Source organism: Cervus elaphus, chromosome 21 (assembly GCF_910594005.1).
Source record: "Cervus elaphus chromosome 21, mCerEla1.1, whole genome shotgun sequence".
NCBI lineage: Eukaryota > Metazoa > Chordata > Mammalia > Artiodactyla > Cervidae > Cervus > Cervus elaphus.
The window spans coordinates 74,178,301-74,318,260 of NC_057835.1; the positions used below are offsets into that span (position 1 = coordinate 74,178,301).

A 139,960-nucleotide genomic window follows, 5' to 3' on the forward strand; every position below is an offset into this window, starting at 1 on the left:
CCTCTGAGGAGAGACTGCAGTGGGTTTCAGCTTACCCCTTGTATAGGTGGGTGATGAGTGATGCTTTTTGTTCCTCTTTGCTCACGACTTCTTCTCTCATTAAAGTTGTTTATAGAATCGACTTCTTTGTGGCTGTGGGACTGGAATCCCCACGTCCTTGCTGCTTGTCAGCTGAGAGTCACTCTTAGCTCTAAAGGCCACCCACACTCTACCTCCACCCGCAAAGTCAGCAGCGGTAGGCTGTATCCTTCTCACACTTCTAATCACTCCTCCTTCTTCTGTGAATACTGCTAACCAGGAAGGTTCTCAGCTTTTAAAGACTCACTGGCCCACCTGGATAATCCAGGATAGCCTCCCTACTGTAAGATCTGCATTCCATAATCACATGTGCTAAATCTCTTTTACCACGTAAGGTTTCCCAGGTTCCAGGGATTAGCCGTAGACATCTTTTGAGGGGTCATTATTTTGCCTATCACAGAGATGAACAAAAAAAGAACTTGGAGTTTACAACAGTATTTAGAGGAAAAGCAGAGGGCTCAGAAAAGTCCAGTAAGAGATTTTTAAATAAGAAATGGCCTCAGGATAAAATTTTAATCCAAGGGATGGCTATAAAACCCCTTGTTAAGGCATCGGAAAGATTCAAGCAGTGACTTGAAGACTTCCTTAGCTAAGAAAAGGAATTTCTGAAAATCTGAAGGGTCTCAAATCTGGCCTACCTTCACTTCCATAAAGAATTATGTTTGCGGCTGTGGGAGTAGGAAGTAAACCCTAGTCAGATTTATAGGAAGTCTGTAAAGGTTTTAATGGAGTTTATCAACTTGGATTAAAAGGAAAACAGACAGTTCACAGCTTTAAAGAGGCCTCTGGGCCTCCAGTGTTAGACAGGAGGTAGGCTGAGAGGCTACTCAGCTGCAAACAGGAGCTATAACTTGTGGACAAGAAAGAACTCAGTGGCAGAGCAAAGAGGCAAGGACAGCAATAGATGAGGAGGCGCGGGGGCACCGGGAGCAGAATCACCCCTAATAAAGGAGCGTTCCCTGGCTCCAGTGGAAGGCGGCTAGTGACATATGCTCAACTGGATTTCAGAATTCTGTGGTTCAGCGTATGTTATGCTTTTTCCATTCTAAATGCAAGTCATCTCCCTCCCCTCCCCTGACGAAACGGGCGTGTTTATGGCTGTCATCCTCTTCAGTTTCACTATTAAATGTTGGAGACTGAAGCAGACGGAGACGAGGAAGGCACACCATTTGTCTTTTTTCAGTTCATGGTTCTCTGAATAAACGGGTGCTGCACCCAAGGAGCTGAATCTGCAGAATCATATTCAAAGAACTTTGTCTAAACCTGGACTTGATTTAGATGACAAGATGCACAAAGATGCCTATACCATACTGTTAGTACAGACATATCTGCTTATACCATGCTATTATTCCAAAAGTGAAAGTAAATAGTGATGGCAAAACATCATAATCATAAAATGTCTTCGATTGATTAGTATTTTGGGCTTCTCCTCAGTATTGTGGGCAGCTCAGTTGGTAAAGAATCCGCCTCCAGTGCAGGAGACCTGGGTTAGATCCCTGGGTTGGGAAGATCCCCTAGAGAAGGAAATGGCAACCCCCTCCAGTATTCTGGCCTGGAGGATCCCATGGACTGTAGCCTGCCAGGCTCCTCTGTCCACCGGGTTGCAAGAGTCAGACACGACTTAGCAACTAAACCACCACCACTGAACATTTACTGAGTAACCATAAACTATAATATTATCTTTAAACTAGAATGAAGTGATAGTCATCTAAAAAAAGTTTTTTTATTTTTGGTAAAATTTGACATTGTGGCAAATATAATCTCAACATACCCATTAACTGTATCATCCTCAAATGAATTCTGAAATGAATAGAGAAATCACATAAAGAAATAAAGAATGAAAAAAATTGATACTGATCATTATACCTGGGCAATAGCAGAACTCTAGTTGTAAAGATAAAACTGAACAATAACATAGTCAAAGGGCAAAACTCTCATCTTCTGATATCAAAATGTCATGAAATACTCTTTTAACTTTTTTCCTGTTAATGATTCATTTTAGTAAGATTCTGGGACTGTGAAGGATTTGTTCATACACTCACTTGTTATTTATTTGGCAAGCATTTACTGAGTGCTTATTAATGTGCTGTGCCTTGTGTTAGATACTGGAGATTAATAGTGAATGAGATAGAGTTGGTTTCTGATCTCACAAAGGCAGCTGGGGGTAAAAGGTGAGTGGGTCATGAAAATGTAAACATGGTATTACAATAAAGTGTGACAGGTGACAGGATAAGACACTACAGTGGCCCTTTGTCCTTCTCTGTCCCTGGGGGATTGGTTCCAGACCATCCCATCCCACCCCTAAAGGATACCAAAATCTTTGGATGCGCAAGTCCCTTACATAAAATGGCACAGTATTACACAGTATTGCATGTGACCTGTGCACATCTTCCCATGTACTTTAAATCATCTCTAGATTGCTTGCAATATACCTAATATTGATACAATGTAAATAATATGTAAATGTTTGTAAATGCAATGTAGATGATATGCAGTTGCCTAAACCTGACAAATTTACATTTTGCTTTTTGCAATTTTCTGAAATCTTTTTTTCAAAAAATTTTGAACTGTGGTTGAATCTCTGGATGTGGAAACCCATGTATATGGAGGACCGACTTTACAGAAATAGGATTTTGTTGATTCGTCTTAAAGTTTTCTTTATCTCCACAGCTTCTAGGCTGCAAATGTAAAAACAGTGCTGTTTCTTTTGTTAAGTGTTCACTTTTGCAGGGAGTGCTATATCTTGAGCCCTCATATTCCAGGTTTCGGAGACCTATAAATGCCCTTTGATTATATCCTATAGGAATCCTTATATGTTATTGTATTCTGATACTACTGACCCACGAAAGATGTTGCATGATAGAAAACATTATACTTTGATTTTCCCTCAGAATTTCCAGCTGACGCCTAAATGGATTTTTCAGAATAAAGAACATCTTTAGAGGGCATGTAATATAAGAGGTAGTTTCAAATGTCTACAGTTGGCTTTCCCCCTTGCTCCTTTAAAGCCACAGCCCATTTAAAGACTACCAGCCTCATTTTTCATTTGTTTTTGACTCTGCTGCCTCATGGGCATCTTGAAGACCAAGGCCATGCCCTACTCATCTTTGCAGACCGGTGATCACATGATAAATATGTGATGAATGACTCAGAACTGTTGCAGAAAAATTATTGGTTTGAGACAATGACTATTTTCCCATTGCATTTTTTTTTTAACCTGGGCATGGTCAAAACTTTGATTTTAAAACCATTCTAGTAAGCCACCAAAAAAAGAAAAGAAAAAGACAAAAGTCAAAATGAGAACTGTGACCTAGCTTGTTTTTTATGTTCTCTTGTACATGTGAAAGATTATTTTAAACCATTAGCTAAAGAAAACAGTTTTGTCTTGCATTATTCATAAACTTATTATCATATGTGTGTCAGAGACTACACAGTACAAAAACAAAACTAACATGACAATCCATTTTGTAAAATGAAACTTGTAAAAGGCAACACACTATGCATCGTCTCCATAAGGTACTGTTACTAGAGCACCAAACATATTTAAAAATTAACAAAGAAAAGCAGGGAGTGGCACTGATGCTCCAAAAATCTACTTCCTCTTGGACAGCAGAGGTTGAAAAATGATTTCCTGACAAAAGCAGCAGCCCTTGAGAAGGAATTCATAACCCTAAGCTTTCTTAGGGTTAAATAAGCTCTCTTCATATAACTGCAGCAAGTTTGACAGCAAAGAACTCCTCTTTCTGCGCTGGAGGAGTTAAACGTGGATTTGTGTTGGCTGTAGTTTTCCTGTCATCAAGCCACAGGCCTTTTTATCCTCTTTCACGCTTCCTCTTTCCCCTTCTTTCTCCTTAGCTAAGAAAATGTCAAGTACAAAAAGGAAAGAGTTGTAACCCTTGCATCCCACTTAGCTCCTCTGTGCTTTTGGTGACCCTTCCATCGCACTTAGCTCCTCTGAGGTTTTGGTAACCCTTCCGTCTCACTTAGCGCCTCTGTGTTTTTGGTAACACTTCCATCCCACTTAGCTGCTCTGTGATTTTGGTGACCCTTCCATCCCACTTAGCTCCTCTGTGCTTTCGGTGACCCTTCCATCCACCTAGCTCCTCTGTGCTTTTGGCACCCCTTCCATCCCACTTAGCTCCTCTGTGATTTTGGTGACCCTTGCATCCCACTTAACTCCTCTGTGATTTTGGTGACCTTTGCATCCCACTTAGCTCCTCTGAGGTTTTGGTACCCCTTCCATCCCACTTAGCTCCTCTGTGTTTTGGTGACCCTTGCATCCCTTAGCTCCTCTGCGCTTGCGGTACCCCTTGCATCCCTTAGCTCCTCTGTGCTGGCGGGGACTTGGCCGCTTTCCTGCGGTCTTCCCCAGTGGGCCCTCCCCTCTCCCCACCCCGCCGTCCTCCGCCCCCCGTTCCCCGCCCCGCCCCGCCGCCTCCTACCGTGTGACACAGCCCGGTCCTCCGAGCGGCCGCGCCGCCGACACCGCCTCCCGGGGCCGCGGACTCGGCCTGCGCGGCCGCCTCTGCCGCAGTCATGGCTGCTGACGGCGTGGACGAGCGCTCGCCGCTGCTGTCCGCGTCCCACTCGGGGAGTGTCACTCCCACGGCGCCCCCGTACCTCCAGGACAGCAGCCCCCGAGGTAAGGCCGGCGTGGCCCTTTGCACTTCACAGGGGGGAAGCCTCGGATGTTCAATAGACCGCGATTTCGGAGGCGGAGGCTGGGAAAGACGGAGGCTGCCTGCCCGGAGCCCCCCGCCCCGAGGGCTTTCTCGGGGTGTAGTTTGGGGTGTGTGTGTGTCTGTGTGTGTTTCGCCCCTGCTTCCCCACTGGTAAGGGATGTATGTGTCTGCAGCCTGTCTTATCCTTGCTCTGTGGGTCTGCATTTCGCCCCTTCTGACCCACGTACGGGATGTGACATGAATTTCCCAGGCTGGGCTTTGCTGTTTCGCAGCAGCTCCTCAGCTGCATCTGGATGGTTTGGTGCAGATCTTCCGTAGTCATTCACAGTTCCTTTCGGGTGGCCGAGAAGCCGGAGTACTGCTCAACCTTGGCGTCTGTCCTTGAAAGGGCTTAGTTCGAAAAATATGCATCTCCCACCATACTCCGTTCCATCAGGGAGTTGCCTTACCAGAAGAAATGGACGTTACTAATGCATCTGAAACCTCTGCCCTTATTACTCCTGCTTGTAAGGAGTATGTGTTAGTTTGAGTGGTAAATGCAAAGGAATAGAAGGCAAGATGGAATATTTTTGATGGTTATCTGAGACTGAAATGGACTGGATAACATCGCATATTTCTCTTTATTTCTCTTCTCAAGGTGCAGTCAAGAAATTTGATGGCAGTGGGATCTGAAGAAAATGAGGGGAAATCTATTTAGCAAACTATAGTTATTCCAGTAACTATCCTTGTTCTAAGCCTATAGCAGAAATAAGGCAGACTCAGGAGTTAAAGATAACTGGAGAGCAGAGTCAGGGGTTATAGGAAATGGAGGGCTAGACTGAAAAAACACTTAGACTAGAGAAAAGATGGGTCAAATATGGCTCTTGCAAATGTAGGTTATGTATCTCTTTTTTGGATAAATGTGAGTGGTTTAAGGAGGCACACATTAATGCTTTTGAAAATGTGACTGGATCATGTTTCTTGTAACACAACTTTTTCTAAGTTCAAGTCTGAAATTGGAGCAGCTGTGGAGCAGGTTGAACTTGTCGAGCATTTAAAATTTCTGTTGAGCACTTTATAACTTTAAAAACAGCAACTGGATCTTAATCCACACCTAACAAGAGGCAGGACAAAGGAAAAAGATGTTTAGTCATCAATAATTCAGTGTGATTGATGAGTTGAGAAATAAGGTGCAAAATGGTACAGATACTCACATATTGAAAACCCACAAGTCATGTTTGTTGGCCAGCATTAAAGTTGTGTTAGAGGACCACTTGGGGGAATTTCCTTTAACAGGCAAATTTGATGTTAATATATTTACTATTATCTAAATTTTATAGCCTCCAATAGGTTTAAATACTTATTAATGACTGTTTCAACTTATCAAGTCACCTTTTTAAGACAAAATATTTGACAATTTATTGAGAGACAGAGTTTAGATTTAAGAAACTGTTTTATAACAGATTTTCATGCCCTCTATCTGGTATTTTTTTTTTTTAATTTTTAGTCAAATAATAGCTAAATTATCCCACAAAAATGGTCATACTCATGGATCTGCTTGTAGACTTCTTTAGCATTTGCCATGCAGTTGTTTAATCTGACAAGACTTCTGAAATCACACAATAAGGTACAAATTCCAGCTCCGTCACTAAGCAAATGAAGTTTTATTCCAGAAAACTTTTAACAAACAAAGAAATTCAATGTGTTATAAAACAAAATTCAACTGAGTAAATTTTGAAAGTCTTATTGGCTTCGTTTGTTGATTCATGAATCAGGCAGCATCCCATCTAGCATATAGAAAGGAGCTATAAGTACAAAGCTTAAAGGCCAATATAGGCAGAAGGCAGTGGGACGAGGAAACTATACTAGCAAAAAGTGGATTGATTGTGGCAAGGTCATTTTTCTTTAGAGGCTGGCAGGTCTCTATCAGGCGGGTTGTCTCACTGGCGCTGATCAGGAGATTCCTGATTGATTAGGTTAACATTCCATTTCTGGGGGAAGCATGAAAGGTGAAAGGTGAATGTGAAGTTGCTCAGTCGTGTCTGACTCTTTTTGGCCCCATAGACTGTAACCTACCAGGCTCCTCTGACCATGGGATTTTCCAGGCAAGAGTGGGTTGCCATTTCCTTCTCCAGGGGGTCTTCCTGGCCCAGAGATTGAACCCAGGTCTGCATAAGTGATTCCAATTTGGGCTTGTTGTCTTGTTCTTAACAATGGACTTAGCCAAAAGCTCTTTCCACCTATTGTAGAATTTTTTTCTTAACTGGTCATTGAGACTGGTTAGATAATTAGAGACACTAATTTCATATGGTGTAATACCCAGGAAGCATAAATGATAAGTAAAAGGCTTTTTTTTTTTTTTGCATTTTTGGCAAAATATTTTTTCTTAATAAATAACAAATAAGAATATTGATAAATATTTTGAGTAATACATAGAATCTGATTCTAGAAGACCAGTGTGAGTCACTCATTCAGTAATTCATTGGTCAGGACAATGTGCCAGAGATTGCTCTAGGTAAACAAAACTAACCAAATTCATGCCTTCATGGAATCCACATTGTCATGTGGAGAAAGAATAAGTAAAGACATGATTGAATCATTTCAGATTGCAAGAAACAGTCTTTCCCTAGACCAGATATTTTCAGTAGTTGGAGAGGCTTGGGATTCAAAAGCCCAGAAATAAAATGTACTTTTTGATAAAGAACTTTGGCTTATGATAATTACCATCTGTAATTACCCAGACTTTAAAAAAAATTTTTGTAGAAGTGGTTAATAGCCATAGCTAGTGAATATTATGGCTATTAACCACTTGTACAAAAAAAATTTTTAAAGTCTGGGTAATTATAGGTGGGCTAATAGCCATAACTCGTGAATATTTGGGCTTCTCTGGTGGCTCAGATGATAAAGGATCTGCTTGCAATGCAGGAGACCTGAGTTCGATTCCTAGAGGAAGGCATGGCAACCCACTGCAGTATTCTTGCCTGGAGAATCCCATGGACAGAGGAGCCTGGCGGGCTGCAGCCCGTGGGGTCACGGAGAGTCGGACACGACTGAGTGACTAAGCATCGTGAATATTTCCTTCAGTTCAGCCTTTCACTATTTGTGTAACTTTCTAAGAACAGGCATGTGAGATCCCACCACAAGATGAAATATTTCATTTCAAATGGAAACTTGATAGTGTTTACTTATAGACAAATTATAGCTCAGATGGTAAAGAATCTGCCTGCAATGCAGGAGACCCAGGTTTGATCCTTGGGTCAGGAAGATCCTCTGGAGAAGGGAGTGGCTACCCACTACAGTGTTATTGCCAGGAGAATTCCCTGGACAGAGGAGCTGGCAGGCTGCAGTCCATGGGGTCACAAAAAGTCAGACATGACTGAGCGACTGACAGTTTCACTTCTTTATTGATAACATAGAGGGAGGCAGTTCACATTCGTGTCTCGTTTTATTTGTGTATCAAATCCCCCTGCGTTTTTAAGTGGAATGCTTCTAGTGGTCTTTGCTATCAGTATTGGCTTCCTGTGTAGAGGAGGAAATCACCTCTCCATTTGGTATACTTTTCTGCTTTTTTTAAATCATAGAAATTAAAATTGAAGTGTTTTAGCCTCATTTGAAAGGAGATTAGAAAAATACCACAAAACTTACTCTGTTTTGCTATATTTACTAGCTTTCATCTGCTAATTTTGTAGGTAGGATGTGGCAAATGAATATGACATCTAAATTCATGAGACGGCATCTGTGAAAAAATGGTTTATATTTGGGTTGTCTAATTATTTATGCATGGAATATGGGAATGTGATTATCTACTTCACTATAATTCTGTAGGGAAAAGGGTACTTTGTTATACAGAGATATTTCGTTTGTTTAGTTTATTTCTGTTTATTATTTATTCAGAAAGTAAATACTGGAATACTAGCCAGGCTCTGTGGTAAGAAAGGTAAAACAGACATGGCTCTTCTTCCAGGTTAGTGGGGGATACTGAGTCAAAAATTACGTAGTCATTCAGACAAATACAGAGTGCGGTGGGGAAGAGGACCGTGCTAAAAATATATCCCGTGCCCTGAGAGTATAGAAGATATCATGAAAAGATTTAGCCTGGTTAGGAAAGTCAGGAAAGGCTTTCCTCAGACTTAATTTAGGCATGAAAGTGGCACAGTAGTTAATTTGGCAAACTGGGGATCAAAAGAACACTCTAAGTGAAAAAAAAAAAAAAAAAGGCATGTGCAAAAGCCTTTAGCAGGATAGAGGGTGGTGAGTAACAGGACCTGAGGGAAGGCCAGTGTGGTGAGAGTGGAAACTGCAAGAGGAGAGGTGCTGCAGGATGGGAGTGGACAGGCTGGTGTGGCTCATGTTCTCCAGAGACTTCCCTTCCTCTCCTAAGAACTATGCTTTTTGATATTCAACTCCTTGGGCAGTTCTTCTCCTTGAATCTGGACTGATACTGTGATTGCTTTTAGCCAACAGAATATTGTAATAGAGACCTGGGTGACTTTGGAGACTAGGCCACGAGAGGTCTTCCGGCTTCTGCTTTGTTGTTGTTGTCTCCGACTATCTGCAACCCCGTGGACTGCAGCTCGCCAGGCCTCCCTGTCCTTCATCATCTCCTGGAGTTTGCTCAGACTGATGTCCATTGAATCGGTGATGCCATCCAACCATCTCATCCTCTGTCATCCCCTTCTTCTCCCGCCTTCAATCTTTCGCAGCATCAGAGTCTTTTCAAGTGAGTCAGTTCTTTGCATCAGGTGAACAAAGTATTGGAGTTTCAGCTTCAACATCAGTCCTTCCGAGGAACACCCAGGACTGATCTCCTTTAGGATGGACTGGTTGGATCTCTTTGCTGTCCAAGGGACTCTCAAGAGTCTTCTCCAACACCACAGTTCAAAAGCATCAATTCTTTGCTGTTCAGCCTTCTTTAGGGTCCAATTCTCACATCCGTACGTGACTACAAGAAAAACCACGGTTTTGACTAGATGGACTTTGGTCGGCAAAGTGATGTCCCTGCTACACTGTCTAGGTTTCTCATAGCTTTTCTTCCAAGGAGCAAGTGTGTTTTAATTTCATGCCTGCGTTCATTGTCCACAGTGATTTTGAAGCCTAAGAAAGTAAAGTCTGTCACTGTTTCCATTTTTTCCCCATCCATTAGCCATGAACTTATGGGACTGGATGTCATGATCTCAGTTTTCTGAATGTTGAGTTTTAAGCCAGCTTTTCACTCTACTCTTTCACTTTCGTCAAGAGACTCTTTAGTTCCTCTTTGCCTTCTGCCATAAGGGTGGTGTCATATGCATATCTGAGGTTACTGATATTTCTTCCAACAATCTGGATTCTAGCTTGAGTTCCTCAAGTCCAGCATTTCGCATGATGTTCTCTGCATATCAGTTAAGTAAGCAGGGTGACGTACTGCTTTCCCAGTTTTGAATCAGTCTGTTGTTCCATGTCCAGTTCTAACTATTGCTTCCTTGAGTTGCATACTCAAGGTTTCAAGGTTTCTCAGAAGGCAGGTGAGATGGTCTGGTATTCCCATCTCTTTAAGAATTTTCCAGTTTGTTGTGATCCACACAATAAAAGACTTTAGCGTAGTCAGTGAAGCAGAAGTAGATGTGTTTCTGGAACTCTCTTACTTTTTGTGTGATCCATGGATGTTGGCAATTTGATCTCTGGTTCCTCTGCCTTTTCTAAATCCAGCTTGTACATCTGGAAGTTCTCAGTTCTTATACAGTTGACGTCAGGCTTGAAGGATTTTGAGCATTACCTTGTTAGCATGTGAATTGACTGCAATTGTGTGGTAGTTTGAACATTTTCTGGCATTCCCCTTCTTTGGGATTAGAATGAAATCTGACCCTTTTCAGTCCTGTGGCCACTGCTGAGTTTTCCAAGTTTGCTGGCACATTGAGTGCAGCACTTTAACAGCATCGTCTTTTAGGATTTGAAATAGCTCCACTAGCTTTGTTCAGAGTAATGCTTTTGAAGGCCCTCTTGACTTCACATTCCAGGATGTCTGTGGCTCTAGGTGAGAGACCACACCATCATGATTATTTGGGTCATTAAAACCTTTTTTGTATAGTTATTCTGAGTATTCTTGCCACCTCTTCTTAAACTTTTCTGCTTCTGTTAGGTCCATGCTATTTCTGTCCTTTATTGTGCCCATCTTTGCATGAAATATTCCCTTGATATCTCTAATTTTCTTTAAGAGATCTCTAGTCTTTCCCATTCTATTGTTTTCCTCTGTGTCTTTGCACTGTCCATTTAGGAAGACTTTATCTCTCCTTGCTATTCTTTGGAACTCTGCATTCGGATGGGTATATATTTTCTTTTCTCCTTTGAGCTTTTGCTTCTCTACTTTTCTCAGCTATATATAAGGGCTTCTCAGACAACCATTTTGCCTTTTTGCATTTCTTTTTCTTGGGGATGATTTTTATCACCACCTCCTATACAATGTTACAAACCTCTGCCCATGGTTCTTCTGACACACTCTCTATCAGATCTGATCCCTTGAACCTATTTGTCACATTCACTGTACAATTATAAGGAATTTGACTTAGTTCATGACTTAATTGCCTAGTGGTTTTCCCTACTTTCTTCAATTTAAGTCTGAATTTGGCAATAAGGAGTTCGTGATCTGAGCTACAGTCAGCTCCTGGTTTTGTTTTTGCTGACTCTATAGAGATTCTCATCTTCAGCTGCAATGAATATAATGTCAGATTTTGATATTGACCATCTGATGATGTCCATGTGTAGAGTCTTCTCTTGTGTTGTTGGAAGAGGGTGTTTGCTGTGATGAGTGTTTCTTGGCAAAACTCTGTTAGCCTTTGCCCTGCTTCATTTTGTACTCCAAGGCCAAACTTGCCTGTTACTCCAGGTATCTCTTGACTTCCTGCTTTTTCATTCTAGTCCCCTGTGTTTCAAAGGACATCTTTTTTTTCCTGTTAGTTCTAAAATGTGTTGTAGGTCTTCACAGAACTGTTCAGCTTCAGCTTCATCTTCATTAGTGGTTCAGGCATAGACTTGGATTGCTGTGATGTTGAGTTTTTTTACCTTGGATATGAACTGAAATCATTCTGTCATTTTTGAGTTTGGACCCAAGTACTGCATTTAGAGTCTTTTGTTGACTATGAGGGATACTCCATTTCTTTTAAGGGATTCTTGCCCATGGTCATAGATATAACAATCATCTGAATTAAATTCGCCCATTCCGGTTCATTTTAGTTTACTGGTTTAAAAAATGTCAGTGTTCACTGTTGCCATCTCCTGTTTGACCACTTCCAATTTACCTTGATTCATGGATCTAACATTCCAGTTCCTATGCAATGTTGTTCATAGCATCAGAGTTTACTTTCAGTACCAGACACATCCATAGCTCGGCATTGTTTCTGCTTTTGCCCAGACTCTTCATTCCTTCTGGAGGTATTTCTTTGCTCCTCTCCTATAGCATTTGTTGTTCCATCACTCAGTTGTGTCTGACTCTTTGCAGCTCCACGGACAGCAGCACACCAGTCTTCCCTGTCCTTCACCCTCTCCCGGAGCTTGCTCAGACTGATTTCCATTGAGTCAGTGATGCCACCCAACCAACTCATCCTCTGTCATCCCTTTCTCTTCCTGCCTTCAATCTTCCCCAGCATCAAGGTCTTTTCAAATGATTCTGTTCTTTGCATCAGGTAGCCAAAGTATTGGAGCTTCAACTTCAACATCGATCCTTCCAGTATTAAGGGTTGATTTCCTTTAGAATTGACTCGTTTGGTATCCTTGCAGTCCAAGGGACTCTCAAGAGTCTCCTCCAACACCACAGTTCAAAAGCAACAATTCTGTGCTCAGCCTCTGTTATGGCCCAACTTTCACGTCCATACATGACTACTGGAAAAATCATAGCTTCGACTATACGGACATTTGCCCTTAAAGTAATGTCTTTGCTTTTTAATACACCGTCTAGGTTTGTCATAGCTTTTCTTCCAAGGAGCAAGTATCTTTTAATTTCATTGCTGCAGTCACCGACCACAGTGATTTTGGAGCCCAAGAAAATAAAGTCTGTCACTGTTTCCGTTTTTTCCCCATCTATTTGCCATGAAATGATGGGACTGGATGCCAGGATGGTAACTTGGACTCAGGTAGTGGTAGAGGTGGAGAGATAAGAAGGCATTAAGAATTACTGAAGAGAGGCTGATGATAGATTAAATGTAGGAATGAGAAAGAAGTGTCAGGATAGTTCCTAGAATTCTGGCTTGTGCAACTTGGTATGATTGCTTACACTGAGACATAGAGAGCACCAGAAGAGGACCAAGTTTTGAAAAACACAAATCATGAGCTTAGTTTTAGACATGATATATTTAAGGTACTTTCAAATATCCAAAAAGCAATGTCAGATAGGCAATTGGATCTCGGGGTTTAGGGCTAATAATGAGGCCTGGGCTGAAAATATAAAATTGTGTTACATGTTGGTGATAGCCAAATACATGGATCTTGATTTAGAGTTGCCCAGATCCCCGCCAGTGTACCACGGATTGTGATGAGATAGAACATACATGTGTGAAGATGTTAACTATCCTCTATCCCTAGAGTAGCAGAAACCTTTAGGCCAGTGGCCCCCAACTCTGAGTATCTATACAAAGATTATCATTTTCTCTGTGTACAAAATGTTAAAAAGTTGGAAGCTTTATATGAGCCCACTTAGAGGGAAAGAACAGCATGGAATGAGGAGAGTGCCCCAGACAAAGCTTTGGGAAACTCCCACACTCAATGGCCAGTTACGTTAAGATGAACCTGCAAAAAGGCTGGTAAGTTTCTTCCAGTGATGTAGGGTGAAAACCAGGAGAAGGTACTACTACAGAATCAAGGGGAAGAAAACATTTCAGGAAGGGAATGATCAAACATGTAAAAAGCTACAAGAAAGAACAGACAGATATAATCTAAAAAATGTCATTTGAATTTAGTGTCATGAAAGTTATCGGTGACCTTGTGGAGAATTGTTTTAAATATGTTTATAGGCAAATCCTTTTTAAAAGAACTGAAGAACTGTTCATTTCCATCTAATGTAATATGCTAATGTACATTTGTCCTAATCGTAAAATTACCTCAAATCAACTTCAGTGAAGAGGTTAATACTCCTTTATTGTGAAAACAAACTTAGATTACCTATGAAACATTTTAGAAGGCGTTAACATTTCCTTTTCACCTTGTTTCACTTTAAAAAGTGTGTAAATTCACAGTTGCTTGAGGAAATGTTTTCAGTGACTAGAAAATAAATTGACTCCTGTCTGGAGAGGTAAGTTATTTAATATGAGCCTTTGTACATCTTACTTAGAAATTGTACAATAAGCAAGATATGTTTTCAGTAATTCTCTTATGTCCTCTCCCTAAAGAAATCTCAGTGAAAATGGTTCCTCACTTTAAAGTCTTTACAGTGGGGCAAAGCTTATTTCACTTAGAGCTACGTCCTACACTAGGCTAGAGTTTCACTAGATGCTATAGAGTGAGTATCTTGATTCAGGCTGTTATAACAGAATACCATAGACTGGATGGCTTAAACAGCAAACATTTATTTCTCACAGTTCTAGAGTCTGGAAAGTCCAGGATGGAGGATCCAACAGATTCAGTGTCTAGTGAGAGCTCTCTTCTGGGTTGCAGACCCCCGACCTCTGCTTGTAGCCTCATGTGGCTGGCAGAAAGAAGGCAAGAGAGCTCCCTTGAGTTCTTTTCAGAACACCAGTCTCAGTCATGAGATCTCTACTCTCATGACCTAATTTTCTCCCAAAGTCCCCACCTCCTAATACCATCATATTGGAGGGGGGTAGGATCCAACATATGAATGTTGAGGGGGTCATGACATTCAGTCCATTGCACTGAGCTAGCATTCTTTAATCTCTTGGGGCAGTCTTAAAGTTTTGAACCTTCTTGCATCCTTGCAGAGTTTAAGGTTGGCTGTGGATTGGCAGGAACAGATAATGTTGACCCAGGGATCTACACTGACCTCCTGTAAGATTAAATTCAATTCTCATTTTATTTGCCAAGGTTTCTGAAAACCCACCAGAAACCAGTTTTCACAGTGAGGGGAAATAGATGCAGCATATTTGAAAGCAGCTCCTGAAGCTCCCAGTAAGGGTGTGTACCTGCTGTGATACTGGGAAGGTAGGAAAGCTTGATTTTGTGCTGTGCTGAAGCTCATCCTCCATTTAAGGAGATTTTTTCCAAATAATTCTTTTTTTGTTTGTTTTTTACTGAAATGTAGTTGATTTACAATGTTGTTTCAGGTGTATAGCCAAGTGATTCAGTTTCATATTTATATCATTTTAAGATTGTTTTCCATTATAATTTATTAACAAGATATTGGATATAGTTCCCTGTGCTCTACTTGTACAAAACAGTTTTTGAATCAAAATCTGCTTCACTGAGACCATATGAAGGGAAAATAGAGCCCAAACATTACTGAAGTATATCTTCTTCCAGTTTTCCAATATTCTGGCAAGCCCATTTCCTATTACAATCCTTTTCTGTTATAATCCCATTCAGCAGGCTCCGTGAATAAAGCTCCATGATTCTATTTTATAATGCCCGCATACCCTCCTGGCTCTACCAAACATCTTGAAAACATTAATCAAGGAATATTTCATTCAACCATTTCAAATATTTGAGCACCTGTTACACTGATCCAGATGACAAGGAGTTTACATTTCAGTGAAAGATACCTTTGGCAAGCTTTACAATTCCAGAAACTGAAGAGAATGAAGCAGGTCACGAGGATAGTTAACTGGCCGTGTGGGGAGTATTTCAGGCAGTGTGTTCAGAAAAGATATCTTGGAGATAACAACTGCTCAGACACCTGAAAAAGAAGTTGAAATCGGTTGTTGGAAGATTAAGGGAGGAGTATGTCAGGCAGCTGGAACAACAGGCTGAAAACATGCTGTTTTAAAACAAAGAGGACAGTTGTTCAGAGTGTAGTGACTTGGGGGAAGTATGGTAGAAAGTGTTACAGGTCTAGACTAGGATAGACCAGAAGAGCTTTGTTGATGAAAAAATGCACAAAGTGAAAGTTATGAGTTAAGCTTTACTTGGGGCTAAATGGGGAACATAGCCTGGGAGACAGCCCCTCAGATAGCCCTGGGAAACTGCTCCAGAGAGGTAAGGGAGCGGTCAGCATATATGTGATTTTAGTGAAAGGGGTATGCGTGCAATGAAGCACTCATTTTGGCAGAATGTTGCCACTAGGCATGAGGAGCAGAAGTCTCTCCACTAATGAACTTAGTGTTTTTCTAGATATGAGAAGATGCAAAGGGCCTTCCCCAGTGTCTCAGTGGTAGAGGATCTGCCTTGCAATGCAGGAGATACAAGTTCAGTCCCTGGGCCGGGAAGATCCCACACGCTGGGAAGATCCCAGCGTGTCTTGGAGCAGCTCAGCCTGTGCACAACTACTGAGTGCCTGCTCTAGAGCCTGGGCCCCCCAGCTGCTGAAGCCTGCGCCCCCAGAGTCCATGTTCCACAACCAGAGGCGCCGCCATGGCAAGAAGCCCCTGCACCGCTGCTAGAGGGCAGCTCCCATTTGCCGCAACTAGAGTGACAAAGACTCAGCACGGTCAGAAAAGAAAAATAAATAATCCATAAAGTTATCTGTTTAAAAAAAAGAGGATGCAAGAAATTGGGCTTGTAAAATCTTCTCCTGGAAATACCTACCTCTCTAAAGGCCTGTTCTGCCAGTTTTTAACCCCCGGACAGAGAATGCCTCATCCCTGATCGCCTCCCTGAACTCCTTTCAGGGCGTGCTGAAGGTCAGCAGCTACAGGGGCTAGGACTTCATCCTTGTAGAGGCAGATGGCGGGTAACGGGTTTCATGGCAGCTTTGTCGGCCACCATCAGAGATGGGACTGTGTGCTCAGGGTAACGGGAGCCATGAAAATTTTGAAGCAAACGAGAGACGTGAAATGCGAAATGCTTTACCTTTAAGTAGATCATCCTGGTTGATGTTTAGAGAATGAATTATGGGTGGGGGGGGGCAAATGAGAAGAGGCTAATAAGACATGAAACTAATCAGGAGGCTGTTGGAGTGGAATAGGCAAGAGGTAATGTGCTCTGAACCAAGGTAGAGGTGATGGAAGCAGTAGAATATGGTTCGATTCAAGACATATTTTAAGTAAAGAGCAGCAGGACTTGCTTAAGGATTGAATCAGTGGAAAGAAAGGAATCACAAATTTCCAAAACTGACCTAAATAGCTAGGTAAAATATGTACTTCTTTTCTAAAATGGGAAAACTGGAAGAGTTTGGTGTGTGGAGGGGGACGAGAAGAAAGAAGGTCAGTGTAAATAAATATTTTGTTTCAGACAAGTTGAATGTGAAATACCTTCAAGTCATCACTCAATTGGAAATGTCCAGTATGCAGTTGGATATACAAGTCTGGAATCTAGGGAGAGATCAGGCCTGAGGAATACATTTCATATAACAGTTACCTATTAGATGTATAGTAAGACTTTGCTGTAGTGGGAGATGATACTTTCAGCTTCTCATTTATTCCCAAGGATTCTTCAGACCCTTCAGAAATGTCAGACTTTTAGGTTACAGCATTCTGTCAAAATCTTGCAAGATTTGCCAGATGGATACAGATGTTAGATAGATATATACAGATGTTAGAGAGGAGACTCATAGCAGGATGTATGTTCACAACTATATTTCAGAGCAGTAAGCAACTGTCTGGGAAGTAATCAGTGGAAACCCTAAGCCTTCCACTTTGGAGGAAAGCAGACAACCCTGAATACAGCTTTATGCTCAGCTGTTACGAGTTTCCTTTTTATAAGGATGAAGAGGTATTGTACAACCTAAGAATGACAACTCTTTAATCAATTTTAAGAGGGAATGCATTCTGCCTGCTACTCTGTTCTTTTGAGAGAATTTCTACTTTATATTTTTGAGGTTGGGTGGAGAGTGCATCAAAGTTTGTGTTGTTTTGGCACTTCCCTAGATTTTTTTTCCTTTCCTGTTATAAAGTGATTTTCTTTTTCTCTGAAAGAATACAAATAAATATGTGAAAAAGAAATGAAAAATGTGTCTCCTCTCCCTGGTCTTCAGGTAAGTTCCTCAAGCATTGTGTAACTAAATCCCTGGATAGCCTGAGATGATCTGCCAACGGGTGTGGTTTGGCCTAAAGGGACTGTTCTGAATTCTTCCAGCCATTTAATAGTTGTGACCTCAGAGTAGTTACTTTAGAACTCTAGGCCTCCGTTTCCCACTTGAGAAGGAGTAAATATAGTGTGTTCCCTTTTGCTTTTATATCTCATGACATAATTGTTCTTGGTAAGGAATCTAGATATACCTAAAATAAAAATATCTGTAACTTTAAAATATTGTCATTGTTCAGTTGCTCGGTCATGTCCTACTCTTTGCGACCCCATGGACTGCAGCACGCCAGGCCTCCCTGTCCATCACCAACTCCCAGACCTTGCTCAAACTCACGTCCATTGAGTCAGTGATGCCATCCAACCATCTCATCCTCTGTCCTCCCCTTCTCCTCCTGCCTTCAATCTTTCCCAGCATCAGGGTCTTTTCAAATGAGTCAGTTCTTCGCATCAGGTGGCCAAAGTACTGGAGTTTCAGCTTCAGCATCAGTCCTTCCAGTGAATATTCAGGATTGATTTCCTTTAGGATTGACTGGTTTGATCTCCTTGCAGTCCAAGGGACTGATTATTACCTTTGTTTTTACCTCACTCTTTTACTTCCAATGCCCTTTTTTAACTTAAATTACTATTTCTTCCAATATACTTTTGAAAATTGCAAAGACAGTATATTGAACATTAAGGAGTGTTACATAGCTCTTTTAAGCATCAAAAGCCCAACTAGTATGTGATATTTTTTCTGTGCCACATGACCAGTTAGAGTATTCGATTCAAAGCATGTATTTCTAAAGGTAGTGGAAAAATATCTTTTCTTCCCATGCTTTGTCAAGTTGATATATTTAAGCTTTGCACATCCATAATATGGATTTAAAACCAGTATACAGAAAGCTTCTAATAGTTCAGCATCTGAACAGGTGAAGTTTTAAAATGTCAGAGATTAAAGTGCTAAGATTCACTATCCAGAGGAAAAACAATAGTTAGAAATGATAGTGAACAGATTTAAAATAAGAGACTTTCACAGACACCTGAGTTGTTATTAATCCTAGAGCATAAGAATGTCCCAAATAAACACTGATTTCTACTGAGCTGTGTAGGTTCTACCAGCTAATAACAAAATTATTTTTAAAATTTATAAGAAAACTATTTTCCAGATTTTCAGAATTCGGGGCTCCTGTTCTGGTTCTCTATATAGATGGAATGCTTTGTGCAATGCCTTGCACAACAAAAGTAGTATTTATATTTACTGACAATCTCTAATGAGAACATAGGTGGTTATTAAATCTACCAGACACGCCTGAAAATAAGATAAGCTTCATGGAAGACATACATCTTTTAAGACCTAGTCTAAGAAGTCACTTCTGCCACGCTTAATCGGTCAAAACAGTTATAAGCCACCTGCATATAAGGTGTGGAGGAGGCAATGGCACCCCACTCCAGTACTCTTGCCTGGAAAATTCCATGGACGGAGGAGCCTGGTGGGCTGCAGTCCATGGGGTCGTGAAGAGCCGGACACAACTGAAGCGACTTAGCAGCAGCAGCAGCAGCATGTAAGGTGAAGAAATGTAGACTTTAATTCTAACGGGAAGACTGTCAAAGAATTTTGCAGCCATATTTAAAACCACCACAATAATCTGTGATATATACACAAACTGAAACGCTATGCAGCTGGAAAAGAAATGAGGAAGTTCTACATACCTTTATGGAAAGATTGCCAGGATATAAAATAAAATGAAAAACGTCAGATGAAGAACGACGAAGACTTTTTTTTGTACAAAAGATGGAGAAATGAGAATATGTGCATGTGTATATTACTGTTACTTCTACTAGGCTTAAAAATCACTGAAAGGACTTTAAAAAAATGATTTTCATGGAAATCTTAAATGGGCCATAATGAATTAGCACAGAAATTGGGGAAACAATTCTAAGCTACATTTTTTGCATGAATATTGATTTTTGAGTCATGAAAATATGTTCCTTATAAAAATTTAATGTATTAGAAAGCACTTTGGCCACATTATGTTATTGATTCCTGTAGATTTTATCCTTGACTGGGACCCTGAGTACTTTAACATATGCTATTTTTTAGACCCTATCCCTACATCTCTGTACAGGTCCCTGGAGCAGAACCTTGCATTTCTTTGTGTTTGATTTGGCCCATTACTCCAACTGTCAAGACTTTAATAGGAAGTATCCTGTTTTCATATGGGAAATGATGCAGACGCACATGTATCACTAAGTGTACGTTTTTCCTAAGACCATACTCACTGCTTCATACCACTAGCATTTGTTAGCCACTTCTAATCTACTCTAGACAAAGATTGACTTTTTGCTTCCTGTGGGTAGGTTAGTAGGAAAGGGATTTTGGAAACTGAAACATTCAAATTCTATCCATTCATCAAAAGTCCTTTCTTTCCATGTAATCCTTTCTAATCTCTGACTGGACAACATTTATTTCCAAACCAATATCTCTCAACATTTCTACTATATATTTTAAAACTTAATTTGTGTACATGACTTTATCAAGGAAGACAAGGAGGGAGACAGGATTCTTGTATCTTTCATCTCCAAGTTATACATAGTCCTTTGCACTGGATCATATAATTCTAGGCATTGAACAAGTTATCAGTTGTATGAATGAATGAATGAGAAAACAACGAAGGATACATGATGGTGATTTTGAAGTTACTTAGGGAGTGAAGGTTTTATAAGGAGCTGGAAGAACGTGAGAACAAAAGCTGGATAGGAGCTCCACTATTGTACTTCCAGCTGACTACAATGAGGAACTCCACCCCCCTGCCCCTTAATGGATTAACTTCTGGATTGTTTCTTAGTGGTTTCTCATTTTTTATATTTTAATAGAAAGGGAAAAGTGGAAGCAGTAACATTTTATTTTCTTGGGCTCCAGAATCACTTTGGACGGTAACTGCAGCCATGAAATTAAAAGTTACTTGCTCCTTGGAAGGAAATTTACGACAAACCTAGACAATATATTAGAAAGCAAAGACATCACTTTGCTGATAATGGTCTGTATAGTCAAAGCTGTGGTTTTTCCAGTAGTCATGTACGGATGTGAGAGTTGGAACACAAAAGAAGGCTGAGCACCAGAGAATTGATGCTTTCGAACTGTGGTGCTAGAGAAGATTCTTGAGAGTCCCTAGGACAGCAAAGAGATCAGACCAGGTAATGCTAAAGGAAATCAGCCCGGAATATTCATTGGAAGGACTGATACTGAAGCTGAAGCTTTAGTTCTTCGGCTGCCTGATGCAAAGAGCTGACACATTGGAAAAGATCTTGATTCTGGGAAAGATTGAGGGCAGGAGGATAAGAGCGTGACAGGATGAGATGGTTGGATGGCATCACCAACTTAATGGACATGGGTTTGAGCAAATTCCAGGAGATAGTGAAGGACAGGGAAGCCTGGTGTGCTGCGGTCCACAGGGTCACAAAAAGTTGGACAACACTTAGTGACTAAACGACAGCAACAGCTTTTGTCTATAATCTATTAATCCTTAGGTCATTTTTTTTTTAATGTGAAGTATTTCAAAATAGAAAACTATTGAGTGTAACATAATCCTTCATGCATCGTATCATCTAATTTTATCAGAGCTTAACATTATGCTATACTGTGTCATGTATTTAAGCAAATAACACATCACAAATCCAGTTGAGCTTGTTCCCTTCCACATACACTGAGTTGATCTTCCCATATTTTCTCATCTAAAATGCTTTAAAGCAAATTTGGGGTTCAGTTATATTTAAATGTATTTTAAAGCTGTGATTCATGAATACTTGTAACCTGCAAGTTATCATTTAGCGTGTATACCTAGTTATATGCAAAGGAGTGGCTTGCTTTCTCTCAGAAAATGAGCACAATCTGTGACAGTGAAAATGAGCTGTCTAGGAAGAGTGGCAGAGTAGGAATTTGTTTTCTCCTCATGCTATAGGAGAAGCATCTGAATTTCTAGGCAAGTATTTTTTTGCCTTGGAAACTATTTTTCTGTACTAAAAAAGAGTATCTATTTTTCTTGAAACACATACTTTCTTGGAAGCAATATTGTAAACAACAAGTTAAGAACGGAGCCATGCATACAAACAATATGATTTCACATATATAGGGTCAGAAAAAATTCGCTTTTTCAATAAAAATAAGCATAGTAGTTGATGAAATGAGAGAAGAATATGTAATTTATTAACCGTAAATACTGGAAGGAAGTACTAGTGCCACTGATGAAATGCACTAGAATGAGGTAAAAATATTGCTTAATGAGAAATAGACGGAGCAGAAGCTTTTGTCATCCAGGAATTGGTCATTGGCAGATCATTGGGCATTTCTTGCCAGTATCTCCAGTTATGTAGCAGGATACAATCCAAAGGCCTAAGAACACTCAGGGAGGGAAGACAGCAGATCAACTGCCCATAGTGGGACTCAGCACTCATCATCACCGGCTGTGTAAGAATGTCTAGTTTGTTGTTGCCATGGGGTCTATGCCATGTGCGTGCATGTGTGTGTGTGTGTGTGTGTGTATTAAGTCACTTCAGTCGTGTCTGACTCTTTGCAACCCTATGGATTGTAGCCCACCAGGCTCCTCTGTCCATGGAATTCTCCAGACAAGAATACTGAAGTAGGTTGCCATGCCCTCCTCCAGGGGATCTTCCCGACCCAGGCATTGAACCTGTGTCCCCTGCGACTCCTGCATTGCAGGCAGATTCTTTACCGCTGAGCTACCAGGGAAGTCCGGGGTCTACCATGGACCCACATGAACACCTACCTACAAACAGTACTGAGGCACTAGGATGTAGATTGATGACATTAATGCCAAGCTGATGTCACAACCAAACTTAATAAGGTATAGCTGTTTTTCTAGGGCTTTTGTTTGAAGAAGGGAGTTAATGGTTACATACATAGAAAAGTTGCAATACTTGAATGCTAGATTGTGCTAGAGTGACTTTGTCACCACTCTTCCTTCCTCTGTTCCTCACTCCTGACATACTGTTCCTTCGTTGAATTTATATGCCCTCTTCTGTAGCATCCCCCCCACATCCCCTGTGTGTGCATCCTAATTAGAGCATTGACCACACCAAAATCTACTTGCCATTTTAACTGTTTTTCTACATGTTAAGAATGTGAGCTCTTTGAGCCCTGGAGTATGTCTTCTTCTGGTGATACCCCTGACATACATTCAGTACAGTACCAGATGCAGAACAGATGCTTAAGTACTTGTGACTGAGTGCTTACTGACTCCTGGAAATCCATCTTAGAGGGCCTTGCTGGCTGCTGCTGCTTTTTGGCTAATTATAGCTGAAGGCCTCTTGACCTTCTCTAGCATCAGAGCTCATCGAGGGGGCTTATATCATTTCTCCTCAGTTCCAAAACTAGAATTTCCTTGGAGCAACAGTCAAACTTAGTAAATAAATGAGTTGGACGAAGATGTGACAGTTATCACCACTCCTGTATCTTTCAGAGTGGCACTATCTCTGTAGTCCTCCTAGGAATGTGGAGTTGCTTTTGGTAGTTGCTTTTTGTGACCCTTCCTACCTTACTTTATGGACCAGAAAGTCAATTTAGGTATTTTGATGGTTGACAGCAAGGTCTGTCCCAATAATATATTCAGGAACCGGGAAAATAACTTCAAAGTGGGTCCCCAGATCCACTTGACCAGTAGGGGTGGATCTGGGGTAAGACTACGTTTATAACATCAGTCCTTTCCTTTCTGGCACCAGGGACCAGTTTCCTGGAAGACAGTCTTTCCACGGACTGGGGGCTGGGGGGAGGAGCGGGACGTTGGTTTTGGGATGTTTCAAACACATTGCATTTATTGTGTACTTTATTTCTATTATGTGTGCAGTGTTTCTGCTTTGTGATATATAATGAAATAATTATACAACTGACCGAAATGCAGAGTCACCGGGAGCCCTGAGCTTGTTCTCCTGCATCTAGATCCTTCACATGCACAGTTCGCAGTGGGGTTCATGCTCCTATGAGAATCTAATGCTGCCTCTGATTTGATGGAGGTGGCAGCATTGGATTACCGCTCAGGCGGTCATGCAAGCAATGGGGAGTGACTATAATTATAGATGAAACTTCACTTGCTTGCCCTCTGCTCACCTCCTGCTGTGTGGCCCTGTTCCTAACAGGCTATGGGCCTGTTATGATACCAGTCTGTGGCCCAGGGACCCCTGATCTATAACCCAATGGCCATCAATAACCTGGTGGGCCACAGTGAAGTTTTGAGTCTTGAGGAATCAGCACCATTTACAAGCCAATTTCTGGTAATAACGGAAATATCTGGGTATTTTCTTTTTCCCTAGTGAACAGTCACTCTAGTAAATGGTCTCAGGTCTCTTTAGGGAAGACTCGGAGACTTCTAATACATACGTTTAGTAGTGTTGTTGGCTCATTTCTCAGAAACATCAACAAACCCTCATTAAAGATGCTCTGATCTGTGAACTTGCCTTTGTTGGAAACTGGTTGAAAGACTGACTCGCCACTGTGGCTACTCAAGTCAGGTTGCTGGTTTTAAGACCTCGATTTTTCTATTATATATAACGAAAAAGTAACATTTGTCTAGGTTACCCATTCATTTCATTCTTAAGCTTGTTTTAATGAGCCAAAGGTCCTTGTGGATCAAAATTTTATAATATCCACTCTTTCCCATTAGAATAAATGCACCCACCTTGTCTTTGACTCTTAGATGCTGCCCTTTGACCACTTTCACTCTGGAATTACATCATCTCAGTTGGAGTCACCCTGCATTGGAATGAATGGCCTAGAGAATGCTGTGGTAGGAGACCCACCACAGCAGAATGCTTTTGTTCTCCTAAATAATGTATAAATCAGTACCATAGTTAAAGGTATAACTTTAACTTTGGGTTTCTTTCAGGGGATGCAGTGTGGTGTGGGGTACAGATATCCTATGATAAATTCAGTCTAACATTCCTGACTTCTTAAAACCTTTGACTGCTTTTTCTGCAACATGTTGGGGATGTTTCGACATTTCAGCCTCATTAGATATAAGGCCAGGTCTCACCAGTCAACAAGTAAACTGATAGAGCCACTTCTAGCTTAAAAAAAGCATTGAATCCAGATATCTGGCAGGTACTCTGTATTATTAAATTTGGTTTGATTCAGTGTTATATTCCATCATCTTTGCTTTAACCCCTATAAGATTCACTCCCACATATATTCTCTAGGTTTCTGACAATATATATTATCAAAACATTCCAATTCTTTTGATGCACAAGTCGCTTCTTTCTGAGTCACACTTTGTACCTGTCCTCCTAAAGCTTTTTGAGATCTGATCCTAGTTTATAAATCTTGAGGCACCAAAGTATTTAGGTGGGTCTCAAGGCCAGTGGTTGTCTCCTTGTAAGATAACTGCTTCAGGTGAGATTACTACAGTTTTCCTTTAAGAGAGGCTCATATTCTCAGACATAAAAGGAATGTTGTGTTTCACTCACAGAGGAGGTTCAGAGTGACTCAGGAGTTTTACATTGTCAGGTCTGTCTGGGTATAATTAGATGGCCCCATCCCAAGTTTCTTTTTCTCTTCTTCTTCTAGGATTCCTATAATTCAAATATTGGTGCCTTTAATGTTGTTCTAGAGGTCTCTGACACTGTTCTCATTTCTTTTCATACTTTATTCTGCTCTGCCTCATTTATTTCCACCATTCTATCTTCCGGCTCACTTACCCGTTCTTCTGCCTCAGTTATTCTGCTTTTGGTTCACTCTAGTGTATTTTTTACTTCAATTATTTTGTTGTTCATTGTTGATTTTCTGTCTTCATTTCTATTAGGTCCTCATTAAACATTTCTTGTATCTTCTTGATCTGTGCCTCCATTTTATTTCCAATTTTGGATCCTCTTTACCATCATTACTTGTAATTCTTTTTCAGGTAGACTGCCTATTTCCTCTTCATTGTTTTGTGGATTCTTACCATGCTCCTTCATCTGCTGTGTATTTCTCTGTCTTTTCACTTTGTTTAATTTACTGTGTTTGAAGTCTCCTTTCTGCAGGCTTCAAGGCCATACTTCCTCTTGTTTGTGAGGTCCACCCCCAGTAGGTAGGGTTGGACAGTGCCTTGTGAAGGCTTTCTGGTGGGGAGGACAGTGCCCGTGTTGTAGTGGGTGGGGCTGGATGTTGTCTCTCTGAAGGGTAGTACCATGCCCAGTTATGTGTTTTGAGAAATCAAAGCGGAAATAAAAACACCTAAAAACCAATGACAATAAAACGCAACAACTCAAAGCCTGTAGGATGCAGTAGAAGCAATGCTAACATGGAAGTTTATAGCAATACAAGCGTTCCTCAAGAAATGAGAAATACATCAAACAAATAACCTAATCTTTCCCCCTAATGCAATTAGAAAAAGAAGAACAAAAACCCCCCAAAGTTTGTAGAAGGAAAGAAATCATAAAGATGAAACAGGAATAAATGAACTGGAAATGAAGGAAATCATAGCAAAAGGAAATGAAGGAAACAATAGCAAAGATCAATAAAACTGAAAACTGGAATTTTGAGAAGATAAACAAATTTGGCAAACCATTACCCATGGTCATCAAGAAAAAAAGGGAGAAGACTCACATCAATAAAATTAGAAATGAAAAAGGAGAAGTTACAGTAGACAATGCAGAAATAGAAAGGATCGTAAGAGACTACCGCGAGCAACTATCTGCCACTAAATGGACTTCTTGGAAGAAGCAGACAAATTTGCAGAAAATTACAACCTTCCAAGACTGAACCAGGAAGAAATAGGAAATATGAACAGGCCAATCACAAGCACTGAAACCAAAACTGTGATAGAAATTTTTCCAACAAGCAAAAGTCCAGGGCCAGATGGCTTCACAGGTGAATTCTATCAAATGATTAGAGAAGAGCTAATACCTTTCCTGCTTAAACTCTTCCAAAAAATTACAGATGGAAGAAAACTCCAAACTCATTCTATGAGGCCCCCATCACCCTGATAGCAAAACCAGATAAAGATATCACAAAAAATAAACTTATAAGCTAGTATCACTGATGAACATAGATGTAAGAATCCTGAACAAAATTCTAACAAACAGAATTTAACAACATATGAAAAGGATCATACAGCATGATCAAGTGGGGTTATTCCCAGGGATGCAAGGATTCTTCAATATACCCAAGTCAATCTTTGTGATACTCAATATTAACAAACTGAAAGACAAAAACCATATGATCATCTCAGTAGATGCAGAGAAACTTTCAACAAAATTCAATACTCATTTGTGATTTAAGAAAAGCCCTCTAGAAAATCACAGAAGGAATCTACCTCAACATAATAAAGGCCATATACAACAAACCTACTGCAGACATTATTCTCAATGGTTAAAAACTGAAAGCATTTCCTCTAAGACCAGGAACAAGACAAAGGTTCCCACTTTCACCACTATTATTCCACATAGTTTTGAAAGTCCTAGCCACAGTAATCAGAGAAGAAAAAGAAAGGAACCCAGATTGGAAAAGAAAAATTTAATTGTCACTGTTTGCAGATGACATGATACTATACATAGAAAACCCTAAAGAGGCCACCAGAAAACTAGTAGAATGAATCAGTGAATAGAGCAAAGGCTCAGGATATAAAATTAATGCACAGAAATCCCTTGTAATCTTAAACACTAACAATGAAAAATCAGAAAGGGAAATTAAGGAAATAATCCCATTCACAAGTGTAACAAAAAGAATAAAATACCTTGGAATAATTCTACATAAAGAGACAAAGAAAAGAAAAAAAACCTTCCCTGGTGGCTCAGACGGTAAAGCATCTGACTACAATGCGGGAGACCTGGGTTCAATCCCTGGGTTGGGAAGATCTCCTGGAGAAGGAAATGGCAACCCACTCCAGTATTCTTACCTGGAGAATCCCATGGGAAGAGCCTGGTAAGCTACAGTCCATGGGGTCACAAACAGTTGGACACGACTGAGAGACTTCACTCACTCAAAGAGACAAAAGACCTGTATGCAGAAAACTATAAGACACTGATGAAATAAATACAAAATAAACAGATGGAGAGATATAACATGTTCTTAGGTTGGAAGAAGCAATATTGTGAAAATGACTATACTGCCCAAAGCACTCTGCATATTCAATGCAATCCCTATCAATTTATTAACGGTGTTTTTTCATAGAACTAGAAGAAAAAATTTTACAATTTATGTAGAATCACAAAAGGCCCCGAATAGCCAAAGCAATTTTTCTGAAAGAAAAACAGGTTGGAGGAATCAACTTTCCTGACTTCAGACTATACCACAAAGCTATGGTCATCAAGGCAGTATGGTACTGGCACAAAAACAAAAATATAGACAAATGGAACAATATATATAGTCTGGAAATAAATCCACACATATGTATGTACCTTATCTTTGAAAAAGGATGCAAGAATATGCAGTGGAGGAAAGACAGCCTCTTCAATAAGTGGTGCTGGGAAAATTGGAGAGCTACATGTAAAACAGTGAAATTAGAACACTTCCAAACACCATGTACAAATGATAAACTCAAATTGGATTAATGACTTAAATGTAATGCCATAAAGTATAAAACCTGGGTTTAATACCTGGGTCAGAAAGATCCCCTGGAGAAGGAAATGGTAACCCAGTCCAAAATTCTTGCTGGGAAATCCCATGAACAGAGGAGCCTGGCAGACTACAGTCCATGGAGTTGCAAGAGTTGGACATGACTGGGCAACTAAATCACCACATGAAGCTCATAGGCAGTTTACTCTTTGACATAAATCACAGCAGAATCCTATCTGAGCCACCTCCTAGAATAATGTAAATAATAACAAATATAAACGGGACCTAATTATACTTAAAAGCTTTTGCACAGCAAAGGAGACTATAAATAAGGGGAAAACACAACCTTCAGATTGGGAGCAAATAATTGCAAACAAAGTCACTGACAATGGATTAATCCCCCAAATATATACAAAATATACATGCATGCAGCTCAATATCAGAAAAACAAATAATTCAATTTAAAAAATTGGCAGAAGAACTAACAGACATTTCTCCATGGAAGACATACAGAAGGCCAAAAAACACATGAAATTATGCTCAAGATCACTCATTATCAGAGAAATGCAAGTCAAAACTAAAATGAGTATCAGCTTACATCAATCAGAATGGCTGTCATTAAAAATTCTACAAATAATAAATGCTGGAGAGGATGTGGAGAAAAGGGAATGCAGGTGGAAATACAAACTTATACAAACTCCACTCATTGTGGAGAACAGTATGGCGATTCCATAAAAAACTTAAGAATAAATCCACCATTTAGCCAAGCAATCCTACTACTGCACATATACCCTGAGAAAACCACAATTCAAAAAGACATATGTGCCCCAATGTTCATTTCAGCACTATTTACAAGAGCCAAGACATTGAATCAACCTAGATTCATGTCCATCAACAGATGAATGGATGAAGAGGATTGGAATACTGCTCAGCCATAAAATGGAACAAATTTGAGTCTGTTGTAGAGAGGTGGATGAACCTAGGGTGAAATGAATAATAAAGAAAAAAACAAATAACGTATATTAAAACATGTATATGGAATCTAGAAATAGAGTATTGTTGAACCTATTTCCATGCAAGAAATGGAGACACAGATGTAGAGAATGATCTCGTGGCAAGGAAAGCAGAGGATGGGGCAAATTGGGAAAATAGCATTGACATATATACAAGATCATGCGTGAAACAGATAGCTAGTGAGAAACTGCTATATGATACAGGGAGCCCTGTCTGGAGCTGGGATGGATGGAGAGGATATATATACATATGTATATATGTATATGTATATAATTATGACTGATTTGCATTGTTGTATAACGGAAACCAACACAATGTTGTACGGCAATTTTCCTCCAATTAAAAAATAAAAAAATAAAATTTAGTAATTTAGTGGAACATAATTGAAACATGACTTCCAAGAGGCACCAACCAGCTGGTGCTGAAGTCTCTGAGCTCTGGAGAAAGTACTGCAAGTCCCTTCTTTTTTCTTCAACCTTGCAGTTTCTGTTTTATCACCTCCTATTAACAGAATATAACCTGCAGACAACTGGCAAAGAAAAAATGCGGTTTGCAGAGTTTTAGTTCTGGTATGACAAAGCAAAGAATGTGAATTTGGAGCTGAGAGTTGGTAACCTAATAGCTAGCACATTTACCTTGCAGACTGGCTTGAGCCAGATGGATCCTTCTGAGGGTATGATGGTTCTAGAAGAACCCAGGAGCCTCCTGGAATAATCTTATTCCTTTGGTTTCAGAGAGGGTAGGAACAGAAGGTGGTCTTCTCTTTCTTTGTGTTGAGCTGGACTGGAGGCATTTTATATAGGAAGTACATATTCCATAGCATCTGGGTGCACCCTGTCCCTGGCTGTACTCTTTACAAAGATCCTATGGAGGAGAGAAAGCCAGAGTTTTCCTTGCAGGCTGGTTCTTTATGCTTTTCTTGCTCATCTTATAATCATAGTGTTATAAAATATCTCTTAGTTTAATCTGATGTCACTTTTCAATTCTGATACAGTATCTTTGTCAAGAGCCTGAACAAATGTATATGAAGAGTATATTAGTGAAATAAGTGAATTAAACTGGATAATATTGTCATTGCAGATTTATAAAGGGATAACTGAGGTAATAAAGACCAGAGTTATCCAGCAAAACATTTTCAACCTTTAAAATGCTGTATCTGGGTACATCTGGTAAAAAATGAAGTATGGATTATTATACCAGAATGAATTAGCTGGAAATAGGGACTTTTTGGGCATGAAATAGATAAATTTCAGGTCAGTGTTTATGATGGGAAAGTGTAATTTGATCACTTTGGGTTTACAGAATAATAATGGCTCTTTTTGAGTGCTTTAAGGAAGACCATTATGTGTGTCTTGTGGTCTATATTATTTTATCTTGTCTATTTTATGAGTCTGTTTTTTTATGAAATTTTTATCATGAACTAATCGTTTCTTCATATTATATTCTAGTCTTCATTTTCCCTGACTATTCTTTCTTATCCCCCAACCCCCTTTAACTAGTCCTTAAATCTTTTCCATATATTAAATCATTACTCATTAAGAGAGGCAGCTTTCACCATGGAGAGACCCCTGGGGAAGATTCAGCTCTTGGTTTTGCAGAAGTGCTATATAAAAGTCTATCCACAAATTAGAATTTTAGGGCTTCAGTTTTCTCTTCCATAAAATGAATAAATTAGGCCATGTATTAGACTAAGTTTGCATAAATTTCTAACATTGTACAATTCTGGAACTTTGTGCGGAGTGGTTCAGGTTTGAAGACTACCGCTTTAGTAAATACTGTTCACACGGAGGAAAAAAATTTTCACTTAGGCAACCCGCATAGAAAAAATGATCATTGTTTAAATAACAGGTAAGACTCTTCCAAAATGGAGAACTTTTCTGTCTCTTAATATCCAATGATCCCACATTCTGAGATTGCAGTGGACTTTTTAGACACAGGGCAAACATTTAAAATAGATATAATAGTGGTGATCTGTTGGCTGTTTTAAAGTGAAAAGAAATAAAATGAACAATCTAAGTTGCTAATTACTGCAGGTTTACTGACTGTGAAACAAATTTCTAGAATTACAAGTCCTTTTCAAGAGGAGTTGTAGTTATAGGTGAAGGTTTCCTTGAGATAAAAGTACAAGATATATCTCAAAATCAGTTTAGGGCTGAAGTAATGGACAGAAAATTAAAACGGTAGGCCTGAAAGCGCTGTTTAGTGGAGCAATTAGGCTGTAACATCTGTCATTCTATTGATCTCTTGGGTTGATTGCACTTATCTGGCGGACCAGGCCAGTGTCTCCTAATCCCCTCCCTGTCTTGGTGGGTGTTTTGGAGAGGTTAGTCTACATATAGGAGAAAGCCTTTTTCACAATCAAGCTGTGCTCCCCTGCTAGGATCCCAGCTCCTCTTTAAGGAGAGTGGTGGTAAAATACTTAGTGTCATTTTCCCAAGAGAAAGAGATGAGTCCATTAAATTTCAGTGATTCACTTATTCACCCACCATTCATTCCATAAATGTGTAGTGAGCATCTGCCATAGATCAGGCACTGTGACAAGCGCTGAATCTGACCTGAGCAAGTCAGATATGGCCCTGGCCTCATGGAGGCTTTAGTCTCTCCCATAAGTCCCATTAGACTTCTAATCCTCACTCTTTCTTTACCCCCTCCTTCAATTTCCCAAACCTCCAGAAGGTTTGAGCATATTTTTGTCATTGAAAGCTTTTCTCTTTTTACAGGTTAAAAATTATGTAGTGCAAATCTTAGAGGAAAAGTTCACAGGATTTTGTTGGTTCTGATAGACTTCAAATGCTTCAGAAGATCAACCATTGAAATCTTTACGAGATTCCATTGAGCAAAACTTTTGCCTGTTGAAATGGATGGATTTTACCATCCTTATTTGTGGCTTTAATATGTGGCCTTTCCCCCTCATCCTCAAGGCAAAAGAGGAAGCTTTTATTAATAATGCTATTGCTAATTGTTATTAAAGCAATATTTATTGTTGCATACCAGGCAGTGTGTCTTGAATTTCTAGTAAGGTGTGTATTCTATTTCCCAGGACAATACTGTCTTTATTGAGTTCTGATAAAGTGATCTGCAAATTGCAAGGGGCTCAAATGTACTGCTGACACATTGATCCTTTAACTCATTTTTTTATTCTTGATTAATACATTACAGGTCACTGTGCATCAGCCTTAAATTCTTCCAAGGATTTAAAACTATTTTTATAATTTAGACATCTACAGCTTCTTCTTAAGTTCAGTGTTGGCAGCATCCTGGGATAAGCCTCCCAGAGATGTGTGCATATTATCATTTCCAATGTGGCCTCTTTCAGAGCCTTAGCTGCTGCAGAAATTTGGCTTCTTGTGAATATTTGAATGAATATCACTTGTTACTAATCCTTTTTAAGTCTAAATGTATCTCCATGATGTACCCCAAGCCTGCCAGGCGGTAATATGTGGTATTTTGAACAAACCATCATGTGCTATTCTCTACCTCAGTTCTATCAGCTCACAGTATCACAGAGTTCAGAATCTAATCCAGTGGACAGAAAAATCTTTATTTCAAAAATATCTCTTTTCATGATTAGCTAGTGTGGTTGTATTTTATAGTGTCACAGAAGCCTCTGAACCTATCAGTTCTCTTTAGTGGGGATTCAATCGTGTATTGAGGTGTAGCCTTTTCTAGGTGGCCTGTGACAATACCTTGCCTTGAAAGGGCCTCCTGTGCCTGTAATTAAGATAGCCACACAAAGAGGTTAGGCAAGTCCCCTTTAGAAATTACATCCAGGTATAGTATATTTAGCTTTCTTTTCTCTGATCTTTGTAACAAATAATACTTCGGGTTGAGGAACACAGTTCTGAAGTTGGGCTTCTACCCTTTACCCAGTCACCCAATCAGTCACCTTAAGGACTCTCAAAAAAAATAGTGTGTCTGTGTGTGTGCATGTATGTTTGTGTGTGAGCGCTTGTGTATCTTTGTATTCTGGGAATTTTCAAACACACACAAAGTAGTAAGAACAAAATATCTTCTGTGTCTTTAATATCATCATTTTGCTGCTTCTGTTTCATCTATTAACTCATTTTTTTTCTTGCAGCACTTCTACTAAATCCCAGGTAACATATTTTTACCCATAAATACTTTGAAACATTTCCTAGAATTTTAATGTTAGGTGAAAGTTTGAGACAAAAATTGTTGAATTTACTTCATTCTTGTTTTTGTCTGAAACTAGCATAGTTCCATTAAATTAGAACATGTTCCTTGTTGATAAGTTTAGTTTTCCTAAGTTCATTTTTGTCTCTTCTTGACTGCCACCAAACCCCTATTTCGTTCTTATCATATTCAGCAGTTATTACACTGGTTCTAGTATAAACAGACCTCAGCGACTGTACAATTTATGCATATATATAAGTGATTTTAAAACTCTGTCCTCATTGACTATTTCTGTTTCATAGGAGTCAGATCATTAGTGTAAGATTTTTTACCTTAGGCATACATCATCACTTTCCTATTATAAACTCTAGGCATTTGCACATAGGAATGGAGTGGATTTTTTGAGTGTAGGCTAATAAAAGATGTGAACCTAGGTAAGCATGAATTGGATTTTAGGAGTTAGGAATTATCCTACTTTATGATATAGTTCTATGTGTGTTTCTGTTCTGAAACTATATCATGTTGGCCAACTTTAAAAACATAAAGCACAGGAGATATACTTATTAATAGTTTTCTGCTTTGCTTCTATTGCTCATATGCTCAAATCAGTCGTAACAGCTCTGAGACTCTGATTCAGTGGCTGCTGTCTTTTTAGCGGAACTCCCGCCTCCGTATACAGCCATCGTCAGCCCAGATGCCGGCGGCGCTCCAGTCATAAACTGCCGCGTGTGCCAGTCTCTCATCAGCTTGGACGGCAAGCTTCACCAGCATGTGGTCAAGTGCACAGTTTGCAGTGAAGCTACGGTAAGTGCAGATTTTCATAAAGCAAGCCCAAAGTATTATTTAAAATCTTCTCCCTAAAGAGTGTATCAGTAATGTTACTTAAAAGTAGATGTGGGCTGGATACAGAAATGGCCTTTTTTTTTTTTTTTTTAACGTTTCTTTCTTCTCTCTGGCTGTTTCTCTTTTATCGTACAAGGATGCCTCCAGTGTTTAAAGCTAGCTCCATTATGAAAATTTCATGATGAATTTAAATGTAATGCCATTTGGCTCTTTATTTTCTGAAATGAGGCTGAATGTGAGCAATCATTTATAATTATCTTCAGTATTATCCACATCTCAACTGAATCTATTCTGGTTTTTACCAAAATGAAATATACTGAAGTTCCCCATGAATGTGGACCTTGTACTTCTTAATGTGGAAAATTATTTAAACTTGTTTACACCTGTAGGATGTAAGTATGGTTTTTCTGGGACTTTGTGACCGTGAGTTTGTTACTGACATTTGTGTTGAAGTGCTTATTAACAACTTGTATATTATTCCATTTTTTGATATTAATTTAGTGAAATATTAAAATTGAAGGGCATTTTTATTTTTACTGAACTTTGGGAAGAGCAGCTCAATTTTAAGTAAGATTTTTAAGATTTTAAGTAATAAACTGGTTAAGTGTGTACTGGTTAATTATATTTCTGCTTTCATGGTTAGGCTTTAGGTTTAAATTTTCAATCTCTCAAAATTTGAAATTAATTGATAATTTTATTTTGGGCATTTGCATTTTTTTCTCCTTAGAAAAAGTCTTTAAAAAGTCAACCAATGATTATTGTGTCTCTAAGAACCATAAAAGATGAATATGGGGGACTTTATATGTTTTGTGGAAAAGTTATAAAACCTTAAGTCATGAAGCAATGTATTTCATTTTCATAAGAGATATCATTTAGGGAACTTTATTGTATAAATAGATGATACCTACAAAACTAGCTATTTTGTTTTTCAGTGTTCAACTGAATGTATGTACATGTTAAGTGGTGTCTGACTCTTTCCAGAGGAGCCTATGGACTGTTTGTTGCCCGCCAGGCTCCTCTGTCCATGGGGTTCTCCAGGCAAGACTACTGGAGTGGGTTCCCATGCCCTCCACCAGGGGATCTTCCCCACCCAGGGCTTGAACCCACATCTCTTACCTCTCCTGGATTGGCAGGCAGGTTCTTTACGACTAGTGCTACCTGGGAAGCCTGAGAACATTCCTTAAAGTGTTGGGGTTTTTTTTCCACCTTATTTTCCTCCCTTGTAATATTACTAATTCCATACAAGGCAATCTAATTAAATACTATTCATTTTCTCTAGAATATTCACAATTATTTACATTTCTTTGCCTATTAGGGGTAGTAATCATACAAAGTGTTAGTTGCTCAGTCGTGTCCAACTCTTTGCCACCTCAAGGACTGTAGCCCACCAGGCTCCTCTGTCCACAAAATACTCCAGGCAAGAATACTGGAGTGGGCTGCCATTCCCTTCTCCAGGGGATCTTCCCAACACAGCGATCAAACCTGGGTCTACCTGCATTGCAGGCAGATCCTTTACCATCTTAATGGGAGAAAGCGAAGAGGAATTAAAGAACCTCTTGATGAAGGTGAAAGAGGAGAGTGAGAAAGCTGGCTTAAAACTCACCGTTCAAAAAACTAAGATCGTAGCATCTGGTCCCATCACTTCATGGCAAATAGATGGGCGGAAAATGGAAACAGTGACAGACTTGATTTTCTTGGGCTCCAAAATTACTGTGGATGGTGACTGCAGCCATGTAATTAAGACACTTGCTTCTTGGAAGAAAAACTATGAGAAACCTAGACAGCATATTTAAAAAAGCAGACACATCGCTTTGCCAACAAAGGTCCCTCTAGTCAAAGCTGTGGTTTTTCCAGTAGTCATGTAAAGAGGTGAGAGTTGGATCATAAAGAAGTCTGAGCGCCAAAGAACTGGTGCTTTTGAACTGTGGTGTTGGAGAAAACTCTTGAGAGTCCCTTGGACAGCAAGGGGATCAAACCAGTCCATCCTAAAGAAAATCAGCTCTGAATTTTCATTGGAAGGACTGATGCTAAAGCCTGAACTCCAATATTTTGGCCACCTGATGCTGAGAGCTGACTCATTGGGAAAGACCCTGATGCTGGGAAAGATTGAAGGCAGGAGGAGAAGGGAACGACAGAGGATGAGATGGTTGGATGGCATCATTGACTCGATGGACATGAGTTTGAGCAAACTCGGAGATAGTAAAAGACAGAGAAGCCTGGTGTGCTGCAGTTCAAGGGGTCACAAACAGTCAGACACATCTGAGTGACTGAACAACAACAAATCATATAAAAATTCCAGCCCAATTTTCTTTATGTCCAGAAGTAGCTTATTATAGCCAAATTTTATTGATCCAGTATGAACTCATCACTTCAAAGAGCCAGATTTAGGCTGTTGGTTAAATCCACAGTGACACATCTATCAGAGGAATTGCTATCTCTGGCAGCTGTAGCCTCATGAAATCTATTTCTTATAAAATGAAACCTGAAAAGTCGAAATTGCTTCTTGATCCATGGGCTGCAGAATGGATGTTGTGTTAGCAGGCGTGAAAAACAACTTAATTTTATTGTACATCTCTGTAAGGGCTCTTGGGTGACCAGGTGCATTATCAATAGGAGGTAACATCTTGAAAGAAATTTTTTTTCAGCATTAGGCATCAACAATGGACTTAAAATGTTCAATAAACCATACTGTAAATAGATGTGCTCTCATCCAGACTTTGTTCTAGTGGCAGTGCAGTGTTAGCATAATTCTTTAAGGGCGCTAGGATTTTCAGAACGGTAAATAAGCATTGGCTTTGACTTAAAGTCACCAGCTGCATTAGCCCCTGTCCTTTGAAATCAGGCACTGATTTCTCTTTTTTATCTGTGAAGATCCTTAGATGACATGTTTCTCCTATACAAGGAAGAAGAAAATACATTGAAACTATGTTGTTTAGTGTAGCCGCTTTCATTAATTAGCTTAACTAGATCTTCTGAATAGCTTGCTGAAGTTTCTACATCAGAACTGGTTACTTTACCTTGCAATTTTTTTTTTTTTTTTTTACTAAAGTATGATTTACAATGTTGTGTTAGTTTGAAAGTGAAAGTGAAAGTCACTCAGTTGTGTCCAACTCTTTGTGACCCTATGGACTGTAGAGTCCATGGAATTCTCCAGGCAAGAATACTGGAGTGGATTGCCATTCCCTTCTCCAGGGAATCTTCCCAACCCATGGAGAACCCCTGGTTCAATCCAGGATAGAACCCGAATTTCCCGCCTTGCAGGGAAATTGTTTACTGTCTGAGGCACCAGGGAAGTTCTGTCAACATGTTTACTTACTGGTAAATATGCATTTAGAGAAATTAACACAAATTCTGGTTCTTGATACTTTATATTGTATAGCTATATATTCTGGATATTTTAGATTGTCATATTCTATTATAGTTTAATAAATTACAGTTGACTTATTGCTAACATACATATTTCTACCAAGGTTATTTACTTAAAATTTTTAAATCTTAAAAAAAAATACATGTTGCAGACTTACAGAAAGCTAGAAAAATAATAGTACATAGTATGGAGCATCCCCATAGGGTAGGCTCTTTACCCACATTCTGTGAATATTGATATTTTACAAAGTAGCTTTCTCTCTCCAAATAAATAAATAATTTTTTCAGAATCTTTTAAGGTAATTGTGGACATGGTGCGCTTCAACCCCTGAACATTTTAATGAGAATTTCCTTAAAAAAATAAAAAGAACTTTCACTTATATAATTATAGTAAGTTATAAAATCAGAGATAAACATTGATATAATACTGTTATCTAATCTTTTGACTTAATTCATGATTTTTTTAATATTTATTTTTATTTATTTATTTGGCTGTACTGGGTCTCAGTTGTAACACACAGGACCTTTATTTGTGCATGTGGGATCTAGGTCCCTGGCCAGTTATCAAATCCCAGCTCTGTGCATTGGGGGTGCAGAGTCTTAGCCACTGGACCACTGGGAATGTCCCAAGTTAGTTCATATTTGCCCAATTGTTTCAGTGAAAAAAGAAAATCGGATCCAGAAGTCAATTAAAAATTAATTTAAAAATTTAAATGTATTTAACATATTATATAATATATAGATAAAATAAATATAAATATATTTAATATTAAAATTATAAAAATATATAAAAATTATATATTGCATTTGGTTATCATGTTTCTTTAATCTTCCTTAATCAGAAATTTAGTCTTTGTCTTCTATTGCCTTGACAGTTTTGAAGAGTACAGGTAAGATAGTCTGTAGAATGTTCCTTGTTTGGGTTTGCCTGATGCTCTCTCATGATTAGAATCAGGTTATACATCTTTGGCAAGTATGCCGCAGGAGTGGTGTTCTATTCCTCTCACTGCAGCATAGCTTATTTACTTTAACAAGCTTACATCCTAGTAATGAAAGGAGTGTTTTCTTTAGTGTTACTTAGTCTAGCTTTTAAATTTACTGTGAAGAAATACTAGCATTAAGAGCTGTAATACGTTTCAAACTTGTGATATGCTTCTCTTTCCCTACTATTCTTGAATTTGCTTTCCTCAGACATGTGCAAAAACCCTTGGCCAGGCAGATAGATGACCCTATCTTGTGAATTTCAAATGGAAGACAATTCCAGGCCAATACAAACTAATTTTGAAACATGCCCTTCATAATTCAATCTCTGCAGTCCCCCAGATTTTATAGAGTGTTTCCAAATACTTGAGCTGTTTAAAATCACTTATGATTCATCACTAATTATTAGAGAAATACACATCAAAACTACAATGAGGTACTTCATACCAGTCAGAATGGCCATTATTAAAAAGACTACAAATAATAATTGCTGGAGAGGGTGTGGAGAAAAAGGGACCCTCATGCACTGTTCGGAGAAGGCAATGGTCACCCCACTCCAGTACTCTTGCCTGGAAGCTCCCATGGACGGAGGAGCCTGGTAGGCTGCAGTCCATGGGGTCGCTAGGAGTCGGACACGACTGAGTGACTTCACTTTCACTTTTCACTTTCATGCATTGGAGAAGGAAATGGCAACCCACTCTGGTGTTCTTGCCTGGAGAATCCCAGGGACGGGGGAGGCTGGTGGGCTGCCGTCTGTGGGGTCACACAGAGTCGGACACGACTGAAGTGACTTAGCAGCAGCAGCAGCAGCATCATGCACTGTTAGTAGGAATGGAAACTGGTGCAGCCACTGTGGAAAAGAGTGTGGGAGGTTCCTCAAAAAAAACTAAAAGCAGAGTTGCCGTATGATCAAGCAGTTCTACTCTTGGGCAAATACCTAGACCCATATCTAACTTGGAAAGGTACAACAGCACCACTACGCACCATAGCCAAGACACGGACACAGCCTAAGTGTCCAGGGACGGATGGATACAGAAGATGTGAGATATACAGATATCTAGACCTAGGGATTATCACACCAAGGGAAGTAAGTCAGAAAGACAAAGACAAATACCATATGATGCCATTTACCTGTGCAGAGTCTAAGATATGATACAGACGAAGATGCCTACAAAGCAGAAATGGACTCACAGACATCCAGGACAGACTTGTGGTTGTCAGAGGGCAGGGGGTCGGGGAGGGAAGGACTGGGAGGTTGGGACTAGCAGATGCGAACTCTTAGATCCAGCAGGGGTCCCGAGCAACCCCAGCCCCTGGGCCCCGGGCGGTGCTGGTCTGTGGCCTGTCGGGAACCAGGCCAGGCTGCAGGAGGTGAGTGGCGGCAGAGTGAGCACAACTCTGTCTGTATTTGCAGCTGCTCCCCGTCGCTCACATCACTGCCTGAATTCCACCCCTTGTCAGATCAGCAGCAGGATAGTAAATGTAATACACCTGAAACATCTGGCACTGCGCACCCCCCCCACCCCTGCCCTGCCCGGTCTGTGGGATAGTTGTCTTCCACGAAACGAGTCCCTGGTACCAAAAAGGATGGGCACCGCTGATACATACGATGGATACACAACAAGGCACTACTGCATAGCACAAAGGACTGTATTCAATAGTCTGTCAGTAAACCATGATGAAATAGATATGAAACATTCCATCAACAAACCATGATGGAATAGAATATGAAAAAGAATATATATATGTATGACCAAGTCACTTTGCTGTACAGTGGAAGTTAGCGCCATGTTGCAAATCAACTATATTTCAATAAAATAAATCATTTATGATATAATTTTCCTTAATCTGTACTTTGGTAGCACTATGCGGAGCCTTAGATTTTTAGGATTCATTTCCTTTTTATACACAAACAAGCTTTGGTAATCTGTGCTTCAGTTAATTTGCTTTGTATTTTCTTCTCTTATCTAGCCAATCAAAAATCCCCCAACAGGGAAGAAATATGTTAGATGCCCTTGTAACTGTCTCCTCATTTGTAAGGACACATCACGGCGAATAGGATGTCCAAGACCCAATTGGTAAGACATAAAGATCCATCTGTTCACTCTTTTGTTCATTTGACAAGTGCTTATTAAAGATTAATTATGTGGCAGATTTTGTTCTAAACAGAGTCTTTATCCTCAAAGTAATTATAAGACCTACAGTATTTTTTCTTTGTTAAAGGAATGATACTTAGTTTGAAATTAATGGTTACAGGTATTCATAAACTAATATTCTTGAATGAACAATGTTATATAACTATTTAATGCACTGTAATAAATCAGTGACATTATATTTAATTAAAAATAACCAATTAGTTTATCTTTGAATCTTTGACATATTTCATCTTAATTTGGAAGTTTTAGTAATCATTGTGTACTTTACTATGTGTTCATATACTAGTCTTTGCTAAGTGTGAGTGAGTGACTAAAGTCCCTCAGGCGTGTCCAACTCTATGCGACCCCATGGACTGTAGCCCACCAGGCTCCGCCATCCATGGGATTTTCGAGGCACGGATACTGGAGAGGGTTGCCATTTCCTTCTCCAGGAGATCTTCCTGACCCAGGGATTGAACCCAGGCCTCCCCCACTGTAGGCAGATGCTTTACCGTCTGAGCCACCAGGGAAGTCCTTGCTAAGTATAATCTACACAATAAATTCTATAGTTATTTGCCCCTGCCAAATGCATATGGAAGTGCCCAAACAGGAGTATATCAAAACCTTAACTGTATTTTTTCCCTGTGATTTCTGTCATTTTGAATGTTAGTCAGTTGAAACCCTATCTAATGGTAACTTGGGAAACAGAAAGGAAGGGAGCCTACCATTTTCTTTTCTGTCCAACTCTTATGAAATAGATTTTAAGGAGTACCAGCCTACCCAGAAAATTTTGGTTTGACTCAGTACTTCGGTATCTTCATGGTACACATATAAATGTTAATGTAGAATATTTTAACTTCTTTAGTCTTTTATCAAACTCAAGTTGTCTTCCTAGTTAGGATAAGATAAGATAAGGTAAGACGAAGAATGATAAGATTTGAAAATATGGAGCAGTTAAATGGTTCCTAAGATGATATGATTAGGTCCAAATCCATCTTGTTTTGTTACTTTTAAAATACTGACTATTGCTATTTTCTATGATTTTGGCCCTAAATGCTGAAACTTAATTAACTTAATTTATAAAGCAAGTTTAAATTAACTTTCAATGCTATATCACATGTTTGGGCCCTACATTGTAGGTGTTGCCCTCTCTCCATTTGTGGGATAATGAGGTTTTCCCTTTCTCTTTCCACAGTAGACGCATAATTAACCTTGGCCCAGTAATGCTTATTTCTGAAGAGCAGCCCGCTCAACCTGCATTGCCCGTCCAGCCAGAAGGTACAAGAGTCGTGTGTGGGCACTGTGGAAACACATTCCTGGTATGTAACAAGACATTTGTCAGAAGCATCAATCTATTCAATGTAGGTGATGATCACACAGATTTGACCACTGCTTGAAGTCTTATAGTTTGGTCCAAGTGCGAATTGACCAAAGGATTAAAATAAAACCTTTTTTAAAGAAAGATAGTTAATCAGAACTGCAGTTAAAAATGTACTGCATTATTTGTAAATTACATATAAGGTAATTTATATGACGTAATTACATATAAGATAATTTATATTATCTGACTTATTCATTTGCAAAAAGGGCCTCTCTGGATAGGTCAATAATAAACAAGCACCTTGTCCTCTAGGCAGAGCAACTTGGGTATCTTGGCTTAGTGAACAATTGAATCTACCTCCTACCCTCACCTGCTTCAGTTCAGTTCAGTTCAGTCGCTCAGTCGTGCCCGACTCTTTGCGACCCCATGAATCACAGGACACCAGGCCTCCCTATCCATCACCAACTCCTGGAGTTTACTCAAACTCATGTCCATTGAGTCGGTGATGCCATCAGCCATCTCATCCTCTGTCATCCCCTTCTCCTCCTGCCCCCAATCCCTCCCAGCATCAGGGTCTTTTCCAATGAGTCAACTCTTCCAATGAGGTGGCCAAAGTATTGGAGTTTCAGCTTCAGCATCAGTCCTTCCAATGAACACCTAGGACTGATCTCCTCTAGGTTGGGCGGGTTGGATCTCCTTGCAGTCCAAGGGACTCTCAAGAGTCTTCTCCAACACCATAGTTCAAAAGCATCAATTCTTCAGTACTCAGCTTTCTTCACAGTCCAACTCTCACATCCATACATGACCACTGGAAAAACCACAGCCTTGACTAGATGGACCTTTTTTGACAAAGTAATGTCTCTGCTTTTTAATATGCTATCTAGGTTGGTCATAACTTTCCTTACAAGGAGTAAGTGTCTTTTAGTTTCATGGCTGTAATCACCATCTGCAATGATTTGGGAGCCCCCCCAAAAAAGTCTGACACTTGTTTCCACTGTTTCCCTATCTATTTCCCATAAAGTGATGGGACCAGATGCCATGATCTTCTTTTTTGAATGTTGAGCTTTAAGCCAACTTTTTCACTGTCCTCTTTCACTTTCATCAAGAGGCTTTTTAGTTCGTCTTCACTTTCTGCCATAGGGTGGGGTCATCTGCATATCTGAGGTTATTGATATTTCTCCCGGCAATCTTGATTCCAGCTTGTGCTCCCTCCAGCCCAGCATTTCTCACCTCCTTAGTAGAGCACAAAACATACAGCCTCAGGCAGTGGCCTTGCTTGATTCTAGATTCAAGAAATATTCTTATTATAATTTATCAAAATTTTTCTGATTTTTAAATATGAAACTTGAAGTTAAGGGAATAAACTCAGTCCATTTCAGTTCAGTCTCTCAGTCCAGCTCTTTGCAACCCCATGGGCTGCAGCATGCCAGGCTTCCCTGTCCATCACCAATGCCTAGAACTTGCTCAGACTCATGTCCATTGAGTCAGTGATGCCATCTAACCATCACATCCTCTGTCATCCCCTTCTCCTCCTGCCTTCAGTCTTTCCCAAAATCAGGGTCTTTTCCAGTGAGTCAGTTCTTCACATCGGGTGGTCAAAGTATTAGAGTTTCAGCTTCAGCATCAGTCCCTCCAATGAGTATTCAGTACTGATTTCCTTTAGGATTGACTGGTTTGATCTCCTTGCAGTCCAAGGGACTCTCAAGAGTCTTCTCTAATACCACAGTTCAAAAGCATCAATTCTTTGGAACTCAGCCTTCTTTATGATCCAATTCTCACCTCCATACATGACTACTGGAAAAACCGTAACTTTGACTATACAGACCTTTATTGGTAAAGTAATGTCTCTGCTTTTCAATATGCTATCTAGGTTTCTCAGAGCTTTTCTTCCAAGGAGCAAGTGTCTTTTAATTTCATGGCTGCACTTACCATGTTCAGTGATTTTGGAGCCCCCCCAAATAAAGTCTGTCCTGTTTCCATTGTTTCCAAATCTATTTCTTGCATTCCAAATCTATTATTTCCAAATCTATTTCTTGGCAATAGTTTTGATCATCACCTCCTGTACAATGTCCCAAACCTACATCCATAATTCTTCCTTGGGTTATCCAAATCCTTGACATGGATAATCCTTATAAACCACATTAGAAGTGAGCTGACTTATTGTTCAAAAATAAATATTGAGTGTGTACCAGACACTGGGTTACATGCTTGGGAAACAGGAAAGTGCAGTCCCTGCCCTCATGGGATTTTCCAATAGCAGGAGAAAGACAGTTAAAACAGGAATTATGTGAAATCTATTTAGGCTACAGCAGAGAAATACAGAATGTTCTCAGTGTATATACAGAAACATCTAGGCTAGATGAAGTGACATTATCCTAAGAGTAATGGAAAGCTAAAGTAGAGATTTATAACTAAAATGTATATGTGGATGTTATTTATATAATTGATTGCATATGGGCAAGTCTGAAGAAACATAAGATATTTAGGCTTTATTATTCAAAAAAATGATGACAGTGGTTATGAATAGCATAAAAAATTTGAGAGAGAATTTGCCAAACTGATATTAGGATAGATAAGGGAGTGAGAAAAAAATAAAATTAAAGGCAACTGTTACAAAGCTTTATATTTAATTTTTGGAATCATCTAGAAATGAATTCTAGAAAATGATCTAAGTTAAGAGGTTAGATAGATGTATGTGACATGACTTTATACATTTATGCATAAAAAATTTGGGGTTTAAATATTTTCCCCTCAGAAGAAAATCACTAAATTTTATGTAAGCCAGAAATGAACTTGTAACTTACTTAACATTCAGTGCAAACACGTGAATTTTATTAGCATAGTAATTATGATTTTAAAATTTTATGTCTTTGGCAGGAAAGGGTGTTTTGGATTCACACCCATGGTATTTAAAGATGATTTCAAAATTCCCAGAAAACAAAGTTTTTGGCGATTAAGAGAACACAGTACATACCTTTAGGGTGGCTATTACCTTTGAGAGTTTCAGACAAATGAGAGATGCTGAGGGTTACAGAGAATAAACTCTCCATTCTCACTTGAGAACTTCAGCTCATCCTTACTTTTATGCCAATCCAAGTAATCTTAGATTCTCTGTAGTAATCTTTGTCCTTCAAACTTTTATCTAATAGGATAATTCATCTACTTATTCCATACCTTGTTTCAGCCTTGGTTTACAAGGCCCAGTACAAGTTACAAAGTCCAGTAGCTTTGAAAATAAAACATGCAAAATCAAGGAGATGAAAAATAAGGCAGAAATATGATGAAGTCATATATAAGAATATAAGTATGCATAATAGTCCTGTGCAGTTGTTAAAATTAGACTGGATTTTAGCAGTGAGCCTTGTATGGTTGGAAAGATTGAGCGCAGGAGGAGAAGGGGATGACATAGGATGAGATGGTTGGATGGCATCATTGCCTCGGTGGACATGGGTTTGGGTGGACTCCGGGAGTTGGTGATGGACAGGGAGGCCTGGCGTGCTGCAGTCCATGGGGTCACAAAGAGTCGGACACGACTGAGTGACTAAACTGAACTGAACTTGTATGGTTAATGAAAAGAGGAAAACATGATCTATTACAAGATATTTGTGATGTTTTCTGAAAAGTTCCCAGCTTTTACTGGAGTACTGAGACCTAACAGAAAATCATTCCCATGGATTAAAAGTATAATGGACTGTGTCCTCAATGATATTTTTCATTTATAACAAATAATGTAATACAATATAATGTAGTATCACTGCCATAATGCTAAAATTATATTTACTAGAAATTCACACTATTCACAGTATTCATTTAACAGCCTGTCTGGAACTGTGGATAGTGTTGAGAAAAGCTAAATTTGTGTTTTCCAAAGCATATTCATTAGAATGCTCATTTAATTATAAGGAATTGCTAGGATAAAAAAATTAAGCAGAATTTTTATAGGTATATTCTTCAGCACTTTTAATATATAATATGTTAAAATAATAATAATTAATGTTAAACCATTAAATAATTATTACAATTAAATTAATTAAACTTAATTTCTTATAAATAATTAAATAATATTAAGATCCAAGGGGAAGTTTTATGTAGTATGTGTAAACATTTTAAGATGTCCAAACAGTTTTGATGGGATTGTCTAACCAGACTAATGTTTTGGGGGACTTTGTTTAGAAAATAATTTTCCAGAAAAATAAAAGCATTACAGACTAGTTCTCCATGAACATAAAGAGGTTTCTTAAAACAATTAAACAGCAGAGAGTTTAATATTGCATCTGTGTTGGGTAGGTGTTTTCTGTTACTGATGGAAGGCAGTTCCACATGCTGGGTAGGGTTGGCGTTTCCCAGTGAAATCTAACACAACCTATCATACATGCCTGAACCACAAATGACAGTTCAAACTTTGCCCTGAAGTGGGCCAACATAGTACCTTCAGACAGGTTCCGATTTTCTTCACTTGTTCAGAGGGTCCTGTAGTTTGATTGCTTAGCAGAGAGTGACAACAGTGAACTTTAAAGTAATGACCTGTGTGTGCATGCTCCGTCGCTCAGCTGGCCTGACTCTTTGTGACTCCATGGACTGCAGCCTCCCAGGCACCTCTGTCCATGGAGTTATCCAGGCCAGAATACCGGAGTGGGTTGCCTTTTCCTACTCCTGGGGATCTTTCCGACCCAGGGATCGAATGACCCCAGTCATCTGTTGTACCCATTAGAAAATAAAATCTAGTCGAGTACTGTCAGCTGACTAGCTTTTAGTAGTATAACTTTCTTATGTGCCTCTTAAGATTGATTTAAAAATATACCTTGGGGAAACTCAGTTTATCTATTATGTGTTATAGAATGGTTAGAAATAAGCCAAATATTGGAAGACCTCTACTAAAAACAATTGGGTTTTAGAGAAGTTGCTTTTAACCTTTCTGAAAGAAAATAATTTTCATAATAGCCAAAATATGGCAACAATGCAAATGCCCACAATGGATGAATGGATAAAAAGGATGTGGGGCTTTCCAAGTGGTGTTAGTGGTAAAGAACCTGCCTGCCGGTGCAGGAGATGGCAAGAGACGTGAGTTTGATCCCTGAGTCTGGAAGATCCCCTGGAATAGGAAATGGCAACCCTCTCCAGTACTCTTGCCTGGAAAATTCCATGGACAAAGGAGTCTGGTGGGCTACAGTCCCTGGGGCCACAAAGAGTTCGACCTGACTGGGCGACTGAACACAAACAGAAATATACAATGGAATATTACTTAGCCACAGGAAGTGATCTGGAGAAGGGAATGGCAGCCCACTCCAGTATCCTTGCCTAGAGAATCCCATGGACAGAGGAGCCTGGTGGGCTATAGTCCATGGGGTCACAAAGAGTTGGATACTACTGAGCGACTAACACTACTCCTACAAGAAATGGGGGATATTCTGCCACTTGTGACAACACAGAGGACCTTGAGCACATTTGCTAAACAAGGTAAGTCAGACAGAGAAGGAGAAGTACTGCATGATATCCCTTATATATAGAACGGAAAAAAATTAAACCTGTAAAAACAGGAAAATGGTGGGTACCAGAAGAAATCAGAATATGGGAGGTGGGGGATAAGACTCACGGTGCAAACTTGTAACAATTAGTAAATGAGTGGTGGAGATCTAAATAAAGCACAGTATAATGAACATTGTTGTAGTTGTAGTTCAGTCGCTCAGTTGTGTCTGACTCTGCGACCCCATGGAGTGCAGCACGCCAGGCTTCCCTGTCCTTCACGATTTCCTGGAATGTATAATGAATATAGACAGTAATATTGTATTATAATTATAAATGTGATAAATGTCACTACAGTGACAACTATGTTACAATATATCAATGTATGAAAGTAGTAGACGGTACACGTTAAATTTATACAATGTTACCTATCAAATTTATCCAGTTAAAAACAGGAAAAATTAGATTTTTTTTTCTATCGACACTTCAAGGTTTGGCAATAAAATTTTAAGAGTGCAGAGGCTGCATTTTAGATAAGAGAACAGAGGTAAATCCTTTCAAAAGGACGGGTATTTGCATTCATTCAGATAGAGTATGACAAAGTTATTTCTACTAATACATGTTTTTCTAGTCTTAGTTTGCTACATTTAAAAGAATTCTTGTAGATAACAACAAAACCAGATATGCTAAGTTGCTGCCTGTATAAGTTACTAATTATACAACAGAGTCTTGGTTGGTTGTCAGTTATAATCAAATTCATCATGCATAATCTGTGCTAAAATGATAGAACCTGACTAAATAATCTCCTGTAGGTTGGTCTTCCAAAAATTCTAGAATTTCTTTGCTAATGTATTAGCCTTCAAACTTGGATTTTGAGTTACTCTCTTAGTTCAGTTCAGTCGCTCAGTCATGTCTGACTCTTTGTGACCCTAGCAAGCAAAGAGTCCAAGACTCTTTGGACTGCAGCAAGCGAGGCCTCCCTGTCCATCACCAACTCCCAGAGTTTACTCAAATTCATGTCCATCAAGTCGGTGATGCCATCCAACCATCTCATCCTCTGTCATCCCCTTCTCCTCCCACCTTCAATCTTTCCCAGCATCAGGGTCTTTTCAAATGAGTCAGTTCTTCGCATCACTGTTGCCATTAGTTCTACTTGTATCTAATTTGTTTCATTTATTTACCTTGTGCATTTTCTACATAAATAGGATAATTGTATTTTAGTATCAAGTCTAAATATTCATGTATTTTTAAAAGGTAGGCATTAATATTCAGAGAAAAAACAACTTGGAAGATACATGAAATATGTTTTTATTTTCTGGCAGTGGACTGAGACATAAAACTGAATAAAATGACCCCAATTACGACATGACATTCAGTTTTCATTGTAAAGCAAACCTAGACTGCATCAGAAAATTGGGAAAACTTTGGGAACTGTTTCAGAGGGGAAGTGTAACCTTTATTTTAAGGGAGGGGGAGATGAGTTGGAGAGGGAAAGCTCATATAAACATGAAAACGTTGATGGCTTCTGTTGTGATCCCTGAGAACATTTGAACTGAAAGAAACAGCTTACCAGATTGGATAGTTTTCAGTTGTTTTTCTTTTCAACCTCTCTTCTTATTTATTTTACAGTGGATGGAATTGAGGTTCAACACTCTGGCAAAATGCCCACACTGCAAAAAAATGTAAGTTCTGTACCACTGGAAATACTACTGGGAAATATTTGAGAACAATTTAAACAGTTCAGAATTTTCACTGATGTCAGTTTCGATTTTAAGATATAGTTCAGAATGTATGCATGATTAACATGTTTATGCTTTTCAAAACTAAAAAAAAAAGACATCTTTGAACTGATTAATGTATTACATTTTGCAATTAAAATGATTGGACTTAACCTATTCTCTAAAGGTAAATCAGTTTCTAAGAAGGTGGAAATTACAAAAACTAACTGTAACCTAGTAAGAATTTTCAAATGTTCTAATTGGTTATAATTTGTTTTAAATAATCTAAAATTTATATTTTTAAAGTGGGCTGTAATCTAGAAGAAAGCCAGATTTCGGGGAGTTAATAATTAGGTAGTTGGATGGCAACGTTTTCATGATTATTTATCTCTCTTAACTGTTCAGTTTCTCTGTGTTCCTAAACGGTGTACCTAGGAGAAATAACAAAAGGCAATATAAAAATGGGAAAAAGTAGAAGATATTTTGATTAAAGACATTTTATGCCATTTGTGTTGAGAGTCCCCCAGTCACCCTAAGAGTTTTTGACATTTTAGGAGAACTAGTAGGAATTAGTATGCAGCTGTACTCACAGCTTTATGGTGAACGTATGCAAAGTAAAATCATCGAAAGAGAAAAGGCACATGCGGCAAAATCCGGAGGAAACCAGGAGCAAGCTTTCAGGAGTCCTCTCCCCGTGGAGCCACACAGGACCTATTGCTCCATCTGTAAACTGTTACAAAACGCGTGAAATGTTTTGGGGGGCTTCCCCCTTGGCTCAGCAGTAAAGAATCTGCCTGCAATGCAGGAAATGTGGGTTGTATCCCTGGGTTGGGAAGATCCTCTGAGGAGGAAATGGTAACCCACTCCAGTATTCTTGCCTGGAAAATTCCATGGACAGAAGAGCCTGGTGGGCTGCATACAGTCCGTGAGGTCTTTTAGAGTTGGGCACGATTCAGCATACATACATGTGAAGTGTTTTTGACCAGAGAAGCTTATTAGAGACTCAGTGTCCAAGGTATAATTGGAGCTGGTCACATAGGCCCCTGTTGCATAGCACATACCACAACTCCGTACTCCCAGAAGGAAAGCAGGTATTCGACATGAGCCATAGTTTACTTTCTACAAGCAGTTTAGGCCTAGCAAACCACTCATCAGAAAGGGAATAGTTAGAACTTTTTTTAAAATCTAAGTTCCCAGGAGTCAGGCAGCTTGTCTAAGGATAGCAGTCTTAGGCCAGCTGTATTAACTGTTTTCTGCACAACAAAATTTTATTTTGATAATAAAATTTCAATTCAAAAATTACTGTTTTCCACTTACATGTGTGGAAAGTAAGCAAAGGAAATTAAACTGGAATGTTTTGGTAATTCAATATTTAAAATGAAAAATATGAACTCATAGTTAAATTTTTGTGATCCTTTGAATGAAGTAAATACTGTATCTATTTTGAGAGTAAAGTAATTCTAAGAATGGTTTATAGGAGGAAAGAATTTAAAAATGTCTGAGAAGTAGAACATATGTAACAAGATATCTCCTTTTATTTGTGCTTGCTATGATTCCAGCTAAATATAATCCTATGAGAATAACTTCTTTACAGCATATTTCTAGCTTCAAAGGAACAGATATTTCCTTGTTTATTTATTTGTGAAATTAATCATCTGAATGTGTAACTTAGCAGACTTAGGACAAATGTGCACATGGTGAAGCAAAGTGGATAACCCCAGATAAGTGCACAGAAAATGGATACTTCAGGGACATACCAAACACACATGTGTGTGAATATGTGTGTGAATAATCCATATTTCTTTATGTTACCTATATTTTCCCTAAAATGAAGACAATTAAATTGCATCCTCACCAGAAGGATTAAATTGGATTTAAAAAAATCTTTTAGAAGATAAAAAACGGAGACGTCTCGTGATTAGCAGATTGTGTGCTAACCACGGTGATCGTTCCTTTGTGTGCACATATATTAGCTGTCATCTTTACAAGTCCTGGGTAGCAGGAATTATTATCCTCATTTTATAAATGAGGAGCTGTTAGGAAGGATAATGATTTTGCTGAAGTGATTTGTTTGGTTGGTTTATTATTTAGAACAATGGCAATATTTTGCTAATAAGAAAGAAGTATTGATTGCTTAGATACTCTACCACAAGACTGTGTTTTAGTGTAAGAAGAATTTGTATCTCTTTCTTAAGGAACAATTTGCCTAGAAATTCACTTGAAATAAATCAGCTTAAATGTCATTCTTAGAGGAATGTGTATAGAATTGGAATCACATGCTGAACACGAGAGGACTTAGGACATTCATTACTTATTTGAGGAAAGATCATGTTATCACATGAATATTCACGGGTCATATCTAGATTTCTTTTCTCTTTGAATATTTTTCTTAACAAAATGATGAGTCATCTATTGAATCTATAAAAATCTGAGATTTTTATTTTTTAAACTCAAATAGCAAATATCCTAAAATTTTTTGTTATAGAAATTACTAAATCATTGCTATGGAACTAGCATTATTTTTATATCTCACAAAACAAGTGGGGGAAATACCTTCCCCCAGGGCTCCAGAGACCGTAAAACATTTTTGAGTCTCATTGTTTCTTATTCATGCAATCACTGAGGCTATTACAGCTAATGGTGAGGTTTCTCTCTCGATTAGGCAACTTGTGGCTAATGCTGGACAGGAGTTGTAGTCCTAGCATTCTGAAATGACAGCCTGGACCATTTTTCCATGAAAATGTTTTAATGGGTTTACAATTAGTGACATGATGACTTAATCCATGATAATTATCAATGAATATCTTTCCTTCTACATCACTGAGGTACTTTTGTGGGAATCTCTTTCTGCCATTTTAAACAAGAGCAATTTAAAGCTTCTTATTCTCATAAGCTGGGGCTTCCCTGGTGCCTCAGTAGTAAAGAATCTGCCTGCTAGTGCAGGAGACATGGGTTCGATCCCTGATCAGAGATGTCCCCTGGAGAAGGAAATGGCAACTCACTTCAGTGTTCTTGCCTGGGAAATCCCAGGGATGAAGGAGCCTGGCAGGCTACAATCTGCAGGGTTGCAAAGCACTTAAAGACCTCCTAGCAACTAAACAACAACAAATTCTCATAAATTAGCGCTTTCTTTATAATTATTCATGAATTCAACAGTCCTGTGCTGGGTACTGCTGCTGCTGCTGCTAAGTCGCTTCAGTCATGTCTGACTCTGTGCGACCCCGTAGACGGCAGCCCACCAGGCTCCCCCGTCCCTGGGATTCTCCAGGCAAGAACACTGGAGTGGGGTGCTATTGCCTTCTCCGGTGCTGGGTACTAGCTGCTCAAAATAAAGATATCACCTTGCCTTCAAGAGTCTATGTCTTGTGGGTGTGTGGAAGAGAACAGACAATTACAATAAAGTTGTATGATAAAGTGCTTTGGAAGGTTATACCTAGCATGTTCTGCTCTGAAGCAATCCTAATCCAGACTGGAGGGAAAGGGAATATGAAAGGAAGCTTCCAGGAAAGAGGAATATTAAAGATGACTGGTGATGCAGTATACTTAAAGTGAAGAAAGGGAAGAATCTACAACCCAGAATACTCTACCCAGCAAGATTCTAGTTCAGATTTGACAGAGAAGATAAAAGCTTTCCAGACAAGCAAAAGTTAAGAGAATTCAGCCCTTCAAACCAGCTTTACAACAAATGCTAAAGCAACTTTTCTAGGCAGGAAACACAAGAGAAGGAAAAGACCTACAAAAAATAAACCCAAAACAATTAAGAAAATTGCATCATATATATTGATAATTACCTTAATGTAAATGGATTAAATGCACGAACCAAGGGCTTCCGCAGTGGCTCGGTGAAAAAGAATCCACCTGCGATGCAGAAGCTGTGAGACACCGGTTCGATCCCTGGGTTGGGAAGATCCCCTGGAGGAGAGCATGAGCCCACTCCAGTATTCTTGCCTGGAGACTCTCCATGGACAGAGGATCCTGGCGGGCTATAGTCCATTGGGTCACAAAGATTTGGACATAACTGAAGCAACTTAGCATGCACACACTAACCAAAAGACATAGACTGGCATACATGTGCATGTATGCACTTCCACTTACCACATCACTCTACTTAACCCCTCAAATTGTATTTAAATATTTAAAATTTTTATTTAATTGGAGGACAATTACTTTACAATATTGTGGTGTTTTTTGCCATACTTCATCATGAATCAGCCACAGGTGTACACGTGTCCCCCCACCCTGAACCCTGCTCACAGCTCCCTCCCCACCCCATCCCTCTGGGTTGTCCCAGAGCACCGGTTTTGGGTGCCCTGCTTCATGCATCAAAATTGCACTGGCCATCTGTTTTACATATGGTAATGTACATGTTTCAATGCTATTGGGTTAATCATGTTTCCATTACAGCTTGCAATTGTAATTATCTTTTATTTTTTCTTTGGCTATTGATTGTGAAAATGGATGAATATCTTTTACTATAGTGATTATGTAACTATTATTCATTTTAATATGTTGAATTAAATAATATAATTATATATCACTATATATATGTATCTAATTATATATCAGAATTAGATATCACTAACTACCATTTTATATAAAAACCTATAATCACTCTTTAAAATCCAGATGTACATTAGAATTATTTGGAATTTTCTGAAAAATTCAAATGCCCAGGTACTGTTACTTTCTCAAAAATTCCAGATGTGATTATAATGAACAAATTAGCCGGTTTTTTGAGTGCAGCACTTTAACAGCATCATCTTTTAGGATTTGAAATAGTTTCACTGGTATTTCATCTCCTCCACTAGCTTTGCTCATAGTGATGCCTCTGAAGGCCCCCTTGACTTCACACTCCAGGATGTCTGGCTTTAGCTGAGTGATCACACCATCGTGGTTATCCGGGTCATTAAGACCTTTTTTGTACAGTTCTTCTATGTATTCTTCTTAATCTCTTCTGTTTCTGTTAGGTTCATACTGTTTCTGTCTTTTATTGAGCCCTTCTTTGCATGAAATGTTCCCTTGGCATCTCTAATTTTCTTGAAAAGGTCTGTGCTGCTGCTGCTGCTAAGTCACTTCAGTCGTGTCCGACTCTGTGCGACCCCATAGACTGCAGCCCACCAGGCTCCGCCGTCCCTGGGATTCTTCAGGCAAGAACACTGGAGTGGGTTGCCATTCCCTTCTCCAGTGCATGAAAGTGAAAAGTGAAAGTGAAGTTGCTCAGTCGTGTCCGACTCTTAGTGACCCCATGGACTGCAGCCCACCAGGCTCCTCCGTCCATGGGATTCTCCAGGCAAGAGTACTGGAGTGGAGTGCTATTGCCTTCTCCGAAGAGGTCCATAGTCTTTCCCATTGTATTGTTTTTTGTTTCTTTGCATTGCTCACTTAAGAAGCCTTTCTTATCTCTCCTTGCTCTTCTTTGGAATTCAGCATACAGATGGGTATATCTTTCCTTTTCTCCTTTGCGTTTCACTTCTCTTTTCTCAGTTATTTGTAAGGCCTCCTCAGACAATCCTTTTGCCTGTTGGATTTCTTTTCCTTGCGGACGGTCTTGATCACAGCCTCCCATACCATGTCACAAACCTCTGTCCATAGTTCTTCAAGCACTCTGTCTATCAGATCTAATCCCTTGAATCTGTTTGTCACTTCTGCTGTATAATCATAAGGGATTTGATTTAGGTTATACTTGAATGGCCTAGTGGTTTTCCCTACTTTCTTCACTTTGTCTGAATTTTGCAATCAGGAGTTCATGATTTGAGCCACAGTCAGCTCCTGGACTTGCTTTTGCTGACTCTATAGAGCTCCTCCATATTTGACTGCAAAGAATATAATATAATCAATCTGATTTCAGTATTGACACACAAATGAATATAAACAAAACAGGAAATATGAATATCAGTGGATTGTATTACTGTCAATACATTGGTTATAATATTGTATAAATGTTACCATTGGGGAAACTGGGTAGAGAACAAATGAGATCTCTCCGTATTGGTTCTTATAACTGCTTTTGAGTCGACATTTGTCTAAAACAAAAAACATTAATTAACTCAAACAATAAGCAGGCAGGTTTTTAAAAACACAATGAAACTTCTAGAAATTAAGAATTACAGAAGTGAAAATATAGTAGAACAAGCTAAACAGCAGATGAGATTAATTTGACAGTTGAAGCTGTGGATTGGAAGATGGAATTAAGTAAATTACCCAGAATCCATCAGAGAGAAATATAAAAATTAAAAGGACTATATGTAAGAACATCTGATATATTTCTAATCTAGGAGGAAAAACTAGAGAATGGAATAGAGGTATTTTGAAGAGATAATCCCTAAGGATTTTCAGAGATATGATAGATATGATCCTGTAGATTCAAAAAGCACAATGAAATCCAAGCAGAATAAACAAATGAGTTATAGTGAAATTGCAGACAACTAAGATAAATAGAAGACATTAAAAGCAGAGACAGAAAAGGCAGATTTTTTAGTATGAAAAAGATAGCAGTTCTGGCAGCAAGCCTCTCAATAGCAACAAGGGAAGCCAGAAAGTTTGAAAATACTTCAACTTTCTAAGAGAAATCAATTGTCAAACTATTGTTGTAGACCTATCTAAACCATCACAGGCTAATGAAGTTTAAAAAATGATGTTTGCTAATGCAGAACTATCTTGCCAACCCAGGGATCAAACCTGGGTCTCCCACATTTCAGGCGGAATTTCTTACCAGCTGAGCCACAAAGGAAGCCCCAACCCACCACCAGTAAAAACCAAAAGAGAGTGGTTACCATTCTGATACCCTCACTAAAGAAACTGATGGAAGATGAACTTAGGGAAAATATCCTTGAAGAAATTTCTGCACAAGCGTAAAGAAAGTATAAACCAAGAAATGCTGAACATTTCAGAAGGACTGAGTGTAACATATCAAACACAGTAACAGCGGGACTTCCCGGGAGGTCCAGTGGTTAAGAACCCCGCTGCCGGTGCAGGGGACATGGGTTTGACCCCTGATCTGGGAGCGAAGATCCCGCATGAGTGAGTGAGTGAGTGAAGTCGCTTTGTCGTGTCCGACTCTGCGACCCTATGGTCTGTAGCCTGCCAGGCTCCTCTGTCCATGGGATTTTCCAGGCAAGAATACTGGCGTGGGTTGCCGTTTCCTTCTCCACATGCCGGGAGGCAAATAAGCCCGAGCGCTAACGGTGCTGAGTCTGTGCTCTGGAGGCCGTGAGCCCCTGTTACTGAGCGCCCGCAGGGCACATGCTGAAGCCCACACGCCCGAGAGACTGTCCTCCAGCGCAGGGGAAGCCCGGCGGTGAGACGTCTGCACCGCGCAGCCAGAGCGTGGATCCGGCTCCCTGCGGCGAGAGCCCGCCTGTGCGCCGCAGCGAAGACCTGGCGCAGCCAAAGTAAATAAATGAAAAACACAATAACGGGCTTCCCTGGGGGCTCAGTGGTAGGCAATCCACCTGTCAGTTGCAGGAGACGTGGGTTCGATCCCTGGTCGGGGAGAATCCCACCTGCCGTGGAGCAACTAAGCCCGTGAGCTGTAAGGACTGAGGCCCACATGCCCTGGAGCCCTGCCCTGTAACAGGCCAGGCCCCCGCAGTGAGAAGCTGCGCCCTGCAGCTGGAGAGTGGCCCCCGCTTGCCACAACTGGAGAAAAACCCCACACAGCAGCAAAGACCCAGAGCAGCCAAAGTAAATAAATAATAAAATAAATAATAAATAAATAACGAAAATTTTATTTTTTACTTAATAAATTTAATTTACTATAAATTTTAATAAATTTAAGAAAACAATAACAGTAACACTGTGTCAATGCTAACAAATTTAGAGAAACAAAAATAGAACTGAACTGACATATCAAAGAACAAAAACACATAACATGGGAGTGGAGTATTTGGAGTTAAAGCTTTCTAAGATCCTTGCGTTTGTTGGGAAGATAGATTTTTCAAATGATTTTAGTTTTCAAAAGGTATGCATGTTAAAATTTAAGTTCCACTTCTAATTCAATAGAAATATACATCATTAAAATTCAAAAGAGAGGTAGCAAATGAAATAAAAGCATCAGAGTCAATCCAAAAGAAATCTAGAAAAGGGGATGGGAGGGCAAAGAAAACAGAGAGTAGGAAACCAAAATAAGAAATAATCAGTGTGTATTAGTTGTCAGAATATATATTAACTTAATAAAATGTGAGAGGTTATCAGACTAGATTTAAGTACTTCTATATGCAATTTGAAGAAGAAACACATAAAATATGAGAACATAGAGTAAAAGTAAAAGGTGAAACTGTGAAACACTCACCAAAAGGAAAGGAATACGAGGCAAACGCTCCCCAACAGTAAAAGAGAAGTAGTGATACCAGGTGAAATAGCAGAGACTGCTGTTCTTTTCTTCCTTGCAGTGGAACTGTCCGTCTTAATGGCCGCTCAGCTAGAGACTGCACTTCCTAACCTCTCTTGCGGATAGCTGTGAGCATGTGTTTATGTTGAGGACCATGGAATATGAACAAAAGTGGTGAACACATCTTCCTGGTCCTCTCTTTAAAGACAAAAACCGCTTGTCCTGCCTTTTTCTCCCTTCTTCCAGTTGCTTGGAGAAGGCAACCGCAGCAGGACATTTGTTACCATATTGAGTCAGTGGCAGTCGTGGAACAGAGCTGTTTACAAGCCCTTGGGTGTCCATTTACCTTTGAATTCTTATGTGTAAGAGAAATAAAGCTACTGTTTTATAGATTTCTCTGTTATAGCATTTTAGCATATACCTTAATTATCTCATATGCTTTAGGGTATTATTATCATTATGGTCACTTCATAGGAAATACAAACTTGTGTGCAAAAAGTAATCTAACTTTGATACATGTAAAATAAAAATGAATAATTATAAGAACTATGCTCTTGACAATCAACATAAATGCTGTCAACTAAAAAGAAAGGCACAATGTCAGAGTTGGGAGTTAAGTTTTATCAGGAATAGAAACTGCTCCAGAGAGGTAGGGAGGAAGGTCAGTATATGTGTGATTTTGGTAAAAGGGGAGTACGTGCAATCAAGGATCGATTTTTGCAGAAGGTTGCTGCTGGTCTTATGAAGTCATTAGGTGCTACTGGTGACTCTTACTACCCCTAGTAGACATAAAAGGAGTAGACATTAGTGCTTTTCTAGAAATGAGGAGCTGTGAAAATTGGGCTCATAAAATCTTCTCCTGAAAATATCTCATCTGAAGACCTGGTCTGCCAGATTTTCTCAGAGATCGAAGTGTCTCATTCCTGAACTCCACCCTGAACTCCTTTCAGGGAGTGTTAAAGGTCAGTGAGCTGCAGTGGCTTGTGATTTAACCCTTGTAGAGGTAGCTGGCAAGTGCCAATTTGTAGCTGGCGATGCCAAAAGCAAAATTGTAATACCTTTAGAAGAAAAGGTAGAAAAATATTTTTACGACAAAAGTAGAAAAGAATTTCCTAAAAAAGTACAAACCTTAAAGGAAAAGATTGGTAGTTTTGACTATACTGGAAGTACTTTGTATTACATTGGTATCACTAGTAAATACTCATATCAAAATGCATTATTAAAGATGAATTTGTAAAACAGACTATAAGAAGATATGTATAGGGACTTCTCTGGCTGTCCAGTGGCTAAGACTTCGCCTTCCAGTGCAGGGGCTGTGGGTTCAATCACAGGCAGGGAGCTAAGACCTCATGTGCCTCGTGGCCAAAAAACCAAAACGCAAAACGGAAGCACTATTGTAACAGATTCAACAAAAACTTTAAAAACAGTCCATATAAAAAGATGCTTTAAAAAAAGAGATATGTGTGGATATATAGCTGCATGGAATAGTATGCAGACTATATAAGTATCATCTATGAATTATCTAAATACAGCCCAAGACAAAGAGACGATAGGTATGAACAAGCAATTAATAGAAAAAATCAGTAGTCAACCTGCATATGAGAAGTTGTCCGCCCTCACTACAAATTAGTTATATATTAATACATAATAAATCCACAATGAAATACTTTCACACTCATGAAATTCTCAAACCTGAGAACATTACCAAGTGTTGAAGTGTTAATGAGGATATAGGTAGAACAATAGAAGTTCTCATATAGTGTTGGTGGAGATATAAATTTGGCATTTGTTAAAACTAAAGATATGTCTACAGCACAACCCAGCAATTCTATTCCTAGGTATATGTTTGATAAATTCCTGCATATTTACATAAAGAAACATTTAGAGTGTATTTGAAACAGTCTTGTTATAATAGCAAAAAAATTTTTTTCAAAAGTCCCTGACTGTCCATCAACAAGAAGATTGAGCAAGCTGTTTGTGTGTGTGTATGTGTATAATGGAAGATAGTTGTGAAAATGAATGAAGTAAATTTCTGCATGTGAATATGGAAAAGTCATGTAGAGTATCAAGGGGAAAAAAAACAAGTCACAGAACATACAGTTTAACACATGTTTGTGTAAAAAGTTTTAACACTTGCAAAACAATATTATGTGTTACATACAGATACCACATTTGTATTAAATGTATAGAGATTTTATTATCCATGCAATAGGTGTTTTTGGTCATTGCCTTTCCTTGTGATAAGATGGCACTTGGGTTGTAAAGTAGCAGTAAATTATTTCTTTCCTATGAAGATTTTCCAGAGGTAGAGACTTTACGTTGAGTGATGAAAAATGAGCACGGGTTTTCTAAATATTGGAAAACTAACGTGTGTTTTTAAACACACTTTAAACACAAAAGTGTGTTCCTTTGGCTCATAGAAAAGCTGCTACAGTATTCACTTAGAAACTTTTGACTTAATTTAGTTGCCTTCTAACCCATGGTAGATTGGGCTTCCCTTGTGGCTCAGCTGGTAAAGAATCCGCCCGCAATGCGGGAGATCTGGGTTCAATCCCTGGGTTGGGAAGATCCCCTGGAGAAGGGAAAGGCTACCCACTCCAGTATTCTGGCCGGGAGAATTCCATGGACAGTATAGCCCATGGGGTTACAAAGAGTCAGACATAACTGAGTGACTTTCACTTTCACTTCCATTGTACATTAGACCGCAGAGGCAGATACGTAGGTAAATGAGAAATGATGGCCAGCTGTGAGGTATAACACAGGAGAAATCACCAAATGCACACATGGTTATTAAAAGTAGTCAAAGTTTAAATATAACATACAGGCAGTGAATCACAGATTCCCTATTAACTCCAGATAATAGGCTGTATACTACCGCAATTAATGATAATCACCCCCCACCCCGAGATCATCCAGATGTTTCTGTTTTGGTTCAAGTATGCTGGACTTTTTATGATACATATTTGCAACAATATTCATCCATTTTTAAAAATATTTGGGACTTAAAGGAAGTTACTTTTCTGTTATGCAAAAGTAACCTTTATGGAATAGCACACTCCTAAATTATGCCTAGTAAGTGATCCATTTCTATATTTCATTTATTCAATAGACATTCTATGAGTAATTTACCACATGGTAGGTATAATGTTGACACTGGCTGTACACAGACAAATCAGATAATTTTATATATATATATAGGGCTGTCTGCTGTCACCCTGTTTAACCTGTTCACTGAGGACAAAATGAGAAATGCTGAGCTGGATGAGTTACAAGCTGGAATCAAGATAGGTGGGAGAAACACCAACAACCTCAGATATGAGGATGATACCACTCTAATGGCAGAAAGCGAAGAGGAACTAAAGAGCCTCTTGATGAGGGTGAAGGAGGAGAGTGAAAGAGCCAGATTAAAACTAGATATTAAAAAAACTAAGATCATGGCATCCGTCATGGCAAATAGAAGGGGGAAAGGTGGAAATAATAACAGAGTTTCCCCTGTTGGGCTTTAAAATCATTGCAGATGGTGACTGCAGTCATGAAATCAGAAGACAATTGCTTCTTGGCAGGAAAGCTATGACAAACCTAGACAGTGTGCTGAAAAGCAGAGACATTACTCTGCCGACAAAGGTCCGTATAATCAAGGCTATAGTCTTCCCAGTGGCCTTGTGTGGTTGTGAGAGCTGGACCATAAAGAAGGCAGAGAGTCAAAGAATTGATGCCTTCCAACTGTGGTGCTGGAGAAGACTCTTGAGAGTCCCTTGGACAGCAAGGAGATCAAACAAGTCAATTTCAAAAGAAATCAACCCTGAATACTCATTGGAAGGACTGATGCTGAAGCTGAAACTCCAGTATTTTGGTCACCTGATGCAAACAGTCAGCTCACTGGAAAAGTTCCTGATGTTGGGAAAGATTGAGGGCAGAAGGAGAAGAGGGAGTCAGAAGATGAGATGGCTGGATGGCATCACTGATGCAATGGACATGAACTTGGGCAAACTTCGGGAGATGGTGAGGGACAGGGAAGCCTGGTGTGTTGCAGTCCGTGGGGTCCCAAAGAGTCGGACACAACAGGGCAACCGAACAACAATATCATCCACTAACACAATATGTGATATACGATATGTGTTAATGTATGTTTGTTTAGGAAAGGAGAAAGTACTAGTTTGGCTTTTTGACCTTTGCTATACTTTTACTATTCTGAAATTTTTTTAAAAATCAGAAGTAGAGAGAACTGAAAACTATTGAATTTAGAATTTCAGTTGAAAGATATATTTTATGAGTTTTCCATAGGCTTCTTGCATATGTATTTAAGATTTTTAAAAGTTTAATATCTTTAATTTTCTAATCCTAATTCTAACAATGCAAAAAATTAGTATTGTTAAAATGGCCATACTACCCAAAGCAATATACAGATTTAAAGAGATCCCTATCAAATTACCCATGACCTTTTTCACAGAACAAATAATTTTACATTCATATGGAATCATAAAGGACCCAGAATTGCCAAAGCAATCCTAAAGAAAAAAGAGCAAAGCTGAAGGCATAATGCTCCCAGATTTCAGACTACACTACAAAATTACAGTAATCAAAACAGCATGACATTGACACAAAAACATATATGGATCAATGAAACAGAATAGAGAGCCCAGAATAAATCCACGCACCTATGGTCAATTCATCTTCGACAAAGGAGGCAAGAATATTCAATAGGAAAAAACAGTCTCTCCAGCAAGGGGTGTTGGGAAAGTTGAACAGCTACATCTTTAATGAAATTAGAAACACTGTCATACCATATGCAAAAATAACCTCAAAATGACTTAAAGACTTAAACATTAGACATGACACCATAAAACTCCTAGAAGAGAACATAGGCAAAACATCCTCCAGTATAAATTGTACCAATATTTTCTTAGGTCAGTCTCCCAAGACAGTAGAAATAAGAGCAAAAATAAACAAATAGGACTAATGAAACCTACAAGCTTTTGTACAGCAAAAAAAAAAAAAAAATGAAGAAAATGATAAGAAAACTAGTGGCTGGGAGAAAATACTTGCAAATGATGTGACTGACAAGAGCTAAATTTTCCAAAATATAGAAACAGCAGCAACAAAACAAACAACCCAATTGAAAAATGGGCAAAAGACCTAAATAGGCATTTTCCAAAAACATACAAATGGCCAAAAAGCACATTATAAGATGTTCAGCTTGGCTAATTATTAGAGAAATGCAAACACTACAATGAGGTACCTCCTCACACTGGTCAGAATGGAAATCATTAAAAATTCTGCAAATAACAAATGCTGGAGAGGAGTGGAGGAAAGGGAACCCTCCTACACTGTTACTGGGAGTGTAAGTTGGTTGCCATAGTGGTGGGGTAGGGGAGAAATAGATTGGGAGTTTGGGGTCAGCATATGCAAACTAGTATATATAGAATGGATAAACAATAAGGCCCAACTATGTAGCACAGGGAACTATATTCAATATCCTGTGATAAATCATAATGGAAAAGAATGTAAAGAAGAATTTATATTGAAGAATTTATATGTGTATATATATACACATATATATATATGTAAAATTGAGTCACTTTGCTGGACAGCAGAAATTTTAAAAAAACATTGTAAATCACCTCTACTTTTCATTTTTTAAAAAGCGCAATGATTTTAGATGTTGCTTGTGAAAGTAACTCAGTCATGTCCGACTCTTTGCAACCCCATGAACTATAGAGTCCATGAAATTCTCCAGCCAGAATACTGTAGTGGGTAGCCTTTCCCTTCTCCAGTGAATATTTCCAACCCAGGGATCAAACCCAGGTCTCCCACATTGCAGGTGGATTCTTTACCAGCTGAGCCACCAAGGAAGCTTGTCTGGCATCATTTACAAGAAGGAAAATGCTAAGTGTCCAATAGTAGGGGATTCATTATGTTATATTCATCTTTCAGAATTCTAGTTTGAGAATACTTAACGATGTAGAAAAACGCTTATGCTAAATTACTAAGTTAGAAAAGCTGGCTGTAGAAAAATAGGCCAAAATGTTCAGTGGTATTCATGGTAGTGGAATTATAGGTAATTTTCCTTTTTATTCTTTATTCTTATTTTCAAATTTTCTATGCTAAACATATACCAACAGTTATAAATGTAGGAGAATCAAATGCTATTTTTAAGATAGCACCTATATTCCATTCTGAAATAGAGTTTTTTGGAAATAAAACTTTATCTTGGAAAATCATCGTTGACTATTGTGGGTTTTTGTGGATATTGTCAATGACCAAGACTTGAATTTTGTTTAAAGCCACAATGATTCACAGACAAACTCACTAATTGTGATGTAGATAACCCATTAAAAATATCACTTTTTTATTATTTTTATTTTGGTTGCGCTGGGTCTTTGTTGTGGCCTGCAAGCTCTTTGTTGTGGTACATGGGCTTTCTCTAGTTCCAGTGAGCAGGCGTCTCTTGTTGCAGTTTGCAGGCTTCTCTAGTTCTGGCTCGAGGGCTTAATTGCCCTGCGATATGTGGGTTCTTAGCTCCCTGACCAGGGATTGAACCCACGTCCCCTGCATTGAAAGGTGAATTCTAAACCAACAGACCACCAGGAATGTCCCCCAAAATATCATTCTTCTTATGCACGTTCTTGTCTCTCAAGTTGAAGAAATAAATGGAAGTATATGTGTTACCAAAGCCATGGATTAGTACTCACAAAGATGATATGGAGAACCTTCATGTAAATACTTAATATTCTTTTTTTTCTCGTGAATTTACAGTTCTTCAGTGGGTAGTGCACTTCCTCGAAGACGCTGCTGTGTATATATTACCATTGGAATGATATGTATTTTCATTGGAATTGGATTAACTGTGAGTATCACTCTATTCATTGTTAGAATTCTTTCCTCTTAACTTGATCAGTAGTAAATGGTGAGGTTTGGAACAACTTTCATTGATCCCTAAAGAACCTGCCTCCCTGACATACCAGGCCAGAAGCTTCTGAAAAACTTTGAGCAATCTGAAGGCAATCCGTGGGCTTGTTCTCAGTGGAATTTGCTCATCCAGGTGAAATCATGTCTTGGTGTCCCTCTGAAGGTTCTTGATACTGGGGACTTTATCATCCATTTAACAAAAAGCCCATTTGTTTTTATTTAGTGCCAGAACCAGCTTTGCCATGGCCAGAGCTGAAGCAATACTCATTTAGCTACGATGGTCTAAAAAAAAATTCTTCTTTTAAAAATAAATAAACAAATAAAATTTTAAAAATTCTTCTTTTAATTCAAGTCAAACAATGATTTATTATCAATATGGGAATGGCATCAGGGTTATAGATTAAATTCCTTTATAAATGTTTTAATGGAATTTTTATTTCATAAAATTTATAGTTAACATAACCTGCTATGTCATTTTATGAAACTTTGCTCTGTCAGTGTTAGTCAACAAATGCAGCAAGTCATATTTTGTCATCTTGGGAATATGTTTCATAAAAATCACCAAAAAAGCCAACACAAATTCTCAGTTTCTAACCTTTTATTTTTATATTGCTTTTTATTTTAGGTTGGCACCCAAGATTTTGCAAGACGATTTCATGCAACCTATGTTTCTTGGGCAATTGCTTATCTCTTAGGTTTGGTCTGCCTTATCCGAGCTTGTTACTGGGGAGCCATAAGAGTGAGTTATCCAGAACATAGTTTTGCATAAGCTTATTTACGACTTTGTGATGCGGTTGAGGGTATCTAGCAGTTCTTGATAAGCTACTCTGGACATCTTTAAATCATTTACCTAATGGATTTCATTTTCATTTATGTATGAAGTTTTAAGACTTTGGGAGCCTTATATGAACAAACGTTTACTGTACTACATTATAGGCAAATAGTTTGTTTTGCTGCTAAGTTTTCAAGCTCCAAATAATAAAGCTTGGTCTTCATGTTCTTTTACATCTCTTAAAAGATATTTTTGATTTGTTCCCAAACATTACACCTAACACCACGCTTTCATTATTTTTAAATCAATTATTCTATTACTTGCTGGTCTGTGAGTATTCCCAAGAAGTGTTTATAAATATTGCTGTAATAGCTTCACATTTATACTCACTTTTTAATTAAACAGTGTCACAATTGCTTGCTTTAAAATCTAAGCAATATGCATTTTGCTTGAACTGCTTATAGTAACTTTAACCTAATATCATAGTGACATTGTTCAGGAAAAAATGTTTAGTGTACCTTCAAAGACTTGACATTCTTGTCAGATAAAGACCATTTCTAGATACTGTATGCTTGTTTTATGTTGTTTGTAGAAATAAATAATATTTTGGTAGTAATTTAAAATATAAGAATAAAAATATTTATTTGTCCACTGTTGGAGATATGTTGGATAAATGTTTGTTCTCAAAGATCACAGGACTTTTGTCTTTCATTTTTGTCATTGTTTGAAAATGTACTAATTATAAAAGTTCTGGCCTAGATTTATGAAATTTAATATTAACCAGCTCTATGTATTCCTTTATGGATTGAAGAAAGTGTTTCACATAACATGTTTCATAATATTTAACCGTTTACAAAAATGTGTCTATATTAGGTTGTCCTCCTCTTCATTAGATCATGGTTAATTTTTCTTATTGGGGCACGTGTGTGTGTTTTAGTCGCTCAGTCGTGTCTGACTGAGCCTGCCAGGCTCCTCTGTCCATGGAGTTCTTCAGGCAGGAATACTGGAGTGGGTTGCCATGCCCTTAATTTATGGAATACTTGGGGCTTCCCAGGCGGCACAGTGATAAAATATCTGCTTGCCAATGCAGGAGATGCAAGAGACTTGGGTTCGATCCCTGGGTCGAGAAGATTCCCTGGAGGAGGAAATGGCAACCCACTCCAGTATTCTTGCTTGGAAAATTCCATGGACAGAGGAGCCTGGAGGGCTACAGTCCATGGGGTCGTAAAGAGTCGGACCCAACTGAGCACACACGCATGGAATACTAAAATGTGAAGGAAACCTGTGACATTTTACACTGGCTAAAATATTAAAATTAGATGTAGTTACTTTTGTCATCCTTCTCAAAGATAGCTGGTCAAATGATTGCCAAATTTATTCCAAATACAGATCAAAGACAAAAAGCAATGTAGTTTTCTAGGAATTCACTAGAATTTAGAGAATCACCTCTTGCACTGCCCATCTTTATAGTTTTAAAAAGAAATTACTTAGCTGAAAGGTAAAGCTTTTGAAGTAGTACTGAATAGAATTAGATAATGAGGTGATCTGAGTAAATCAATTGGCTGTTCCAGGGATAAGAATAATATTTTTAATTATGTTCCTGATTAGTATAACAATGTACTCATCAGAGAGTTTGGGGCAAAATGCTCATAAACTTCAAGGAGTAAATGATTAATGTATAAATGCACTAGCTCAGGATTATATGTATCTTTGAAAATACACTAATAAAGATTATTGTTCAAAAATTACCTTGTTCTATTCCGTTAAAAAAAAGAGGTCTTTGCAAAGTTGCCTTGAGATCTTACTCTAAAGTTGTCATGTTCAAGAATGCATATGATGTTCCTTTGTATGATATTCACTTACATTTTTTCCCGTATTTTTGTGCTTTATTTTAAATATTTAAACATAAAGATTTTTAATTCATTTGTAATATACTTGATCCTAGGTATGAAATAATCTATTTTTTCTCAATGGTTGACTAGTTAGTAGCAGCATTGTATACTGAATAATACATTCCTTCCCCATTAACTTTAAACCACATTAAATTATATCCTATATGATCATATTTCTTTTGGAATATAACTCCATGATAGCAAGAAACTTGATCTTATTTGTTGCTTTATTTCCAGCATTTAGAACAATGCCTAGTGTGTATGTGTTCATAGATGCTTGTTGCACAAGTGAATAAATGATTGAATGAATTGGTATGTTAAATTCTTATATACTATGTATAGGTAAATATTTGTATAGACTTGTGCTAAGGAAAGACTTTCCAAGTAGAACCTCAAAGCAGATATTAATAAGAAATTCAAGATCCTTTTGTGATTAAAAAAAAAAAAAAACTCTCAATAGTGTGGGTGTAGAGGAAACATACATCAACATAAGAAAAGCAATATGACAAGCCTACAGCAATATTATACTCAACAGTGAAAAGCTGAGAGCCTTTCCTCAAAGGTCAGGAAAAAGACAAGGTGTCCACTCTTGCCACTTTTATTCAACATGGTATTGGAGGTCCTAGCTATGGCAGTCGGGGCTTCCGCCACCAGGTGGTGCTAGTGGTAAAGAATCCGCTCGCCAATTCAGGAAATGCAGGCCAGGTGGATTTGCTCCCAGGGCAGGGAAGAGCACCTGGAGTAGGAAATGGCAACCCGCTCCAGTATTCTTGCCTGGAACACTCCATGGACAGAAGACCCTGGCAGGCTACAGTCCATGGAGTTGCAATGAATCGGATGCGACGGAGCGCGCACGCGCGCACACACACACACACACACACACACACACACACACACACACACACACACACAGCTACAGCAATCAGATAAGGAAGAGAAATAAAAGGAATCCAAACTGGAAAGGAAGAAGTAAAACTGTCACTGTTTACCAATTATATGATACTATATATATAAATACAGAAAATGCCAAAGACACCACCAAAAAACTACTAAAACTAATAAATGAATTCAGTACTTTGCAGGACAAAAGATTAATATATAGAAATCTGTTGAATTGTATACACTATCGGAAAGAAAACCCCATTTTTGTAATGGATCATTTGTAAACGATCCATTTGCAATTGTATCAAAAAGAATAAAATACCTAGGACTAAATCAAATCAATCTTTTACAAGAGGTGAAAGACTTATACTCATTAAACTATGACATTAATGACAGAAATTGAAGACCACACAAACAAATGAAAAGATATGCCATTCTCATATATTGGAAGAATTAATACTGCTAAAATAAGATTCAGTGTAATCCCTATCAAAGCACCAATGGCATTTTTCACAGAACTAAGACAAATAATTCTAAAATTTTACAGAAACACAAAAGACCTTGAATAGCCAAAATAATTGTGAGAAAAATGAACAAAACTGGAGATATACTCCCCAATTTCACACTATACTACAAAGCTGCTGTAATCAAAACAGTATGATGCTGGCAAAAAAACAAACATATTATCAATGGAATCAAGAATCAAGAGCCAGAAATAAATCCACACATATATGGTCAGTTAATCTACAACAAGGAAGGCAAGAACATACAATGGGTAAAGGCAACCTCTTCAATAAATGGTGAACAGTTAGATGTAAAAGAATCAAACTGGACTACTTTCTCATACCACATACAGAAATAAACTCAAAATGGATTAAAGACTTAAATGTAAGGCCTGAAACCATAAAACTCCTAGAAGAAACATAGGCAGTATGTTCTTTGAGTCGAGTCTTACCAATATTTTTATGGATATGTCTCATCAGGCAAGGGAAACAAAGTCAAAAGTGAACAAATGGGACCACATCAAGCTAAAGCTTTTTCTCAGCAAAGGAAACTATCAACAGAACAAAAGGTAACCTACTGAATGGGAGAAGATCTTTGCAAACAATATATCTGATACTGGGTTAATATCCAAAATATACAAAAAACTCATACAACTCAACATCAAAAAAAATTAAAAAGTGGGCTGAGAACCTGAATAGACATTTTTCAAAGAAGACATATAAATTGTCAACAGACACATGAGGAGATGCTCAGTATTGCTAATATCAGGGAAATGCAAACCAGAACTACAAGATACCAACTCACAGAATATTTATTATAAAAAAGATAATAACAAGTATTGGTGAGGATGTGAATCATAAGGAATTACTGATCACTGTTGGTGTGAATGCAAATAGGTACAGATACATGGAACACAGTATTTAGGTTCCTCAAAAAACTAAAAATAGAGCTACCATCAGTTCAGTTCAGTTCAGTCACTCAGTCGTGTCCGACTCTCTTCAACCCCATGAATCGCAGCACGCCAGGCCTCCCTGTCCATCACCAACTCCCGGAGTCCACCCAAACTCATGTCCATTGAGTCGGTGATGCCATCCAACCATCTCATCCTCTGTTGCCCCCTTCTCCTTCTGCCTTCAATCTTTCCCATCATCAGGGTCTTTTCAAATAAATTAGCTCTTTGCATCAGATGGACAAAGTATTGGAGTTTCAGCTTCAACATCAGTCTTTCCAATGAACACCCAGGACTGATCTCCTTTAGGATGGACTGGTTGGATCTCCTTGCAGTCCAAGGGACTCTCAAGGGTCTTCTCCAACACCACAGTTCAAAAGCATCAATTCTTCAGCACTCAGCTTTCTTTATAGTCCAACTCTCACATCCATATATGACTACTGGAAAGACCATAGCCTTGACTAAATGGATCTTTGTTTACAAAGTAATGTCTCTGCTTTTTAATATGCTAAATCCATTCAAAAAAGAAGAAATACATCATCTTTTAAAAATTTGCTTTCAAAGGCTATATATTAAAAACTATATGAAAAAAATTTAACCTACCATAACAAAAGTAAAATAAAGCAGAAATATTGGAATATTCCTGCAGTTTTGAAGATATGGGAAAAATACACACATCCTTGAACCTAGCAATTCTGTCTCTTAAGAATTTATCCTAAAGGTGTTATGGATAAAATATTAAATGTGTATGTACAACAATGTTTATCACATCTTTATTTATAATGGGGGTTAAAAAGAAGAAAATGTCTAAAAATTCAATCATGTGGACTAGGTGAAATAAATTAGGGTTTCCTAGGTGGCTCAGTGGTAAAGAATCTGCCTGCCAATGCAGGAGACCCCAGTTCAATCTCTGGGGCAGGAAGATTCCCTAGAGGAGGAAATGACAACCCACTGTAGTATTCTTGCCTGGGAAATCCCACGGACAGCAGTGGGCTACAGTCCACGGGGTTGCACAGAGATGAACATGACTTAGTAACTGAGCATGCATAGGTGGAATAATTTATGGTGTATCTATACTGTAAAATAACAGGCAGCAATTAAATTTTTCATCTGTCCAATTGGAATAGTTTACAAAATATTGTGAGACAAAATCAGCTCACAATATGTAGAGTATAATTCATTTCTTAAAAATAATTTTACTTATTATGTGTTGAAGAAACTAAGGATCATTAAACACTAAATGTAAGAATTTGTTTTCTATGCATGACAAAAGATAACTGATTTTTACTTTATTTCTGTACTAAATTAATAGTTGGAAAGTCGTAAGTTTCCTTTTGATAAACAGATAAGAATGCTAAGTGATGATCGCATCAATATTTGTTACATTGTCATTTAGATTCTTAGAGAGTTAAATTTATTAAAATCCAAGCCAATGAAGTTCATTCCTAAAACCTTAAGTTTAAAATTAACACATTATGTATTCAAGCTTAGTCTTGTATGAATTATCATGTATGTTTCATTAACTACATCCAAGTTTATGACACCTTATACTGGTGTTATTTCAAATAGGACATGTCTTCCAGTGACTCGTACAGAAGTGGGACACAAAGCGCTGGGAAAACATGATTGGAAAGAATATAGCCACGTCAGAAAAGGAAGGATTTACTTGTCCCCTGTGCACCAAAGTAGCAAAAAAAAAAAAAAAAAAAAAAAAAAAAAAAAAAAAAAGAGGCCTTATTTCTTATTAAAGAGGGAAAAGATGGAACCATGATCAGGTGTTTTTGAGCAAGTCATTTGTGAGTATACATGTGTCAATGTGGAAGAAAAGAAAGAATTCTAATGATATGTGGCAAGTACGGTGCTAGCTTCACAACACGTGCTGTTTAATATTCACAGGAATCCTAAGAAGCAAGGATTCTTGTTTCTCCTTTGCCAGAGGAAATTGAGGTGCCATTCCCAAAGATCTGAAAAAGATTTTGTGTAGAACATGCAACTGCAGACAACAAGCACTCCCCGTTAATTCTGATGTTGGTTTTTCCTGCATCATACTCTGAGAAACATACTCTGTACTAAACCATGCTGAAAGTGTACGCAGCACAAGTTCAGGTGCACTTTCTCTGGCATTCACATTTTCATATATAGAAAAAACCTTGATTGGCTGTGAGAAGCAACTCATACACAACCCATTTCTTTTGCTTAGCTTTTATTTTTGATCTCACTATACTTGTGTTTCTATTCTATCATGAAACTATAGCCATTTCCATGTTCATGGTTTGGAAAACTGACCATAAAATCTAAATGTGCATTTGTTCAGTGTGGCTTCAAGTGTACATGCACATATTTATACAGTAAGCACTGAAGAGAAAACCCTAGTATTTATTGAACTGCCTTACATATACTGATTTAATCTCCATGTTAGACTTATCATGATTCTAAGAAGTCAGAGAGGTTAAATAATTAAAGGTCACTCAGCTTATATGTGGGCATCCCCAATGGTTTGTGGTGAAGAGTCTGCTCTCAGTGCAGGAGACACAAGTCCCATCCCTGGGTCTGGAAGACCCCCTGGAGGAGGAAATGACAACTCACTCCAGTATTCTTGCCTGAAAAATCCTATGGACAGAGGTGCCTGGCAGGCTACAGTCCAAATGGTCACAAAAAGTCAGAAATGGCTAAGAGACTGAGCACAACACACACAGCTTACCTGTGATGGAGTAAGGTGAAATGAAACAGTCTGTCTGCCTCCAAAGTTCATCTGCTTTCCACTACAACTTGAGGTTTCATTGTGCATTGCTATGTAGAGAATAACTTCTGAATTTTGTGTCCCCTGCTGTTCACTGTGTGTAACTCAAGTCTGGAAAGAAAAGAAAATACTTGTCCTACATATTTATTTCATGAAGAATAGAATATTATAGCTTAAAAGTATTTTTTACTTTATTATATCAAACTTTATTAATTTTATTTCATTTTATCTTAACAATCCATGTTGCTATTGTTCAGTTGCTAATTTGTATCTGACCTTTTGAGACCCAGGCTTCACTGTCCTTCACTATTGCCCAGAGTACTCAAATTCATGTCCATTGAGTAGGTGATAATATCTAACCATCTCATCCTCCATCACCTCCTTCTCCTTTTGCCATCAATCTTTTCCAGCGTTAGGGTCTTTTCCGATGAGTTGACTCTTCACAGCAGGTGGCCCACATATTGGAGCTTGAACTTCAGCATCAGTCCTTCCAATGAAATAGTCAGGGTTGATTGCCTTTAGGATTGACTGGTTTGATTTCCTTGGAGTTCAAGGGACTCTCAAGAGTCTTCTCCAGCACCGTAATTCAAAAGCACTCAGACTTCTTTATGGTCCAACTCTCAGATCTGTTCATAACTACTGAAAAAACATAGCTTTGACTACATGGACCTATGTTGGTGAAGTGATATCTCTGCTTTTTAATATTCTGTCTAGGTTTGCTCTTTTCTTCCAAAGAGCAAGCATCTTTTAATTTCATGGCTGCAGTCACCATCTGCAGTGATTATGGAGCCCAAGAAAATAGTCTGTCACTGTTTCCATTGCTTCCCAATCTATTTATCATGAAGTGATAGGACCATATGCTATGATCTTAGTTTTTTTAATGTTAAGTTTTAAGCCAGCTTTTCCACTCTCCTCTTTTACCCTCATCAAGAGATTCTTTAGCTCCTCTTCACTTTCTGCCATTAGGGTGTATTATCTGCATATCTGAGGCTGTTAATATTTCTCCTGGCAATATTAATTCCAGCTTGTGATTCATCCAGCCTGGCATTTCACATGATGTACTATGCATGTAAGTTAAATAAGCAAGATGACAACATACAGTGTTGTATTCTTTCTTAGTGTTGAACCAGTCAGTTGTTCCATGTCCAGTTCTAACTGTTCCTTCTTGACCTGCATACAGATTTCTCAGGAGACAGGTAAAGTGGTCTGATACTCCCATCTCTTTAAGAATTTTCCACAGTTGTTGTGGTCCACACAAAGGTGTTAGCATAGTCAATGAGGAAGTAAATGTTTTTCTGGAACTCCTTTGCTTTCTTTATGATCCAATAATGTTGACAATTTGATCTCTGGTTCCTCTGCCTCTTCAACACCCAGCTTGCACACCTGGAAGTTCTTGGTTCATGTACTGCTGAAGTATAACTTGAAGGATTTTAAGCATAACCTTGCTAGCATGTGAAATGAGTGCATTTATATGGTAGTTTGAACTTTCTTTGGCTTGTCCTTCTTTGGGATTGGAATGAAAACACCTTTTCCAGTCCTGTAGCCACTGCTGAGTTTTCCATATTTGCTGACAAATTGAGTGCAGCACTTAACAGCATCATCTTTTAAGATTTGAAATAACTCACCTGGAATTCCATCAACCTCCCCTAGCTTTGTTCACAGTAATGCTTCCTGAGGCCCACTTGACTTCACCCTTCAGGATGTCTGGCTCTAGGTGAGTTATCACACCATGATTATCCTGGTCATTAAGACCTTTTTTGTATAATACTTCTGTATGTTCTTGCCACCTTTTCTTAATCTCTTCTGCTTCTGTTAGGTCCTTACCATTTCTATCCCATAACATGCCCATCCTTGCATGAAATGTTCCCTTAAAATCTCCAATTTTCTTGAGCTCTCTAGTCTTTACTATTCTTTTGTTTTCCTCTATTTCTTTCTATTGTTCATTTAAGAAAATCTCTCTCCTTGCTGTTCTCTGGAGCTCTGCATTCAATTTCATACTTACTTCTCTTTCTCCATTGCCTTTCTTTCTCAGCTTTCCTCAGCTATTTGTAAAGCCTTCTCAGACAACCACTTCACCTTCTTGCATTTCTTTTTCTTAGGGATGGTTTTAGTCACTGCCTCCTGTAAAATGTTACAAGCCTCTGTCCACAGTTCTTCAGGCACTCTACCAGACCTAATTCTTTGAATGTATTCATCACCTCCACTATATAATCATAAGAGATTTGATTTAGATCATACCTAAATGGCTTAGTGGTTTTTCCTACTTTCTTTAAGCCTGAATATTCCAATAAGCAGTTGATGATCTGAGCCACAGTCAGCTCCAAGTCTTGTTTTTGCTGACTGTATAGAGCTTCTCCATCTTTGGTTGCAAAGAGCATAATCAATGTTTTCAGTATTGACCATCTGGTGATGTCCATGTGTAGATTTCTCCTGGGTTGTTAGAAAAAGGTGTTTGTTATGATTAGTGTATTCTTTTAACAAAACTCTGTTAGCCTTTGCCCTGCTTCATTTCGTATTCCAAAGCCAAACTTGCGAGTTACTGCAGGTTTCTCATAACTTCCTACTTTTGCATTCCCATCTCCTATAACGAAAAAGACATCTTTTTTTAGTGTTAGTTCTAGAAGATGTTGTAGGTCTTCATAGAACTAGTCAACTTCACCTTCTTCAGCCTTAGAGGTTGGGGCATAGACTTGGAATACTATGATATTGAATAGTTTGCCTTGGAAACAAACTAAGGTTATTCTGTCATTTTTGAGGTTGCACCCAAGAATTGCATTTTGAACTCTTTTGTTGACTATGAGCCTACTCCATTTCTTCTAAGTGATTCTTGCCCACAGTAGTAGACGTAGTGGTCATCTGAATTAAATTCACCCATCCCCATCCAGTTTAGTTCACTGATTCCTAAGATGTTGATGTTCAGTCTTGCCATCTCCTTGACCATGTCCAATTTACCTTAGTTCATGTATCTAACATTCCAGGATGTTATGCAGTATTGTTCTTTACAGCATAATCCTGCTAATTTTTCTGTGATTTTGTCAATTATAAAAAATGAAATAAATACATAGAGTAACAACCAATATTACAGGAATATTACATATTAAATATATGGAAATTGACATACAATGAGTTTTTATAGTTGCTTTTTAAAAAAAATATTTGGCTCTGTTAAGTCTTAGTTGCAGCACTTGGGATCTTTAGTTGCAGCTGCTAACTTAGTTGTGGTATGCAAATACTTAGTTGTGACATGTGGGAATCCAGTTCCCTAACCAGGAATCAAACCCAGGCCCCTTGCATTGGGAAAATGGAATGTTAGCTGCTGGACCACCAGGGAAGTCCCTGCAATGAGTTTTTATTAAAATAACTTCTTTTTCTTGTAATGGCAGTTTATTTAAATGATTGTTAAATAGCACCTAAAAAAAAAAAGTTAATTTTTATATTTATTTTACATACTCAGTTTCAAATTTAAATAAATACTAAGATTCTTTATATTTGATAAATGTATCTACATTTGACCTTAAGTTGGAATACCATGTGAAAAGTGTGGGGAAAAAAAAGCCTATTAAGTTTTCAGATAAGGCTAAAGATCTGAGTACAGTTTGCAATTAACAAGTAAGAGTCTTTGATCTATTGCAGAGACAGTCTTCAGTTTTTTAAGTGTAAATAAATCATTTAAGGTAGTTTATAAAATAGGAAGTGATCACAGATTTTGCTCTTTTTAAATGTCTTATGCATATGTGTAATGTCTGGATATAGAACTACTATAAGTTCCCAGTATTCAAATAATTTCTGAAAAACCTTGCCACAGTGTCTGATATTCTACACCAAATATATCATTGGCTTCAAGTATTTTGTATTTAAATAATCTTGAAGAAAATGCATTAAATTTTTATTAGTAATTCAGCCTTTATCAAGAGTAAGCTCAGGAGATTTGTAGAGAACTCCTCAGGTTACGCAATGCCTTATTGTTTTCTGGTCTCTTCCTACACATCCGCTATACGATTCCTTTCTTTGAAAGTTTCTCTCTGCCTACTGTCTGCCATCCACAGGTCTTCTTTTACTCCCACATAATGCAGACTTCAGTACCTGATTTTCATTCTTATCACATGCCATTGATTTAAATGTCATTGTGGATGGCCTCTCCAGTACTCTGGTCTGGACTCAGTTCTTTGATTCCCTCAAGTTCAATGACCTTTATCTCCATTACATGTCTGTTATTTACCACTGTAGCTGCACGGTTGGTGCCCGTACTTAGAACTACTCCATCTCCGAACTAATACTCAGATGGGCACTGTCTGATTGTATGTGTCCTCTGTCCTTACAAAATTCTCTCTTTGTACTGCCATTCCTAAATATCACCTTTAACACTTCTGATTTCCTGATTATTCCAGTCTGTCATCTATATTTACCAGTGAATCCCATAACCACAAAGATAAATGCCACTGCATATTTTTGATCTTTACCTTCAATTACTCTTCAACGTTGCTTACCCGTCTTCAGTTCTCTCTGCAAATTTCCCACACTTACCACTTGAAAACTTTAGTCCTAAGGCCCCTTACCACACTTTGCACAGCGGATCCCCTTCCTCTTACAGTGGTTGTTTCCTTAGTTCATCTATTCTTCCCTTTGTTCCTTCCCTCCACCTACCCTCTAGATTCATCCCATTCCTCCTCAGGGGACTCACAATATTTTTTCATTATTTCTGAGATCCATCTGGCTGCCTAAATCAACAACTGGCATCCCCATTTTCATTTTTCTTTCTCACACTCTCTACAGTCCATTAGCTCTCCCTGTTCTCTCAAGTGTGTGCACTTTTCTTCATGGCTCCCTCCCTATCTTAATTGTGGCTCTCATCAACAGTGCATGTAAAAGTCTATTTGAACTGGTCACTCTGCTTCTGTTTCTGCCTTGCCTGCCTGTACCTCTCCTCACTCCATTTTCCACGTTAGTCAATTAGGTGATCAGTTTTCATATACACATAGGATCTTATCATACCCTAAAGTCCTTCAGCTCTCTCCACATCCTTAGAAAGGAGATAAAAGGCTCTTCCCTTTCTCTGGCTAATATTGAAACACTACCCTAGCAGTATCTCGTATTTTGTGTTTCTGCAGTACTGAATTACTGATATTTTTTGGTATTTCAATTCTATATGCTTCTGGACAGGTCCTTCTGCCTGCAAGGAATAGCCCTGTCTAACTTGGTAACCTCCTTTTTATCCCTGAAAATCCTGCTAAGGCATTACCTCCCCTGTAAACCCTTCCATGTATTTTCCTCCCTTCCACCCACAGGCAGAATTATTTCTTTCCTCATACTACTTCTATTCCATGTAAATACTTCTGCTACATATACTACCTATATTTTACTTATTGATTTATACTCTTAAGACTATTGTTCTCTTCTTACTGCTAAACTTCATTTTTTTTCTCATCTCAGGACATTAATACCTACACTTCCTTTTCCCTAAATACCTTTTTCCTTTCCTACACCAGCATCCACCTCTAGCTTAGATGATTCCTTTTCAAAGAGGCATTCCATCTTCGGTTGTACCATTCTAGTCAAGTTTTCTTTGCTTGCCTTTACACAGCGTCCTTTGGAGATTACTGGCCTTCTGAGTCCCCTTTCTAAATTCTTCTTTCTGGAATGGATATGTTTCTTAATCAACATCCTTTCTTAATGTTCTAATTTATCTATAACATGTTGTATACATTATTTCTGTATGGGTATATATTTTCTGTATGTGTAAATAAAAAAGCTCAACTTAAATATCCTTTTATAATCTCATATTTTCAAGTTCCAATCTGAATTCATCATTTCCCTCCCCAAAACTATTCTACCTCTTGAGTTCCCTATCTTATGTCATCACCACCTATTCACTTGTTCACCCAACTCAGAAACCCCCATAGATTCTCTTCTTCTTCACTCAATCCTTCTGTCCAATCTGTCACAAAACTGTTGATTTCACTTCAGCAACATCTCTCAGATCTATCCCCTATACTTCATTACTTATCTCAGATATCATTATTTCTATTGGAGTTGAGAAATGGAGTATTTCCTGCCATAACAGTAAACAAGATTGAGCCATGAGGGAAGTCCAACCATGTCACAGTCATCAGCAATTCTGGCCTTCCAAATGTAAATTCCTGAGCCCTAAGGGTACACAAGAAGACTAATACCTGTGATCTGGCAGTCATCAGGCTGTAGCCACTCCCTACGGTGAGCTCAGAGGAAGTCAGGATGTGAAAAATACAGGATACTGGCCCCAGATAGCTGAGATGCATACGAAAGGAATGACTTCAGTGATCCCAGACTCTTGCATCTTACCATACATAGAAAAGCACTAAATTCCTTAACTTGGGATATCTGATTTTCTTTAATTCATAAAAAATACTTCTGATGTTCAGACTACCTGCTCTTGGTTGCAAAGTTCTATATAACTCTTCCCCAACCCCAACTTCTCAGAGCAGTTCTCTCAGAGCAAATTGAGATGCTGTCTCCTGGTCTTAAGTCCTAAAAAGTCCCACCAAATAAAACATAACTCTCAACTTCTGGATTGTGAATATTTTTTAAGCTGACAGTTATTGCAAACACTCTGGAGGAAGACTTCTGTGGCCTGTTTAATATGTCAACCACAAGTTGGCACTTGTCATGGGTGCTTGCCATCTACTTCTACAGGGATTAAATCATGTGCCGCTGCAGCTGCTGACCTTCAACACCCTCTGAAGAAGCTTGGGTGGAAAGCAGAAATGAGGCACTTTATGCTCCAGGAAACTGGCAGGACAGGTCTTTAGACAGATATTCTCAGGAGTTGACCTTAGGAGCCAAATTCTTATATTTCCCCAAATCTAGAAAAGCACTAAAATCCTTCATGGTGACGACTGTTTCTCGTGACTAGCAGAAGCCTCACGAGACCAGCAGAAACTTTCTAAAATATATATATATATGCTTGATAGCATGCACTTCCCCTTTACCAGTCTTTACCAGTATCACATATATACTATCTTTCCTCTCTCCCTCTTTGGATTAGTTTCTCAGAGCTATCTGAGGTGCTGACTCTTGGACAGTAGTTCTCCTATTGCCCCAAATAAAACATCACTCACAACTCTCATGTTATGCGTTTTTCATTAATAAATATTGCTATACCTTACACTCCCTCCCCCCAAATCTACCCTTCATTGTGCTGTGAGAAGGACCTTTCCAAGATTCAAAAAGGTAAGCTATGAAAGATTCAAACAGAAAACTTGTTTTCTTTCCCCACTGCTGTTTGCCCCAACTCCAACTACTGCTTACTAGGCAAGTTTTCTTTTCCCTTTGAACCATCTCTTCTCGCCTTCCTCCCACAGCCAGCCGCAACAAACCAAGCATAAGCTGCTTAGAAAACAAATGACATTCCAAGCCTAAGAGTCAATTCAGGCATTCTTTGCACTGTGCTCCCAACTTTAATCTATTCCAACACTTGGCACACATGGCCCATGGCCCACCAGATTGTGAGCTGGGTAATGACAGGAATTTTCCTATTCACCTGTGTTCTGCCTCCACATCCCCTAGTAGAGTGAAAGGACCAAGAGGGGACTCTCAAAAACAACAGTGAAAAAATATGAGTGAAAAGACTCAGATGAAGTCACTTCAACCAGTTTCGTTCAAGATGGCGGTCTGTGTGAGCTGTGTACGCCTGTCTGAAGTTAACCATGTCCCTTACTCCCTGACCGCCCTAAATCTCAGCACTGCTTAGACTCAGGCCGGGGGCAGCGCGGGCAGCGCCGACGGGGCCTACCGGCGGCTCTGACGCGGAAGGGGAGCAGTCGTCAGCGCGCCCGAGGCCTGGCTCACAGAGGCGGCCTGGCTCACAGAAGCGGCCTGGAGCCCCCGCCCGGCCCCCCCGAGCCGGCGGCTTGCCTCGCCCCCTCCCGGTCTCAGGCAGGTCGGACCGCCGGCTGGGGTCCTGAAGGCTGTTCATGCGGGCACGCCCCGTCCAAGGAGAGCCCGTCAGCACCTCAGAGAGGCCTCCCGCGGCCTCCTCCTCGCCAGGCGCGACCTCCAGAGCGGGCAGCGTCGGCCCCTCGCGCCCCATACGTCCAGGAAAAGACGCGACGCCAGTTTAACGGTTCAGTTCTCGCCCGACTGCTGCAGCGCCGTAGGTCGGGCGCCCGAGGCTCCACCCCGCGCCCGCCCCGAGCCTCTGGGGGCCGCCGTCTGCCCCACCCCGCTGCTGCCAATCGGGGCCTCGAGCGAGACGCCGGAGCCGTTCCCGGACGGGCACCCCCGGCGCTCCGCGGTCGTGTCTGGACTGAGTGCCGCGACGCGGCTGCCGGCCCCGAAATCCTCCAGGATCTTCAGGCGGTAGGTTGCCGGGGAGGACGGGCCGCGAGGCGAACAGAAATCAGGACTCCGGGGAGTGAGGCGGCGAGTGGGCGCCGTCTCCGAGGACGGACGTGGGGGAAGTTGGGGTGTCGGGGAGAGAACTGGCTGGGGTCTGGGATGAGTCGGGCAAGGCCTCCACAGGGTCGCCAAGATGCGGCTCTTAGGGCGCAAAGTCGGCGAGCAGATCGGCTGGAAAGGCGCGGGGGCTGGGGCGGGGGAAACCGGGCGAGAGGCAAGTGGCCCGGGGAGTTACACTGCTGAAGGAATGTTGATAAAACAAAAATAAAACAAAATGCCCCCAGAAGTTAAGTGTGTATGGACACCTGCTCCACGACCTGGTGGTAGGTAAGTGGGATGGTTTGAAGACTGCTTCCCGTATCCTGGCATCGTCCGTACTAATTGTGACCAACAGTTTGTTTTTGAGATTACTTTAGTTGTTTTTGTTAATAATAAAATAAAGAGCAAACGAATAATTAATTACACGAAATTATATTCTGTAAGAAAAGAAAACCCAGTAAGAATAGAGAAACCAAAGACATACGTGGTCATTTCACAGAAGTAAATCAAATGGCTCATGAACCGTATTTGAAGATGTTCTGTGCAACTTGTATGTTAGGATACGCATTTTTACGAAAGTTGACATACAACATTTTGTTAGTTTCAGATGTACAGCATAATATTTTATCAAAACTTTGTAGTTGCTGACATTTTCGCAAAACTGTAAAATAAAAACTCTGAAAAAGGACAGTTACATCAGTTATGACAATGACCAACACGCATTACCTGGACAATTTATCCCACCTAAATGTTAAATTGTATTTGTGTTAAAAGATGCTTCACAGGGAAAAAATTTTTTTTGGTCAGAAAGCATGAAACAGAAAACAGAACACTCTTGGCTTATAACTTTTTGATATTTCAGTTTAAATATTTGATATTTAATTTTTGCTAAATATGACAACCTAGTTTGTGGAATATAAAATGTCTTTCACGTCACAATTAGTTTATCCTTTAGTCCTCTGTATTTCCTTTATTTTTCCTCTATCAGTTTATCAGTTTATGCTGCTTAATTACATCAGCATTTGGCTTTAAGGAATCATAACTTAGTAAAAGAGGTATTTTGAAGTTGAAAACTGAGATTAAATCTTACCTGATATAATCCTATATGGGAAATATACATGAGATAAATGAAAGCATGTCTTTTCACTTCTCCTTTCAGCTTATTTCTTAAATTTTATATACTCTTATTTCTTAATTTCAGCAGAACCATCAGCAATTTCTAAAGAAATCTAGCATTTAAGTTGTATATTTTAAGTATAATACTGTTTCTAAGTGTAGTACATAGCAAGTATAGTATCTAATGGATTAGAATGGCAGTGTACCATGTCTGCAGAATGAGGAAAGCATATTAATCCCACAATATATTTAATAGTCTAAGAAAAATTGAAAATTGAGGAAATGAAAATTATTAGCACACATCAACTCATTCAAAAGGTTTTATACGTACAAACGTTCCTTCTCATAATTTTTTTCCGTACAAGTACTGTCCATCCACATGGAGTAGTGGAGAGTCAAGTGTGTTTTACTTGCCAAGCACACAAGTTTAGAGATGATGGCATGAACTTTACAGTCAAAACCTCATTTCTACCAATTACTAACTGTGAATTTGTGCAGTTCTCTTATTTTTCTTAGCTTCAGGTTTCTCATATGTAAAGGAACTTAATAATGAGTTTCTGCAACAGTTAATGTATGGCTCAAAATTAAATGAGATAGTATATGTAAAGCATTTAATATGTATGTAGTAAGATCTCAAAAAAATGAAGTTTTAATTAAAAAAAGAAAAGCATATATTGGGTAATGAAATTGTGCCCCCATCTGATCAGTGTATATGCTTATTATATCATGGTACTATATTTTAGAAAAATTTAGGTTAATTTATAATTTCAGAGTTGGTGGGCCCTTAGGATTCATATTTAGCTCAACATTTTTTTAAAAAAAGAAATAACCTAAGATATAGTTAGTATTCTAGATGTAGAATAGCAGTGACACAGATTTCCTGACTTGCAAACCAGTGTTCTATTCATATCACTTGGCCTTAATCAATGTGATACACCATATTAACAAATTGAAAAATAAAAACCATATGATAGTCTCAATAGATCCAGAAAAAGCCTTTGACAAAACTCAGCTTCCATTTATGATTAAAATTCTTAAAAAAAAAATGCACATAGAAGGGACCAACCTCAACATATCACTTGGCCTTTTAAGATGATTTGTTAAATATGTGTGAACTTGAAAAAAACTTTAATAACCATTTCTCAGCATGTGTTAGTTAATACTATTAATTTTTGAGATATTGGATCAAAATGTCCTTTAAGAAACATTTATACCACAAAACTATATATTTACATTTCAAAGACAACTGTATGACAGACCCACTACTTGCTACCCAGTGGTGTAGGTAGGATTATATTTTTTTTACAACTGTTCTTTGTAACACTTGATATCATAAATGCCTACACTAGGTAGGACCAGTAGCTTCAAAGGAAACTTTTGGAGTTCTACATTAGAGTTTGCTAAAGACTGAAGTTATTTTACATAATGACTTTATAGTTCAGCTGTCTTTATTTTTTACACAATTAAAATTAAGAGAATTAAGAATTAATTTTTAAGATAATTAATTAATTCTTAATTAAGAATTAAATTAAGAGAATTAAGTTTTGATTTGTGGAGCCCTGTCCTTCATAAATTATGATGCTTGATCAGTTTTACAATAATAATTGCTTATTATTATATAAAGTAAGTACTTGCCTTTCCATTAATAACACTGTTTAAGATATGATGCTGTTATGTAGTATGCATCCCAAACTTATTTCCTATAATATCACAGTCTCTATGCAGGCATAGTTTACTTTTAAAAAATCATATTGAATACAATATTGTATGAAATGTGAAGTTATATATCTGGAGCCTTTGCTGGAGTTTCCCTACTACAAATTGAAAGAGTGCGTGCTTGCTAAATTGCTTCAGTCTTGTCTGAGTCTTTGCAATGCTATGGACTGTAGCCCGCCAGGCCTCTCAATTTGTAGTAGTTTTCCTACTACAGATTGAAAAGGGAAAGGGTAGGAGGGTACAGAAAAATCTTTGGTGGTTTTTCTTGTTTGTTTGTTTATTTACTTGTATTGCAAACTGATATAATAGTTCTGTAACTCCTAAACTCTTGAAAATCCCTGGTTTGAATACTGTGGATTTGCTTTGCTCAGCAACTGGAATACACTTTACAACGTACCAACTCAATTTCAGCTGAGCAATGGAAAAAAAGTGTGTGCCAAAGTAGTCTATTGTATTCTTTTCATGGGGAACAGGGTGGAAAGTTACTACTACTAGTATTGACATTCGGGTCCTAATTAAAGTGGTTAGAATACATATTAAATAATGAAATACTAGACTGCTTTTAGGTCTATGTTAAAATATCTCTTTCACATGAAAATATTCAGTCAATAAAGTGGTTTTTTTCTTCATATACTTTTTTTTGTTTCCTATTATATCCTATTTTTGTGTAACGTCAACAAATACGTACAGCATTAGTTTTGTTTAGAACTCACCATGCTGAAATGCTAGTTAGCATACCCATTACAGATCTAGATGGGTGCTAACTTGGGATGTTGTTGTTCAGTTGCTCGGTTGTGGCTGACTCTTTGCGACCCCATGGACTGCAGCATGCCAGGCTTCCCTGTCCTCTGTCTCCCAGAGTTTGCTTGAACTCATGTCCATTGAGTTGGTGATGCCATCCAACCATCTCATCCTGTGTCGTCCCCTTCTCCTCCTGCCCTCAATCTTTCCCAGCATCAGGGTCTTTTCCAGTGAGTCATCTCTTCGCGTCAGATTTGCTTATCTCCAAACTTCAAGAAAAAGGAACTATTTTGTGCTTAGTTATCATTGCTAACTTTGAGATGTTGTTTATAAATTTATGATTTTCACACTTGAATTGTGTCCAAAAGAATTAGATGAAAGCATTTCTTTGGTGTGTAAAGAAAGTGATTAACCCCATTTTGTACTTAGGGAAACAGTCTCTTAGACCAACTTCTGCTCAAGATCATATGGTTAGAATCAGTTTCTGGAAGATTAAGTGAAAATCTGGTGGAGTTTTACTTTTGACTTCGTCTTGATAGGCATCAAAATTTGGAAAACTTGATTCATTCAAACATCAGAAAATTTTCATTAAATAGGAGACATTTAAATTTATAGATGTATTTAGTAAAACTGATTCTGTTGCAGCTACTAAGATACACAAAACCAGTTTTTTTTTTACTTCAACTGTCTAATCAGTTAGGCTTGTGATAGATTTTTTGTATGATATATTTTAGAAAAATTAATAGTCAAAATACAATATGGGCCACTGGAGGAAGAAAGAAAATCATTATTGTTGTTTCTATTCTTGTTATTTTACTATTAACCATTTGTTAGGAACTAGAGAACTTCTTGTGAGCTTCATCTGAGCTTCCCTGTTAGCCCAGCTGGTAAAGAATCTGCCTACAACATGTGAGGCCCCATTTGGATTCCTGAGTCAGGAAGTTCCCCTGGAGAAGGTATAGGCTACCCACTCCAGTATTTTGAGGCTTCCCTCGTGGTTCAGATGGTAAAGAATCCACCTGCAATGCAAGAGACCTGGGTTTGATCCCTGGGTTGGGGAGATCCCCTGGAGGAGGGCATGGCTACCCACTCCAGTATTCTTTCCTGGAGAATCCCATGGACTGAGGAGCCTGGCGAGCTACAGTCCGTGGGGTCACAAAGAGTCAAACACGACTGAGCAGCTCAGCACAGCACATATCTTTGGGCTTCCCTGGTGGCTCAGATGGTAAAGAACCTGCCTGCAATGCAGGAGACCTGGGTTCGGTCCATGGGTTAGGAAGATCCCCTGGAGGAGGGCTTGGCAACCCACTCAACTATTCTTGCCTGGAGAATCCCCTTGGAAAGAAGAGCTTGGCGGCTACAGTCCATGGGATTGCAAAGAGTCAGACAGGACTGAGCGAGTAAGCCCCACACAGAGAACTTCACGTGAATTATTTTATTTAATGTTAGTGTTGAAAGAAGAGCAGCAGAGTGAGGGAACTCCAGAAAACCTGAGTTTATAGATATATGTGAAGCATAATGACATTTATGAATTCAGCAATTTATTGAACATGTAGTGTGTATTAGACACTGTGGTGGTCCTTAGAGAGATGCTGTATATTAGATAGTGTTCTGGCTGTTAGAGAGAGTGATGGAGCTATGATTTTATAGTCAGCTAATGTAATAAATACCACACTGGAAGAGGGTGCAAGGGTGCTTTGTGAACATAAAAGAAGGGTGCCTAACGAAACCTGGAAAGTTCTGCCTATGTCAGGGGTGGAGAGAGAGGAAGGGGCTAGCTTGACTGTAGGGTGTCCACTCTAGAAGCATGGGGATGAGCATATATGCCACTTTCTAGACTCATGACCTGGGACAAGTTACCTAATTTCTCTAAGCATTATCTGGAAAATGAAGTTTAAAAAATTATAAAACTAACATTTATTGAACTCTTACAATATAACAGGCATTGTGCTAATGATTTATACAGATTTTCTTGTGTAGTCCTCAAACCTAGGAGGTAGGGGTTATTGTTTTCCATAATTATATAACTAGGTGGTAGAGCTGTGATAAGAACCCAGGTAGGTTGACCCAAGACCTGAGCTCTAACTGTTAATAGTGCCTAATTTATAAAGTTGTTCTGAATTTTAAATAATGTGGCATAGTTAATGGTTTACTGTGCATGAAACGTGGATGTCGGCTCATGTTTCTGTTATTAATAATTCAGCAGGTGATGGGGAACTAAAGTTTTTGAAGCAGATATGTGTGTAAAGGGATCATAATTTGGAGAGAAAAGAAGCTATATTCTCCTTTTTGTTCAGCAAATGCTTGTTTTGGACCTACTTTGGATCCAGTCCAAGTACTGAGTTAGTTGCAAGGGACACAGGAGGAATGAAAATATTGTTCCTTACTTTGAGAAGAATCTGTCCCTCGCTTTTGCTAGTATGGAAGACAAATCAGCCATCCCAGTTTAGTATATAGTATAGTACAGTGTTCTCTAAGTGCCATGATGTGGCCATATTCATTTTGTCCCAGGTACCTAGGTACATAGGGAAAGGCAGTATTTAATTAAATCAGACTAGGTGTTCAGGGCAGAGAAGGCAATGGCACCCCACTCCAGTACTCTTGCCTGGAAAATCCCATGGACGGAGGAGCCTGGTGGGCTGCAGTCCATGGGGTCGCTAAGAGTCGGACACGACTGAGCGACTTCACTTTCATTTTTCACTTTCATGCATTGGAGAGGGAAATGGCAACCCACTCCAGCATTCTTACCTGGAGAATCCGAGGGACGGGAGGGCCTGGTGGGCTGCCATCTTTGGGGTTGCACAGAGTCCGACACAACTGAAGTGACTTAGCAGCAGCAGCAGGTGTTAAGGGAGATACAGTAAGAACTACCGGGGCCTGAAAGAGTAGTGGTTGGAGTAAAGAAAACAGACCTGAGTGATATTTTGGCAGTAGAATGGGGTTAGAGACTGATTATGGCGAGGGGCTCTAATTTAGACAAATTTAAGGAATACAACAGGAGGGACATCTTTGGAGTCAAAGTAATGAATTTAATTTTGGATATGTTGAATTTGAGGTACATACTATAAGATATAAATTGGAATATCTTTTGGCAATTAGAAAGATAGTTAATATAATAATATACTCAGGAGGTGATCATTCATCACCTCCTGAATTATTAATAATGGAAACAGAAGCCAACATCCATGTGTCATGCACAGTAAACCATTTATCATCGTCACGTTATTTAAAAAGAGAGGTAGACGCTGGATGTGTAAATAAGGGCATACTTATGTAGATAGGTAGTTACAGTCATGAAAATAGATAATTAGCTAGGAGAATCAAAGCCAAATTTGGACTAATCCCTAAATTTAACTGGAGAAAAATAGGAATCATCTAAGGAAGTTAAAAGAGGCAGTCAAAGAAATAGGAAATAAAGCCTATAGAAAAGAGGGAAGTTAAGGGAGGGAAATGTTTTAAAGAGGGAATATTCAGTTGTGACAGATGCTGAAATGGGTCTCTGGTTGTTGCAGGTTGTTTTAAATTCTTGTTTTGTGTTTTCCACTTTAATTTATAAAATAGTTATCTTCAAATGAATGCCATGGTTTTTTTAATTGTAAGTTCTATTTTTTTTTAGTCCTCTTTTATTTTTTTATTGAAGAATAATTGCTTTACAGAGTTTTGTTGTTTTCTGTCAAACCTCAACATGAATCAGCCATAGGTATACATACATCCCCTCCTTTTTGAACCTCCCTCCCACGTCCCTCCCCACCCCATCCCTCTAGATTGATACAGAGCCCCTGTTTGAGTTTCCTGAGCCATACAGAAAATTCCCATTGGCTATCTATTTTACATATGGTAATGTAAGTTTCCATGTTACTCTTTCCATATATCTCACCCTCTCCTCTCCTCTCCCCATGTCCATGAATCTATTCTCTATGTCTTGTTTCTCCACTGCTGCCCTGTAAATAAATTCTTCAGTACCATTTTTCTAGATTCCATATATATGTGTTAGAATATGATATTTATCTTTCTCTTTCTGACTCCCTTCACTCTGTATAGTAGGTTCTAGGTTCATCCACCTCATCAGAACTGACTCAAATGTGTTCCTTTTTATGGCCGAGTAATATTCCATTGTGTCTGTTTACCACAACTTCTTTATCCATTCATCTGTTGATGGACATCTAGGTTGCTTCCCTGTTCTACCTATTGTAAATAGTGCTGCAGTGAGCAGTGGGATACATGTGTCTTTTTCAGTTTTGGTTTCCTCAGGGTATATGCCTCGGAGTGGGATTCCTGGGTCATTTGGTGGTAATGTCATTGTTTTGTTAGTATATGTGTTAAAGCAGTTTGTATTTTTCCCTCCTAAAGTATGGAACCTCAAGATCTTTATGATAATGGAAACCAAAAAGTTGATTGGTAAACCACTTCAACCAGCAAGACCTGTTCGTCATCTGAGTTCTCCCCCTGGTGAGTAATCTGGTATCCACATTTAAAAAATTAATTGGCTAATAGCTAATTAGTATTTGAAAGGCCAAATAATACATAAATGTGTATAAAATACATAAATAGTTTATGGTGGATATTTAAAGATAATGAAAACCAATGATCTCTGAAGAATTTAGAAGTATTACCAATGAAAAGGGATTCTTTTTTTATCGAAGTATATAACTGATTTACAATACTGTGTTGGTTTTAGGTGTACAGCAATGATTCAGTTTTATATATATACATATGTATGGGCTTCCCTGATAGCTCAGCTGGTAAAGAATCTGCCTGCAATGTGGGAGACCTGGGTTCAGTTCCTGGGTTGGGAAGATCCCCTGGAAAAGGGAAAGGCTACCCACTCCAGTGTTCTGGCCTGGAGAATTCCGTGGACTGTATAGTCCATGGGGTCACAAAGAGTCAGACACGACTGAGTGATTGTCACTCACATATATGTGTATATACATATTTTTTTTATATTATTTTCCATTATAGGTTATTATAAGATATTGAATATAGTTAATTGTGCTATATAGCAAATCCTTATTGCTTATCTGTTTTATGTATAATAGTTTGTTAATCCCATACTCCTAATTTATCCCTCAGCTCCTCCCTTTCCCCTTTGGTAACCATAAGATAGATTGTTTTCTGTGTCTGTGAGTCTGTTTCTGTTTTGTCTATAGATTCATTTGTATTATTTTTTAGATTCCACATATAAATGGCGTCATATAATATTTGTCTTTATCTGACTGACTTCACTAAGTGTACTATTCTCTAGGTCCATTCATACTGCTGCAAATGGCAGTGTTTCATGCTTTTTATGGCTGAGTAATATTCCACTGTGTATATATACCACATCTTCTTAGGCCAGTCATGTGTTAATGGGCACTTGGGTCGTTTCCATGTCTTGGCTATTATAAATAGTGCTGCTGTGAACATTGGAATGCATGTATCTTTTCAAATTAAAGAGTTTTTCTCTTTTCTGGATACATACTCAGGAGGGGGATTGCTGGACCATAAGATAACTCTAGTTTTAAGGAACCTCCGCACTGTTTTGCATTGGAGAAGGAAATGGCAGCCCACTCCAGTGTTCTTGCCTTGAGAATCCTGTGGATGGAGGAGCCTGGTGGGCTGCTGTCCATAGGGCCGCACAGAGTTGGACACGACTGAAGCCACTTAGCAGGCATGCGTGCCTTGAAGAAGGAAATGGCAGCCCACTCCAGTGTTCTTGCCTGGAGAACCCCAGGGACAGGGGGGCCTGGCGGGCTGCCGTCTGTGGGGTCGCACACTTAGCAGCAGCAGCAGCATACTGTTTTGCATAGTGGCTGCACCCATTTACATTTCCACCAACAGTGATTGGAATTGCTCTCACCAGCAATTATTATTTGTAGATTTTTTCATTATGGCTATTCTGACCTGTGAAGTGGTACCTCATTGTGGTTTTGACTTGTGTTAAGAAATGGATTCTTAATGGTCTACTAGTCCATAGTCTACCAGACCAGCAAAGATGGGAAGAACAGTTTTTGCTTAAGAGCAACTCATGGATTTTTTTTATGTCTCATTTTCATGGTTAACAACTGGCTTATGCTCAGAATGATACTCTTAATGCAAATCATGTCCTGTGGTTTTGATCACTGCCGAGCAGTCATGCTGGAGAGAGCATTAGCCTTTAATAAAATGCCTAATTGAAAAAAATTAGTGCAAAGCAACACTTACAGATTAGGGCTGTGCTTTAGCTGAACAGAAAGTCTTAATTTTTTAGGAAATCTAAAATTTTCTAAAATTAAAATATTTTCCCTTGGCCATAATACTAAACTTTTGGACAAATTCTTGAAATACTTTGTATTTAATTCCAAATTGGAATAATAATTTTTTATTCTTTTTCAGTACTAGCTACATATACTTATATTTTACATATATATGTATAAAAGTTACTTTAATTCTGCTTAGTCCATGTGTTCAACTGAGTAACTGGCTACCTAGAAAAGGGAAAACATAGCACTTTTATTGAACACAAAGATGAAGCGGAAAAGATAGAAATGATACAGTTCCTCAGTCCTCTACTTGTTCTTCCATCTTTGGTTCCTACAAAGAAGATTGTCTACACTTGGGTCATGTTTCCTCTGAAGATGGCCGTGACTTAGGACAGACAAAATGAAATGAAGAGATCTTCTGGACCATAGTTTAGCAATGCTGATGTGATTCAGCATTCTTCTGGTACACTGAAGAAGCAGTTGTGTAGAGCCAAGTCTCATTTTGTCCTAAAGCAAAGGAAATAAAACCACTGTCAGCTACTTGTTTCTGTGACTAGCCTTTTTACAGTATCCCTCCCTCCCTCGTTTGTACAGATTCCATTTTTCACGGATTCTTTCCCTCGAAGGCTGTTTTAGCAGTAGGTAAGAGTGGGCTGGTAGCCATGATCTCTCATTTCATTATGTCCTCTTAACTTGTGGACAGGAGTAGGGGTTTATTAAGCAGAAAAGTTAGGTAAATCAGAAATTAATTTTAGCATTAAAGCATACTTTTCTATTCTCTGGGCAACTCACATCCCCAAAGAAATCTACTTTTTCTTCAAGACCCAGACTGAATTATTTCCTTTTGTTAAACCTTAGTTGATATGCCCAAAGCCCAATCTTCTCTCTCCTGGTATCTCCTCTGTACCTGTCACATAACTTATTTTTATTATAATCATTATTTATGAGCTTGTTTTAAAAAATAGGCTATGAAGTCTTTTATCTCTGAACTTTTTTCATGTTTATAAACCCATCTAACACAGTAGCTGACATTTCATTGTGTTGAGTAAATGAACTCTCAGAAAACATTTCAAAACAGTGCCTAGCATATCCTAGATGCATAAGGTTTTTTAGGTGTTATTATACCATTTATTGAAGTAATAAGTATTTAAAACAGTTTTTTTTTTTCTCTCCTAACAGGAGCAGGATTCCCTTTCAACTTTCAGAATGAATATCCATGCAACACCCAGTACTTACAAAGTGGAGTTAGCAGAGTAAGTCTTAGAAGTTCTAAAAAAATGAAGCATTACAGACTGGAAAGTAGCAGTTGTTAGATGGCTCTTGTATGTCAGGTACTATACTTAATGCGTCATATACTTTAAAAAGTTATGATATATTTCAGGCATACACTTAAGAGAGTAAACTACTCATTATGCCCATTGCTCACCATTTTCAAATCTCAGTATTTTGTATTATTTTAGAAAATTAAAAGATCCTACATATATAGTTAAAAACACCTGTATATCCTTGAACCTCCCCATTTTCTTCCTGTACTTCCCCAGGATAAGTATGCTCAATTTGTCATTGTTTCCATGAATGTATTAGTACTTTTGCTATAACAAACAGACTTGTTTGTATGTGTGTGTGTGTGTGTGTGTGTGTGTGTGTGTAAAGCTACCACATTTCTTGTTCCATTTTTTTGTTGAGGGGTATGATACTTGTTTATATTTTATAATAGAAATATAAATATTTTATGATAAATGCTATTATATAATAAACATCCATCTATATGTTATATTTTATACATGTTTGAAAGGTCTTCTGCAATATAAACCTGGAGTAGATTTGCTATATACTGTCAGATTACTCTCCAGAATGATTTGTACAAACAATGCATTAAGTACTCTGATTTTTCTATAGCCTTGCCTTGTTATTGCAAACTTTCACTTTTTTCATGTTTAATGTGTGAGAAATGTATCTTTCTTGGTTTTAATTTTTAATTCTTTATTGCTTTGAAATGCAACATCTTTTTTTATGTTTAATTTGGCCATTTGGATGTTCTCTTTTGTGATTTATGACTGCATATTGTTTGCCAATTTTTCTTGATCTGTGAAAGAATTGTTTATTTTTGTGTGTTTCTTTTTTCAAATTTTAAAATCTTTATGTAGGCATATTATCAATTTTTTTTTATGATTTCACTTTTTGTGTCATTGTTTATGTAGTCTTCCCTTCCCTAAGCTCAAAAGACATTTTCCCTACATATTCTTCTAAAAAGTTTAAAGTTTTGCCTTAATATTTAGGTGTATAATCTACCTGAAATTAATTTTTATATGATATAAATAGAGTCAATTTTTTTCATACAGTCAGTAGTAAAGTACAATTCATTGAATATTCCTTCCATATAGATTTATGCCATCTTTACTGTATAAATCTTTATATAAATAGGGACTGTTTCTGGACTTTACTTTTCCATTGATCTATTTGTGTATCTCTGTGTCAGTACCTTGATATCTTAATTATTCTTGTTTTATATAAATTTTTAAGCCATTGTAATGTTTTGTTTAATCTGTCCCAGCAGTTAAAATTTACCTTCTTAATACAGTAAGAATATTGTATAGTATAACAACTTTCTTTGGAGCCCTTGACCTTCTTTTGAAAGTAAAAAGGAGTATGTTAATATTGCAAAACCTTATAAAAAATAAATTAATTAGATTTACTTCTAAGCTTAAAATTTTGGGGATGGGCGGGCGGGGAAAAAAAAAAAATAAAGAAAAAAATTTTGTCTGCTGCTTCAAGTGTAATGCAAAAGCTACCAGAACCTATGTCAGAGATATCACATGATTTGTGATGAAGGACACTTTTTACCAACTCTTTGTGTTTTTTAAACCAACTTTGTTAAGGCATAATTTACATACAGTAAAATGAATCCATTCATTAATGGGTTTTGACAAATATCAATATATACCTCACGTAACCAACCACGCAATGAAGCCATAGAACATTTTCAGCTTCCCCAGAAGTGCTCTTTTATTCCTTTTCAGTCACTTAACTATTTCCACTTCCATTAGTCCGAGTGCTCCCTCCTGCTCCAGGCATCTGCTCATCTGCTTTCTTTAGCTATAAATTAGTTTTGGCTGCTCTAAAATTTCATATAAATGAAGTCACACAATATATTCTTTGGTGTTAGATTTTTTTTTTGCTCAACATAATGTTTTTGAGATTAAATATTGGTAATGATTTTCTTTTAAATTTGGAATAGTATTCTGCTGTATGAATATAGGATAGTTTATTTATTATGATAAATATTATGAATAATGCTCTGTAGATAGTTGTGTTCAGGTCTTTGTGTATACATACACACAATAACCAGGAGTGGAGTTGATGAATCATGTTAAATCAGTTTAGAAACTGCTAATATGTTTTCCAGAGGGGTTGTACCACCAGTAGTGTGTGAGTGTCCTGGTTACTTCACATCCTTGTTGACACTTGGTATAGTCAGCCTTAATTTTTAGCCATTTTAGTGTGTGAGTAGTTGTATCTCATTGTATTTTATATTTGCATTCTCCTAATGATTAATGAGATTGAGCATTTTATCATGAGTTTATTTGCCATCTGTCTTTTTCTTTTTTTCTTTCTGGTGAATTGTCTGTTCAAATCTTTTGCATGTTTTTACTGTTTGGGTTGTATACCTTTCTTTCACTGAATCGAGAGTTTGTTGACATCAGTATATCATACTGTGTGAATATTTCTAAACTTCATTATGTTCTACTGATTTATAATGTATTTTTTGAGCTTTATTGATATATAATTGACATATAACATTGTGTAAGTTTAGGGTATAGAATGTGATGATTTGATTGATACCTGTTTATAATGCAAAATGTTTACCACAATGAGTTTACTTAACATATTCTTCGTTTCACATAATCACTATTTTGTTGTTGTTTTTGTTGTAGTGAGAACATTAAGATTTGTTCTTTTAGCAGCTTTCAAGTATGCAATGCAGTACTGTCAACTATAGCCATCTTGCTGAACACTAGATTACCTAGATTACCTATCTTTAGGTCCACATCAAATTTTACAGACTGTTGTAGCTTTCTGATAAGCTTTCTGATAAGTCAGATAATGAAAATTCACTAACTTTATAGTTTTTCAGATTTATCTCTCTTATTGTGGGTCCTCTGCATTTCCACAGAAGTTTTAAATGAACCCGTAAATTTCTGCCAAAAAGGCTTATTGGAATTCTGATTATTTGAAAATTAGTTTGAAAAGAATTACCATCTTAATATTGTCTTCTGATCCATAAGCAAGGCATTTCTCTCTGTGCATTGTTGTCTTGAATAAGGGTCTTGAACTCTTGTCAAACTTATAAGCATTTTGTATTTTTTATACTATTGTAAGTGGTATTTTTTTTTATAAATTTCAAATTCCACATTTTGGATGCTAGAATACGGAAATACTATTGATTTTTGTACATTGACCTTGTTAAATAGGGGTCTTGAACTCTTGTCAAACTTATAAGCATTTTGTATTTTTTTATACTATTTTAAGTGGTATTTTTTTTTTATAAATTTCAAATTCCACATTTTAGATGCTAGAATACGGAAATACTATTGATTTTTGTACATTGACCTTGTTAAACTCACTTCTTAGATCTCATAACCTTTTTGTAGTGTATTCCCTCCCATTTTTCTCTATTGTCAGAATTTTACTTTAGTTTGTACTATAAATACACAGTACATTGTTACTAATTTTTGCTTTTGTATACTATCTTTTAAAATAATTTTTTAAAATATAAGGATGAATTTTATTTTACCTTCATTTATTCCTTTTTCAGCACTCTTAATTTTTTTATGTAAATCCATGTTTATGTCTGGCATTACCTTCCTTCTGTCTGAACAACTTCTTTTAGTCTGTTTTTTTTGTTATTACCTCACAAAAATTACTTGAAAACATTGACTTGCTGCTGCTGCTGCTGCTAAGTCACTTCAGTCGTGTCTGACTCTGTGTGACCCCATAGATGGCAGCCCACCAGGCCTTCTCCGGAAAACATTGACTTAACAACTCCTTATTACTATCTTTCATGGGTCTGTGGTCTTAGTGCGTTTCAGTGGCCATTTCTCAGTAATGTGGTTGCAGTCAGATATCGTCTAGGCCTGGAGTGCTTTAAAGTCTTGACGGGATTGGATGGCCCGATGGCTTACTCACACGGCTGGTAGTTGATGCTGGCTCTTGGTTTAGAGTTTATCTGCCCTGTAGACTGGAGGTAGCCCCTACAAATGGCCTCTCCAAAGGGCTTGGGCTCTTTACAGCACAATGTCTGGGCTTCAAGACTGAGGCCTGGAAACCAGCCTGTAATTTTTAGATTGTCATTTTTAGCCTGTCATTTTTAGATTGGTCTTGAGCAGTCACGGATCTTGCTCAGATTCAATGGAGAGATGAAAGAATGTCAAGAATTTGTGGCCATTTTTGATCTGTTTAAGAGTAATATGAATTTCCTTTCATCTGTATTTACCAATTCAAGGCCTTTGCCCTTTCCTTTTTTATAGGCTTCATTGTTTTCTGGGAGCTCTTTCATACTACAGAAATTAGCTCTTTAAGAGTATTTTTCCTGTTTAGATTTTCTCTTTTGATATTGTTTATAAATCTTCCTGTTTAAATTTTCACCCTGAAATGGATGTTGATATGAATTTGTCTCTTCCTGTCTTCCTTCCTTTATTTTGGTGGTGTGCATTTGTGTAAGATGAGTGAGAGGGGCTGGAAACATTTTTGCTAGAAAATTGAAGAGGCTCAATAGAATACCTGGGCATGCAGATGGGGTATTTTACTGTAAATTGCAACATGCCTTGCCTTGGGGAAAAAAGCCTGGTGTTTATTTTGCTTTACTCAAGCCTATTCAACTTTTTTCATTCCTTAAGCTAGCTATTTAGTACCATGCTTTCCAGCTCAAGTCTGCTTTTCTTCAATAAACATACATTTTTCAGTCATCCAGTTCTAACTCCTATTAACCCTATAAGTATTGTTTATGCATCATTTCCTATGTAAAGCCTTTCCTGAAATTTTTAAGTCAAATTTGATGCCCCTTCCTCCCATTGTACTTTCTGCATATCTTTATTTAGAGAACTTCTCAAGTTTTATTGTGATTTAGTATTTTATTGTTCTGCCTACCTTTTAGTTTATGGGTCCTCCAAAAATGAATCCTGGGCTGTTTTGTCCATCTTTGTATTCCCAATACAAAGCACACTGTCAGTCATGTAACAAGCACTTTGTTTTTGATAAATGAGTGGGTTTAAAAAGTCTACTGCTGCCCACTTGGTGCCTTTACAAGAATTAGAAGAGGAACAGAAAATTATACAAAAGTGTAGATTTTGTTAAAATAAGATAATTTGCTGCCATCTGGTAGGAAATCTGCTATATCCATGCTATGAGTGGTACCCCTTCAGATGCACATTCTTAATAACTATATGCAGTAGCCATCAGTTTCAAAAGCTAGCTCAACTACCTCTCACCTGTGTACTTTGGGATTTGTTACTAAATACTTTTTGTCTTGATTTCCCTTGCCTTTAATATGGCAATTGTAATGCTTTCCTTATTTCCTTGTAAGACTATGACAATTAAATAAGACAATTAAATGAGGTAAGACACTCTAGAAAATTTTAGTAGGTGCATTTTCTTAAATACTATGAAAGATTTGAAATTATCTCCATTTTCAGTGGTTAATATGTGCAGGCATGATAGAATAAATTTACTGTTTTTCAGTGTTATTCAGATATGTTGACAAATACAAATTGAATACACTTAGGCTATACAACATGGTTTGTTTTAAAGGCATACAACCTGGTGATTTATTATACATGCACATTGTGATATGATGATTACCACAGTTAAGGTAACTTGTGTTATAGAAACAAATGGCTGAAGCAACCTTGAGAAGGAAATGTGGAGTTGGGGGAATCAAGCACCCTGACTTCAGGCTATACTACAAAGCTACAGTCATCAAAACAGTATTGTACTGTCACAAAAACAGACATACAAATCAATAGAACAGGGTACAAAGCCCAGAGATAGTCCCGGGCACCTGTAGTCACTGAATCTGTGACAAAGGAGGCAAGACGATGCAGTGGAGAAGAGACAGTCTTTTCAATAAATGGTACTGGGAAAACTGGACAGCTGCACGTAAAAGGATGAAATTAGAATGCTCCCTAACAACGTGTGCAAAAATAAAATGGATTAAAAACAAAGTGTTATATAAAATTTTAAAACCTTAGCTAAAAAGTGTATTTTTTTCTTCTATCAATAGTGTAAGACGAACGGAATGCAAGCCTTTTCTCAAGGTCTTAATGAACAACAACATCATTCTCCAGTTAAAAAAGGTAAATTTTTACCATAATTACCAACTTTCATAAGAGATTCTTAGCATTCATGTACAGTTAATATTTGCTTACCTGCAAATCTTATGTATGTTAGAAATTTTATTATATTCTTTTGGTTGATTTCTGTATATTACAAATTATAGGTTTGACTGCTTTAAAGAGGAGACTATCATTACAGTGACAAACAAGATAGAAGTTTATTTCTATATCTTCTGTAATATGTAAAATTTTAAGCTGGCGTGTTAATTCTGTTCTGTGAAGTTGCTACTAGCCCCAGTATTAAACTGTCCTATGGTTTTACCATCTTTAATACATGGCTTCTATCTTAATGTCCAAGATAAATGCCTCTGCTCCGGCCATCACATTCTCCTTTTAGCCATCAGGAAGGAAGTAGGGAGGAAGAAGATTCTTAAAACTATGACTCAGAAGTTGTGTATATAACTTCCACCAAATGTCTCATTGGCTGGAACTTAGTGATGCTGTACAAAGCAGGCTGGAAAATGTAATCTTTAGCTTTGCAACCAGCTCACTTTATCACAGAAGCAGAATGGAAGAACTGCTCTTGGGAAAAACCGATAGTCTCTCCCACACCAGCTACTTTTTATTAAAATAAAGGTGTTTTTTATTAATGTAGTTTCCAAATTTTGTCAACCAGTCTGTATATGTAATTTATATGTAATTAAACCCTGTTAACATTTTCCTCTAGTACTTAACTCCATATTCTAAATAAAATATTTAAATTGTTTCTATATTTTTCATTTCTATATTATATTTTGACAACCTATTTTGGAAGATGAGGCCTTATATCTTCCACATCAGTCTCCTCATTTCTTCAGCTCTTCTATCTACCCCCTCGCCACCATATAGTTACTTAAGTTTCAGTTAGAGTATTATCACTCTATATTATATATAACTGTGTAATTGCAGTAGCCTAGCTGAAAAGTACATACCTGATTCATAAAATCCATCCTTTTTTCTGGAGCTCATGTTCACCTTGTTTTTCTATGTAACTATTGTTAATTTTGCCCATCAGTTGCTCCAGCAACTCTGCCACACTTATCTATATTTTCCTTATGGTAAAATGTATGAATTGGTATTTTTTCCCCTGGAGATGACTTTTCTTTTAGACTGCTCCATTATCTGGTTCCAGTACGGATTAATTCCTCCTCAGTACTGCTCTGAAACTGTTGTCCTGGAATGAATTTTACTGTTTTTATCTGGAGACATCCTCTTTACAATCCTTAGGTTTCTTTTTTCATCTTTTTTATTGAAGTAAAACTCATTATTTAAGCCATTATAAATGTACAGTATCATGTAACCATCAGTTCAGTTCAGTTGCTCAGTCATGTCCGACTCTTTGCGACTGTATGGACTGCAGCTCTCCAGGCTTCCCTGTCCATCAACTCCCGGAGCTTACTCAAACTCATGCCCATCAAGTTGGTGATGCCATCTAACCATCTCATCCTCTGTTGTCCCCTTCTCCTCCTGCCTTCAATCTTTCCCAGCATCAGGGTCTTTTCAAATGAATCAGTTCTTTGCATCAGGTGGCCAAAGTATTGGGGTTTCAGCTTCAGCATCAGTCCTTCCAATGAATATTCAGGACTGATTTCCTTTAGGATGGACAGGTTGGATCTCCTTGCAGTCCAAGGGAGTCTCGAGAGTCTTCTCCAACACCACAGTTCAAAAGCATCAATTCTTCAGTGCTCAGCTTTCTTTATAGTCCAACTCTTCACATCCATACATGACAACTGGAAAACCATAGCCTTGACTAGACGGACTTTTATTGGCAAAGTAATATGTCTGCTTTTTAATATGCTGTCTAGGCTGGTCATAACTTTCCTTCCAAGGAGCAAGCGTCTTTTAATTTCATGGCTGCAGTCACCATCTGCAGTTACTTTGGAGCCCCCCAAAAAGTCTCTCTGTTTTCGTTGTTTCCCCATCTATCTGCCATCATGGACTGGATGCCATGATCTTAGTCTTTTGAAAGTTGAGTTTTAAGTCAAGTTTTTTTAAGGACAGACTTTTTGGCATAGTGGGGGAAGGAGAGGGTGGGATGATATGAGAGAGTAACATTGAAACATGTACATTACCATATGTAAAATAGATAGCCAGTGGGAACGTGCTGTATGATGCAGGGAACCCAACGCCTGTGATCAGTGACAACCTACAGGTGTGGGATGGGGATGGAGGTGGGAAGGAGTTTTAAGAGGGAGGGAACATATGTATATTTATGGCTGATTCATGTTGATATATGGCAGAAATCATCACAATATTGTAACATAATTATCCTCCAGTTTTAAAACCACAAAATATTTAAAAAAGAAAAGAAAACAGCTGAATAGCCAAATAAACAGATACATGAAGCAAAGTCTTGAAGGGACCCGAAGTGCAAGAGTTTCTTCCCCACAGATTTGATAATATCACTCTTCTGGTATATGGAAGTGTTCACCCATACAGAAACTTTCCAGACCCTGAACTTTTTTTCTTAAACAGGTTTGTTTTTAAATTTTCATTTATTTATTTTTCACTGTGCTGGGTCTTCACTGCTGCATGGGCTTTTCTCTCTGCGACAAGCACGGGCTGCTCTCGAGTTGCAGGGCATGGGCTTCTAGTTGCGGGGCTTCTGCCATTGCTGAGCACGGGCTCTGTGGTGCACGGGCTTCAGAAGTTGTGGCTCCCAGTCTCTAGAGCGCAGACTCAGTAGTTGTGCATGGGCTTAGTTGCTCCACGGGCTGTGGGATCTTCCTGGGTTAGAATTAAACCCACATCTGCTGCATTGATGGGTGGATTCTTTAACACTGAGCCACCAGGGAGTCCCCCAAACCTTGTAATTTGGGGATTTTCTTAGAGGCTTCATCACATAGGCACAAACTATCTTTAACTCAGTCTGCAACCCCTGTCCCCTTCAGAGGATATAGGGATGTGGCTGAAAGGTCCATGCTTCTCATCATTGCTTGGTCTTTTAGCTGACCAGCCACTACCCAGGATCCCACCAGGAATCATCTCACTAAAACAGAAGACCAAATCACCCCGAAATTTTTAAGGAATTTAGGAGCTCTGTGTTAGGAGCCCAGGGTCAAGAAAGAAATATTAGAACGAAAGATGCTCTTAGTGTTCTTATCACTTAGGAAATTAAAAGGAAAAGAATCTCTGTACCAGGAACCAGAGCAATATATAGTTTTTCTATCATTACACAATATGGAAATCTCGGTTGCCAGTCCTTTTCTGTTAGCATTTTAAAAATTACAGCTCCACTATTTCTGGCCCAGAAAATGTCCAGTATAGACCAAGATGGTGATAGTCTCTGATGAGAAATCTGCAGGTATCTGAATCATTGTTCCCTTTAAAGTTAGGGATCCTATCTTGGAGCTTTGTCACCATTACCTCAAATAGTCCTTGATTCACAATAGGTATACAATAGATATTTCTTGAATTCATGTTGATTGTATAAATTTTTCATAAGTTAATTCAAAAACATAAAGATAGGCTTATTAGAGTTCCACTTTGGCAGGATATGAATTGCCCAATAGGTATTATACCTGCTATATTTTATAAGATTTCTCTACTACTTGTGAATAACCATATTAAAGAAGCCATGCATTTCTAATGTTCTGAAATTTTTCCATGGCTAATTGGCTTTGTTTTCATGTAAAAGGAAAATGGGAGGCAGTAGATGTTTGTCAGAGTTTATGCCCCTCCCTTCTGCTTTATGTTAAAAACTACTTACATTTTATAAAATAACGGACTGATAATGGACATCCAGTGAGAAATGAGTCAAAGGTGCTCTGAGAGACTCTGTGCTTCATAACATTACGTTTGATGTTCCGTATCTACAGAGAGAATCAAATACAGCAGAGATTTCCTGTTGAAGCTCTCAAGTGTTTCCATCTGCAGAAAAAAACCAGATTTTCTGCCTGATCATCCTATTATCCTTCAGAAACCAGTAAGCATTTTCTAATTTTGTATCATTTTAAATATATACCAGAGATTTTCATATTATTTTAATTCTAAAATATTTGCCTTTTAAACATTTTAATCTTTCTCATTGTGAAATATAATTCAGAAAAGTACATAAATCTAAATATATGACCAATTATGTAAGTAATCACCACTCTTGTCAACAAATAGGATGGAATTACATTTTAGGGAGTACTTCTCTGTTGAAAGGTCATGGAAGGAGATCCTACATTATCTTCTAAAAGTCTTATTGTTTTGTTTTTCAACTAACTTTTATGATTGATTTTACTATAAGTTGTGAGATACACAGGTGATCTTACTATATATTATGAGATACAGATGAAGTTTTATTTTTTACTGCATGAATATCCAGTCATCCTAGCAATATCTCGCAGAAGGATAGGCCTGCCATCTAGTATTATGTTTATGTGTGGTCTGTTTATGGGCTGTCTGTCCTGTTCAGGTACTTTTTTATACAGTAGAACAACATGTTCTGCCACATGACTTTGCTGTTTCTTTGCCTTTATTTTTTTGAAACATTTTGTCGCGTATAGTCAATTAACAATGCTGTGGTAGTTTTAAGTGGATAGTAAAAGGATTCAGCCATACATATACATATATTCACTCTCCTACAAACTCCCCTCCCATCCAGGCTGCCACATAGCACTGAGAAGAGTTCTCTGTGCTAAACAGTAAGACCTTGTTGATTATCCATCGTAAATATGGCAGTGTGTACATGTCGATCCCAACTTCCCTAACCACCCCTTACCCCATCCTCACCCCACTGGCAACCATAAATTTTTCTTTAAGTTTGTGAGTCTGTTTCTGTTTTGTAAAGTTCATTTGTATCGTTTCTTTTTGGATTCTCATATAAGGGATGTCATATGATATTTCTTCTTCTCCGTCAGTTACTTCACTCAATATGACAGTCTCCAGGTCCATCCATGTTACTACACATGACATTAGTTCTTTATTTTAACGGCTGGGTAGTAGTCCATTGTATATATGTACCACATCATCTTTATCCACTCCTCTTTCACTAGACAGTTAGGTTGTGTCCATGTCTTGGCTGTGGTAAGCTGTGCTGCAGTGAACGTTGAGGTGCACGTATCCTTTCAGACCATGGCTCTCTCTGAATGATGCCCAGGAGTGAGACTGTAGGGTCACATGGTAGCTCTGTTGCTGTTGTCCGGTCGCTCAGTCCTGTCTGATGCTACAACCCCATGGACGGCAGCCATCCAACCGTCTCATCCTCTGTCATCCCCTTCTCCTCCTTCCTTCAGTCTTTCCCAGCATCAGGGTTTTTTCTAATGAATCGGCTCTTCGCATCAGGTGACCCAAGTATTGGAGCTTCAACTTCAGCATCAGTCCTTCCAGTGACTATTCAGGGTTGACTTCCTTTAGGATTGACTGGCTTAATCTCCTTGCAGTCCAAGGGACTGTCAAGAGTCTTCGCCAACACCACAGTTCAAAAGCATCAATTCTTTAGCACTCAGCCTTCTTTATGGTCCAACTCTCACATCCATACGTGACTACTGGAAAAACTATAGCTTTGACTATATGAACCTTTGCTGGCAAAGTAATGTCTCTGTTTTTTAATATGCTGTCTAGGTTTGTCATAGCTTTTTCTTCCAAGGAACAAGCATCTTTTAATTTCATGGCTGCAGTCCCCATCTGCAGTGATTTTGGAGCTGAAGAAAATAAAATGTGTCACTGTTTCCGTTGTTTCCCCATCTATTTGCCATGAAGTGATGAGACCAGATGCTACTTTTAGTCTTTTAAGGAACCTCCATACTGTTCTCCATTAGGGTTGTATCAATTTATATTCCTACCAACATTTCAGTGTGGATTATTGATAATACCCATTTTGACGGGTGTGAGGTAATACCTCGTTGTATTTTTGGTTTGCATTTCTCTAGTAACTAAGCGATGTTGAACATCTTTTCATGTGTTTGTTGGCCATCTGTATGTCTTCTTTGGAGAAACATCTATTTAGGTCTTCTGCCCATTTTTTGTTGGGTTGTTTGTTTTAATGACATTAAGCCTTGTGAGCTGTTTGTACATTTTAGAGACCCTTGCTGGTCACATTATTTGCAAATATTTTATCCCAATCTGGGGTTGTCTTTTAACTTTGTTTTCTGGTGTTCTTTGCTGTGCAAAAGCTCTTCAGTTTAATTAGATCCCATTTGTTTATATTTGTTTTCATTTCCATTATTATGGGAGATGGAATGAAAAAGATATTGCTGAGATTTATGTCAGTAAGTATTCTGCCAATATTTTCCTTTGGGAGTTTTATTCTGTCTGGTCTCAAATTTAGGTCTTTAATGCATTTTGAGATTTTTTTTGTGTATGTGTTAAAGAATGACCTAATTTCATTTTTTGACGTGTAGCTGTCCAGTTTCTCCAACATCCTTTGTTGAAGAGACTGTCTTTTTCCCAGTGTGTGGTCATCCCCTTTTTCACAGACGAATTGACCGTAGGTGCGCGGGTTTATTTCCGCTTTCTGCCCTGTCGCGTTGACCTGTTTTCCTGTGTGCGGTGCCGCGCTGCTGTGACTGCTGCGTCTGTGATGCGGTCTGAAGTCAGCGCCTGACTCCTCCAGCTCTGCCTCTCTTTCACAAGGTCGCTTTGGCCATCTGGGGTCTTTTGTGTCTCTATACAAAATGTAAGATTTTTTGTTCTAATTCTGTGAAAAATGCCATTGGTGATTTAATAGGGATTGCATTGAGTTTGTAGATTGCCTTGGGTAGTATAGTCATTTTGACGATATTGATGTTCCCATTCCATGAACATGGTATGTTTTTCCTTCTGTTTGTGTCTTCAGTTTCTTTCACTGGCATCTTATAGTTTTCAGAATACAGGCCTCTGTCTCTTTAGGTAAGTTTATTCCTAAGTATTTCATTCATTTTTCTACAGTGATAAATCAGGTTGTTTCTTGAATTTCTAGTTCTCATCTTTCATTGTTAGGATATAGAAATGCAATGGATTTCTGTGTATTAATTTTGTGACCTGAAGGTTTATCACATTCATTTATGAGCTCTAGTAGTTTTTTGGTAGAATCTTTAAGATATTCTGTGTATAGTTTCATGTCATCTGCAAACAGTGAGAAGTTTAACTTCTTCTTTTCCAATTTGAATTCCCTTTATTTTTCTTGTCTGACTGCTGTAACTCAGACTTTCAATACTGTGTTGAATGAACTTGGTGAGAGTGGACATCCTTGTCTTACTCGTGGTTTTAGAGGAAATGCTTTCAACTTTTCACCATTGAGTACAATGTTAGTTACACATTTGACATATATGGTGTTTATTATATTGAGGTATACTCAATCTGTGCCCACTATCTGGAGAGTTTTTATCATAAATGGGTACTGAATTTTGTCAAAAGATTTTTCTGCATCTATTAAGATGATTGTATGGTTTTTATTCTTATATGGTGTATCAAATGGATTGATTTGTGTATACTGAAGAATCCTTGCATTCCTGGAATAAATCCCACTATAGGTCATGATGTATGATCCTTTTAATGTGTTGTTGGATTCTGTTTGCTAGGATTTTGTTGAGGATTTTTGCATCTGTGTTCATCAGTGATTTTCTTTTCTTACGGTGTCTGTCTGGTTTTGGTATTATGGTGATGCTGGCCTCATAAAATGAGTTTGTGAGCTTTCTTTCCTCTGCAATTTTCGGAACAGTTTCAGAAGGATAGGGATTAGCTCCTCTCTAAGTGTTTAATAGTATTCACCTCTGAAGCCATCCAGTCCTTGACTTTTGTTTGTTAGAAGTTTTTTTTTTAATGACAGTTTCAATTTCAGTTCTTTGATTGGTCTGTTCATATTTTCTGTTTTTCTCCTGGTTCAGTCTTGAGAAGCTCTACCTTTCTAAGAATTTTTCCACTTCTTCCAGGTTGTCCGTTTTATTGGCATGTAGTTGGTTGTAGTAACCTCTTAATGATCCTTAGTATTTCTGTGGTGACAGTTGTCACTTCTCATTTTCTTTTCCAACTGTATTGATTTGAGTTTTCTCCTTTTTTTTTTTTTCTTGATGAGTCTGGATAAAAGTTTATCAAATTTGTTTGTCTTTTCAGAGAATCAGCATTTAGTTTCATTGTTCTTTGCTATTATTTTCTTTGTCTCCATTTCATTTATTTCTGCTCTGATCACTATGATTTTTTCCTTCTATTAACTTTAGGTTTTGTTTGTTCTTTCTCTAGTTGTTTTAGTTGTAAGGTTAGGTTGTTTATTTGGCATTTTTCTTATTTCTTGAGGTAAAATTGTATTACTATAAACTTCTGTATTAGAACTGCTTTTGCAGGATCCCATAAGCTTTAGATCATTGTGCTTTCACTTTCATTTGTCTTTAGGCATATTTTATTTCTTTTTTGATTTATTCAGTGACCCATTGTTTAGTAACATATGGCTTAGCTTCCTCCTGTTTGTATTTTTATAATTTTTTTTCTTGTGGTTCACTTCTGATCTTTTGTGCTGTGATCTGTGATTGGATAAATACTTGATATGACTTTATTTTCTTAAGTTTATCAAGGCTCACCTTGCATGGCTCAGCATGTGGTCAGTCCTGGAGAATGTTCTGTGTGCACTTCAGCTTCTGCTTCTGTGTGTTCTGCTGCTTTAGGAGGGAGGTTTTATAAGTATCAGTTAAATGTATCTGGTCTAACGTGTCATTAGCCCTGTGTTTGTTTATTGATTTTCTGTCTGGATGATCTCTCCATTGATGAAAGTGGGGGAGATAAAGTCCTCCAGTATTACTGTGTTACTGTCAATTTTTTTCCTTTATGGATGTTAGTATTTCCATTATATATTGAGGTGCCCCTGTGTTAGATGCATATATTTAACAATTGTTACATCTTCTTAGATTGATCCCTTTATCATTAGGAAGTATCTTTTTTTGTCTATTATAACAGTCTTTGTTTTAAAGTCAATTTTGTCTGATGTGAGTATTGATAATTCCATTTTCTTTTGATTTCCATTTGTGTGGTAAACCTTCTATCCCCTCACTTCCCCTTATGTTTGTGTTTCTAGGTCTGAGGTTGGTCTCTTATAGACAGCATATATACTTGTCTTGTTTTTGTATCCACCCTACCAGTCTTTGTCTCTTCACTGGCACACTTAATCTATTTACATTTATGGATAATTATCAATATGTATATTTCTATTGCCATTTTCTTAATTATTTTGGGTTTGTTTTTGTAGGCCTTTTTTCTTCCCCCCTCTTTTGTTCTCTTGTGGTTTGATGACCATCTTTATTGTTATGTTTGGGTAGCTTTTTCTTTTCTGTCTTCAGATTTCCAGAAGGTCTTGGAATAGGAAATGACAACACACTCCAGTATTCTTACCTGGAAAATCCCATGGACAGAGGAGCCTGGCAGGCTACAGTCCATGGGGTTGCAGAGATTCAAATACAGCTGAGCAACTGAGCACACATGAAGATTTTTTGGTTCATTTTGTTTTTAATTAATTGAAGGATAATTGCTGTACACAATTGTGTTGTTTTCTGTCAAACATCAACAAGAATCAGTCATAGGTATACCCAGTCCCCTCCCTCCCAAACCTCCCCGCCATCTCCCTCCCCATCTCACCCTCTAGATTGTTGCAGAGCCCCTGTTTGGGTTCCCTGAGTCATAGAGCAGATTCCCGTTGGCTCTCTATTTTACACATGGTCATGTAAGTTTCCGTGTTCGTGTCTCCATACATCCCACACTCTCCCTCCTCCCCTGCCCGCATGTCCTTAGGTCTGTTCTCTATGTCTGTTTCTCCATTGCTGCCCTGGAAATAAATTCTTCAGTATCATCTTTCTAGATTCTATATATATGCGTTAGTATATGATATTTATATTTCTCTTTCTGGCTTACTTGCACCACAACTTCTTTACCCATTCATCTGTTGATGGGTATCTTGGTTGCTTTCATGTTCTAGCTATTATGAATAGTGCTGCAATGAACTTTGGTGTACATGTGTCCTTTTGCAATTTTGGTTTCCTCAGGGTATATGTTTAGTAGTGGGATTACTGGGTCATATGTTGGTTTTATTCCTAGTTTTTTAAGGAAGTTTTGATATAACAGTACCTATATCTATAAGTTTGGGTTTTTTTTTTTTAAGTTGGTACTGTCTTTCCCGCTTAGAGGAATTCCTGTAACGTTTGTTGCAAAGCTGGTTTGGTGCTTTTGCTTATCATTTTACTTGTCTTAGCTTTTGTTGGCCTGTAAAACTTTTGATTTCTCCACCAACTCTGAATGAGAGCTTTCCTGGGTAGATTATTCTTGGTTATTCCCTATTACCACTTAAAATATATCATGCCACTCCCTTCTGCTTGCAGAGTTTCTTCTGAGAATTGAGCCTATAACCTTATGGGAGTTCCTCTTGTGTATTTTTTGTCCTTTTTCCCTTGTTGTTTTAATATTTTATGTTTGTCTTTGATTTTTGTCAATTTCATTACTATGTGTCTCAATGTGTTCTTCCTCAGGTTTATTCTGTCTGGGACTCTGTGCTTCCTTGACTTGATTGACTGTCTCCTTTCCCATACTACACAATTTTTTTACTGTAATCTTTTCAAATATTTTTTCAGGCCTTTCCCTTTCTCTTCTTCTAGGACCCCTGTGATTTGAATGTTGGTATGTTGCATATTGTCACAGAGGTCTCTGAGACTGTCGTCATTTATTTCATCCTTTTTTATTCTGCTCATCAGCAGTTATTTTCACCATTCTATCTTTCAACTCACTTATCCATTCTTCTGCCTCAGTTATTCTTCTATTGTTTCCTTCTAGTGTATTTTATATTTCAGTTATTGTATTTATCTCTGTTTGTTCTTTAGTGCTTTTGCTTAGTTGCTTCAGTTGTGTTTGACTCTTTGCAACCCCATGGACTGTAGCCCACCAGGCTCCTCTGTCCATGGAATTCTCCAGGCAAGAATATTGGAGTGGGTTGCCATGTCCTTCTGTGGGAGATCTTCCTGACCCAGGAATCAAACCGAGGTCTCCTGCATTGCAGGCAGATTCTTTACTGGCTCAGCTTTAGTGTAACATTTCTTGCATCTTCTCAATTTGCCTCCATTCTTTTCCCCAGATCCCAGGTCATTTTCACTGTCATTATTCTGAATCCTTTTTCTGGAAGGTTGCCTATCTCCACTGCATTTAGATTTTTTTGGAGCGGTTTTATCTTGTTCCTTCATCTGTTTATGATCCTCTCCCTTTTTTGTTTAACTTTCTGTGGTTATGGTTTTTGTTTTAGAGGCTGCAGGATTGTAGTTCTTTTTGCCTCTGCTCTCTGCCCTCTGGTGAATGAGGCTACCTAGGAGGCTGTGCAAGCTTCCTGATGAGAGGGACTGGTGGTGGGTAGAACTGGATCTTGGTATGGTTAGCAGGGGCCATGCTCACTAAAGCTTTAATCTGCTTTTCTGCTGATGGTTGGGGCTGTTGTCCCATGAGAGATGTTGTCCCTCCCTGTTAGCTGTTTGGCCTGAAGCAACCCAGCCTTGGAACCTACAGGGTTCACATTATTTTGGACAAATCATATACACTCAAATTGAGTTTACTTTTGTTTTTTGCATTAATAACATTGTTAAAAAATTAGGTACTACTGAAACAAAGCTGGTTTGGAATATAATCTGTTTTAAAATGAATTGCATATGTTCTTCTATGAAAAATTGTTTTATTTGACAAATTCCAGTTACTTTAATAGTTTCTATAGAAACATGCATTTAGATCTGCAAACAGTAAGCCACAGAATTTGTTCAATAAAATAATTATTAAAAGCTACATTCATTCAACCTAATTGGTAAATTAACATTTTCTTCTTTATTACAGGAAAACAACCAAAGCTTTAAGTAGCATTTTAAGAACATATGTATTTGAAGATAAAGAATTATTCATTTTCTATTTTGGACACCTGCAAATGAAGTGGATCTAGTAACAATAACTGTAATGGACTGTGCCAATTCAATTTATTTTTAATTTTGATGGTTGGGTATTTGGTTTCTCCTAAAATGAGAAAGAGATTTTAAACCTTAAAAATTTTCTAATCAGTTTCAGCTTTGTAGGCAGTTTTCTGCATAAATTGGGAATTAACACTGGAAAGTAAGAATTTGGTGAGTGAAATGGGAAGACTGTGTATTTATAATTTGAATGCTACTTGCAATTTTTTGTTTTTCACCACTTGTAATAATGGAATGGAAATGTAAGCTGTAAAGATTCACAAATATAAAGTATTTGCTATGATGTATATATGATACATAATTTCTTGTTGCTTTAAAGTTGCTTTTGTTCTGTTTCCCACTGATTTCATACTAGCACTTAAAAGGATCTTTACAATCTCCCTAGAGGATTAGAATAATTCAGGATGTTCAATGAACGGTTCTCAATGACAGGAGGTAGAATATTTTAAGAGGTATTTCATTTCAAATATATGATTGATCTCTAGGTTTGTGATAATAACAACATTGTCTAAGATTCTTTTATTTCCAAAAGAGGAATAATTGAGGCATTTGCAAATAATTGAGGTGCATTAAATTTCAATTCTGTAATTTCTTATAGCAAGAACATGTATGGATAAAGAATCTGGGGGTTTAAACTTAAAGCTCCTAGAAATTTTATACAATAAATCTGCAATTTTTCATTCTGGATATTACTCTTCTTAAAAAAAAAAAAGTTCCAGCGCAATGTCACAGATACTGAAAATTGCTGATATAAAGGTAAGTGTAAACTCTCCCTGGTTTGAATCTCTCAGATCCCTGGGTCCATTGGCAAGGAATCCAAGGACATCATTTGTCAGAAAGTTTATCTTAAACTGCATGCTGAACTCCTAAAACCATGACCTTTTTCTTTTCATGTCTTTGGGCTTGTTAGCCGGATTCAAACTTTAGTCCAAGGTTTCCCATCTTGGTCTTTATTATACTACTTTTCACTGTTTTGTTCCCCAGAAAAAGATTGCTCTTTAAATAGGAAAAAAAGCCTTTACTAGCCATAAATTTATTGGTTTACTTAAAAATGAGTTTAAACCCACGGTCCAATTTTTTTCACTTGTTTTTGCCCTATTATTTCTGTTTATATCATAGGTTCTAGTATTTATATGTGTATGATACACACACACTGTCACATACATACACAAAAATACATGTAATTTATAGAAGAGCTAGGGTCATCTCAATTAAAATGGTAATAAAAAAGATTTACCATATAATTAACTTGGTTTGTTTTATTATTTACCTATTCTTAGAGGCTATTGACTCTGCTTAAAAAACGTGATAGAAAAAAAAAAAAAAACATGATAGAACCTATTCCAATTTGGAATCTAAAGTACCCTTTACTTAGCACTGTTACTGAGGACAGAACCCTTTTAAAGTCATACTACCATTCCACTTAGAAACTGCCTAGTATCTAAAGGATTTGATGGATTTTCTGAATCTACTGAAATGGACCGGCCAGAAGAATATATTGATTGACTATAATTTGTATTTTTGTAATCATTTATAACCAACATTTTCAAGAAGAGTTTGTATATCAAAAGTCCCCAAGGTTTCAAACTCTTTTGATCCTTTCTTACTGTATATAATCAGAGTGAGACTGCAGAGGCTGTTTTATTATCTCTTTGCCTTTGTACATACGTATAGTGTATTTAAATAATCATTGTATATCTCTATTCATATTGTTCTTTGCTTTGTATATAAATTAAAAGAGTTGAGCCAGGTGTTGTTTCATAGTGTTTTCACATACATAACCACATATTTCACATAAATAACCACACACACACACACACACACACACACACAATATGACTATGTATGTCAGTATTCACTGCCTACTTCTAGTAGAAGCTATGGAAAATTCTTTAATTTTATTTGGCTTGATTGAGGATATATAAAGTTCTTTGTTAGACTTTATATTAGTTTATGTTATATAAATTTTTATATTTAAAAAGTAAAATTTTAGTTCAGCCTTTCTTTTTGTCTGAGTTATCCAACAGTTAAAAAAATAGGAAAAATTCACTTTATATTTGCTTCCCAGAGGATCTCTAGTTTCAAAGGAATTTGGACTAGAGAATAACATGGTAACAAATTTCTATATACATTGAATTTTCATTAGCAGTATTTATCAGAATAAAGAAATTATATTAAAAATATTTCATTTATGAGCTTGTACAGCAGAGTATATAAGGTACATAGTCTTAGTTGATCTAGTGATGCTGAGATATTAGTCATTCTAGGGTTGAAACTGTAAAATAGTTAGATGTTTTTTGTCCACTACATATTTTATTATTTCCCTGAAGTTTTATACATATTTTATAATTCTTTGTTCACTTAGGTTAAAATTTTGGTTTTAAAATATTTGAATTATTGTTGTTGTTTTTGTTTAGTCACTAAGTCATGTCTCCTCATGGACCTGCCTCTAGTTTCCTCTGTCCACTATCTTCAAGAGTTTGCTCAAAACCATATTCATTGAGTCGGTGTTGCTATCTGACCGTCTCATCCTCTCTCACCCCCTTCTCCTTTTGCCTTCAGTCTTTCCCAGCATCAGTCTTTCCAATGAGTCGGAGCTTTGCATCAGATGGCCAGAGTACTGGAGCTTCAGCAACAGTCCTTCCAATGAATATTCAGGGTTGGTTTCCTTTAGTATTGACTGGTTTGATCTCCTTGCTGTCCAAGGGACTCTCATGAGTCTTCTCTACCACAGTTTGAAGGCATCAATTCTTCAGTACTCAGCGTTCTTTATGGACCAACTCTCAGATCTGTGCATGACCCCTGGAAAAACCACAGCTTTGACTATACAGACCTTTGTTGGCAAAGTGATGTCTCTGCTTTTTAATACGCTGTCTAGGTTTGTCATAGCTTTCCTTCCAAGGAACAAGTGTCTTTTAATTTTATGGCTGCAGTCACCATCTGCAGTGATTTTCGAACCCAAGGAAAGAAAGTCTGTCACTGCTTCCACTTTTTCTCCTTCTATTTGCCATGAAGTGATGGGACCAGATGCCATGATCTTAGTTTTTTGAATGTTGAATTTTAAGCCAGCTTTTTCACTCTGCACTTTAACGCTCATCAAGCGGCTCACTTTCTGCCTTTGGAAGAGTATCATCTGCACATCTTAGGTTATTGATTGTTTCTCCGGGCAGTGTTGACTCGTCCAGCCCAGCGTTCCCCATGATGTGGTCTGCATGGGAGCTAAACAGCAGGTGACAGTGTACAGTGCCGTCCTCCTTCTCCCCAGGTTTGAACCAGTGTGTTGTTCCATGTCTGGTTTCAACTGTTGCTTCTTGTACTGCATACATGTTTCTCAGGAGACAGGTGATGTGGTCTGATCTCTTAAAGAGATGGGAATATCTTTAAGAATTTTCCATAGTTTGTTGTGATCCACAGTCAAAGGTTTTGTGCTGGTGGTGGTTTAGTCGCTAAGTCGTGTCCAACTCTTGTGACCCCATGGACTGTAGCCCACCAGGCGGCTCTATCCCTGGGATTCTCCAGGCAAGAAGACTGGAGTGGGCTGCCGTTTCCTTCTCCAGGGGCAGTCAGGGCTTTACTGCCGTCAGTGAAGCAGAAATAGAGGTTTTTCTGGGGCTCCACTGCTTCCTCTCTGGTCCCGCAGATGCTGGCCGTTTGATCTCTGGTTCCTCTGCCTCTTCGAAACCCAGCTTGTTCATCTGGAAGTTCTAGGTTCACATACTGCTGAGGCCTAGCTAAGGGATTTAGAGCATAACCTTGCTAGCATGTGAAATAAGTACAGTTGTATGGTACTTTGAGCATTCTTTGGCATTGCCCTTCTTTGGGATTGGAATGAAAATTGACTTTTTCCAGTCCTGTGGCCACTGCTGAGTTTATTACTTAAATGCAAATGTCTATTTTTCATAAGAAAATTTAGACCTCTGGGTCATGTGCCAAAAGTTTTGAACCACATTTTCTTAAAGCTGCCCTCTTTTCTTGGTATGTTTAATTTACATGCATGGAATGGTGATACTAATGCATGGTATAATGGTGTTGCGTTAGTAAATGGTACCATTTCACAAAACTTTTCACTTGCGAAAAAAGTTTATAACTTGACAGATGGATAAAGAGTCTATCAATTATAGTGAAGGCTGGTATATGCTCATGTATTAATACTAACTTTTCTAAGCTTATACAACAGAAACGTATTTTCTCACAGTTTTAGAGTCTAAAAGTCCAAAATAGAGTGCTAGCAGAGTTGGCTTCTCTTGAGACCTTCCTCCTTGGCTTGCTATTATCTACCTTCTTGCTGTGTCCTTGTGGCCTTTTCTCTATGCACCCGCATCCCTGCTGTCTGTCTCTGTTTATAAGTATTTCAGCCATATTGGATCATACATTAGCTTTTTAAGTAACATAAAGTGAATAGTTACAGCCTCATGAGTTGGGAATGGAGTAGGTATTACTGAAGAATAAATTCCACTCACGGAAAATCAGATACTTAAAAATCACAAAACACTTATTTAACCTTTATAACTTATGACATTGACAAAAGCTGTCTTATGAAGTAATAGTCTAAAAGTTACCACTTTAAATATTTTTTCAATTTTGTTCCTTTATATATATTTTTTCATATATTTTCATATATATGCATACTTTTTCATATATTAGGATTTTGTGACTAAAGGGTTTTAGTTTACAATGTAGCAATGTAACAGCAAATACTGAGAGTAATAGTGAACTTTGAAAGTTGAGCTAAAAGACACATCAAAGATACAGTCATAGGAGACATTTAAGAAGAGTGAATATATTTAAACAAAAGTAGAGAGTAGACTGGGGCTTCACTGGTGGCTCAGCTGGTAAAGAATCCCCCTGCAAGGCAGGAGACCCTGGTTTGATTCCTAGATCAGGAGGATCCCCTGGAGAAGGGATAGGCTACCCATTCCACTATTCTCAGGCTTCCCTGGTGGCTCAGATGGTAAAAGTCCACTTGCAGTGCGGGAGAACTGGGTCAGTACCTGGGTTGGGAAGATTCCCTGGAGGAGGGCATTGCAATCCACTCCAGTATTCTTGCCTGGAAAACACCATAGACAGAGGAGCCTGCACTGGGATAGGGGATGTGAAAACAAGACGTGCCTCTTGTTTCTCTGCATGTCTATGCACAACAGCTGTAGCAGTCGTATTTAGAGGTTATTGAGTTCTTTTCATCTCATTTACAACAGACCGTTCAAGTCTGGTATAATGTTAAGCTAAAACTTTTTTGGGTAACTTTAAGGCAGTCACTGAGGTCTTCCACAGCCTTTGTTACGAACTCATAACTTTCCTAAAGCTATGGTGCATCCTAATTTAAACTGCATGAGTCAAATTGTTAATCATGAGAAATTTCAACCATATTCTTGGCTTCCTTATTAGAAGGTTAAATCTAAGATATACAGAAAGAGATTCTAAAAGTTTACCATCTCTAGGCCAGATAAACATGTCCTTTCAGTTCAGTTCAGCTCAGTTGCTCAGTCGTGTCCAACTCTTTGCGACCCCATGGACTGTAGCACGCCAGGCCTCCCTGTCCATCACCAACTCCCGGAGCTTACTCAAACACAACCATAGAGTTGGTGATGCCATCCAGTCATCTCATCCTCTGTCGTCCCCTTCTCCCACCTTCAATCTTTCTCAGCATCAGGGTGTGTTCCAGTGAGTCAATTCTTCGCATCAGGTGGCCAAAGTATTGGAGTTTCAGGTTTAGCATCAGTCCTTATAATGAATATTTAGGACTGATCTCCTTTAGGATGGACTGGTTGGATCGCCTTGCAGTCCCAGGGACTCTCAAAAGTCTTCTCCAACGCCACAGTTCAAAAGCATCAATCCTAAAAAAACCAAAAAAACAAACAAACAAAAAAAAAAGCATCAATTCTTCAGTGCTCAGCCTTCTTTATGGTCCAACTCTCACAACATGTCCTTTAGATCTAGAGTAAACGCATAACTAAAGCTCAGGCTGAGACTGTCAGGGTCAGATAACTTAAAGCATTCACACCTGATCTCCCCCACCACCTCACCTAGCCTCAGTTTAAGAATTGACTTTTTCACTTCGATAAAAAAATTAAAAAATTAAAAAAAAAAAAGATTTGACTTTTTCACTTACGATTTATTACCCGATCCATCAAAATCCACTCTAATTTTAAAATTGCTGCCGTTTTATTAAAACTTCTCTTGTCAAGTCCAGCTTGCAGTCCCATACTCTTCAGTCACGCTCTGCTATAGAGGCCCCCTGAGAAGCACTGTACCTTGCATGTTACTCCTCTTGTGGTTTCCTTGATACTCTGCTGGGCTTGCCTTGTGGCTCAGTTGTATGACTCTCCTATCTCTGACTATTCCTCCTCAGTCTCCTAAATGAAAGGAGGCTCCTCTCTTCCAGCCCTTTAAGAAAAGGCAGTTCCCCCGCCTTCTGTTAGGTATTTTCTTCTTACCTACACACTTTGTCACCAATCCCAGGCTTCAGTCATCATCAGGCTTCAGTCCCCTTTATCTGCAGGGGAACTCTATAGATATCTTCTTGATTCAGATGCCTTGACGATTGTCCTACTTACGTAATTTCTCTCCTCTCTATGACGTTCACCTTTTCCCCTCCTGTCACAGTCACTATTAGAGCATTCACTATCCCTCTCAAAAATCTTTAATGACTCCATTTTATTACTGCAAGAAGTTGTTCAAATCCACATTATGACATTTTCAATTCGCATTTCCTCCTCTCCTCTCCCTGCACGTGTACCATATATAAACCTTACGCTTTAGTCATATCTTTGCACCAGTAAATGTAGCACATTTAACATTTCTTGGAATTGTTGTCCATGTCTACAATTCACCTCTAAGGGCCCTTCTTCTCCATCTTTATTTGTCCAAATCTCATCTTTTGAAGTCCAGCTCATGGACCAGAAAACGTGGCACAAGAGAGCCTGGACACACCATCTTGGCTGGTTTACTCTCCCCCAACAATATTAAATGCTAAATTAACTGTTTCCCTGTTTTCTTGTGCAATTACTCTGAGATGTCAACTACGAAACAGGCTGGTCACACGTTAGTTCTGGGAAAAGAACCAAGTTTTACACTAACGTCAAGTAAAATCTGACTAAAGCAGTGTTGCTTTTCTTGTATGCGTGTGTGCTTGTTAAAGCTCCTTCAGTCCTGTCTGACTCTGTGTGACCCCATGGACTGTAGCCCGCCAGGTTCCGCTGTCCGTGGGATTCTCCAGGCAAGAATACTGGAGTGGGTTGCCATGCCCTCCTCCAGGGGATCTTCCTGACACAGAGACTGAACCCACATCTCTTGGGTCTCCTGCATTGGCAGGCAGGTTCTTTACCATTAGCACCACCTGGGAAGCCCTTTATTATATGGGAGAAGATATAAAAATAATTTTAAGTATCATTGCTATAGAATGCATATCTTATTATAAGCACAACTAACAGCAGTTTTTAAAAAATGGATCTGATTACTGTTTTAGGATCTGCATATGAAAACCTGAGGAAGAGTTTTTGCATCATTTCCCTAGCATGTTTTTGTGACGAAAACTAGCATTTCTGGTATTGTAGTATAAATTAAGCTATATTGAAGTGAAGTCGCTCAGTCGTGTCCGACTCTTTGCGACCCGTGGACTGTAGCCTACGGGGCTCCTCCGTCCATGGGATTCTCCAGGCAAGAATACTGGAGTGGGTTGCCGTTTCCTTCTCCAGGGGATCTTCCCAACCCAGGGATCGAACCCGGATCTCCCGCATTGCAGGCAGACACTTTAACCTCTGAGCCACCAGGAAAGCCCACCCTTTAATTACTTGTTTATCTGCTCTAATTGATTGCATTTTCCTTGAAAGCTAAGAGTCATCTTTATATGTCCAGATACAGAAGAGTCTGAACCCATTAATGAGTAATAAATGAAAGCCCATAGAACTTCCAGGGTCAAGGTTAAAAGTACTTTGTCATGCAATTAGTACTTCAAAATGCATAGGAAATTGTCACATCTTGAATATTACAGCTCAAGTGACTAACAAGTTATAACGAGTATTTTACTCAAATCACCCTCTGCTCCTTTGCTTCTGTATGAAATTCACTATTTTTGGTTTATATTTTTCTTTTTTTCCTTCTTTTTACTTATCATTCCTCCTCCACACTGCTGTTCCTATTATGGAAATAAATTATTTTTAAATATTTGTTGAATAAAGTTGAGGTTTCCTGGACTAAATGTTAACAACATGCTTTCATTAACAACTTTTTCTCAGAAGAAAAGTCTTTCTGGATTGCTTTGAGTTCTAAGGGCTTTTTAATTTGACAGTGTTAATTAAAACATACTTAACATGAAATATAGAAAGCAAAATTTTTAAAGAGAATGTAGTTTATAAATTTGATTTTACCACCATCTTTTCTGTCTCCATTTTCCAACTTAAAGAAATAGGAAAATTTGTGTGAGGAAGCAATTGGCTTTATAATTGACTTTCCAAGTTCTAACATCATTTTTGATTAAACATAAGGTATGATCTGCTGGAAATTCAATAGTTCAAGAGTCTAATAGTCATTTTTCATATCTATGTTTAGATTCAGTACTGAAAAATAGTGTTGATAAAGGTATAAGTGAGGATTATCTAAAATACAAATACCATTTTGAGCCAAGAGTTATTTGTGGCCACATATAAAAATGAATTTCATCTATCATTAAAGATTTAATTATATACATATAGACAGATTTTTATGCAGTAAAAATTATATTATACTGCCAGATTTATACAAATCTGTGCACCAATTTATAACGTTAAGAATTAGAGATGTGTTTTAGAGTTTCAGAAGTCTTCTAAAATTTATTTCAGCTATAGTAAATATCAATGTAACACTTTTTCCTTTTTCTTTCTAATGAAATGTAAGGATTATTGAAGCATAAGCCCTAAAATTGTCTTGAACATGGATATCTGCAGTAAATCCAATAGGTAGCATACACGTTAGACTTCTAATGAACTAAAAACATGGAAGTGATCAAATGAGCAAAGTGACTTCACACTTAATGATCAGTATCTACAAAAGAGATTTCTAAATGTTTCATTCATTCAACAAATGCAATTGAACACCTAATGTACGCTAGGCCAAGCGATAAACACTAGGAATCCAACAGTGCCCAAGCTAGACACAGTTTTCTATGCTCCCGTAGTTTACAAATGCAGATTTTATGAAGTGAGTGTATGAAAGGATGATGTCCATGGGAGTAAGGACACATACTACCTGGCTTGAGGGGTTAGCAATTTTTTTTTTTTTTTTAAGTATAAGATTTAATTTTCTTGGAGGAGGAGCCAAGATGGCGGAGAAATAGGACAGGGAGACCACTTTCTCCCCTACAAATTCATCAAAAGAACAATTGAACGCTGAGCAAATTTCACAAAACAACTTCTGATCGCTAGCAGAGGACATCAGGCGCCCAGAAAAGCAACCCATTGTCTTCGAAAGGAGGTAGGACAAAATATAAAAGACAAAAAGAGAGACAAAAGAGCTAGGGACAGAGACCCATCCCGGGAAAGGAGTCTTAATAGAGGAAGTTTCCAATCACCAGGAAACCCTCGCACTGGCAAGTCTGAGGGAAGTTTTCAAATCTCGGAGGGCAACCTAACTGGGAGGAAAAATTAAATAAGGCCCACAGATTACGTGCCTAAAAGCAACTCCCAGCAGAAAAGTACCCCAGACGCCCACATCCGCCACCAGCAAGTGGGGGCGGAAAGGAGAGGAGCGGGCGGCATTGCTTAGGGTAAGGACCAGGCCCGAAGGCCCTGAGAGCAATCGGAGGGAGCTTTTTTAAACTGTGGGATAGCAAGAGAGAAAATTAACCGGCCAGAACACACCGCCGGCCGTACGCAAAACAAAGGGACTGAGAAACTCCAGAGAAGAGCTAGCCTGCGGCGGCCAGGCCCATCCCCGCCGGAGGTAGGAGGCCGGGGGGAGGGGAAAGGGGCAAACTCGGCCCCAGAGACGGCATCCCCTCCCACACTGCAAACAGGCCTCCAGTTTCCATCCAAAGACTTCCTGAGATTCTGGATGGTCGACATCTGCCGCCGGGAGGGTCGCGGCTAGAGGCCAGCTCCTGAGAACAAACACAAGCCGCTGGCCACGCAGAAATTGAGACTGGGGCCGCGGAGGGGAAAGGGCGCGCCACACCCGGGGAGAGTGCGCCCGTCAAGCTCCTGGCTGCCTGAGCTGCTCAGGCCGGGGAAGGCACAAAACGCAGGCGCAACCGAGTCCGCGCTTTTATGGAGTACCCGAAAACTGGAACCGCACGCAACACAGGGCACGCTCCCTATAGAGCAGCCGGGAGCCTGAGCAGCCTAGCCGGGGAAAGCACAGACACCCGTGAGCCGGGACAAACCCAGTGTGGCCGGAACACGGTGAGTGCTCCCCACACACAGCGATATCTGTCTGCAGCGCCCCCCCCTCCCCGCAGCAGGACTGAACTAGCCAACCTAAATAAGAGACCACCTCCGCCCGCCTGTGTCAGGGCGGAAATTAGACACCGAAGAGACTGCAAACAGAAAGGACCAGTGCAACAGATTAAAATCCCTGTAGGTAACACCGACTATAACGGAAGGGGCCTATAGATATCGAGAAGGGTAAGCTGGAACGAGGAGCTATCTGAAATTGAACTGAACCCACACTGACCGTAACAGCTCCAGAGAAATTCCTAGATATATATATATATATATATATATATACACCTTTTTTAAATTTAAAAAAAAATTTTTTTTTCTTTTTTTTTTTACTCTTTTATTTTCTTTTAAAATTCCCTATTACTCCCCCATTACTCCTTAACTTTCATTCTCATATATTTTTATGATTTTTTTAATTAGGGAAAAAATGTTTTTTTCTTTTTCTTGTTTTTCTCTCTTATTTCCTTTTAAAGTCCTCTAATACTCCTCTATTATTCCTTAATTTTCATTTTCATTTCACTATAACCTTGCAAAAAAAAAAAGAGAAGCCCTATTTTTAAACCAAACTTCATATATATTTCTAAATTTTTTGTGTGTTTTTGTTTTTAAATATTGTATTTCAAAGAGTCTAACCTCTATGCTAGATTTTTAATCTTTGTTTTTCAGTATGTGATATAAATTGTGGACATTTAAGAATCCAATATTCAGTTCCCAATTCTATTCAGGAGTGTGTTGGTTACTCTCTCCCACTTTTGACTCTCTGTTTTCTACCTCAGAACACCTCTATTTCCTCCTTTCCCCTTCTCTTCCCAATCCAATTCTGTGAATCTTTGTGGGTGTCTAGGCTACGGAGAACACTCTGGGAACAGACAACTGCGTAGATCTGTCTCTCTCCTCTTGAGTCCCCCCTTTTCTCCTCCTGCTCACCTCTATCTCCTTCCTCCCTCTCCTCTTCTTCATGTAACTCTGTGAACCTCTCTGGTTGTCCCTCACGGTGGAGAATCTTTTCACCATTAACCTAGAAGTTTTATTATCAGTGCTGTATAGTTGGAGAAGTCTTGAGACTACTGGAAGAATAAAACTGAAATCCAGAGGCAGGAGACTTAAGCCCAAAACCTGAGAACACCAGAAAACTCCTGACTACACAGAACATTAAGTAATAAGAGACCATCGAAAAGCCTCCATACCTACACCAAAACCAACCACCATCCAAGAGCCAATAAGCTCCAGAACAAGACATACCACGCAAATTCTTTAGCAACGCAGGAACATAGACCTGAGTGTCAACATACAGGCTGCCCAAAGTCATACCTAACACATAGACCCATCGCAAAACTCATTACTGGACACTCCATTGCACTCCAGAGAGAAGAAATCCAATTCCACGCACCAGAACACTGACACAAGCTTCCCTAACCAGGAAACCTTGACAAACCAATCGTCCAACCCCACCCACTGGGTGAAACCTCCACAATGAAAAGGAACAACAGACCACCAGAAAGCCCACTCCAGACACAGCAATCTAAACAAGATGAAAAGGCAGAGAAATACCCAACAGGTAAAGGAACATGAAAAATGCCCACCAAGTCAAACAAAAGAGGAGGAGATAGGGAATCTACCTGAAAAAGAATTTAGAATAATGATAATAAAAATGATCCAAAATCTTGAAAACAAAATGGAGCTACAGATAAATAGCCTGGAGACAAAGATTGAGAAGATGCAAGAAATGTTTAACAAGGACCTAGAAGAAATAAAAAAGAGTCAATTAAAAAATGAATAATGCAATAAATGAGATAAAAAACACCCTGGAGGGAACCATGAGTAGAATAATGGAGACAGAAGATAGGATAAGTGAGGTAGAAGATAAAATGGTGGAAATCAATGAAGCAGAGAGGAAAAAAGAAAAAAGAATCAAAAGAAATGAGAACAACCTCAGGGACCTCTGGGACAATGTGAAATGCCCGAACATTCGAATCATAGGAGTCCCAGAAGAAGAAGACAAAAAGAAAGGCCATGAGAAGATACTCGAGGAGATAATAGCTGAAAACTTCCCTAAAATGGGGAAGGAAATAGCCACCCAAGTCCAAGAAACCCAGAGAGTCCCAAACAGGATAAACCCAAGGCGAAACACCCCAAGACACATATTAATCAAATTAACAAAGATCAAACACAAAGAACAAATATTAAAAGCAGCAAGGGAGAAACAACAAATAACACACAAAGGGATTCCCATAAGGATAACAGCTGATCTATCAATAGAAACCCTTCAGGCCAGAAGGGAATGGCAGGACATACTTAGAGTAATGAAAGAGAATAACCTACAGCCTAGATTACTGTACCCAGCAAGGATCTCATTCAGATATGAAGGAGAACTCAAAAGCTTTACAGACAAGCAAAAGCTGAGAGAATTCAGCACCACCAAACCAGCTCTTCAACAAATGCTAAAGGATCTTCTCTAGACAGGAAACACAGAAAGGTTGTATAAACGTGAACCCCAAACAACAAAGTAAATGGCAACGGGACCATACCTATCAATAATTACCTTAAATGTAAATGGGTTGAATGCCCCAACCAAAAGACAAAGACTGGCTGAATGGATACAAAAATAAGACCCCTATATATGCTGTCTACAAGAGACCCACCTCAAAACAAGGGACACATACAGACTAAAAGTGAAGGGCTGGAAAAAAATATTTCACGCAAACAGAGACCAAAAGAAAGCAGGAGTCACAATACTCATATCAGATAAAATAGACTTTCAAATAAAGGCTGTGAAAAGAGACAAAGAAGGACACTACATAATGATCAAAGGATCAATCCAAGAAGAAGATATAACAGTTATAAATATATATGCACCCAACATAGGAGCACCGCAATATGTAAGGCAAATGCTAATGAATATGAAAGAGGAAATTAATAGTAACACAATAATAGTGGGAGACTTTAATACCCCATTCACAACTATGGATAGATCAACTAAACAGAAAATTAACAAGGAAACACAAACTTTAAATGACACAATGGACCAGCTAGACCTAATTGACATCTATAGGACATTTCACCCCAAAACTGTTGGTGGGAATGCAAACTAGTACAGTCGCTATGGAAAACAGTGTGGAGATTTCTTAAAAAACTGGAAATAGAACTGCCATATGACCCAGCAATCCCACTTCTGGGCATACACACTGAGAAAACTAGATCTGAAAGAGACACGTGCACCCCAATGTTCATCGCAGCACTGTTTACAATAGCCAGGACATGGAAGCAACCTAGATGCCCATCAGCAGATGAATGGATAAGGAAGCTGTGGTACATATACACCATGGAATATTACTCAGCCGTTAAAAAGAATTCATTTGAATCAGTTCTAATGAGATGGGTGAAACTGGAGCCCATTATATAGAGTGAAGTAAGCCAGAAAGATAAAGACCATTACAGTATACTAACACGTATATATGGAATTTAGAAAGATGGTAATGATAACCCTATATGCAAAACAGAAAAAGAGACACAGATGTACAGAACAGAATTTTGGACTCTGTGGGAGAATGTGAGGGTGGGATGTTTCAAGAGAACAGCATCGAAACATGTATATTATCTAGGGTGAAACAGATCACTAGCCCAGGTTGGATGCATGAGACAAGTGCTCGGACCTGGTGCACTGGGAAGACCCAGAGGGACCGGGTGGAGAAGGGAGGTGGGAGGGGGGATGGGGATGGGGAATACATGTGAATCCATGGCTGATTCATGTCAATGTATGGCAAAAACCACTACAATATTGTAATTAGCCTCCAACTAATAAGAATAAATGAAAAAATAAATTAAACATGAAAAAAAATGATTTAATTTTCTTAAAATCATTAGTTAATCAACTAATAACACTTCTAGAGCTAATGTTGGGTAAGCAGTCTGTGCTTTGGGGGAGGTGAAGAGAATCTTCCGCAAAATACCTTCCCCAATGGTGTTCTAAAAAGAGGTTTTAGTCAAGAGCACAAATGTCATTCAACAGTAAAAAACCAATTGAAGGCCTGCTAAGTGCAAGAGAATACAAGACAGAGTCATGTCTTGGCTCTTGAGGAGCTTCCAGTCTAGGAAAAAGATGGCTGTTAAAGAATAACAAAATGTGATAAATGTCTCAAGAGTTGGAGCTAAGGGAAATATAATCAAGAAGTAAAGCCAGTCAGCCATTGGCTGAAGGTTTCCAAGAGATTTTTAGGTACATCAGTAGCTATGACTTTGGTATCTTTGGGGTTCTACGAGGATCTCAGTTTTGCTCCTCTTTGCCTGTTATACAATGTGTTCCTTCATGTGACTTTGGTATTGAAATGCTCCCCAACACACACACCTTCAAATATTGAGTGGCCTAAAAGACTTAGTAACAGATAAGATCAGTTCTAAAGTTCTAAACATAAAGACTCTTTTACCTTTGTTGCTATCTTTCTCAAAATTGTCTTTTCTCCCTTCTTATTGAAGTAGAAAATCCAAAAGCAAAAATTTAGGTACAGGCCTAGGGAAGAGGAGCCAAGGAGTCCTCTTTTGCTTTCTTTCCATTTAGGCTTTTAGGCCAACAGCACAAAAGGAGTCCTTTTAAAACTCCATGACTCAGTCTTGCCCACTAGAGCTCTGGGATAAAAACAGATTTATTGTAAAGAATGCATGTGTGTGCTTAGACTTTCCTACTAGTCCCCGAGGAATAAGAAGATGGATGATTTTTCAGGGACTTGAGGGTCCCTCCAAAGCCTCTTTTTATCAAAGATCTAACAGAAAACAACAGCATGCTGGTTTCTTCAAGAAATATACCCAAATAACTTGAAATAATTTTGTTCCACATTCATCCTCTTTTTCCCCCCTTTAGGGAGGAGAATAATATCACAGAACATTGATTAAGCCGCTTTGTTCAAGAGTCAAAGTTTTCCAAGGAACTACAATTCACACAGGGTTCTCTCCTCTTTTGTAGGACAGGGCAAGGGGTGTGGAGGCACTTTGGGGCTGTCCTCTCCCCCTCCTCACTCTCCCTAAGTTTGGAGCACAAGAAGTTAACTTCGGCAATGCATAGGAGAGCTAACAGGGGTCTCTTGTTTGGCACTCTTTCCATTTACACTAGTGCCCACTGGCGTATTAGGATTCCCTTTGCGGCATTAAAAGTGAGAGAGCAATCCTTGGAGCCTGTTTTAGCTTGAGGTTATTTAGGCCTAATAAGCTAAAGAAATAGAGACCTTTCATGTGTTCAGCCCAATTTATTTTACTAGAGCTTTGTACTCTGGTTCTAAGCCAAATTCCCAGCTATTATATAATTTTTTTTTTACTATTGTTTGGTTATTTTTGCCCTTGAAATCTGCTTTATAAGAAGATACCTCTCAGAAGTATGAGGGAAGGAGTTAATTGGTTGAGCTAAGTTCAGCGGTACCCCTGAACTTCATGATCGGTATCTAGCACCCCAATCTCATTCAAATTTCTAAACAAAGTAAGCATGAATAATTGATTTAAAAGTGAAAATGTGGGAATTCCCTGGTGGTCCAGTGGCTAAGACTCTGTGCTCCCAATGCAGGGGGCCTGGGCTTGATCCCTTTCTGAGAAACTAGATCCCACACGCTGCAATACAGAGTTCTCACGCCGCAACTGAAGTTCCTGTGTGCCACAACCAAGATGTGGTGCAGCTAAATTAATTAAAATGCTCTTTTTGTTTGCAGGATTTTACTGATACTGGTCCCTGTAAAGGCCTCAACCGCAGAGTATACAGAGCAGTAAAATTTTTACAAACCAGTCCACAAAGTTCAACAAAATCTTGATAATGAACTTAAGACTCCCTAGACTGAACAGATGATACCTATGCTACTACCCACAACTGTTCATGAGCCACTCCGTCTGCTTCGCTAGGCTTAGAATTAGAGAACTATTACCCATTAAGTTAGATGCAAATGATTTGAATACTGGTAATAAAATGTATCTTGAGTCATGTCACAGCCATATGATTGATACTGTATAATGAATACAACCACCAATTGCTATAACATGCCAGGGTTTCCCAAAACAAATGCTAAAGATTATCCATTGCACATATATTTAGAAATAGTTGTTTCCAGCAAGAGCATCCTGTAAATTCTGACTTTTGTACACTGAATCTCAGAGCTCTCAACCTGTATGTTTTTATTTGCTGCTCCTAGCAATCCTGTGAGGTGAGTAGGAAGCCATGGCTATTTCTTTAGTAAAGCTGCCATGCTCAGCCGGCTGTTCTTCTCATTTATCATTTCTAGTCTGAAAATGCATTTAAATTTTACAGTAATTTGAAAATGAAGCAAAAATATTAGTTTTATAAAATAGACCACACAAACTAAAGCTGGAACCATATGGATACTGAGGCTATGATAAAGATCAGGTAATGAGGTGAGGTGGTTTTGTATTTATTCAAAAAGGGCATGGATTTAGCTGATAACAATTGTTCTACTTTTTCCTAGATGATCTTATCCACTGGCATGGCCTTCTAAAGTATACATCCCCTTGCTGAATTTCTCTATTATCTTCTAACTGGTATTTTCGTTTGCTTGCCGAACAACTCTCTGGGTGGGGGGAATGCCAGCTTGATTCATATTATCTTAAGGTATGAATGGGGCTGGTGTGACAGGTTGAGGTTCTTTGGCAACATCTGGAGATAAGTAAGCTAAAGAAGGCAATTTATACAGGCAACAAAGCATAGGGCCTACATCAAATATGATACACTAAAACTAGTTTATTCTTTATAATACATTTCCTCTATTTGTGACAAGTATTATGAATTGGTTTTAATTCCATTATTTTTTTTATTTAACAGTCCCCAAGTCAGGTAAATAAATCATGAGGCTAAAAACAGAAAACTTCAAATAAGCACAGTTTACCAGCTGATTGATCCACAATGGCCAGTAGCCCTCCCATAGATGAAGTACCTATATAGACATTACCAAAACATGACATGAGGTTATCTGGTATTATACTAAAATGTGTAAATCAAAGCAGGTGCAAAAGCAAACAGGGTAACTGATAGTTTACAACCAAAATAATGATTATCCCCTAATTTTTAGGTAACTAGTGTTTCAAAAATTAATTAGCAAAAAAACAGAAAGTGGAAACAAGAACTCCTGTTTAAAGTAAGACAAAAAATCATATAGACCTTTCTATGAGGTTTTAACAACCCTTCAAAATCTTATGATCATAACTCCTGCTGGCTTCAATAGACAACACTTTTGTGTAAACTCACCTGGGAGGTACATCTTCCAAGGTTATTTTCAAGAAAATATGTATTTGCACAAAGAAGTTTTTCTTTAGTATTTGTCTATGCTTGCCCGTATTTTCATTTAACAATGTATCATAATAGCAATCATTGTTTCACCTAGTAAAGCATTTTTTTCAATTTTTCTCAGAATATGAGTGTTTTTAAAGTGGATGTTTTAAGTCTTAAAAACAAAACTCTGTTCTTTGTCCCATTTGAATTTTTCTTTTTTGTATTTTGAGTTTGAAACTTGACACTTGTAAAGCAATATTACTAGTTTCATATTTCTCTATATTTTATTTGAAATCATCTATATGAAAAGTTGGCTGAAAAACTGTGAAAAAAAGATTCATTCCAAGAAGCAAAATGGTTTTTATTACAACAAAAATCTTAGAGTGAAAAAACAGAAACACCAACACAAAACTGAGTTTGTGGTTTCTCATTACCTGTGTAGTGTTTAAAAAGTACTCCTAGCTGTGTTAATTTCATAGAAATATGGATTTCATGTTACCTTTCCAAAGAGGTTAACAATTTATCAAACACTATATTATGAAATACCAGTATTACGGAGATGCAAGTGCAAGTGTTAGTCGTTCATCATGTCCAACTCTTTGCGACCCCGTGTAGCCCGCCAGGCTCCTCCATCCATGGGATTCTCTAGGCAAGAATACTGGAGTGGGTTGCCATTCCCTTCTCCAGGGGATCCTCCCGACCCAGGGATCGAACCCCGGGTCTCCTGCATGGCAGGCAGACTTTTTCCTGTCTGAGCCACCAGGGAAGCCCTATTATTGAGATGAGCTCTATACAAAATTTAGCGGCAAAAAGACAATAAGAGTGACACTCATCTACAAATGTATACAAATACACGCCAAGTCTCTACCTAATAAATTACCAACCACTCTATGGCTTTCTAAGATCATTAAGTAAGTACCTAGGCATGTATATAAAAATATAATTTCAGCACTATTTTTAAAATTCATCTTAAAGTTGAGTATGTCAGTGATACCATTTGACTTTTTTCCATTGAGATTACAGTTTCTGAACATCCTTGTGAATATTTATTACTTAAAATGAATTTGAATTGAATAAAAAATGTTTAGAATGTTGGTTTCTTTTTGCCTGCTTGCCTTAGGATTGGTAAGAAGAAAAGGAGCTCTTCAGTGCTACTTTTGTCCTATGAACACATCTAAGTATAAATTTCTTAGAATGGATTCCCTAGAAAAGGTCCTCCCATCTCTCCATCCGGTCATGGTGAAGACAACCGTGGTCTCAGCGTCTTCACTTGAGGAGGAACTTCAGCAACCCCACTGCAACCTCCTTAAGCTTACTCACATTTGTAGAATAAGGTCAATACCTTAAATTGCAAATAAACACAAACAAACATCAAAACCAATTAAATTTTTATAATCAAGAGGATAGAAAGCATTAGGGAGAAGGCAATGGCAACCTGCTCCAGTACTCTTGCCTGGAAAATCCCATGGACGGCGTAGCCTGGTGGGTTGCAGTCCATGGGGTCGCTAAGAGTCAGACACGACTGAGCGACTTCACTTTCCTGCATTGGAGCAGGAAATGGCAACCCACTCCAGTGTTCTTGCCTGGAGAATCCCAGGGACGGGGGAGCGTGGTAGGCTGTCGTCTATGGGGTCACACAAAGTCGGACACGACTGAAGTGACTTAGCAGCAGCAGCAGCAGAAAGCATTAAGATTTTTAAAATTCACTCACAACCAAAACCCAAAGGAGAGCATTTTGGTGTATTTTGTTCTAGTATTTTTATGACAGTTATTTTCAGTATTCATTTCTTACATAGTATGTCTTCATTTTGGTGTCATGGCAAACAGAGACATCATTTTGCCAACAAAAGTCGAGTCAAGGCTATGATTTTTCCAGTAGTCATGTATTGATGTGTGGAGAAGGCAATGGCAACCCACTCCAGTACTCTTGCCTAGAGAATCCCAGGGACGACAGAGACTGGTAGGCTGCCGTCTATGGGGTCGCACAGAGTTGGACATGACTGACGCCTCTTAGCAGCAGCAGCAGCAGCATGTATGGATGTGAGAGTTGGACTATAAAGAAAGCTGAACGCTAAAGAATTGATGCTTTCAAACTGTGGTGCTGGAGAAGACTCTTGAGAGTCCCTTGGACAGCAAGAAGATCCAACCAGTCCATCCTAAAGGAGATCAGTCCTGAGTATTCATTGGAAGGACTGATGCTGAAGCTGAATCTCCAATACTTTGGCCACTTGATGCGAAGAGTTGACTCATTAGAAAAGACCCTGATGCTGGGAAAGATTGAAGGTGGGAGAAGGGGACGACAGAGGATGAGATGGTTGGATGGCATCACTGACTTCATGGACATGAGTTTGAATAAATTCTGGAAGTTGGTGATGGACAGGGAGGTCTGGCATGCTGCAGTCCAAGGGGTCGCAAAGAGTTGGACATGCCTGAGTGACTGAACTGAACTAAAGACTGCCTAGCATAAGAAAAGAATATTATACAAGTTCAGCATTAAAGGAAAACTTAAAGGTGGGTCAAAATTTTAAATAGACTAAAATACTAGGGGAGTTGTGAGGGGGTAGAATTAGATCTTCACATTACCTATGCCACATTGAAGACAGTGAGGGTATTTAAGGAAAATGCCTTTCCCGATAAAAGAACCTAGTAGTGATCTTAGGTTCCAAAATAAAATTTAGAGGTGACTTTGACATAGATTCCATATTGTTTAGTGGTTTATCTGTAATACCAGGAAGGAAATCATTCTTTAGGGTACTGTGTAGCCTGTTGCCCTGACATGAAACTAATATGGGGGACAATCTTGGATTGCTCATACAAAAGTCTAAATGCAGCCCAAGGTATAATGCTCAAAGCATTCTTCCAGTTGTGACCACAAGACAAATTGTTGCATTGTTTTAACCTGAAGAATGGCTCCAGTAAATATGTTAGTGTTAATCACTTAGTCGTGTCCAACTCTGCCTGCCCATGGACTGTAGTCCACCAGGCTCCTCCGTACATGGGATTTTCCAGGCAAGAATACTGGAGTGGGTTGCCACTTCCTTCTCCAGGGTATCTTCCCAACCCAGGGATCAAACCCAGGTCTCCTTCATTTCAGGCAGATTCTTTACCATCTGAGCCATGAGGGAAGGCCCAAATATTAAAAGGTGGATTTTATAAACTCGGATGTGAGGAGGAATTATGAGCAATAATTTCTTCACTTAAGAAAAATTCTCTTTGTTAAACAGTTCTAAACCTTAAATTGGAGATTTTCACTGGTTAGAAGGGAATGGTATTTCATCAACTTGTAAGAACAAATATACAAAAACAGGAGTCCAGATCCACAATAATCCTAACTTCTATTCTTTTGTATTCAATTTTAAAGGAGATAGGTCAGATTATTTTGTGTAAACCAACAAAAATTTAACCATAGTATTTTATTTTAAACATTGGTTTTCTTATACATGGCAGTATTAATTCCTGTACTTATTGATAGTTATTAACTAAATTCAAGACCTATTCACCTTTATTTGACCAATTACTGAAGAACTGTTTTCCAAAGAACAGAAGAATTAACAAATATATTAAAAGGGTTCATATGATTTCTTGGTACTTAATGTAATAATTATTGCTAAAACGTATATAAAATGTTTGCCCTTCAAGTTCTTTTCTTCTTGTTATAATTTTTTAAATTGAAGTATAGTGGATTTACAATGTTGCACCAATTTCTGTTGTACAGCAAAATGACTGTTATACACATATAGTTATACGGATTCCTTATATATATATATTTTTTTCCATTATGATCTACCACAGGATATTGAATACAGGTTCCTGTGCTATACAGTAGGACCTTGCTGTTTATCTATCCTATATATAATAGTTTAATCTGCTAATCCCACACTCCCAAGCCCTTTCCTCCCCTACCCTTCTCCCCTTTGGCAACCAAAAGTTTGTTCCCTATGAGTCTGTTTGTTTTGTAGATATGTTCATTTGTGCCAAATTTTAGATTCCATATATAAGTAATATCATATGGTATTTGTCTTTCTCTTTGACTTACTTCACTAGTATGATAATCTCTAGTCATCTCTATGTTGCTGCAACTGGCATTATTTCATTCTTCTTTGTGGCTGAGTAGTATTCCCTTATGTATATTCATCAAAGATATTGACATGTAATTTTCTTTTTTGGTGGTGTCTTTTTCTGGTTTTGGTGTCAGAGTGATGATGGCTTCATAGAATGTCATTGGGAGTGTTCCCTCCTCTTCAGTTTTTTGGAAGAGTTTGAAAAGTATTGGGATGACTTCTTCTATGTTTGGTAGAATTTGCCTTTGAAGCCATCTGGAACTGGACTTTAGTTTGTAGGGATTTTTTTTTTTTTTTTTTTTACTGCTACAGATTCTATTTCACTTATAGTGATCAGTCTGCTCAAATCATCTATGTATTCTTGATTCAATTTTTATGGGCTTTATCTTTCTAAAAAGTTGTCCATTTCTTCTAGATTGTCAGTTTTGTTGGCATATAATTGATCATAGTAATCTCTGAGGGTTTTTTGTATTTCTTGGTATCAGTTGAGAGTTCTTTTTAAATTCTTATTTGATTTGGGTTCTCTCTTTTCTTGTTGGTGAGCCTGGTCTGAGGTTTGCCAAATTTATTTACCATTTCAAAGAACCAGGTCTTGGTTTTATTGATTTTTTTTCTATATTTTAAAATCTATTTCATTTCTTTCCTCTCTGATCTTTATTATTACCTTCATTCTACTGTCTTTTTTTGTTTGTTCTTTTTCTAAATCATTTAGATGGTAGGTTTGGTTGTTAACTTGAGACCTTTCTATTTTTTTCATGAAGGCCTGTATTGTTATGAACTTCCCTCTAAGAATTTCTTTTGCTACATGCCATAGATTTTTTATGGTTGTGTTTTCATTGTAATTTCTCTGAAGGTATTTTTTAATTTCCTTTTTGATTTCCTTTTTGACTCATTGGAATTTTAGTAGCATGTTGTTAATAGTCTCCAAAAAACGCGTTTTTTTTCTCATTTCCTGTGGTTAATTTCTAATTTAATATCATTATGGTCAGGGGGGAGAAGGAAATGGCAACCCACTCCAGTATTCTTGCCTGGAGAATCCTGTGGACAGAGGAGCCTGGTGAGCTGCTGTCCATGGGGGTCACACAGAGTCAAACACTACTGAAGGGACTTAGCATGTATGCATGCATTGAAGAAGGAAATGGCAACCCACTCCAGTATTCTTGCCTGCAGAATCCCAGGGACAGAGGAGCCTGGTGGGCTGCTGTCCATGGGGTCACGCAGAGTCGGACACGACTGAAGCGACTTAGCATGCATGCATGGTCAGAAGAGAGGCTTGAAATAATTTCTTAAATTTGTTGAGGTTAGTTCTGTGCCCAAGTATGTTGTCAATCCTAGAGAATGTTCCATATATCTTTGAAAAGTATTTCTATTCTGTTTTTTTAAAATGCAATATCCTGAAAATATCAATTAAATCTGTTCTCTTGTATCACTTCGGATCTCTGTTTCCATATTATTTCTCTGTCTGGAAGATCTGTCCATTGATATATTCAGTTCAGTTCAGTCACTTAGTCATGTCCGACTCTCTGCGACCCCATGAACTGCAGCACGTGAGGCCTCCCTGTCCATCACCAACTCCCGGAGTCTACCCAAACCTATGTCCATTGAGTTGGTGATGCCATCCAACCATCTCATCCTCTGTCCTTCCCTTCTCCTCCTGCCTGCAATCTTTCCCAGCATCAGGGTTTTTTCCAATGAGTCAGCTCTTCACATCAGGTGGCCAAAATATTGGAGTTTCAGCTTCAGCATCAGTCCTTCCAATGAATACCCAGGACTGATCTCTTTTAGGATGGACTGGTTGGATCTCCTTGCTGTCCATGGGACTCTCAAGAGTCTTCTCCAACACCACAGTTCAAAAGTATCAATTCTTCTGTGCTCAGCTTTCTTTATAGTCCAATTCTCACATCCATACAGGATGACTGGAAAAACCATAGCCTTGACTAGACAGACCCTTTGTTGACAAAGTAATGTCTCTGCTTTTTAATATGTTGTCTAGGTTGGTCATAACTTTCCTTCCGAGGAATAAGCATCTTTTAATTTCATGGCTGCAGTCACCATCTGCAGTGATTTTGGAGCCCCCAAAAATAAAGTCAGCCACTGTTTCCCCATCTATTTCCCATGAAGTGATGGGACCAGATGCCATGATCTTAGTTTTCTGAATGTTGAGCTTCAAGCCAACTTTTTCACTCTCCTCTTTCACTTTCATCAAGAGGCTCTTTAGTTCTTCACTTTCTGCTATAAGGGTGGTGTCATCTGCATATTTGAGGTTATTGGTATTTCTCCTGGCAATCTTGATTCCAGCTTGTGCTTCTTCCAGCCCAGCGTTTCTCATGATGTACTCTGCATATAAGTTAAATAAGCAGGGTGAAATATAAAGCCTTGACATACTCCTTTTCTTATTTGGAACCAGTCTGTTGTTCCATGTCCAGTTCTAACTGTTGCTTCCTGACCTGCATACAGGTTTCTCAAGAGGCACGTCAGGTGGTCTGCTATTCCCATCTCTTTCAGAATTTTCCAGTTTATTGTGATCCACACAGTCAAAGGCTTTGGCATAGCCAATAAAGCAGAAATAGATGTTTTTCTGGAACTCTCTTGCTTTTTCGATGATCCAGTGGATGTTGGCAATTTGATCTCTGGTTCCTTTGCGTTTTCTAAAACCAGCTTGAACATCTGGAATTCATGGTTCATGTATTTCTGAAGCCTGGCTTGGAGAATTTTGAGCATTACTTTACTAGTGTGGGAGATGAGTGCAACTGTAGGGGAGTTTGAACATTCTTCAACACTGCCCTTCTTTGGGATTGGAATGAAAACTGACCTTTCGAGTCCTGTAGCCACTGCTGAGTTTTCCAAATTTGCTGACATATTGAGTGCAGCACTTTCACAGCATCATCTTTTAGGATTTAAAATAGCTCAACTGGAATTCCATCACCTCCACTAGCTTTGTTTGTAGTGATGCTTCCTAAGGCTCACTTGACCTCACATTCCAGGATGTCTAGGTGAGTGTGAGTGATCACACCATTGTGATTATCTGGGTTGTGAAGATATTTTTTGTACGGTTCTTCTGTGTATTCTTGCCTCCTCTTCTTAACATCTTCTGCTTCTGTTAGGTCCATACCATTTCTGTCCTTTATTGAGCCCATCTTTGCATGAAATGTTCCCTAGGTATCTCTAATTTTCTTGAAGAGATCTCTAGCTTTTCTCATTCTATTGTTTTCCTCTATATCTTTGCATTGATTGCTGAGGAAGGCTTTCTTATCTCTCCTTGCTATTCTTTGGAACTCTGCATTCAAATGGGTATATCTTTCCTTTTCTCCTTTGCTTTTGGCTTCTCTTGTTTTCACAGCTATTTGTAATGCCTCCTCAGATAGCCATTTTGCTTTTTTGCATTTCTTTTTCTTGGGGATGGTCTTGATTCCTGTCTCCTGTACAATGTCACGAACCTCCATCCATAGTTCATCAGGCACTCTGTTTATCAGATCTAATCCCTTAAATCTATTCCTCACTTCCACTGTATAGTCATAAGGGATTTGATAAATTGAATGGTCTAGTAGTTTTCCCCACTTTCTTCAATTTAAGTCTGAATTTGGCAATAGGAGTTCATGATCTGAGCCACAGTCAGCTCCCAGTTTTGTTTTTTGCTGAGTGTATACAGCTTCTCCATCTTTGGCTGCAAGGAATATAATCAATCTTATTTTGGTGTTGACCATCTGGTGTTGTCCATGTGCAGAGTCTTCTCTTGTGTTGTTGGAAGAGGGTGTTTGGTATTACCAGTGCGTTCTCTTGGCAGAACTGTATTAGCCTTTGCCCTGCTTCATTCTGTACTCCAAGGCCAAATTTTCTTGTTAGTCCAGGTGTTCCTTGACTTCCTATATTTGCATTCCAGTCCCCTCTAATGAAAAGGACATATTTTTTTAGTGTTAGTTCTAGAAGGCCTTGTAGGTCTTCATAGTACCATTCAACTTCAGCCTCTTCAGCATTACTGGTCAGGGCATAGACTTGAATTACTGTGATGTTAAATGGTTTGCCTTGGAAATGAACAGAGATCATTCTGTCGTTTTTGAGATTGCATCCACATACTGCATTTTGGATTCTTTTGTTGACTATGATGGCTACTCCGTTTCTTCTAAGGCATTCTTGCCCACTAGTAGATATAATGGTCATCTGAGTTAAATTCACCCATTCCAGTCCATTTTAGTTCGCTGATTCCTAAAATGTCAATGTTCATCTTGCCATCTCATTTGACCACTTGCAATTTGCCTTCATTCATGGACCTATGAATCAGTATTGCAGATTCCTATGCAATATTGCTCTTTACAGCATCGGGCCTTACTTCCATCACCAGTCACATCCACAACTGGGTGTTGTTTTTGCTTTAGCTCTGTCTCTTCATTCTTTCTGGAGTTAGTTCTCCACTGATCTAACAGTGGAGAACAGCGGAGAACACTGATCTCCGCCATAATAAAGTGTCTAATCAAAGGAGTATTACAAGGGATGATGAAACATCAGCAAACCATTACCAGAGTTGGTAAAGATCTAGAAACTTAAAGGCCACTCAACAAGAACTTTGGGCATGGAAGAATTCAGTTACTAACAAAACATAGTGAAGCTGGGTTGGGCAGAGATAAATACCTTGACCACCTCTCACTCTACTATCTTCCAGTCTTCTGGTGCCTCTCATTGGTCAAACCTAACTGGAAACCCAGAGCACAATGAAGATTGAGTGATGGCAAACTCCAGAAGTCAACCTCCTGAGATGCACCTCAAGGCAGGAAAGAGTAGAGAATGAATCCAGATGGAGGATCAGTGAAAAATAACCAGCAGACAAGCACAGTACCTACTATCTCCTTCATTCACTTAAACAGTATTTTGCATGCCAGGAACTATTCTCCAGATACAGGGGATCATAAGACAGGAAAAGATGCTCATTTTCATGGTGTTTTCATTCTCTTTGGGAAGGCAGATGGTAACACAATATCCACACAAGACTATTTCAAATGGTAGATGCAATGAAGGAAAGGAGTATTATGACTCTAACATATATGAGGCAATGGCAGAAGAGCTTAACGTGAATAAGAAGAAAGGAATAACAAGAAAGCTTTATAAGAGGAAGGGGAAGAGTACTGAAACAAGAGATCAGCCAAGAAAGACTGTAAGCTTCTGAAGTTGAAACCAGTTTGGTTTATTCAAGAGATAGGAGGCCATTGTGACTGAAGGAAGGTTCATAGGAGAGGAAGTAGGAATGTAGGCAAAGGCTAGATCATAATGGTCTTTGTAGGCCAGGCAAGGAGTTGGGTGTTTTTGCTAAAGCAACAGAAAGGTTTTAGGCAGAGGGTGAGAAGTTAGAGTGTTTGCAGGTTAAGACATATCTAATTTCCATTTGTAAAATATAACTTTCATAGTTTCACAATTTTCACAATTTATTGAAAAATAAATTTTAGTGGGACAAGAACGGAAATGTCCCATTATAGTTTACACTGCCCTGACCAGAGTTCCCATCTTCAGAAGTGGTATTTCCAAAGTGGTGGCACTGTCTGGATCACGATGGGCACTTGATACAAGAGTGGCTCAACCACAGGCTTGTTGGCAGCCTATGACATGGCTTAGAGCTATGAGCTCTTGCAACTGAATTGTGCTCCTCTGAAATGCAGATTATAGGATATGAAGAGGGTTAATTAGCACTCCGTAGTGTGAGAACTGATCAAAGAGGCAGAGAAAAACAGGTATAATGGGAAGAAAACAACAACTTTTCTTTAGAGGTGCCTCAGTTCCTAATAGCTGCTCATATATGTATATAAATACTCCTGCTTCCAACCCTTTTAATTAAAGTGGCTTTTTGGTCTCTCTTTCTTGCATGCAAAATAATTTAACGAGTACAGTAGTGTCCCCAAGGTGTTACTCTTCTTCTCATTCACTAAGAAGTGACAAAGATTTACTCTGAAACAAACAACAACAAAACCCCTCAAATTACTTAAAACAACCAAAGTTGCCTTCTCACTCACTTTAAATAGTCCATCACAAGGTGGATGCAACACTATTCTGCATTATCCTTCTAAGACCAAGATTAGTAGAGCAAATACTCTGGAACATTGTTGATTGCCATGGCAAAGAGGAAAAGAGTTCTGGAAGGTCTTGCATCAACAATTAAATGCTGTGTTCATAATTCAAGGGCAGAATGAGTCATGTATCTCATCCCAACCGCAAGGAGGCTGGGAAATGCTATTTTACCATGAACCTGAAAGACAACAAGCTATTTGGCACATCCACCACCATTCACTCATCCAACCATGGCTTAACTGCTGCCTCTATACCAATGTCAAAATTTCTAGGAGAGATGCCCCATTTTCTCTTTATCCACAATGTCAACCAACTACCAATATGCCACAACTTGATAATATCATAGACATTTCCAGTTTCACCTTTCTCACAAACTTTCTGTACTTTTTCTCTTGGTCATTGGCTCCATTATCTATCCACTACCTCAAATAGAAAACCCAGGTATTAGCTTTGACTCTCTCTCTCCTAACACCCAATCGGTGGCCAAGCCTATAGCTTCTAATTTATCCCCATCCTATTAACTCCATGACCATTACTTTACTTTAGTCCTTAATGGATTCTTGCCCAAACAATTCTGTTAGCCTCCTGTCTGGCTTTCTTATCCTCCCCTGTAAACTGTAACTTATTCATTCAGAAAAACTTATAAAGAGTGCTTGCTGTTTCTTTACTTATTAAGATTAAATAAGTTGTGGGCCCATGTTAAAGAAATTCAGTCTAGAGGGAAACAGTGATGCAAACAAAAAATCTCAACATAATGGACAAATATGATAACTAAGTAGAAGAAGAGTGAGCATGGGAACGAAACGACAAACTGGGTGTGACTGGGTGATGGGAAGGTAGTGTTGGAAGTTTCTAGAGAGGAAATAAAACTATAGCTAAACAACGGAGCTGCTCCTCCACGTGAACTACAGGAATTAAAAAAGGTGAAGCAGCTTGTGCCTGATATCTTTGAAAAACTTAGATCTGACCCTAGCCAAACCCACATGGCTTGAGAGGAATGACATGAAAGAGAAAGCAGGTATCTAATCACTAGGGTCTCAAAGTGTCCTGGTGGCTATTTGGCTGGTAATTGGGTGGAAGATCGTCCACTGAGACAAGAAACTCAAAAGAAAGAGCAAATCTATGGGGAACAACACTTCTAAACTATGAGATACCTTCTCATGACTGAATACTGATTCCAAGCATAGTGCCAAGTATCTTCATTATTTTATTTAACCCTCACAACAGTTTTATGAGGTAAAATTGTACTATCATCTTCATTTTGCAGTTTAAAAACAAATACTGAGATTCAGGGGTTAATGACGTGACTAGTTACTAGGTCCTTTTTGCACCAGAGCTATGCTGAGTTTGAGGTACCTACAGAAATTCCATCTGGGTGTGTCCATAGGCTGGAGTGCAAGGGAGGGACAGGAAGAGATAGACCTGGAGGTTATCAGCGTATAACCCCCAAGTGGGATCAAATCTATGAGCTCAGATGACAGGGCTCGGCGAGCTCTAAATAGGGAGAAGGAAAGAGCACCTGAGGAACACTAACCTTAGAGTCTAGGCAAAAAGAAGAAAGGAAAGCAGCATGAGGAGGAGTCATCTGGTACGGTTAATCCTTAAGAATGTTCTTCGCCCTATATGCAAAACAGAAAAAGAGACACAGAAATACAGAACAGACTTTTGAACTTTGTGGGAGAATGTGAGGGTGGGATATTTCAAAAGAACAGCATGTATACTATCTATGGTGAAACAGATCACCAGCCCAGGTGGGATGCATGAGACAAGTGCTCCGGCCTGGTGCACTGGGAAGACCCAGAGGAATCGGGTGGAGAGGGAGGTGGGAGGGGGGATCGGGATTGGGAATACATGTAAATCCATGGCTGATTCATATCAATGTATGACAAAACCCACTGGAAAAAAAAAAAAAAAAAAGAATGTTCTTCGGTGTATCTTTTCGAGAAGTCGCTAGCCCAGGTGTCTGGCGCTTAATAAAAGACTTCTGGGGTCAGAAGTGGCATTCTGTCGAGGTTGGGCTTTTATACCTAATTCCTTAAGTTCTTTAAGTACCAAACGACGACCTGAAACCTGCACGGAGATTTCACTACCTGGGGAGGTAAAAATGAGCAAATCCTCCTTAAAGCAGATGAAGAACTCTTTTTCCTCCAATATCACCACAATAGCTGTGGATATAAACGATCAGAGGTTACTGCAAAAACAGCCAACAGGTATTGGGCGAGAATCCAAGCGGCTGGCTGACTGGGACCGGGCCCAAGGGAGAGAGCGCGCCCTGACAGGCAGGCACGCATGCGCCTCCTAGGAAGGCCGGGAAGGCCACTGCAGGGTTCCTCGCGCGTCACCCAACTCTCCACCTCACTGAAGCCCCTCTCCTTCTCTGGCGCCCCCATAGTCTCTACTGTTTCTCTCCTCCCAGCGGCC

The 139,960-nt window shown here is 38.5% G+C and overlaps 2 protein-coding genes across 3 annotated transcripts; both read left to right on the plus strand.

The window, feature by feature from the left end:
• The first annotated feature begins 4,513 nt into the window (after positions 1-4,513).
• On the plus strand, positions 4,514-67,542 carry PIP4P2 (phosphatidylinositol-4,5-bisphosphate 4-phosphatase 2). The gene is made up of 7 exons (XM_043880322.1): positions 4,514-4,720; positions 34,160-34,308; positions 40,666-40,772; positions 42,025-42,148; positions 49,243-49,295; positions 64,417-64,507; positions 65,195-67,542. Exons 1-7 carry the CDS (start codon positions 4,615-4,617, stop codon positions 65,336-65,338), a joined length of 774 nt encoding a protein of 257 aa, XP_043736257.1. The 5' UTR covers positions 4,514-4,614; the 3' UTR covers positions 65,339-67,542.
• Positions 67,543-80,469: 12,927 nt separating this feature from the next.
• Positions 80,470-110,047, plus strand: C21H8orf88 (chromosome 21 C8orf88 homolog). Of its 2 annotated transcripts, XM_043880507.1 has the most exons (6): positions 80,470-80,642; positions 88,644-88,742; positions 91,691-91,764; positions 97,791-97,863; positions 101,700-101,806; positions 109,633-110,047. In XM_043880507.1, the coding sequence occupies exons 2-6, from the start codon at positions 88,664-88,666 to the stop codon at positions 109,654-109,656; spliced, it is 357 nt and encodes a 118-aa protein (XP_043736442.1). In that variant the 5' UTR covers positions 80,470-80,642; positions 88,644-88,663; the 3' UTR covers positions 109,657-110,047. The 2 variants fall into 2 exon arrangements, with proteins under 2 accessions (XP_043736442.1, XP_043736443.1); XM_043880508.1 differs by lacking the exon at positions 80,470-80,642 and having other exon boundaries at positions 88,642-88,742.
• The last annotated feature ends 29,913 nt before the right edge of the window (positions 110,048-139,960 follow it).

Bases quoted from the DNA above. Each gene is read 5' to 3' on its own strand.
- PIP4P2 (XM_043880322.1), top strand. From the start codon at position 4,615: ATGGCTGCTGACGGCGTGGACGAGCGCTCGCCGCTGCTGTCCGCGTCC. The intron at 34,309-40,665 runs GTAAGTGCAGAT...TCTCTTATCTAG, and splicing joins CAGTTTGCAGTGAAGCTACG to CCAATCAAAAATCCCCCAAC. The intron at 64,508-65,194 runs GTGAGTATCACT...TTTTTATTTTAG, and splicing joins TCATTGGAATTGGATTAACT to GTTGGCACCCAAGATTTTGC.
- C21H8orf88 (XM_043880507.1), top strand. From the start codon at position 88,664: ATGATAATGGAAACCAAAAAGTTGATTGGTAAACCACTTCAACCAGCA. The intron at 97,864-101,699 runs GTAAATTTTTAC...CCGTATCTACAG, and splicing joins TCATTCTCCAGTTAAAAAAG to AGAGAATCAAATACAGCAGA. The intron at 101,807-109,632 runs GTAAGCATTTTC...TCTTTATTACAG, and splicing joins CTATTATCCTTCAGAAACCA to GAAAACAACCAAAGCTTTAA.